The 144,179-nt window shown below is 40.0% G+C and overlaps 3 protein-coding genes and 1 long non-coding RNA gene across 7 annotated transcripts; 2 read left to right on the top strand and 2 right to left on the bottom strand.

The window, feature by feature from the left end:
- Positions 1–12,128: 12,128 nt before the first annotated feature.
- OXCT1 (3-oxoacid CoA-transferase 1) lies at positions 12,129–90,511 on the bottom strand. The gene is made up of 17 exons (XM_015848678.3): positions 90,259–90,511; positions 86,947–87,055; positions 85,489–85,579; positions 76,980–77,115; positions 73,306–73,455; positions 72,846–72,952; positions 67,494–67,554; positions 50,876–50,983; positions 48,300–48,411; positions 47,710–47,804; positions 46,984–47,032; positions 42,886–42,958; positions 42,072–42,147; positions 32,437–32,526; positions 27,351–27,431; positions 24,248–24,349; positions 12,129–17,237 (listed from the first exon to the last, which is right to left on the bottom strand). Exons 1-17 carry the CDS (start codon positions 90,334–90,336, stop codon positions 17,202–17,204), a joined length of 1,554 nt encoding a protein of 517 aa, XP_015704164.1. The 5' UTR covers positions 90,337–90,511; the 3' UTR covers positions 12,129–17,201.
- Positions 90,512–93,378: 2,867 nt separating this feature from the next.
- LOC146754070 (uncharacterized) lies at positions 93,379–99,549 on the bottom strand. The gene is made up of 2 exons (XR_014939633.1): positions 99,367–99,549; positions 93,379–93,928 (listed from the first exon to the last, which is right to left on the bottom strand). It is a non-coding gene; the product is annotated as an uncharacterized LOC146754070 (long non-coding RNA).
- A 65-nt stretch (positions 99,550–99,614) lies between these two features.
- RIMOC1 (RAB7A interacting MON1-CCZ1 complex subunit 1) lies at positions 99,615–102,731 on the top strand. Its single transcript, XM_015848679.3, has 6 exons — positions 99,615–99,793; positions 100,207–100,313; positions 100,680–100,826; positions 101,246–101,377; positions 101,606–101,720; positions 102,298–102,731. Exons 1-6 carry the CDS (start codon positions 99,700–99,702, stop codon positions 102,585–102,587), a joined length of 885 nt encoding a protein of 294 aa, XP_015704165.1. The 5' UTR covers positions 99,615–99,699; the 3' UTR covers positions 102,588–102,731.
- Positions 102,732–102,780: 49 nt separating this feature from the next.
- Positions 102,781–113,523, top strand: FBXO4 (F-box protein 4). 4 transcript variants are annotated; one of them, XM_085529561.1, is made up of 7 exons: positions 102,781–103,135; positions 103,375–103,610; positions 106,546–106,766; positions 107,775–107,853; positions 108,344–108,522; positions 109,529–109,704; positions 111,591–113,523. In XM_085529561.1, the coding sequence occupies exons 1-7, from the start codon at positions 102,932–102,934 to the stop codon at positions 111,678–111,680; spliced, it is 1,185 nt and encodes a 394-aa protein (XP_085385687.1). In that variant the 5' UTR covers positions 102,781–102,931; the 3' UTR covers positions 111,681–113,523. The 4 variants fall into 4 exon arrangements, with proteins under 4 accessions (XP_085385687.1, XP_015704166.2, XP_085385688.1 ...); XM_015848680.3 differs by having other exon boundaries at positions 107,778–107,853; XM_085529562.1 differs by lacking the exon at positions 102,781–103,135 and adding an exon at positions 103,138–103,285.
- Positions 113,524–144,179: the final 30,656 nt, after the last annotated feature.

A 144,179-nucleotide genomic window follows, 5' to 3' on the forward strand; every position in this document is an offset into this window, starting at 1 on the left:
CAGCAGGGGGCTGGGGGTGCACAAGGAGCTGGAAGGGAACAGAACTAGAATGACTGGCCCAAACTGCCCAACACTGCATCCCATGCGACACAGCATTGTGCTGAACAGCAGGGCTAGGGTGAAGAAGAAGGAAGGAGGGATATTTGGGGTGATGACATTTGTCTTCCCGAGAAAATGCTATACATGCTGAGCCCTGCTGTCCTGGCAGTGTCTGACCACCTGCTTGTTGGTGGGAAGAAGCCAACAAATTCCCTGCAGTGTTTTGCTTGCTCTCAGGGCTTCTGCTTTATCTTTGTCTTTATCTCAGCATTGGGGTTCTTGCATGGTTGCATCCCCAATTCCGTCCTTCATCCCATCTGGGGACAGTAAGGAAGCAGCCATGTAGTGCTGAGCTGCTCACCAGGATTACAGCATGTTTTTCCAGCAGTGCCCCATGCTGCGAGTGATCCACAACACAACGAGCTTGTTTTTAAGATAAGTGATTTAACAAAAATATTAAAACAAGACAGAGCCAAACAGTTAAATTCCTTTCCTGTAAAGGAGCAGAGGTCAATCTTCCTTACTGTCATCATTTCAGTCTCTAATGCATTTATTTCCTTAAGATTTTTTTAATCAAATAATCCTTTAGATAGCATAGTCCTATTTTTGCAGCTATTACTGTTCCAAAAGAAAATCACTTTCTACCCTTTCCCCAGTCTCTGCAGATCTTGTGCAGGGGCCACAATGCTCTCCAGCTTTGTCTGGATGTGAACTTGCCTATCGGCTGCAAGTGCAAGGAAATAGAACAAGGTACTTGGTGAACAGTTTCAGTGCTGTTTGTGTGCAAATGCACACACGGCTGGAGAAGGAAGCAGGAACACAGCTCAGTTTTCCCCACTTCCAACAAGCGGAGCTTATCTGCAGGCAGCCCTGGCCCATCCCCAGCCAAATCAGGTTTGTTAGGCTGACCATGCTTCATCCAAGACAAAGGAGGGCCACATGTCAGCCACCTGGTCACTGCTTGCTCAGGAATGCAAGAAGCTGTGGGAAACAGCTAAAGGCTGAACAGCTCCCTGGAGAAAGGACCAGCCTGCAGGATGCAGGAGGGAAATAAGTACATGTATCTTTAAATTCTAATATCTGTTCTGACAGAGTGTTGCATTTTTCTTCAGTTTCAGAATTTGTTGCTCTAGATCTGGACTTCAAAGATTTTGGTGTCCTCATGAGGGCACCATGAGGAGGGAGAGGTGACTTGGCTGCCCTTGGAGCTGGATAGAGATATCTGCAAACATTTTCCCAGAGGCAATATGAAAGGTACATAGAAATAAAAAGAAACACCAGAAGTTTAAAAATTTGTCATTTGTGATATCCTGGAGTGATTTAGGTAGGAAGGTAACTCTACAGATCATCCTGCCCAAACTCTGCTCATGCAGGTCAGGTGCAGACTGGTTTTGGGCCTTCCTAGGTTGGAGGCTGTGTACACTCCTTTTTCCATGCACGTAACATACTAATAACACTATCTAAATGTATCTCTGTACACACTTCAGAGTGCAACCTTCAGTGCTTCAGTGCCCACCAGCGCACCCTTGCCACACTTGATGAATATTCAGGAGTCACAGGATTCAAGTTGCTGGGATTTATTTTGGGGACCTTTTCATTCAGTATTTCTACAAGGTCAGAAAAGCAAATAAAATGCAAAAAAGAATCATGCCTGTGCCTTCTGGTTTGGACAAGGCTGTACCCAACCCTGGAGTTACTCATGTGCCTGCCTCCTACTTCCCTGAGGTTCTCAGTGGCAACACTTAGAAGAAGTCTGTTTGGACCCATTAAAAAGCCATGAGCACCTGCCCAGTTCCTCCTGCTTTAACACATGCAGCCATTACAGGCTGACATGAAGAGCTGTGTTTGAGCTCCCCCAGGATCCAAAAAGTAAAATTTCAGTTTCCATGCTTACAAGCTCCATGGCACAATGTTCACACACAGTGCCGTATGTTACATTATGGACAAGGTAGCTCTGTGAAGAAAATGGGATTTTTCATTCTGCAGTGTGCTGAAGGCTTGATTTCCTTCCTCCCAAAACATCTCCAGGAACATGAAGCCCTCAGTCTTTGGAGCCAAAACCCAAACATCAGGAATAACCAGTTAACCCAATAGAGAAGAGCAAGGGCAAGATCTAACAATGAGGGGCTGTAGTTGCATCACCTAAGATCACAGAATCATAGAACACTTTGAGTCAGAAGATACCCACAGGGAAGGATGACTGAGTACAACTCCTGGCTCCACCCAGGCCCACCCAAAATGTAGACCCTATATCTAAAAGCATTGTCCAAACACTCTCTGAACTGAGGCACAGAGTCACAGCAGCTCCTGCTGTCCTGGAAGCTTCACTGTGCTCCCAGCTTGGGTGCTTCCTTGTGCACCTGTGCAGGCTCTATCACAGCCACCTCCTTTGCCCACCCAAAACATGAGCGCCATTTGAAAATGTATGGACTTAGGCCACATAAATCAGAGACTGAACAAATCCACCCCCGCTAAAAGCGTGCATCGCTTCTAATCTGAATTGCCATGTAATAAAAATAAATTTTCTGTCTTAAAACGGTTCCACGCACTCCTTACTGATTCATTCACATCTTTAGCCCAACCAATAAAATACATCTCTCAAAGCCACACTGATAACTGAATCTCATGGAGTTTTTAACCCATTTCCATGACATCACTCTTTTCTCATTCTGTAGCACCCACAGTAGCACAGACTAGAAGAAATCTATGCCCTGTAGATCCTGCTGTAAATTTATCTTACAGATATGCATTGTTTCTGGAAAGAATCTTGACCGAACTTAGAGACAGAACAAAACAAACCCACAAACAACAGCAGAAGAAAACATCCAGACAACTAAAAAGTTGGCACATCTTACTAACTGCGGGCAAAAAAATTTTGTGTTGCTCCTCTCAGGCATTTCCTATTTTCTCATAAGAAACCTAAATTTGGATCATTACACCATAAAAATTTCATGGTAATTGCTAATCTCACCAGCTTTAGGTACAGAGAAAATGCTCCTTAAAATCTAATGGTGAGTTGCTCTACCAGTTGTTCGGAACAATGTTGTTCAAAAGATCTGTTCAGTTAAACATGTGACCCTCAGAAACTGAGGAAGAGCCCATGTAGGGACTGCAGAAGAAGCCAGAGAAATTCATTGTAGAAAACTGGAAGAGAGTGAAAGCAGTATGGGAAGATTAGCCCAGTATATCAAGAAGTGGTAAGTTGTGGGAGGAAAGGTGAATCATGTTGTGGTAGGAAGGCAGCAATTAAAAAAGCTATGAATATTACATAGCAATTTAATTTGCTTCCATCAGTCACTGCTGCAGCGGATTCCATATGACACCCTACTGGGAGCTATTAGTTCAGCCTGCAGTGTTTGCTGTGGTGCACATCCCCGCAGGATGATTCCCACCACCACCAGGCCCTGATGAGCTCTGCTGGCCTTTGACCTTCTCACAGGGTGCCTGGCCACCAGCACAAACTGAACCTGTCAGACTTCTGGCCACCCAGATCTTCTTCCCCATCACTGTGGCGCCGAACATCAACCACTTCCCTCTTGCCAGACCACCACTCTTTGGAGAAGGTCAGGAGAATCTGGCTTTTTTGGTAGGAAAACAGATAAAAGCAGCCAAGGCTCTCAGAGCATGAGGGTTGCTCTGAAAGTAATGCCTCCTGTTTTATTATCTTGGCCCAGAATGTCAGAGGTAGGTACTGGTGGTATGGCAATAGAGGATGAACCTGTATCCTGTTACATGTTGTTGCTGTGTGACAGATGGCAGCAGAGGAGCAGTCTGACAAAATGGCATCTGAAATGGAAGTGTGATGAAGCAAAGGTGTGTTGAATTCCTCCGTGCAGAAAAAAATCCTGGACTCATTTGAGCTGGAAGAAACTTTTAAAGGCCCCCTACTCCATCTCCCCTGCAATGAACAGGGAAAACTACAGCAAGAACAGGCTGTGCAGAGCCTGGTACAGCCTGACCTTGGTTGCCATCAGGGACTGGGCATCTGCCACATCTCTGGGCATCCTCTTCCTGTGCTTCATTGCCCTCACTGAAGAAGACTTCTTCTTTGTATCCAATCTAATTATCTTCTCTTTTAGTTTGCTACCATTTCACCTTGTTCTGTAACCACAGACTTAGAAAAAAGTCTGTTTTCTTCATTCTTATACCCTCCTCCCCCCCCCCCCCCCCCCACATAGATAGTGGAGGGCCATTCTCAGGTCATCTCAGGGCCTTTTCTTCAGCAAGCTAAACAGCTCCAGCTCTCTCAACCTGTCCTTGCCATGAAAATGTTCAACACATTATTAGCATTTTTGTGTCCCTCCTCTGGATGCACTCTATCAGCTTCACATCCCTTCTGTGCTGAGGACTCCACATCTGGATGCAGTGCTCCAGGTGAGGTCTCACCAGCACAGAGTAGAGATGCAGGATCACTTCCCCTGACCTGCTGACCATGGTGCTTTTGATGCAGTCCAGAATACAGTTGGCTTTCTGAGCTGTGAGGGCACACTGCTGGCTCATGACCAGCTTTCCATCCACCAGTACTCCCAAGTCCTTTCGGCAGGGCTGTGTTCCACCCTTGTGTCTGATACACAGTTTGTACTGATAGCAGGGGTTGCCATGACCCTGGTGCAAAATGTTGCACATGGAAATACGTCACCCACTGACATTTGTCAACACTTGCTGAACATTTCTTCGAGACCAAACACAGTGAGCGCAGTGAAACTGTGGGAGTATGTTGAAGCAATGGTGACAGCAGTTTACCTCCACTGGTGCAGATTTTTACAATCACAGCATGCAGGCTTTTTCATGACTAGTGGAAATGCATAGATAATGGTGGTGACTGCTGAAAAATGGTATGCTGTATCTGAGAATTTGCTCTAACAATCAGTGTTCTTTTGTTCTTTGTGTCTGTTGCAGTCTCCATGGAAACAAATAGGAGGCATTATTTTTTGAGCAACCTACATACTTGGTGGCACACTAGATTTGATTAAATAAAACACAAACTCTGCACTAGGGCTTGCTGTAACCCCACATTTCAGGTATGCCCGATCTATCTACCCTGTCCTCTGACCATGGAACAGCCCCAGACACTGGGCTCAGTGTTGGCATCCATGTGGGCACACACTATCTTGTTGGTCATTTCCACTAGTGCAATGGTTTGTTGTAAAGAAGTGACATTCAGTGTAGTCTTGCAAGAAGCATTAACTGTACAGTGAGCATGTAATGAGAAGAAATCTCATTAAGCATTGATTGTCTGTGAGCTGTGCTGTGTTGGGGCAGAAACTGAGAGGGCTGAGGCAGTCTCTGGGCTGGTTGTTGCCTGGTTATAGCCCTGGGAACTTTGAGCATGTGGGATACTTCTGTGTTTCTGAAATCTGTGTATGATGTTTAAACCAAAGTTTGGAGTGCTGAGTCAAGATCCTGCACCTCTGCACACATCAGTTATGAAAATAGTGCAATGAACAGACTCCACATCAGCAAAGGCTGAGCAAAGCATTGGCATCTCAGGGCGAATGGTGAGGAATGTCCAAAATCTCTCCTGTGCCTTTGAGGGAGAACAGGCAGCTCATGAGCTCAGCTCTACTGGCAGGGCTTTTGCTGCCTTTCTTTGCCCACCAATTTCCCCATGGAGGAAGCCCCCAGGAAAGAACCAGGAGTTTGTCCGGTGGAGAAGAAAGCTCGAACAGCTGTGGAAGCAGAACTTTCCAGAGAATATCTGGAAGCTGCTTGATTTAGTTTACAAACACACTGAAAACAAATGATTCAGCTGCACTGAGGAGGAGCATTTTGGTATTTCATGTTCTCAAGTGGCTTTCACTTCTGAAGTGTTTTATTTTGCATTACACTTTATTAAAAATAGAAAATCTATTTCACTGAAACAAATTGTTTAAATTTAAATCGATTTGAAATTAATTGCTTTTTATCTCATTTTATAAAGGAAATTTTGATGCTTTGGGCTCTCTTTTCACTTTGCTGTGAAAACAGAGACTTTCTGGGGCTTTCCCGGGAAAAAGGATATTGAATTTCAACAAGCTCTTGTCAAGAAATCTCAGCTGTTGCATTCACAAGAATATGAATTGAGGAGTTTTTGTCCATTTCTGCAAACAGTGATTTTTTCCTTCCTTTTTCCCTGGAATTAACAAAGATTTGTGAAGAAGGGTAAGAGCCTGGGGGAGAGTCTAATTTGTTGCTTCTTAATGGTACAGATGTAAAACATTATCTACATCCCTATTTACAGCTAATAGCAAGATAACATACCCAGGAGACAAATCATAGCCTCTTCAAAGTGCTTGTTAGCTCAGAAGCACAACATCCCACAGCACTCAGCAAATAACAAAAGCTTGCAAAGGCGTTGTTAAGTTTATTGTTAGAGAGTAAAGATGATGCGAATGGATACAGGACTATAAATAATACAAATTCATGAAGCGCTGCTGAAAATTGAATATGGCCCTCTTATGGATGACAGCTGAAGTGAACCTTGGGAAGGACACTAGAAGCAGCTCTGACCCAGCTGCTCCAAAAGCAGTGGGAAGATGCTGAGCCACACTAGTGATACTCTCCAAAGGCACTCACAGCCTGAAATCTCAGCCAAGTCAGTGCTGCAGTGTGAGGAATTCCAAGAAATAGTCCTATAATATTCCCCACTTTCTAAAGATGGCTTCAGAACTTCAATATAAACAGTCTTGGAAATGGTCTGGATCTTAATTATAAAGAAAGAGTGCTCAGACCCTTGAATGGGCTGTGCAGAGAGGTGGTGGAGTCACTGTCCCTGAAGGTGTTCAAGAAATGTTTAGATGTTGTGCTCAGGGTTGTGATTTAGTGAGGAAACATTGGAGGTAGGTGAACGGTTGAATTGGATGATCTTAAAGGTCTTTCCCAGTCCTGGTGATTCCATGATGCTATGAAAGCAAAAAGGTCAGAGAAATGAGCCTTTTGCCCTGCCTCATTGCTTCTCTCCTGGAGCAGGTTTTTTTTCCCCCAGAGGAAGATTTGCACTGGAAGAAATGGATATTAGCCCAACTTGCCACCCCTTGGAGATTAACTGGATAATTTCTTATGTAAAGGACATATCACAAGGGAATACGTACATAGCCAAATCTACCTCACACTCAGTAAGAGCCAAAGCAAAGGTTAAGCGAAAGGATGAAGTGCTAATGATCATGTCAGATGGGAGGAAGCATAATAACTCTTCTGGCATCAGGAAAGCTAACAACAGTTTATCAATAACTTCCTTTCCTTATCTCTCTCTTCCAGTATCTGAAAGGTGCTTACAGTGTGAGCGGGGCAAGTCTCTTCTCACTGGTGATAAGTGACAGGACAAGGGGAAATGGCCTCGAGTTGCACCAAGGTAAGTTTAGGTTGGACATTAGGAAACACTTCTTTACAGAAAGGGTAGTTAAGCACTGGAATAGGCTGCCCAGGGAGGTGGTTGAGTCACCATCCCTGGATGTGTTTAAGAGCCGTTTGGATGTGGTGCTCAGGGATATGATTTAGCAGAGGGTTGTTAGAGTTAGGGTACAATGGTTAGGCTGCAGTTGGACATGATGATCTTTGAGATCTTTTTCAACCTGAGTAATTCTGTGATTCTATGATTAAAAACCAAGTTCCACATGGTTTCTTCCAGACCTGGGCAAACACCAGAGAGTTCTCTCGGTCTTCTCTGAAACTCTGAGTTGTAAAACAAAGTGGCTCACCCAAATACACTCACATTTTCATAGAATCACAGAATGGTTTGGGCTGTAGTGGACCTTTAAGATCATCCAGTTCCAGCCCCCTGCTGTAGGCAGGGACATCTCCCTCTACACCAGGCTACTCACAGCCCCATCCAGCCTGGTCCTGAGCACCTCCAGGGAGGGGGCATCCACAACCTTGCTGGGCAACCTGTTCTAGTGCCCACCACCCTCACAGTAAAGAATTTGTTCCTAATATCTAGTCTAAACCTACCCTAGTCCAGTTTAAAGCCATTTCCACTTGTCCCGTCATTACATGCCCTTATGCAAAGTTCCTCCTTTTCCTTTGTTTTGTATTGTACACCAGGACCCCTTAGGGACAGTTCTCTAATCTGATTAAGCCAAAGTCCTGACCAAAGCTCTGTGCCACTTACTGTCATTATAAGGTGTCTGCCATCTGCTCCTTCTCTGCCACTGATCTGTGCTCACACATTTGCCTGACACTCTGCTGGTAGAATTTATGAAAGAAAACACAAATACAAACTCTGTCTTCTTCCAAGTGAGAATTTGAAATCAGTGTACATATAGGTTTACATGCAGTGCAAATTGTGAAAGAGGAAGTTGGTGCGTCTGCACATGGCAGATAGGGAAGGGAAGCCCTGGGGCAGGGCGCAGGGAGACACCTCTCTGTCAGCGCTCTCTTAGAGATGGCTCTCAGGTGAAGGGATTTCTCATTTGTTGGGATCAGCAAATATCCCTGAAATCTTATTTTGAACTACGACACAACACAGGACTGTGCTTCAGAGCCCTCCAATTTAATTCACCTCAAGGACACAGCAGCTTTCCTTCTCTGTTGTCCTGGGCTTTTGCGGCAGGAATTTACCTTTCCTTCTGTCTTTTTCAGCCCATTCAGGCATTACATATCCACAGGTGCAGACTCAGGTGCTCTGCACTTTCTTTCCAGCTTTGGCTGCCTCCTCATCACTCATATGCAAGGTTGCATATGGAATGGATCTCACCAGGGTAACAAACAGCAATAACAAGTAGGCCCCTCAGCAGAGAAGAAGAACTGCTAAGCCAGTGCTTTTGTTGTATTCAGAAGACTATGTTATTTTTTTATTTTTTTTTTTTTTTTTTCCTTCATTTTCCAACTTAAAGGTTCAGTAACACAAACCAGGAATGAGCTACATTAATTCATTTACCATTGATTGATTCACCTGCAGAGGAGCATAGTGGAACTGGAGTTCCTTTCCTGGTATGTGTTACCAGGTATGATTTTTCCAAGTCCTACTGAGTGTGAAACACTATGGGAACTGATGAGTCCTGGAGTGCTGAGCAGCAAGGAATTCCCACATAAGCCCTTCTTCTGCCCTCATTCTTTACCAGCTTTTTAGAGAACACCTCAAATTACATTTAGTTGTCAGGGTCAAGGTTAGAGAAAGGGATCTGGAGTTCCTGTCAGCTTAACCTGTTGTCCCTGGGACTGAATGGGTCCCCTTCCCACCACCAACACACCAACGCTGCTGGTCAGGAATAGCTCAGCTGCCCCATAGAAACAGGCTTTGGGGTGGGTACGTTCTCAAAGTGATTGCTCTTCAAGGGTCAAACAGCTGGGCAGGCAGAGACTGGCAGGATGGTGATACAGGCAATTAGCTACTGACACCTCTCTACCTTTCGCAGCAAGGCTATCGGTGATTCTCACCATTCCCTGGTTCCCCTGTGACAACAGAGATTGCTGCTAGATTTTTGTCCTCTTTGACAGAGATTATTTTCAGATTGCAGCACTTTTGCAGCTCTACGCCCAAACCAGTCTGTGCAAATTATAAATGGGGCTTTGTGAGGCAGTGGTTTATTTTCTATTGATCTGCAGTCTCTTTTCCTCACTGCGGCAGTTAACACATCCTAAAAATGTTGGCTTGCTCTTAATGAGAACATGGATATGCTTTGCAGACTAATTTCACCATATTTCAGTTTTACAGCTAGCAGATTTATGCCGTTTTTTTATATATATGTATATATATATATATATATATATTTTTTTTTTTTTCCAAGCTGATTGTTGCCTTAGGGAGAAAAGAACTGAAAATGTCCATATGAATCGATACAGCAGCAGAGTCAATGGGTGGAAGCCTGCAAGTTGGAAGAGCAGGGAGGTAACAGCATAACCTCCTCATAGAACTGACAGCAGGATGTGCACCCTCAGGTCTCAGTGTTTTACTCTGAAGAAGTTCTGGGCCATGCACAGCCAAGGCAGGCAGATGTGATACAGCCCTGTCCTGTAACAACACAGTGAAAGTGTGTGGCACCTTTGCGGCTTATGGAGAGCTGGTACCTGTTGCCAAAGGATGTGGACTCTCCTCCTTGGAGATCTGCCTGGACACAGCCCTGGGCACCCTGCTCTGGGTGTCCCTGCTGGAGCAGGGCTGGAGCAGATGGAACAGAGTTTGCACCAGCCTCAGCCATTCTGCAACAAGACAGCAGACCAGCTCTGCTCTTCTGGTTGTGGACGTATGGACACACACTTCCATCTTTCTGCCTGCTCCACAGGATGAGTCCAGGCCATCAGGCAGCCTGCTGGAGTGGAACAGCCCCAGCAGCATCCCAGCAATGGGAGCTCTCCCTCCAGGAGGAAACTGCATGGAGCATGATTTATCCCAACAAATGTAAGATGGGTAGACAGAAATGACTGGCAAGACAGTGTTTCTGATTATAGCTTTAAATTTTGTGTATTTAGGGAAACACATTGGACAACTTTTCCTGCTCTGGCCCTGCACAGCTTGCTTTATTTGCAGGCTGATATGGGAAAGTGTTAATTGCTCATACCGCCAGATTTCCCCATTACCCACAGGGCTGGGGGGAGGACTGCATTGCCGGGTGTAGGCATCAGAAATAATTTCCAGTCCTCACTCACCACCTAAACAAATGAGATAGAATTTGTCCTAGAAATAATGTATACTTCATGTAGGTGGTACCAAAGTTCTCCTTCTGCAGCTTGCCTTTATGTTTTTTTCAGGTAACCTTTAAGTCTGCTTTTCACGTTGCTTTTGCTACATTTACGCAAATATTCCAGTTCTCCCGGATGCAGATTTGCACTGCTTTCTGTAATGTGTATCCCTGCATTTAGAAAAGTTTTCACTTCCATTTTCTCAGTAGAATTTGCTTAACATAAGCAACTTTGTTGGAAAAGAGAAAGCTTTGCACTGAACTGTGTTGGGCACAACACCAGACCACTAGGTCCGTTCGTATCTTCAAGTTCTCTTCTGCGCTTGCTACTTCGGGACAAGCTTCATGTGCTTTGAAAACAGAACAGCTATTCTTTATTGGTGCTGCCTTTTTGATTTTACTCTCAAAATCTGATGTTATGTGAGTACACTTGGAGGGAACTTCCTTCCACCCATAGCTGTCTCCTGAAGTTGTGCTCTTAAATACTGTGTCATACACTGTGGTGCAGGTATCTGCAAAGCTAAGACCCCCATCTACAGCAGCAGATTGGCACAGGCAGAGGACTGCAGTGCCATCAGGAACAAAACAGGGTACTGCAAAACAGGCAACAACAGAAGACATGCAAGGTGCCAAAAAACTGCTCAGATAACTCTGTTGGTTCTGTTTTCCTCCTGTTAGACCTACACTCTGGAGGGCACAGGAGGAAACTCACCTTCTGCATTCATGTGAGTGCATTTCAGGACCACAAGTCCTCTCTTGGTTGTGCTGTCTTTCATTTACCTTAGGCTGTGTTCCTGGAGCTGAGAGAGTGCTGAGTTTTGGCCGCACACGTAAATTACTGAAGAATCTCATTTCAGAGCAAGTCATCAAGGTTTTCTTCTGAGACTAAACATTTTTCTCCACTTATCACCTTGCTTTCCTACGATATGGGAGATAAAATACTATGACACACATACTCATATCTTCTCTTTGAAAGAGTGACCTCATTCGCCACAGACAAGCATTTTCATCACTTTGCAATCATCCAATTTATCATTCACTGGGTGGTTAATGGAATTTGCTTTCATTTGTCACCCAGTACTATTTTCAGAGCGCAGCCACACACTAACGTCAATAATAAACATCTCAAATGCCATCATTTCTGCGGCAGTTTCAATCAGAAGGTAAAAAGCACTTCTCTAAGGACTATACATGCAGTCCATTCTTCGACTTGATTGAAAAACAAGTCATTACACAAATGAATGTGATAATTATGTTTGAGATTGACCCAACATAGAAACTGATGAGAAGAGTGAAGGTGAAGCATGCAGCCATTGGCTGAGTCTCAAACTTCATTATTTCTATTTATCTGATCCCTCCACCTCCAGCCAACAAGCTGAGAGTTTTTATGTGTCCTCAGGTACGACGTGCTGGTGTGAACACAAGATAATCTTTTAATGCTCACGATAGTGGAACAGGACACCATAAGAAACAGTAATGACAGATGCAACCTGGGATTTTTAATCTTCATTTTATTGATTGTTTTGCAAATACATAGAAGGACTTTGATGTGTAGTTTGCAGAGCTTACAGTAAAACTACATTTTACATCATTCATTTTTTTTGCTTTTTTGGGGATAAAGTCAATAAAATATGAAACAAAGTAAGTCTAACATAGGTAACAATAGAATCACCATCTTCTTCAGAACAAAAAGCATCATCTGACCTTGTCCTGAGAATGCTGTGAAGCACAGATAACCTCAGTGATGCCTCAATAAATGTTCATGCATATCAGCTCTCTTACAGCAATGGAAGAGAAAAGAGAATCTGCCATCCATCTAAGACCCACCATCGTTACTACTGCTCAGGAGTATCCTTGTGAGCTACACCTGGGTCCACAGAGAATTAAATCACATAAGAGGGTTTTAATTTCTAATCCTGCTTTACAGATCTCAGATTTAAAAAAAAAAAAAACAAACCCACAAACTGGAGTCACAGCTTGTTGTAATTAGCTTGGGCAAATGCAAGACATCTTCATAATACCGGTATGCCACCACAATACAATATCCTCCAGATAAAAAGTTCAAGTGTGACATGCACATATTTGCACCACTGGTGTATACTGAGAGCACCTGATCTCGCTTCCCCAGCCTTCAGCACCATATCAATCTTTGCTCTTTTGTTTTACACCAATACAAATAAGAAACAGAAATCAAATATTCATCAAGTAAAAAAAGTCTTCAATCACTCTTCCACTCTGCTCATCAAGGATGACCTCTAAGCTGAAAACATAACGTGTTTCACAGATCTTAGCTAGCTATTCTTCCTGTAAGGGAGGAAGAAAAACATCCCCTTTTCCAGGAAACAAGGCAGAGATGAGCAGAGGTGACAGTTCTCAAGGCAATATGTGGAGAGCTGGAAAAGCTGAAGTGCAGTTGTTGGCTCCTTTTTCTTTGAGCCAGAAACCAACGTCCTGAAGTCCCAGACATTATCAATCATTAGTCTTTTTATAAGCCATATATTAAAGACAACAATGGCTTCTGTGCGTGTGCCAGCAAAGCATAGTTCTATGGAAGAAGCAGCATCAACCTGATGCCACCCTTGGACATTTCTCCCATACACTATATATTCCAATAATTATATGCTGTAATTACCTAATCAGTTCTATGACTAGCGTAACAGAGATAATTGGAACAGTTCAACATTTATTTTCTGGATTTCTTCATAACACCTCCCACTATTTACATACTTATTTTCTGGCTAAACTACTACTAACCCCCCTCTCCTCTACACAGTTTGTATATACCCTTCAAAAACAGCACCCATTCAGGGTGCTCCCCATGAAAGCTTTAAATGGCAATGAAAAAGAAACCTGCAGAGATCACATCCACCCAACCCTTGGGCCTGAAGGCAATGCTAGGCACCTTTTGCTGTGCACCACAAGGGTCAGAACTGTCACTAAGAAGTCCTTCTGGAGTGTGGCAGAGGTCTCTATGCTACTCTATCTGAAACCAAAATGGTTCCATAGAGCTGAAAACCACCCTTTGTTACACGGAGACTTGATCTGCAAAACCTCTGTGAACAGAAATTCAGTTTTCATCTTAAGACTGTTCCACAGAAGTAGAAATGGCCAAACTTCAAGAAAATTACTTGACTGAAACGAGGGAATAGCACACAGACTAAATAGAGAAGATATGAAAACTACAGCTAGGTAAAAATGTATGCTAATCCTAGATTAAGGTATTCTGGAACACTTTGATTAATACAGTGTCATGTCTTGCATACAGATCAGATATTAAAGAAATCATTCATAAACTGTGGAACACTAGAACACGTCTAGTCTATGTACAAGATATTTCTTTTCATGGGCTCAGCATTACAGCCTTGTCTACACATTCAACCTATTCACTGGCCTACCACCCACTAGTACACATTAGATCAAGCCATGCAACTTAGTTATTCTGGGGTTATTTTTGTATTAGCATAAAGGTGCTAACAGAGATATTTTGTTTATTCCTTTGGGTGAAGAACAAGAACATTCTGGTATTAACTAGAGATTATCAAAGAACTGCTTAGGGTAAATACAACTAAAAAAAGTAATCTCTCAAATCAAAACAGTTTAACTGCTACAAAACCCAGGTATGGGTCAAGTCTAATTTTACAACTACCCCATGGGAAGGCAGTATTTCTCAGTTTAGAATGGAGAAGTGCAGCACATTTTTCCAGTGCAAGGTTACTAGTACAGTCCAAGGGCTAGTACTAGAGCTAGATATTGCAGGAATTTCATATCCGGTTCCCTAGAAATTTATATTATATGCCTTCCACATTTGCACTGAAAGCCTTGTCCACACAGTATTATAATGCCCTTCTACATCATGATCAGATGATCAGAGGGCTGGAGCACCTCCCCAGCAATGACAGCCTGAGAGAGCTGGAGATTTTCAGCCCGGAGAAGAGAAGGCTCCAGGGGGATCTTATATCTCCTGAATATGTCCCTTCTCTACAAGACTTCTCACCACCCTTAATTTCCTACTCTGCATCACTTCCAGTACATGCTGGAACAGTGGCAGATTCTCCCTATGCTCCAAGTAGGTCAGGCATTCTTGATGCTGAGTCAATTACCAGTTACCCAAAGCAGAGCATCAATAACCCACCTGATATGTCAGGCTGGAACCCATTTGGAGATCCTTTCAGTACCTGAAGGGAACTTACACCCAGGAGGGGAGTAAACTCTTCGAAAGGGCTGACAATAGCAGGACATGGGGAAATGGTTTTAAGTTAAAAGAGGGAAGATTTAGGTTGGATGTTAGGGGGAAGTTCTTTACTAGGAGAGTGGTTAGGCCCTGGAACAGGCTGCCCAGGGAGGTTGTGGATGCCCCGTCCTTGGAGGTGTTCAAGACCGGGTTGGACGGGGCCCTGGGCAACCTGATCTAGTAAAGGTGTATGTTTGGTGGCCCTGCCAGGCAGGGGGGTTGGAACTACATGATCCTTGAGGTCCCTTCCAACCTGGGTCATTCTGTGATTCTGTGATTCTGTGGAGAGGACAATTTTTCCAAATTGACAGGAGCTGCTGGACAGAGAATTTGACCTGCTAAGATCAAGTAAGGGACACTTGAAGGCTTATTTTGCTTCACAGTAAATAAGGTCTCAGCAGTACCATCACCTATTTTACTGAAGGGCTGTACAGTCTGTGTACAGGCTGCTGCCTTCTAGAATCTTAAGGGGCCTGCAGGAAAGCTGGGGAGGGACTTTTTATAAGGGCAGGTAGGACAGGATGAAGGGAAATGGTTTTAAATTGGAAGAGGTCAGATTTAGACTAGATATTAGGAAGAAATTCTTTACTATGAGGGTGGTGACACACTGGAACAGGTTGCCCAGTGAGGCTGTGGATGCCCCCTCCCTGGAAGCATTCAAGTCCAGGCTGGATGGGGCTGTGAGCAGCACGGTCTAGAGGGAGGTGTCCCTGCCTACAGCAGGGGGTCAGAACTAGATCATATTAATGATCCCTTCCAACACAAACCTTCCTATGATTCTATGATCATATCCCAACACTGCTTAGCACATGTATGAAAAGCATATTTCCTTTGTATATACTGTTCACATATTTTTAGTCACTTAATCTGTTCTTATTCTGACATAAAACATATGTCAGGAATTATTTTCACAGAATGGCTTTAAGTGTTCCTATTTAGATGAATGACAGAAACCATTCTACCTGGAAATAACAATGTATTTTAGTAAGCATATACTTCCAGTCAATTCATAGAATCATAGAATCATAGAATTACCCAGGTTGGAAAAGACCTTGAAGATCATCAAGTGCAGCCTCAGCCTAACCATAGTACCCTAACTCTAACAACCCTCTGCTAAATCATATCCCTGAGCACTCATGCTCTGTAAAATGAAGATCCATTGTGCTAATAAGGGGTGAGATCTACTGCAGTTGTATTACATTACTGATTTGCAAAAACGATTGTCTCCTAATTAAGAATAGAGAAAACAAGATCTTAATCACATAGCAGAACCAGCATGAGAGAATGACTTACACTTTGATTGTCTCAAGGTACGCATTCTAGTTACCACAAGTTTGGGTTCCAAACTCTGTAGCTGATTCTCTGATCAGCAAGTGGTGAAAAGTTACTGCTTTTGCTTTTAATCAACTGCATTCCCTTCTGAAGAAATCTCCCAAATGCCCTCAACATTCTTGTCCCTGCTTCTCTGCGTAACACTGGAAGAACAAACCTCACTCCAGAAACAGTCTTCATTTGCCTTTGAATGGAGGTTGGAAGAAGGATCCTAACTGCAGAGTGAAGAGTGGGTTAACATGGAACAACTGTACAGCTAATCAATTGTCTGCAGGAGGACAGAGACATTTTATCTCCCTCATGCAAACTATCCCCATTCTAGCTTGTACAGTTTAAATAGAAGAGCCAGAGTTGGGAGGTGTAGGTGTCTTAATGACAACAGACAGACAGTGGAAACAGCAGATACATTCAGGGCTAAGGACCCAAATGTTTCCATTGATACAAAAAGTTCATTCAAAGACATATTCAAAGGTTCAGGAAAAGAGAAGTCCACATTACTGATGTCTCTCTTTAGCTGCATGCATTTGCTATACACCACTCCACAAGAAAACCCACACCTTTAAAAGGGAAAGAACATAGTAAGTGCTGTAGTTACAGAACAACAGGGTGATCTGTAAGTTTAATGACAGCAGCAAAAGCAGAGGCAATTTTAAGATTGCACTGTCATTTTGTGAATCTCTGTAAAAAATGTACTATTTGGCAGTGAGACTACAAGGCGTTTTTTTCTGACAGTGTTCACTATCATTTCAGTATAACATTATTTGAAATTTTGGGAATATATTCACAATTCCATTAAAATTGGTAATGCTATGGAAGAAAAATTCCATTTAGGCTGATAGTCACAGCCTGAGCTTAACTATCTGGAAACTACCTACAAAGCCCTTAAATAATAATAATAAAAAAGAAAAACAGTAAAACTGCAAAACAGCCATCGATTCCTCTTCACTGAGCTCCCATTTCGAAACAAGCCTTCTGGCAAGTCAAGCCCAGACTCTGCTGCAGGTTTAAATCTGCCTCATTGGTATCAGTTTTGGAGAAACCTAGCAAGGAGGAGAGAAAAAAAACAGAACAGTTGGCATACAGATATAGCAGTACAACCCATAGTTCACTTCCACCTCTAACTATATGCTACTGAAGAACAGAGACTTAAACCCATTTACTTGAGGTATTTCAGAAATCAACACTCTCACCACTAAACTTTCTGATGCATAAATATGGGACACACACAGTGCTAGTATCCAGCCTTTGAACATATTTTGAGTTGGCTGCCTGATTTAAGAGTGCAAGTAAATTAAATCTGGACATACTGACCCTGTTAACTGTGTGGCCTTCTTGTAGGGCTTCCAAGAAGATATTATCTCAGGTCAGGTGAAGCAGTTACTCAGTTACACAGTGTACAAGATGGTGTGTCAGCATCTCAAAAATTAGCTAATATATTGTCCCTGAAGAGTTTATAGTTTGTGCACGGTGCTTGCCATGAGCAGCAAACAGACAGGCAGCTTGAGAGGCACAGTTGTTTCAACTGTACTCTCCTAATCCACTTGCATTCAGGTACCAATACACTGAGTAACGCAGGGGCAACAAAACAGGTAATATCCAATACACAACTGAATCATCACAGAAGTGTTAAGCGCACCAAGGAATCCTATAATAATAATTTCCCTTTTTTACTCAGTAGCCAAGTTCATTGCGGTTTTCATCCTGATACACCTAGAGAGAGGATGCTGTCTATCAATGATAGGCCTGCTAAGAAGAAGTTAAACAAGTTGTGGAATGTGCATATTATCAGGCAATATATAACCAAATGTATATATTTACTAATTCTAAATTTTTTGCTTTAAGTTCCCTTCTTCCATTCATTGGTTCAGGAAGCAGGAACTGGGACAGTGATGCCTCCCCCCTTGTAAGTGAAGATCTGGTAAATGACCACCTGAGGAACCTGAATGTCCATAAGTCTATGGGTCCTGATGAGATACACCTGTGAGTCCTGAGAGAACTGGCTGATGTGGTCGCCAAGCCACTCTCAATGATACCTGAAAGGCCACAGTGGTCAGGTGAAGGCCCTGCTGACTGGAAAAAAGGCCACTCTGTGCTTTTTGAAAAAGAGCAGAAAGGATGACTCAGAGAACCACAGATCTTTCAGCCTCACCTCAGTGCATGGAAGATCACACAGCAGATCCTCCTGAAAGCTATGCTAAGGTACTTAAAAAAGAGGGAGGTGATATGGGATAACCACTATGGCTTCACCAAGGGCAGGTCCTGACTGATCAACCTTGTCACTTTTAATAAGGGCATAACTGAATCAGTGGACATGGAAAGAGCCACTGATGTTATTATCTATCTGGACTTTAGTGAGGCCTCTGACACAGTCCCCCACAGCATCCTTCTTTCCAAAAAATGCAGATTTGATGGGTGGACTGTACAGTGGATGGTTATGGAACTGGTTATGAGATTGTACTCAGAGAGTGGTAGTTGGTGTCTCAGTATCCCAATGGAGATCAGTAATGAGTGGCATCCCTCAGCAGTTACTATTGGCACCAGCACTCTTCAACACCTCAACTGTGGGCTCCCCAGTTAAAAAAAGACAGGGATCTCCTAGGAATATAGTGGGAGGACACAAGAATAATTAAGGGCCTGGAGCATCTCTTGTGTGAGGAAAAGCTGAGTAACTTGGGTCTGTTCAGCCTGGTGAAGAGAAAACTCAGGGGGATCTGATAAATGTTTATAAATATCTAAAGAGAGGTGGGATACAAATAGGTGAGGCCAGGTTCTTCTTGGATGTGTGCAGTGATAGAACAAGGAGTAATGGTGTGAAACTTAAACACAGGAAGTCTGTGCTAACATCTGGAAGAACTTTACGGTATGAGTGATGGAGCACTGGAACAGGTTGTCCAGAAAGGTTGTGGAGTCTCCTTCTATGGAAATATTCAAGACCCACCTGGACTCCTATCTGTGCAATTTACTGTAGGGTATCTACTTAAGCTGGGGGTTTGGACTTGATCTCCTGAGGTCTCTTCCTTTCCCCTTCCCTGCCATTCTGTGATTCTGTCTTGCACCTGAGTTGTGGCAACCCTGATGGCCCCAGGGAGACCTAATAGCAGCCTGTCAGTATCTAAAGGAGCAGTGTAAGAAGGAAGGAGACAGACTCTTTCACAGATTCTGTGGTGACAGGTCAAGGAAGGGAAAATGGTTTCTTAATGAAAGAGAGGAGATTTAGACTGGATACAAGGAAAGTATCTTCTACAGTGAGGGTGGTGAGGCAATGGAACATGCTGTCCAGTAATGTGGTTGATGCCCTGCCCCTGGAGATATACAAGGCCAGGCTGGCCCAGGCTCTAAGCAATCTGATCTGGCTGTAGGTCTTCCTTTTCACTGGAAGGGAATTGGACTAGATGTCTTTAAAGGGTCCCTTCCAACTCAGATGATTCTATGATTGTATGATTCTGTTGTAATTCTATGCAGTTGAAAAATCAACTAGCTGTATTATAAGATCTCCATCCAATCAAAAATAAATACAGCACATTAAGCTTAAATAGGGAAGTGGATGAAGAAAGAAAGTGTAAATGGAAGCAGTACAGAGCAGACTTTGGACTTCACTGTTTAACATGACTGCAGGTCTGCACTGCTCCCTGAGGAAAACCTCTCCATAGAGAGGTGGAGAAAACCTCTACACAGCCTCATTAAATACATCCTGTTTCCATTCTTATTTATATACGTGTTCCAGGATGAGATCAAAAGCAATTCCTGTGATCTTACTGCTTCAGGATGACTGACAGTTCCACAGGTAGTGGGCTTCTAGTTGATAGTTTGTCCCACTGAAATACAATATACAATATTCTTCTGCCTCCTTATCCTATCTTTTTCACTTAACAGTACTGAACAAGCCAGCTTACTAAAGAATGATATGTAGAGGCCTGTTCCAAGAATAGGAACTGTATTTCCAGCACCAATTCAATTTTTAAGTTATCCTTCCTCCAGCCACAAAATGTCATCACTTACAATCTTATGAGAATAGTCATCAAGAAAAGCTTAGTTCATGAAGAATGTGTTTACTACATCAAATGCTAATGAAATATTTTCAGTGGATGGAAACTGTTCATTGATTTTTCAAAGTTCTCTGTGAACCAGGATAATAAACAGATATAGCAGCTACAAGTGTAGAGGAGCTGGAAAATTCTGAGTGCATGAAAACTGCTGGACTAGTGACAAAAGGCAATTATTGGAGTAGGAGATTGTTTTTCTTCTGTCATAGGGTTTGGTAACATCAAAACCTCTAGTGTTTTACATTTCAATGAGCATACTACATTAAATGTACTGTCTGCACATTTGATGCTAACAGCTGTCATTAATGCACACCACTATTCACCTCTGAAAAGGTCTGATCCCCAGGAGAGCTGAAGTGCCACAGTGTGCTGAACATAACAGAGGTAATGAGAGACGATGCACCACTAGGAACTGGATGCAAATAGAATTGTTTGCTTTAAATAAATCCGGTTAACTGAGCAAAAAGAAAAATGCTAACATAAGAAAGGAATGGTTTGGGCTTGGAAAACAAGGAATAATCAAGTCTGAAATGCAAAAAGTCCCCTGAGCATGCTGCTTTAAATCCCAGCAGAGTCAGCCAATCTGGCAGCACTCTGTGCTATCAGCACACTATCTGATAAAAGCTGAATGTGCTTAACAATGGCTATTTTACAGCACAGAGATGCATGTTTATTACTTTCTTACAGTACACCCTAAGCAGCACATTCTCAGTATTATTCCACTTACAGGAATTACAGCTCATCTTGGATGTTCCAAAATGCTTTGCTGATGTTGAACAGGCAGGTATATAGGGAGCAGTTTGCCTTTGTGGTCTGACTGGTCAGAGGAAGGCTATAGCTGAGGACTCATGGCCTCAGGTACTCCCAGCAGTTCAAGCTTATTAACTTCCAGAATTCCAACAAATTCCAACACACAAACATGCCCATGCTTATTTCATTATGTTTATCTATATCAAATAAGTCTTTCAAGGCCTGGTTCTGAATGGTGCTGAGTCCTAATAACTTCCAGTGCTCTTATTAGGAGTAAAAAAGCAAGTTATTACCTTTTAAGAACCTCCTGCAAAACTGAGAACTCATTATTACGAAAAACAACAGCATCAGCTTTTTATTTTATTTTATTTTTTGTTGTTATTAAGACGAACCCTAGCATTTTTTATAATGAAATATATCTGCAAATTATGCTTTCTCAGTCTCTGCTCTCATGGTCTCACCAAACACATAAACAAGTACAAGCTAAAAACGTTTATCTGCTAAGGCAGTCTGTTTGCTAGGGAGAAACAAATCTCATTTAAATACACAAGATAAGCCAATGTGTTGCCTTCACAGCAGAGGAGGACTGAGGGGGATTTTTTTATTTTATAACAGTCTATAATGAAGACTCTTGACTCTAAATCCTTTCTTTCTTTGAACAGGAATGTATAGCAAAATGTATCACAAAAAGCCACAAGGTCTACAAAGCTCTCCAAAAAGAAGTAGCTTCCATACGGAGATGTAGTTATATACAAAGTTATGTTCATCTCTTAGTCAATCCCATAGTTACCTATGTAATGAACACATTTTAGTTTAGATGACTTTCTGTATCCACAGAGAAGAGCTACCTGGAAAGGTTCAGCTCCTGTTTTTTTTTCACCCATAAGTTCTGTTTCAAAATAGCAACAGATATAAAGCAAAAAAACTCTTCTTTTACTGCAGCAATACAGTATCAGTGAAGTTTCTGTCCCCAATCTAAACGAGAACAAGATGTCTCATTCAGAGAACATAAATAATCACAAGCACAACTGTTACTCTTGCTAGGGAGCCTGAGGCAAAGTCTTGAAATGTGGAAAAAAGGACTAAGGATACTGTTTTCTGAACAGCTGTCTACCACAGTGCTCAAATCTCTATTTTCTCAACTTCAAAATTAAGCAAAAGAGCTGCACCTGTTCACTGTGTGACACTCAAGCCCTGAAGTGTCTAACATCATGCAATGGTGACCTAGTCTTGCTGCCACCAATGCCAATACAATAGCAGTTTTGGTGATGATTTCAATGACAAGAGGACAAGGTCACTGTGACCTGGAAATATCCTTTAGGAGGGAAAGGAAAAAAAAAAGAAAAAAAAAAAAAGAAAGAAAGAAAAAAAAACAGGACAAAGAAAGAGCTAGTGCTCTTCCATGCCACTGCGTTAGTTAACAAATCATTCTGGTTCACTCTTTCTGTTTGCAGAGCTATAGAAATTTCAGGCATTTTTAAGGAACTATCACCCACTAGGTAATGCTGACCCATGCACATATTCTGGCAGAGGTCAGCACAGTTCATGCTTTGTAAGCATTTATGGAAACTGCTTGCTTTCAGATAAACATAGAAAAGTGTACAAACCAAGGAGCATCTACATTTTTCATGCCCACAGCTCTCCTTTAGTGCAGCTCATGATTTCATGCATGACTAAGGCAGCTGTACAAAGCAGAATGCACTGGAGTTTGTCTTCATGAAATAGGGAATGGGTGGCTGTGAAGTGACCCCTCCAGAGCCTGGTGAGACAGATTCCAGGAACAAAGACAGCCCTACACTCAACTGCTAACTTCAGGCTATCTTTAAAATTCAAAATTTATACTGTTTCTTTATAATATCTACAGGGAAGTGCTAATGGCACAGTGAGGTGGTGGTAATTCTTTTTTAATAGTCCTAGTGGTCTTGCCATACACACTGCGATGCTGCAAAATTTTGTCTGCTAGCCCACCATTTCAAGCTGTTCATGTCTTTCTCTAAATACTCTGGTTCCTTCTGCTTCAATTGCCTCCAGCGCAAGCTGAAAATTACTTTGGGTAACACCAACTTTCATATACATACATACAAATATATCTAGATCTTCTGAATCAAAAAGAAAGCAAATCTGTTCAAAAACCAGGTTCAGGACATATAAGAACTGATGTCTCCTTATAGGAAAGTCATTCTTCACATTTTCATTCTATGTATATGGTTACTAAATGCATCACTCTCCAAATTCAGCCTAAAGTTTGTCCTCAAATTAGATACGTCAGAATAACAACAATATAAAAAGACATAACAAAAAAAGTGTCTGATTACCACAGATACAAAACCATAAGGTCATTTTTATGTTTAGTTTTTGAGAATGGGCTGTTTAAGAGTCTCATCCAAACAGAAAAGGAAGCTCTCAGATTACCGAAGTTCTAAAGAATTTATTTTTGTCCCCTACATCCCAGGGAGGAGCTGAATAAATAACCTCTTTTGCATATAGAATTGTTTAGTTTAGAGGCTTTTTTTTAACTGAAAATTAAGAAATAGTAATAAAATTTTACATAAAAAATGAATAATAAAGAGATTTTGTAGCAATTTCCTGCACTCTACAGTTGCACGTCACTCCTATTAAACCTTTTTTTTGGTCCCAGACAAATGAATATTTTCCCAGAAGTGAAAAGCTCTTTCTTTCAATTATTTAAAACTCTACAAGAAAAACACACAGTATCATGTTTGGGTGTTAAAAATGATCTGTTATGGAAATATGGGAATGAATTAAATTCTACATGCTCCTTGCTCAGAACGTTCTTGCTACTAAGAGCATGTTCAAAGCCTTAATAACCAACTCTTTCACATAATAACTGTTCAGCAACCTTACAATCACATGCTCTAGACCTAGAAACTCTGCAAAGAGGAAGAGTACCACCCTTCATTACCACATATCTCTCAATTGCCTTCACAGTGCACACTGTATGGTGTCAAAGTCACTTTCCTTACAAAATTAAAAACCAAACAGCTGACCTCCCCCCCCCCAGCCTTACAATACTGAAGCAAAAGTTATTATATGAGTGCATGGGACCATCAAGAAACTACAGTTGTTAATGGCCACACATTCGGAATCAGTTATGTTCCAGCATACTTTCCACTATTTTTGTGTTAACATTAAATGATATTTAAGAAAGAATGTGAAGGTAAAAAATCAGCGGCTTTATGGATTAAGTACAAGGCAATGTAAAAGGAACAACTGTATTTGTTGGTAAAATGACTTACTGTGAAGTCACAGCCAGTACTTTTCTTGATATCATCCACTGACAGTCCTTCCCAGATTTCCACTAGGGTGAGCCCCTTTTTCTTGTCTACATCAAACACAGCCTGTCAGGTTCAAAAAGCATGAAAACAATTTTTATTATTAAAAAAAATAAAGATCCAAGTAGTGATACTGTACAAATCAGTTCAAAATGAGTTTCATCAGTAACAAATGATGCTGTTATCAATTGGTTTCACTTTTCAGAGTGACCAGTAGAGATTTATTTATACCTGAAAGAATCTGAAATGTAAGATGTGTTGATTTTGTGGGAAAAAAATGGGCAACTGTTCTTCATTGCACAAAATGAGTACAGCGTCTCCTGCTCTGATGTGATGAGAATTGCAAGGTGCAAGGGAAAGGTCTGAGACATTCTTTGGACAATGACCAGCAAGAGGCCATGAAAGAAAACAGGGAAAACCAACCTCTTTCTCACAATTTTGTTTCGCTTTTAGGCCCATAGAGAGGTAAAGACTGGCCAATCAACTTATCAGTTGATCAGCTTCTCCAACAGCTTTCAAACACTAGAAATTTTAGTATTTTTGTAGCTGGCTGAGAAAGTTTCTTGCTTTATTTTTAAAAGAGCCTCAGGAGATGCAGCTGAAGGAGCACCGTCCCTGACACCTTTGTAAGATAAGCTTTCCACTTTGAAGTCTCTCAAGCATATAAGAACATCTGTAGAACAACATGCGCTATAACGGTGCCCGCTAGATGGAGAATACACAGGTTACAAAATCTAGTTGCCACAAAAACCATCAAGTCTACATTCACTTTCCTAAAATAAAATAAAATTTTAAAAAGCCAGTAGCAGAAGTTCAGTGAAGAATGAACATGGAAGGAAAGTGGAATCTTAAGCTTATCTCTGAAGTGTACTCAATTTGTCCACTAGGCACATAAGACAGACTTACAGCTTCACAAAGGAAAATAGTGCCTGACAAATCTGTCAGTATCCTCCAACAGGGCTACAGCATTCACAGAGAAGGGAAGAGTAACCAGTGTCATCTACATGAACCTGTGTGAAGTATTTGACAATTTCTTGTCTCTAAAATGGAGATAATAAAAGGATGGGCCATCTGGTGGGTAAGGAATTGGATGAAGTGCTAATTTCAAGGAGATATGGCTGATGAGGCAGAGACCAGAGGTGTGTGTGGTGTTCCTCAGGGGTCATAACTGCGACTGGAGTTATTTAATACCATTGCTAATAAAATGGACAGCAGGATTGAAAGCACCCAAGTTTTCAGATGACACCAAGATAAGCAGTGCAACTGACACACTGTAGGAAAGGAATGCTGTCCAGAGGAACTTGACAGGCACGCAAGTTGGGCCCATGTGATCCTAAAGAAATTCAACAAGGCCAAGTGCAAGGTCCTGCACCTGGGTTGGGGCAATCTCAAACATGAATATCAGCATGGTGATGGATAGACAGCTGCCCTAAGGAGATAACTTCACAGTTTCTGGTAGATGAAAAACAGTGTGAGCTTATAGTATACGCTTGCTGCCCTGAAAACTGGGTGTATCTTGGGCTATATCAAAAGAGGTGTGGCCAGAAGGGCAAGGGAGATGATTATTATTCTCTGTTCTGGCTCATGAGGCTCCACCTGCAGTACTGCTTTTAGGTCTGGGCCCCCCAGCACAAGAAAGACGTGGGGTGATTGGAGCAAATCTATTGGAGGTTCATGAGGGTGATGAGCAGGAGAGAGCACCAGGCCTAAGAACCTTACAGCAGCCTTCCATTACATGAAAGGGCTACTGGGAAATGGAGTGATAGCATAAGGTATAGTGTCATTAAAATAATGAAAATGTAGATTCAGATTAGATATTAGGACAAAATTCTCAGCTATGAGTGCTGCTGAACAGCACTGGAACAGGCTGCCTATAGAAGCTGTAGATGCCTCTTCCCTGGAAATGTGCAATAAAAAGTTGGATGAGGCTTCATGCAGTTTGGTCTAATAGAAGGTATCCTGTCCATGGCAAGAGGGTTGGAACTAGACGGTCTTTCAGGTTCCTTCCAATTCAAAGGATTTCATGAATTGTTCTTCTGAGTCTTAAAAGAGAAGCTGAATTTAAGGAAAATAGACAGTAGGAAGCTAGTGTCTAAACAGTCTGTAATGCAATCTAAATAGTGCTATACATTTGTGTAATCTTTTATTAAAACAGCAAGACCTGATGAGGAGTGAGTCTCAGAAATTTCCTGCATGTTTATTTTCTGTCAGTCCTTGTTCAGTGCCAGCTTTTTGTACCTTACATTTGTATGTGACCAGTCAGTAGAAGACTAGAAAAACATCCAGAGTTTCATTTCTTTTCCTTTTGTTTGTAGGGGAAAACTTCAAATGACAGTAGCAGTGTACTCCTGAGAGAAAGCAAACTCTGCATCAGCACTTTTGAAGCATTCTACTTAGTATGACAGATGGCTCATGGAGGGACCGGTCAAAGCCCTTGAAAATGTACACATTGATAATACAAGGAGCATGGTTACAGGAAAAATCCTAAGTCACTTATCCTCTGCTGAAAAGATCTGCTAATGCACTTTGAACACTGGCAATATCACATGGACATGCACTGGACAGTAAACTGCTTCACAAGTGCAATCAAGTGAAAACAAATGATAGCAGCAGAACAGGTTATGCGTCTCTCTAAGTCTGTAATATACACCAAGAGAGACGCTAATTGCCTTAACGTGAACATGCTACAGAGCTGTTGCTTTGCATCTGTATTTGAGGAAAACATCCACTTCAGGATTTGCATCTCATGAAGCAAATTTTCAGGTATACTTTGGGAAAAATAACCAGATGTGTTCTTTGCATATTTCTCACGGGTAACATCTCTGTTCTGATGGTGACCGCAATAATCATCCAGCATGCATGATATCAACAGTGAAAGACTTAAAAGGAAAATATGAGCCAACAGGTCTCAGGAACTGAACTCAAAAGGAGTCTTTGTCCTTCCCAAGTAGCAGACACTGAATATATTCTTTATTATTATGACACTTTTAACTGCTTTCACTGAGTGTCACTGAGAGGAGAAAAGTATTTAAAAGGATTCTTAAAGGATTTAAGAAAAGAACTTTACCTTCTCTGTAATGATGCGGTTTACACATTGCTTCCCAGTAAGCGGTAAATTGCATTTTTCCAAGATTTTATGGACATTGCCCTGTGTTTAACAGCATACAAACAAATGTTAATTTTAAAAAAACAGTGCAACTTTCTCTGAATTCAATATGTATATTAAAAAGGAAAATTACAGCTGCAAGCACTCAGTGTTCTTGAAACGTTTACTGCACTCAGAACATTATTTGAATACACTTTCATGGCAGATTAAAACTTTGCTAACTTGGGACAGTTGTAGCGAAAGCCCCAGCTATAATGAGATGACTAATAAGAGTCTCCATGTACCACTGAGTGGGCTCCCAAGTTTAGAAGTTCAATAATTTCCTCTTCTACTGCAGTGTGAGGATATAACACACATGGGATCTTACTGATGACATGTAAAGGTTAGACAGTGAAATTGTGAGCATAACATTACTCTGACTTATTTATTATAAACAGAATGTGAGGGATCAGCTACATACACAGACATTTCAAACCCTCATGGTTCAAGTGAATACTCATGCTTTGAAAATAGTAAAGCCAGTTTCTTTATCCACATTCAATTTCCGTTTTCTCTGTCACTCCAGAAAAGCACAAAAGCAGACTAGGAGATGAGTGAGATACGCTGATTTTCATGTACTACAAGAAAAGCTACACTGCCCTTATTTTTGCCAGTAAAAGTCAACCTGCAAATATAGTACAAAGTAATGTATATAAAGAAATCAGGATTTGCTTTAAGATACTTCCCTTCCTAGGATATCAAATAGCAGCTGCTTTAGATACTGGGTAAAATATTGCCTACTGAAAAGGCAAAGCTTCTCACACAAAGCTGGAGCTGTAAGGCTTAGTTGTTTAGGTGTGAGGGGTTGTTTTTTTTTTTTTTGGTTTTGTTTGTTTTTTTTCCCTCTATCAACTTTCAGTTATGCCTTTCAAAATTCTCAGAGTATGGCATGTCTCATTTAACCATGTGAATGCAATACTTTTTAAATTTGCAACCATCAATTTGCCTTAAGGCTTAATACACAAACATATCTCAAAATGGACTTGCAGAGCTGACAGCTTGAGAGGCTTCTGTGACCCTTAAAAGTGATAAATTCCAGTTTCTTAACACTTGAGATGAACACTATTTTATTACCAGGTAGCATGAGAAGTGGCTTTTGGAACTCATCCATCAGCCTGCATGCCACACTTCTAAAAATCTGTTTGGCCACATAGAACATGGCTTGTCATTTGTGTCACTGCCAAAACACATCACCCACTGCCTTACTGTGCTCACATCCACTGTTTGGTCTCCAGAAACATTCAGCAAGTGTTGATGAGTGTCAGTGGGTGCCACTTTTTCTGCATGGAGGAGGTCAGTGGCACACCTTTGCTTCATATACACTTCCATGTCAGATGCTATTTTGTCAGACAGCCCCTCTGCTGCCATCTGTCACACAGCAACAAAATGGAACGGGACATTGGTGGGAAGGTTCAATCTCTGCTGCCATCATCCATCCCTGACGTTGTGAGCCAACATAATAAAATGGGAGGCATTAATTTTGGAGCAGCCCTAAAAACACTGTAGCATCTTTTTATGGACACTTTTACAAACAAAAAATGCCACAGTTTTGTACAACATATAAAAACAAAAACTATTCACGATGCAAATTTATTGCACCATGTTTTAGTCATGATCAAAGCACATGCTTAAAAATGGTTTCCATTAGATTGTTCTAGTTGTGTAGACAAGTCATTTCACCATTTGAAAGTGACCAGCCATCACTTTATGCAGTTTTGCAAAATACATTAATAGCAGTGTGGGTGTAAGGACTTCTATATCTCCTATGCAGTATTTACCCGACTGCGCATAGGTGCACAGTGACTGTTCAAAGGTTAAGTAACAACACTATATTCTGGTCTTTACAGTTATCCAAAGATGAGCTTCACAGAAAGTACACTTAGAGCTATCATAGCGAATTAAACTGAGTCCATCATCTATGTGTCTCATGGTGGACTAAACATACGGAGGAAAAAACTGAGCCACCCTTCATCAGGTATTCCCTCCTGGTTCATGTCATGCTGTGATGGTTAGGCTTCCGAGGCTAGAGACCGCTTCTGGGAAATGCTATTTAATTGTCACTGACAGACTCATAAAATAGTTTAATCCCTTTCATATGGGCATCATGCTTCAAGCTCCTTTAGCATCCTACTAAAGATGCATGATTTCATTAGCTGTGAAAAATACTTCCTGTTTCAAACCTGTGGGTTGCTAGTTTCTGCAGCTTGTGTTGGCTAACCTCTTTTTATAAAAAAAAAGAAAAAAAGGAAAAAAAGAAAAAAGAAGGTGGCAGTGACTGGCCATTCTGCATCTGTACCTTCATTATCCCACGTATTTCTATGCTACTCTGCCTCACTGATATTTCTTACTCTGAATTCTTCTACCAAAGTCATTTACAGTCCTGTCATTTTTCTTCTGTATCTTTTAGTTTTTGTATAATGTAAATATGTAAGTTATCAAATATTAAAATACTTGGGGCCAAAGTTTGATCAATATTATTTCTAATATATTGCATATCAGAGTAAATTCTTTGAGTGGTTCTTTGAGTGTGAAGACATACCAGATTCACCCTATGATTTAGTGTAAATTGTATTTTGTCTGCACTGGCAGGATTCAGCATATTGCTAAGTCTGAAAATTGCAGCATTCACACTCAGGATATACTCTGAGCAAATATATTAAAATATTTAACAAGCTGCCACTATTATATATTAAAATATATATAAATATATATAAATACAAAAAGAGAAAAAGCAACACTTGATTAAAAGATCCTTTACAAGATGACAATTTAAACAAAACTAACTACCATAACTATTTATTATTGCATATATCCTGCTGCTTTCCATCATACTTCAGGCCATCAGACCTTGATTCATGTTTATTTACTGGAGGCTTTGGTGTCTAATAATAAATTTGTTATTATTTATTCGGAGAGTAAGACAACAACAACATCCCTATTCTAAAAAGCGTGCAGATAGAACACATTCGAACAGCACAGGCATACATTTATTTTGCTCAGTAGTCCACTTGACTCTTGGGAAGAGGAAAGAGGGCTCCTCTAATACTTAAGCATGGTTGAAATTGCAATTTGTGAAAAAATCTTCATACTAAAGAAAAAAATAGGAATCAGCTCTGTAAGAAGTCACCTCAAATTAAGACTTCTGACGTTCAGAACTGGTGTTATAGGTTGTATAATTGGTTGGGCATCAGTCTTCCATATTATTTCACTAATACCTACTTTAAAAAAAAAAAAAAAAGCAAAAAAAAACACATAAAACATGTAACAGAAGTTACAGGTGGTTTTAGGCTTTTTTTCACATTAAACTTCTATACTTCATCTTCACTTCTGGGCAAACAAGAAGCAGCCCCAAAAGGGTGCAGTTAGGATGAAGGAGCCCTCCATTTTAGAATAAGAATAAATCAAAAAAACATGTACTTGGATTGACTTTGCAGTATATTCTTTAAAAAGTAAGCTATCGAAGCCTGTAAAGCCTGTAACAGGCTTTCTAGAAGTGCACAACAGGAATATTTTATATATATACATATATACATATATACATATATACATATATATATATATGTACATATACACATATATGAATCCAAGTTATACATGCAATAAATAAATAAATTATGACTGGGCTACTTATAAGGGCAAATCTGGTTTCCTATCTTTTTCAAGTTTCAGTATTTCTACTGACAAAAAAACAAATTCCAAACACTGTTCTTCACTTACACTGAATGCAGTAATAGTTTTGTAACAGTGTTATTAAGAGATAAATGGGCATGAATAATTATTGTGTGAATAATTATTTTTTGTATTATTGTGTGTATTGTGTGAAGAAATATTGTCTGTATTTCTTAGCTGAATTCCACAGTAACTTTACGTTTACAATATTTATTCAAATTACATTAATATCTGAAATATGTGCCTAACTGAATGGTTACACAGACACCTGGTTGTTTTGGGGTTGTGATAGGGATGCAAGTGAGATGAATTAGCTTTGCACTTTTGTTTACTTATTTACACATACACATACAATTACTGGGTCAGTCTCAGTTCTGTTACTTAGAATGCTTCTATAAAAACCAAACCAAAAAACAACAACAAAAGCCCAACCTGTTGAAAAATATAGAAAGTGAAGATTCATTCCTTAAATCACATTTAAAAGAACTCCACAACTGTTAATATATTTATCTTTCATATTTGCTGCCAGGCAAATTCCTTATACTTACCCCTATGTATTCTGGCAGAGGTATTAATCTTGAACATACAGAACTAATAACTTCTAGACTTACACTGGTTTACAGGAGACTTTGGTGTCTACACCAACAACTTAAGAATAACAAAAATTTAAATTAAAAAAAAAAAGAAAAAGAAAAGAAATAAAATTTGATTTTTAAGCACTTGGTATACTTCTCCGAGAATAAAAATGCTGTCCTTCATACAGCTTTTCTCACATCTAAGACTGTATAATTTTTTAAGTTCCAAATGACAAACTTTCTATGACCTTCTGTGGAAGACTCGTTATATCTACAAACCTATCTCCACAAAGAGGTCTCTAGATTAACCTCTATCATGTAACAGCATAACAAATAATGCAGCCTGCACAGTATCACGCCAAAACGATCTGTTTTATCAAGCTGTCAGTACCAATTTGACTGATAGCTTCAAAGGTAAATATTTTCCCATCACAACAAATATTTAGCCAAGGGGAACCTCATTTCTCAAATTATTCTGACATGAAGAGTAAAACCTTCAGGGCAGCATCTACTGTAGCTCTGGCAATTCTTACTCTCATTAAGTTTGCACAAAGCAGCAAAAAATGTATGCAGCTTTTAAATATCAAATTAATATTTGATTTTTTCCATGGTAAACAATTCACTTACATGAGGCTAGGAAGTACAGTTGTAATTAGTAACAAATCTGTAAAATCCTCACAAGGTGGCAGAATTAATGCAAAAAGTTTGTGTGTTTTGTTATTTTTTTCTAGCATGAGTGGATCACATAGAAGACAGAGCCTTACCTTGGCTGAGTGCTCCATGGTAACAACCACTTTTGTCTGAGCACTAGATACCAGGTCCATGGCACCTCCCATTCCCTTCACCATTTTACCCTGAAATGAAAATTTTAATAGAAATGTACCATTTGTACTAAAAAGGAAAAAAAATAAAATGGACACAGCAAATATATATAATTATATATAAATATAATAAATAATATAAATAATAATATAATAATATAAATATAATAAATATAATATTATTATATTGTATATATATTATATAATATATAATTATAATTATATATTATACATATACATATATATATATTTTATTTATTTATTTATTTATTTATTTGCTGTGTCCATTTTATTTATGCCGCAATAGCTGGACAAGATATATAACTTTCTTCTGTGCAGAAGAGCCACATTATCTCACCATACTGTATTAAAAAACTACTAGTTTTCTCATTCTAGGGTTTACATGTGATGCAAACAGAATAGCAATAAGCAGAACAAGGGCTCACTGTCACATGTAGTGTCCTGGTGTAACTTATACCTGAGTAGTGCCACTGACTTCAAGGGAGCCCTGACACTCAGAAATAACAAATCTTCTTCCAGTGGGTCTATCACTGTTAAAATGAAGCACTCATTCTCGCAGTTACAGAAATGTCATTATCGCCTCAACAGGAAATCTTTGCTTATAAATGTAGCTACCAGGACATCTCAGTACTCTTTACCTGAAAGTTTAGAAGGACATTGCTTGTAATACTGTATCATCACAAACCACTCCTTTTATTCCTTTCCAGGTGTATTTGGGTGTCAATTCAGACCATAGAAAAATAAGCGAGTTTGGATCATTATTCACTCCTGTTAGTCCCTCAGACCAAGCAGCTCATTTTGCCTCAGAGACTCATTCTTTTAAGGAGTGTCAAAGTTGCATCTGTTATATTATGGTGTACAGACACATCTATTTCTGCTTTTCATAATGCTATGGCATTCAGTCCCTTCCTGCTTCCACCACCTTAAACTGAACAGATGTAGTCTTGAAAGGTAAGCAGTTCAGGCTTGGAAAACTTCTGATGTGCAACATCTGTAAGTACCACATTCTGTTAGCATGAGGAGGGCAGATACTTTTAAGTTAACAAATGCCAGACACCCCAAGAAAACAGAAAGCAATGACCTCATATCACTCCTGAGACACTGGGGAGAGGACCTGCATGACAGTGAAAGTTAGAAGAAGGACGAGGAAAGAAATTTTGGAGATCAAAATAAACCATTTTTGTCCCAAATGCTTTGTATTTCCTCTGTTTTCACACTTATTACCTTTCATAAAGATAAATGAAGGACAGAAATACGGTGATGCTGTGAAACCTTTAAGTATATGATTAAACCATTTGGAAACTTCCTTCTGTAAAGTTTTTCTCTTGTGCTTCCACTTATTAGGCATGTGGTTCCATACCTTACTAGCTACGGCTCATAATACAGAGCATATGGAAGAGATTTGTCTCATTAAGATGTTAAGACAGCAATTTAATGAAAGTCTCCTTATCAAACCAAAGGCAATATGTATAAAAAATTTGTTTTCCACAGTGAAGAATAAATCATGTCTTCCAGTATCTATAAACAACCCCTTCAGAATTTCTTGTATCAGAGTAATATTAATCACATTAATTAACATTACTGCCAAATATTCCTTTGCAGATACCTAACAGCAATGAGAGGATTTCTCTGTACTTAACTTCCTGGCAGTACTCCTATCATTCTCCAACCTACTCTGAAACACAGAGCTCTCACAGAAACTGCAGTGACCTCTTGTCAGCCTGCCAGAGTCTCACTGACGAGGAACTGGAGATGACATATTATCTCCCTAGTAACTCAAGAATATGTTTGCACTCAGGATTATTCTATCAGTACACTCACCCTGGCAATGTCATTAGCTGGTTTTACCAGGCCTTTTTGTTCCAATACCTGAAGGGCTAGAGCAGTTAGGAAACATTTGAAGAAACAAAAGCAGACAAAGCTGTGTTTTTTTCTCATTTGACACATGCACATCTGAACACCATTTGGGTAGTCAAAATACAACATTAAAGGGTCTGAGTAAACCGTTTTGTTTAATAGTGATTCCTAAACAGCAGCCTTTTTGTTGGTCTGATCAGATGGAAGCACCAATGACAATGTACAACATTCCAACAGAATTTTGTAAGTACTCTGAGGTACTGACTACCTTAAAGGGTGAGATAGTCAAGTTACAACAAATTTTTAAGAGAATAAAGTGTTTCACACAGTGATATAGCAAGCCATAAAAACACTTTATAGCAATATGGTTATCATGTATATGGAACCTTCAAAGTAAAGAAAGGTATCTGAGAAAAAAAAAAAGTAAGTTTCAGCCTTAGTTCCACAGCTTAGCCATGCAGATAATTACCTGATTTTAAAGAATGTTGACCATGTATTTCCTGTCATACGTAACAGAAATCAAAATCTAAAATTCAGTACAATCTTGGAGAAGATGGAATACAAGTTCCCAAGTGACCAATAACTCTTGGCAAAATTTATTAGTTCATTTTTATTAAAATGTAGTATGCACAGAGAAGTGCACTAACTATGGCTTGGATTTGAAGAGACCTCAAGGATCAACAGGTTCCAACCCAATGTCACACGTAGGCTGCCAATCGCTAGGTGAAGCACCAGATCAGACTGATCAAGTGTCCACCCACCCTGGCCTTAAACACCTCCAGCAAATATCTTACCTCTACACATCTAATCTAAATAACCCTTACTTTCATTTAAAACCATTCCTTCTTGTCCTATCACTATCTACCCATGTAAAAAGCTGATTTTCCTCATGTTTTTATATTCCCCTTAAATACTGCAAGGCTGCAACAAGTTCTTCCCTCAGCCTTCTCTTTACCAGACTGAACAAACCCAGTTCCTTCAGCCTGTCTTCACAGGAGAGGTGCTCTAGCACTTGGTTCACCTTCAAGGCCCTCTTCTGGACCCACTCCAAAGGCTCCACTTCTTTGCTGTGTTGGGGGATCCAGACCTAGATGCAGTACTCCAAGTGGGGCCTCATGAGGCTAGAGTGGGACATTCATGTCCCTTATTCTGTTGGCCAACCCTCTTCCAATGAAACCCAGGATACCATTGGCCTTCCAGGCTGCAAGTGCACACTGCTGGCTCATGTCAAGTTTTTCATGAACCAGATCCGCTAAGTCCTTCTCACAGCTGCTCTCAAGGAATTCTTTTCCTAGTTTGTATACATATATATCTGGGATTACTTCAACCCAAGTGCAAAATCTAACTACGCTGAACCTCATTATGTTCACAAGGGCCCACTTTTGAGTTTGTCAAGGTCTCTCTGGATGGCATACCTTCCTTCAGCTGTAACAACTGCACCTCTCAGTTTAGTGTCATCAGCAAATTTGCTGAGAGTACACTCAACCCCATTAACTATGTCATTGATAAAGATGCTAAAGAGTGCTGGTCCCAAGATGGACCCCCAGGGGGGCACCACTCATTACTGGCCTAGATATTTATATTGTTACTTTATAAGAACAGAAAATGAAGACAGCATAATGTAAATGCAAAAAATATTAGTCAAATTTTATTTACTTATCTTCCTGTAAAACTAACCTGAAGTAAATGCTGGCAACAGTTTCAATTGACTGAGATAAAATATAATGAACGCACTGAGAAACTGTATCTCAAGAGTATCTCAAAGTAAGATTGTGACATGCTTCACTGAAACTGACGGACTCTAAAATGATGAATACTGTGGGGAAGTTAAGCCTTCCATTTTTCTTTGTTTAAAATTCCCAAATCACACAGCATTTGTGCAATATTTGAATATTACTGTCAACATAATACTAGCTGCATACAATAGTCGCAATTGTTACCAATAACTGACAGAACAGGACTCTTGGCATTTGCTAGTATTTTGGGGCCAAACAATTTCATCAGCTGCTCTCATTACAAGATGCCTAATGCATACCTGCCACTTTCCACAATGAAAATTTAAGAGAGAATATGAATAAAATACCAAGGGTGAGCTCCTACATTCCCTCCATTATGCAGTCTGCCAAAGAGGAATGAATACAAATTGCATAGAAAAAAACTTCAAAAGTCAGGAGAACTACAGCCAACACAAAACTCTTCCTTTATCCTTTAAGGCTCCATGAGTCCTCCAACAGCAGTAATTTCATGCTAGAAGGACTTTGCAGGGTTTCTAGGCAAAGGGCTTCCAGCACTTTGCAAGGCTTCTATCTACTGGGATAGAAACAGGTAGTTGATATATTACTGCAGCCTTTGATCCAAAGTAGCTGTCCCTGAAAAAGTAGTACCTAAAATACTAGGAAATTCTTTTACAAAAGAGCAGTCAGGCAGTGGAATGGGCTGCTCAGGGAGGTGGTGGAGTGACCAACCCTGGAGGTGTTCAAGGAACATTTAGATGTTGTGCTAAGGGACCTAGCTTAGTGAAAACCGTTGGTGATTGGTGGATGGTTGGACTGGATGATTTTGTAGGTTGATCTTTTCCAACCTTGGTGGTTCTACAAAAACAAATTTCATTTTAAAATAATATCCCACTGAAACTTAGATGACAGATACGTGGGTAACTGCAGGTTTCATTCATCCTCTTTGTTAGCTGCTATTGCTTATGCTCTGCTCACATCATGTCATAAATAATCATCAAAAGAAGTCAGATTAGTAGTAGGAGATGGAGATAGTCAGAGTTATTAAAAGTAATCAATCTGTATGCTTATATACAATTTATCCAATTTGTAGCGTTTCATTCAATTTACAAACAATAATTGTAAGAAACATTTCTAAAACAATTTCTTGCACCAACATTCTGTACAACTTGAAACAGAATGTTGATAGCTTGATGCACTCTGTGCAACAGTTACAAGACAGTGTGTCTGCATTAAAAGGAAAACAAGATTTGTTCAACAATTCTTCTACTCAGGCAAACAGGCACGCAGCCTCAGACTGGGCTTGTTAGAGAAGAACATGCAATATTTTCAGGTATCGAATAATTCATGTCCTTTCTCCCAACATTAACAATAAAACATTTCAAGTCAGAAACATGCTTCTTGTGGAGCCTTCTGCCTTTAAGTTAGGAACTACATATAATAACTAAAAAAAATAAATAAAATTCTCAGTCCTGCAATCACAGACTCAGACACTTCTATCACTTTCCTTTTCTCTAGCAATGAAATTGTAGTTGCCCTCAAGCACAAAATAAAAAACTTGCAAAATATGTACCTTGAGGTCCTGTAGAACAAATGCAAAAGGGCAACAAATAATGTATAAAACTACATTCTTACTGTCTGAGGTTATACTGACCTCTACAGATAGCAATTTAGAAGATTTATTGCTAAACTTTGTTTCCTCACCTTTTCAGATAGATAATCTTTTCTGATAAAGCTTAAAGTCTTTGCAAGTTTTGTCTTCCTCTCTGACTTATTTTGTTATCAACTCCTAAACTCCCTTTAAATTCGGCTACTGCAAGGCTGAGCACAAAAATTATAGCTGAGCATTAAAATTAAGGCTGCTTCTAAATTAAAGGATGATTTATTTATTTTTTTCCAAAAACAATCCATGTTTATGCAGTCCAACTCAGACACTCTGTATAAATTGTATCACTCTCTTGCTCAGCCACTAACTGCTTTACCTCAGCAATCAAAACATAAATTTTATAATCCTGCAGAAGACTGTGAAAAGTTAGAATTACTTTTCTTACTCAACATTTTATTTGGTTTATATTGCTTGTAAGGAATAGAGATGCTAATATTGCCAGTCCCAACATCATCCCCAAAGCTGCCACTGCTAACAGAATAGCATCACAATATTGTAGGGGTTAGTAGGAACCTCTGGAGATTATTGAGTTCAGCCTCCTACTAAAGCAGATTCCCTATAAGAGGTTGCATAGGAAAGCATTCAGGAAGGCCTTGAATATCTCCAGAGAAGGAAAATATACAACCTCTCTCGGCAGCCTGTTCCAGTGCTCTATCACTCTCACTGCGAATAAGTTCTTTTGCATATTGGTGCAGAACTTCCATCCAGTGCTCCAGTTTATGGTCGTTTCCCCTTGTCCTGTTCCCAGAGACCGCTGAGAAGAGGTTGGCCATGTCCCTTTGAATCCCACACTTAAGACATCTATAAACATTTAAAAGATAACCTCTGAGCCTTCTTTTCTCAAAGCTGAACAGACCTAAGTCGCTCAACCTCTTCCCACAGAGGAGATGCTCCAGGCCCTTTATTATCTTGAGGCCCTCTGCTGGACTCTCTCCATGAGATCCCTGTCTTTTTTGTAGCAGGCAGCCCAGAACTGGATACAGTACTCCAGGTGCGGCATGACCAGGGCAGAGTAGAGGGTGCGGATCACCTCCACTGATCTGCTAGCTACTGTATAGTATGTTAACCTCTCACTGTGACATGCTTTATAATAATACTCATTCCTTTTATCAGTAACAAGCTTCCACATCATGAAATGTGATGTCTCAGAAAATACATTCACCTTATTCTTTTCATATTCATCAGTCTCTGTGCAGGTCTTCTCCACTATGAGTCTGATGGTTTTCTGCTGATAAACCATGTTAGCAGTATCAGTAACTATATTATTAATGCTGTATAATGGCATTGGGATATTGAGAAATGCATACTAATATTCAAAATTAATTAAGTAAGAGTAGTAAGAGTCTCTTGTGTTATAGTGGGACATTTCAAAAGTTCTAGTGACCTATGCCTAGACTCTAATACATGTCACAGTGGCTGCTGGGGTCATATGCTGATGGTTTTCCATAAAACTCTTCTATTAGTAGTGTCCCATAAAGTCTCAGGGAGAACTCCAAGACTTTTAATCTCTAGTGAGACTAACTGGCACAAGAGCCAGGGCTGCTGCAAGTCCATACTGCTGCTCTGTAAGGATGCAGTAATTTCTACTGGCAGCAGGTTTTAACAATAGCTTGAAAGAAACATACATGTCATACACAGGTCTGTCCTTCACTCGTGAAGTGAAACATGGCTCCAATCAACTGATTCCAGTAGTCACAGCTCCCATTCACTCCCACCAGTCTGCACTACTGCACAATCACATCCTCAACATTCCTATCCACCTTTCTTGGCCACCCTCCCCTAGCTGCACTGTTACCGGGAGCTCCTCATAAATTTGCCACCTGCTGCTCTCCCTCCTCAGAAACCACATCTCATTAGCTTGACAAGTTCCAAAGAGAGAAAAACAAGAACCCATAAGTTGTGTTTAAAGCAATGAATGCCAGTGTTGAAGGAGTAACTTCAGCAGATGCAAGATAACAGCACAGTTTACTAAACATGCTTAAAATATTCTGGGTTTTTTAGCCACATACAAGTAGGCTGGTAAAACGGTGCACCTTATAGGTAACAAAAAGAATAAATGAAAATTTCTTAAAGGTTGGGATTTGTTTGTTTTTCATACTTTCCTACTTTGACAGCATAGATGTCACTCACAGATATGGGGGAAGCCTAACTGGAGATACATAAGCAGTAAAAGATATGGAAAATAATGCTCTCATCACAGATTCAAAGCTAAAATCAGCACAGTCTAGAGAATATAAAGCATAAGAGGAAGGAATATGCAAGTCTACAGTTTTTTGAGAAAAATCTGAAAGTACAATCTAAGATTAAAATGCTTAGAGAAACATGTCTGTAAAACAATCCCTTGTACTGCAGAATGTTGGCTTCATCTTTCAATAGCTCAGATATTGAAAAATAAGTTCCAAAATGCTGTCACTGAAGACATTTCAACACCACAACAAGAAAAATTACATTTATATGGCAAAGCAAAAAGCACACAGAGTTACTGAGACAATACCATTTAGTTGCTGAGCATTACATCTTACTCCTATTACTCCATGTGTTATCTGTGTATACTGTATCTGTGAACACTGTACATTTTGCTCAGTTTCAAAAGTTTAGGAAAAAAAAACCTAAATTTAGCTTTCATAAGTCAGTCTGTTCAACACTTTGCTGCAACACAGGTGTTAGCACCAAGCCAGAAATAACGCTGAAACAATTCTGATGGCTTCCATTTCTGACTAATCTTTTGAAACCGACGCCGATGCTCTGCACACTAAGCTGAATACAATGGTAAAATATTTGTGATGGGGGAAAAAAAAAAAAAAAAAAAGCGTTGAAGAGCACTTCATGCATTTAGCATGAAAAAAAAAAACAAAAACAACAACTGAACCACACAATGATTTGAGCTGCAAGTTATTTAACAAAAAATTCCTACAACTGCATAGAAACAGTGCAATCAGTAACAACCCAGAATATTGCTTACTAAGCAGTTTTGAAAGATGGCAGGAAAGGCCTACCAATAGTTAATGAGGGTGGACACAAAAATAAAATTAAAGAGATAGCACAGTTTGATCTTTTTTGAAAAACTAGAACAAAAAATATAAAATAAAATAAAATAAAATAGTAAAATGAAACCAATCAACAAAACAAATAATGAATTGCCCCCATTCATGACACTGCTTTTCAAGAACCAACACCAGTTAATAGCTTTTAGATTCTGCACAGATGAAACCACATGAAATTTTATATCCTGTTGAATTTTCATTTGTCATTAAAACCTATCTACTGATGAACCAGAAGGGCTTTCTTTCAAACATTTTGACTTGTGAACTATCATATGTATATTTTTCCTGGCTTAGGAATAGTGTAGAGTGAGGGTCTTTATTACATGTTCACCTATTATGAACAATGCTTCAATCAAGGAAAGAAAAAAAAAACCACAAAAAAAAATGCAAACAAAACGCCCCCAACCAATCCTACTACCAAGAATTTCACCCTCTCCTTTCCACTTTCTTATAAGCCTTTCAGAAACATCTTTTCTGACAAGTAGATACATAGATAGATTAAAACCTCATCGAACTCTGCCTACCAGAATACCTCAAAATACCTCAAGGTGGGATAATAATGCTTGTTTTCCAAGTAATTCTGATACAACAAATATTTAAAGTCATTGAAAACATCTAACTTGTAAATTATTTGAAAAATTATTCTCTAATTTTAAACAATTAAATATGTTCAATGAATGGCTTTAGGTCATCTGCTTCTCTAATAATACTGAGTTTGGCTTACATTTTTAAGCTTCAAACCTGCAGGACTAATCAGGTAAGTAAAATAAAGCAAAGGTACCTTCCTCCAGGTATATTCAAAGTACCAGTGCTGAGATGAACACTGAGAAAAATAACACAAGCAGTGTTTTTTGTTTTTTTGTTATCTATTTTACAATGAGCCCAATAATATTTCACATCTTGTTTTCAAAGGCTTTGTTCCAGTTACAACTATACAAGAGCTGTTGCTCCCTCAAGATAAAGAATCAGTCCTCATCTCAGAAGCTTGACATTTGAATCCAAGATAAAGAAGAAAGGTTTACATAAATCTTGTTTAGTTTTTCCACAATACTTAGCACAAGAGTTATTTCAGATGGCTTGATTCCAATATCTTGGTACCAACACTACCCAGGAAAACTATTACACATTCTCTATTTTAATTCTGTTTGCTTTTCAAGACCCCTTCTGCTTTGAGTCCTTTATTTTTTTTACATTATAATCAGCTATGAATATTATTCTAAATACAGTGCACTTTCAGTAATAAAAAGGCCAACTTACAGGAATCATCCAGTTGGCCAGGTCGCCATACTTAGACACCTGCATAGCTCCAAGCATTGTCAAATCAACGTGGCCTCTGGCAAGAGAAACACAGTGTGAAATTAGCAGATCGTGTTCAAGTAACAGCCCACAAATCTTTATGAATTTTTATTCGCATTCTCATTACAACAATTTAGAAACTGCATACCACAGAGGTAACAACCGTTTTGTCACTCGTAGATTTTTCTCCTCCTCTAAATGCACTGCTGATGATTTTTCTGTCTGCCTACTGAGCCTCAAAAATGCTATTATTTTTGTCTGGGTTTTGTTAATTGCATGCACAGATAATCAGCTCTGAACTCATACTTTTAAGTGCACTTCTTCACGTATTTACATACACTCATTATCTTTTCAGAGCCATTACGATTTAGTGTTTGTTTGCATCCAATCTCCTTCCCGAAAAACAAACAAAAAACAGGTGCAGATGGTGAATTTCCATTAGGGAGGTAGAATGAGGATCACAGTTCCAAGTTGAGGACAGATAATACACTGTGTGCAAGTACAGATTAGATACTTGGAAATGACCAAAAAGTAATTGTTAAAACCTAGTTATAAACATGTTCATATGTGGCCAGGTAGTGGGAGACACAAGCATCACTATGGTATCTGTTGCTTACAATGTTTTTCAATTTCCAATTGCTGGACCTAATATTCTGTAAACCAGCACTCATTAAGTCCATAATCATTTTGCAAGCTGTTAAATGTTAACCACATTCTGAAGAATTACTAATGACTTCAACCATTGAGTTTATTCTTCTCATGTCTTGTTACATACCCTCTTATCATTGCAAATGATTCATCGCTAGAAAAATAAGAAGAACCAGGAAGAACAGTGACTGTCTCCTTACCTGTAAAAGAAATAAATTACTGTTTCTATGCATTTTGTCTGTGGCAAAACAAGCCAAAACTATTGATGAAGAAGCAAAGCTTCTTTTTTAATTCTGTGTTACTCTGGACCCAATTACAATTATGAAATCACACATAAACCAAACCAACCATAATGAACTAGGAAGCAGTTTGTGACTGCCTCCTGTTTGACCACCAGAAGTGCCATGTAAGATAGCACTGATATCAGAGGTTAAGAAATTTCTATTCAGTTCAGCTTTCCAAAATAAGGTAACTCTCTTCTGACAGAGAGAAAGAACATCTTCAGGAGATAGAAAAACTGCAAGGACGAATGAGCAGATCAAATTCAACACAATCTACAGTGATAATGACTTAGAAAACATAAAAATAAATGGCAGATTCAAGACTAATTTTGCTTTATTAAAGTACAGATGGAAAAATCTCTTCTCTGTGATGTAAAATTCTCAGGTCAATCAATGAAGCTAACATGGAAATATTTTACTCTGATTCTCTCCAGAGCTCTTTCCTCTCCAGCCAGCTCTCTGAATCAGACTGAAAAATAAACTACATATATAGAGTGCCTGTGGAAAGTCATGAGAAACACAGCCGTGGGTAGAATTATCAACCAAGCATGAGAAAATTCAGAGAATAAAACAGACTTTAGCACAAGATGACACTGAGAAGATAAAGTAACAACAGCAGGGAACAGACATGAGACATCATTAAACATTTTCCAGAAAACGGGGAGAAAAAAAAAAAAAAAAAAAAAAAAGACAATAAGAAAGAGGCTGAGAAAAGTAAAGGGGGGGGGGAAAAATCTGTTGTAATTTACGAAATTTACGAATTTACTTTATGTTCATTATACCACCAAGGTATTGTGAGGAAATTAAACTTGATAGACAAAATAGTACAGAATTAAGATCTTGCACTTAAATCACAATGAATTCAGCAAGCACAGAATTCACCCAGATCAGTTCTGGGAATGCCTGAATTGTCCACCTCTATCAGTCTCCAAGCGAGTGGGAGAGATGGTGATGTCTATAAGCTGTAACATGGAACAAGCACCCCACAAGAAAGAGGCAACCCACAGTAGTGCTGAGAAGAATCAGACACCGACTAAGGGTCAAATTATAGTTTAACAAGAATGTTATATTGCCAGTTCTTTTAAATGCTCTCATAAGGTTTGTACATGTAAGTAATTCCACTGTAAGGCAAAAGCCTACCTTAAAATTACAGTGAACATAACCTGCCTTTAATTGAGACATTCAAGACATGGAACAACAAAACAAATATTTCAGAAAAATGCAATTTTATTTGCAGATAAAAATTTGCAAGAGCCTAAACTTGAGTTTATTTTGAAAATATGTACTTTGAAAGCTGATACTGTACCACTACAGGCTAGGCTATGAATGTTAGCAGAAGTCCTATTCCTTTGCCATTTAGCTTCTATTTTTTTTTCAAATGCTTTTATAAATTTGGCTGAAAAGCATCCAGAGCATTCTTATTACAACAAAGTGTCAGTGAGACTTAGCAGCTTCTGCAGTGATACTTTTCTGCACTGATACTTTGGCACCTGAGCAGACTCATCTAATCTTGTGTCCTGTCTATTGCAGCTTCAGAGAAAGATGTTAAGGTGCTTAACATTGAATTACCAGTACTACAATAATCTGACTTCCCCATCGTCTTCTAATATCTTACATTAGCTACAACATTCTTGCCTCAAAAATATTTATCAAACAATAAGTCAAGATCATCTTCATAACCAAACAATAAGCCAAGACCATCCTGACATCAATATAAAAACAGAACATTTTTTTTCAGTCTTTATCAAGTTCTAGTCTATTTTTTTCCTTTGTCACTCTGTTAATATGTTCATTACAAATATACCAATATTAGAACTTATCACTAAGCTCTAATGAGGGTGCATATTCTTTTGCCTTCTATGATAAATACTTTTTGCTCTTAACATTTTTTTCCTTCCAATGACACTTTCATTTAAACTCTCAAACTCAGTTCATTCATTAACTCAGCTCCCATGTGTCTGATCTTTTCCTTCATACAGTATATCTCAGCAATTACCCACCTACTGTTGAAACAATGGACTCAATTCCTTAATAATTTCTAATTTCAAATCAGAAGAATGCCTTAAATAACTTCTTATTTAAAACCTAATACTGTATGGGGAAATAACATAGCAATATGATAATGGCATCAATTAGTGAAGTCAGGCAGCAAACGTTTGAAGTCAGTGAACAATTGCTGGACTGCACTATGATACTAAATTGAAAGCTTGTTTGATGTCAGTGATTTATCACACTTGGCTATTAACAGTTCAATTGTACTAGCTAATAAAGATAGAAAGGTACTTTCTACATATGCACACATATATATACACAGTGGTGGAAGGGTAGGGAGGTACTAATGAAATAAACCTAAACTTGTCAGGCACAGGTTTACATTTTATACTTTTAGCAATGATGAGAACTTCTAAAGCATTACATGTGAGAATACTTAAGACCTACAGCATAGAATCACCAAGGCTGGAAAAGACCTCCAAGATAACTTACAACTGTCCACTTTCTAATTTTCCCCACAAACCACTTTCTCCGTACAGCATCTAAATGTTTCTTGAACACTTCCAGGGTCGGCCATTCCAGTGCTTGACTACTCTTCTGCAGAAGCAGTACTTCCTAATGTCCAACCTGAATCTCCTCCAGCACAGCTCAAGGCCATTCCCTCCAGTCCTACTGCTAGTTATAAGGGCTAAGACGCTGATCCCCACCTCACCACAACCTCCTTTCAGGTAGTTCTACAAAGCAATAAAATCTCCCCTGAGCTTCCTCTTTTCCAGAGTAAACAATCCCAGCTCCCTCAGCTTCATGAGACTTATGTTCCAGACTGCTCACCAGCTTTGATTCTCTTCTCTGAATACACTCCAGGGCCTCGATGTCTTTTCTGTAGTAAGGGCCCAAATTTTAGTGCAGTATTTGAGGTGCAGCTTCATCAGTGCTGAGTAAAGAGGGACAATCACCTCCCTGCTCCTGCTGGCAACACTATTCCTGATATTAGCCAGGATGCCACTGGGCTTCTTGGCTACCTGGACACACTGCTGGTTCATGTTTAGATGAGTGCTGACCAACACCACCAGGACCATTTCTTCCACACAGACTTCCTTGACTGCTACTTCAGGTTATCCCAATGCAATATCGAGGACAAATTTTATGTGGAAACAGAACAGACACAAGCACAACTTTCCATTAAGAAAACAGAAATCAGACCACATTCAGATGCAATAAGCCATAACAAGATCAATGGCCGCCTCTGTAATGTAACAGAACAGGAATTAGACGGAAATTGAGCTGGAGAAATGCAGTGGAGCCACAGCAGGTGGTGTGGCAGGAAGAGAAAGTTCCTCCAGACGGAGTTGCTCCTTTGTGGACCTCCCCATCCCTGCATTCACTATAGCACCTGGGACCTGTATCCTCTCCTCAGAATGAGGAAAGCAGCCATCCACCCAGCCTCATCATATGAATGGCACCTGGGAAGCAGGCTATAGCTGCCTCTCCAAACACACAGCTGGGTATCATCTACACAAGTCACTAGGCAGGAGGAAGCCAGGCTACTGTGTAAAGAATCTTTAATACCATGTCCCACAAATAAATCCTTGAGAACTGTTTTTTTGCAGACATGACCTGAAAAGTAGTAGGAAAACAAAAATGTGTATTCATGTAACAGCTCCACTAAAAAATCCCAGTTCTGAAAAGGAAAATTATACTCTTTATCACCTGGCCTGGAAAAGAGCTCCCTTCAGTCGCTACTACAGTGAACAAAAGAATAAGCTCTCCAGCTAGAATATTTAATCCCTCTATTGATCAAAGCTAATCTTCACTTAAAAGACCACAAGAAGTGAAATACATTAATTTATATGTAAATAAACCAGAAGCTAAAGTACCAAATCAAAATGAAGTTTTTATACCAACAAAGAAAAGCCACCTTATAAAAATTAATTTCATTTAAAAGATTTTACCTGCATTAATCAGGTCTGGATCAACTTCACTTTCAAGTGGATACGGACCCTGACAATAACACAGACATATTATTTTTTACTTATATTATGATACACTTATGTATCATTTGTTACTGCTTTATTACTTCTCACACTTATTACTGAGAACAGATCAGCAAAAACATGCATTCACACATTTTTTTTCCTCTTTAGCACTGCACATTTCTTGACACAAGACAAAATTTACATCAATTAACATATCAGGACTGATAGATATTGCCCAGAGGCTGCTAGAATTACTAAGCCAGAGAGCAGTGATATTTGTTTTTGCGTTTTTTTTCTGACTAAAGTGTCATACATTTCTTAGGGGGGGAAAAAAAAAAAAAAGGTGTGCAAGTGTAATATATAACAAAAATATTATTCTTTTTCCCCAAAATAATGCTTCATAAGCTATCCTAAGAGGTACAGTCTTGTAAGCAACGTACGAGACCTGGCCTGCAGGTTCTCACTCCTTCCCATAAAACAAGTATTGAGGAACATACTTTAAGTAGCACTATAATGCTGAAATGAGCATTTCCACAAAGACTTCCCTGCACACAGAGGATTTTATGATCATGCAATAGAGTATAAACTTGAATATGATTTCTATCATAATTATAATCAGCTTAGGGGCAAGAGGGAGGAATAAAACCTAGCAGTACAATATAGTAAGTAAATTGCTGTTAAGTGACCATGATATATTCTTACCAAACCTAGGACTCCATTTTCACTCTGTAGGTGAACAGTTATGTCTGGACTGATGAAGTTACTGGCCAACAGCGGGATTCCAATACCCAGATTAGCTGAAGAAAATTGGTCAAGGCACAAATAGGAACACACAGTGCAACCAAATTTAAAGAGTCATCACTGTACTATGATAAGAACTCAACTTCACAAACATTCCCATTTTTAGTTGGATGTCTCACACTTAAGTTACTTTCCCATTTGGTCTGTGTAATTGCATTCTGTCAAATGTTTAGCATACTAAAAAAATAAAAAATAAAAAAAATCAAAGCAGTTCAAGTAAGCTACATTTCTATTGCACTTAACTTTTTAAAGAAATTCTCATGAAACATTCAACCACTAATAAACTCTATATATGACTAAACAGGGACTCCAGGCATGCAATGCTTTAATATCCCATCTGTTTCAATCAGGTGTTATTGAGAAGAGAGTCCCAGGCTCTGTGAAAGACAAACAATGAATGTGATAATTAACTTCCACCAAACATAAACAGCTGCAGCTACTAGTCTAGCAAGTCATCACTTTAGCCTATAGCACGCACATCTGGAGGATACCATACATGCCATCCTCAAACTCTAAAGCAGCCCGTCTGATGATCCTCTCCCTCACATTGTCTCCTGACTTCTGTTTGGCTTTTGAGTCTTCAGGCTTTCGGATTGATAAGCGCTGCAAAAGAGGAGATGATGAGAAGAGGAGAAGATCAGAAATTAGCATCCAGATTCTTGCCTCTCAAGATGCAGGACCCTGATTTGTGATTGCACGGTGATAATTCATCTAAGAATGATGCTATTTATCTATCTCTTAGAAAGGATGACCTTTTATTCTAGCAGTTCAATCTCACCTCAGCCAGTGGAATAATCAAGATTGTCTGAGAAAGTATCTGATAGATATATAGACATAACTAGTTAAGAAGAAAAAGAGGGAAAGAAGGCAACAAGCATTAGTTCAAATACTAGCAACTTCGCGTATAATTACTCCAGAGATATCCAAATAGATTTTTTAAATGTCACCCTAAAATTCAAATACTGCTCTCCCTCTGCAATCATTCAGTTCACTGATGACATTCTAGACTTACATGCAAGAGATCAACAAATGCCAGTTATGTAAAAATAAGAGGAGCTAGACAACTGCATTTTCAAAATAAGTCTACATAATCTCGCATAAATCTGTCTGGTATGTTTTCCGCAGACTTATTGGCCTTAAACTAATGCTCTCTAAATCACACACATACAAAAATACTGCAGGATTCAAGTAGCTTGTAAGATCTTTTCTGTGAATTTTCTTTTACATAAATGGTTTTCTCCTTGCATTTCTCCCAAGTGTGTAGTGCTGCTCTAAACAACAACCTCTGTTGTACTCACAATATCCTCACATTTTCTACTCACATATCTCTAAGACATAAAAAACAGATCTGGCAAAATTATCCTCTATTCTTTTTAAGCAACACAAAAGAAATTCTGCACTTTCTTCTTCCCCTATGTTAAAAGTCTGTCTCCCTTTCAGCAGTCAGGATCAGTCATTATCAGCTCTCCTACACTTCCTAGTAACTTCCTTTTTATATCCAACATATTTTTCATAATATTGCTTCACTTGTGCACTTTGGAAAAATTAAGAACAACCAGGGAAAAATTCTCTGTAGCAAACAGAAAGCTGGATAGAAAGTATGACATAGATACGATGAGAGGGACCATGTCTGAGCCCAATTAGGTATGAACTGCTATTTAAAGTCAGTATGACTTATGACAGACTTGGTTCTCTTCATTCCTCTTCTTCCCATTACCATTCATCACAATGCATTCATATGGACAGACATTTCCAACATATGTAGGTTGCTCCAAAAGTAATGCTTCCTACTTATTTCCATGGAAACTGTAACAACGAGCAAGAGCTCAGTAACACTACAGAACAGAGCAAATTCTCAGCTACAGAACAGTGTTTTTCAAGATAGTCACCACCATAAGCTATGCATTTTCATCAGCCATTAACAAGAGCCTGCATGGTGCACTCATACAAGCCACACTAGTGGAGGTGATCCACCACTTCACTGTGCCCACATCCGCTGTTTGGACTCCAGAAACATTCTGCAAGAATTAACGAATGTCAATGGGTTACTTTTTATCTCCATGGAGGAATTCAGTGACACACCTTAGATTCACACTCACTTCCATTTCAGACAGCATTCTGTCAGACTGCCCCTCTGCATTAACCTAAATCCACTTACTTAGGAGCAGGTCTTTGAAGGACTACTTAATACAAATTTAGGAATCAAATAATTTAAAAATAAAATAATTGCATTCCCTTTCTTCAACTTCTCCTTTCTGTCAAGGTGTTTTGTCTATGTGTTATGTGTCTCCTCCTCCACCACCTTGTATAACACCATTTTGAATAATTCCCACCCCAAAATTATGGACACACCAGAGAAATATGGAATTTTCACTTACACTTTAAGCGCTTTGTCACACCAACAAAATAAAAAAGGACAAAGCTTGAGTGAGATAGAGCCATGGAAACAAAAAAGAACAGTACATGATGATTTCCTTGGCAGTTTTCAGTGTTTTAATATTATTACCTCAACTTTTATTAAGTACTGGCATATTTTATTCAGACCACAAATGTCACTGTGTAAAAAATTTCCCATTTAATGAAAGAAAAGAAAGTTTCCAGAATCTCCACAATGTAATGTAATCCATTACAAGGCACAGAAGGGGCTGCAACTGGTTCTACCTGTCCATGTAAAAAGCTTCCCAGTAGAAAAAATTGAACATTATTGTCAAAGTCAGCTCTCAGTACAGGTATTTCCCCTATGTCTACAAGAGGTGATCTGGAGGAGAAAAGAAGAATGAAGAAGGATTTTTCATCATCAGATTTTCAACTGCAATAAAGTGACTGAGGACCACAGAAAGTTGTTCTAGCTCATTTAGGGATTGAATAAGAGAGTCTGAGGTACAAAACACAAAGATCAATTCTCAGTACTCTACCTACCAAGTACCTAAGTAAATACCTAAGCCCCAGCACTTAGCAAAACCCAGCAAGTTTTCATTGCTAACACTTTATGGCTAGAGTAAGATTCCTGTAAAAATTCTGAAATACAACTGACACTGAGATGTGACCAATAAAACGGGCTACTTACTTCAATCCTCTTTTCAAACTTCTCTCCTTGTATCAGGCGATCAACATATATTTTGGGAACATGAATATCTTCTGGCGCAAATGCTCCGATATCAACAATTTCTTCCACCTACAAAAGTAAAAAGGAAAACAAATATTTACAAACAGTATGAAAAGAGTGAGTAGTATTTGCAGTTGATTTTCTATTAAAAATAGAGTGGACATTGATGAAAACAGATAACCGCCTTAAAATAGGCCATTTTTGATGCTTATCTTTCCTGTTCTTTCATATACAGCAAACAGCACGTTTCCTTCAAATGATATTTTACATGCATACTGAAAGAGTAGTTGATGTTTTAACAGCTCAACTTGTACAACCACCATACAGAAATACACAATGTAACATCACAGTTGATTGCACTCACACACAGCTTACACCCAGGTAGGAGGAAATGACAAGCTAGTAATAAGAAATCACAGGACAAAGCAGAAGTACGAATTTAAAGGTTACAATCTCAAAAGCTGGCTTGAAGTTTCTTTGCAAGGCAGTCAAAATAAAATTAAGACATCAGAACTGTAGCAACTAGTTGCAACGATCTAAAAGTTTCTACAGTTATTTAAACAAATTCAGCAAAAATGTCACCAACCTATACATGGTACATTTAAAATGTGGCCTAACTGTAGCACCACAGACATTGTGTTTTCCATCTGGCTAAGTCTGAATTCAGAATGCTCTAGGTGGAGATACTGAAATGGCCTCATGCCTGCTGCAGAGCACCTCAGCCTTACTTGGTTCTCAAAACCTCAAGAACAGAGAACACAACTCACCCTATTAAAAAAAACAAAACTCATAAAACTCACACAGACTCTGCCTGTGCTGAATCACAAAGAAAATGTGTTATTACTATAATGCTAAAGGCACAGATTGAAGAATGTCCGAAACAATCTACTCGTAAGGAAAACGAACAGCATCCAAACTGCTTTGTCATCAGAAACTTATTAAACTTTCAGAAATCTCTGACAGAGGTCTGAAAATCCCCAGAAAAGACCCTGACCATGACATATCAGTAGTCACCTGGCAGCCATCACCAATGTAAGAACATTAAAGAATTTAGATTTGACATTCCATTGTTACTGCACAACGTGATCAACACTAAAATCTATATAGTACTTCTGAAAGATAATTACCTCCCTACTGTGTTTTGTTCTGTGACAATAAACAAAGAAAGAAATCCACCATAAAAGCAGCAGAGGGAGAAGAAAGAACTTAAAAAGTAGAGTACAATAAAAAGAGTGCAACCAGCAAGTCAAAGGAGGTCATCCTCCCCCTGCACTCTGCCCTGGAGAGGCCACAGCTGAAGTACCCTGTCCAGTTCTCGTCTCCCCGGTTCAAGAAAGGCAGGGAACTGCTGTAGAAAGTCCAGTGGTGGGTCATAAAGATGGTGAGTGCCTGGAGCATGGGAACCAGCTTCTTCACTTTCTAACAAGCCCTACAGTGACCACTGCAAGGCAAAACCCAAACTTCTTTTTAGTAAGAACGATAAGATAAAAATAAATAGCAAATATACTCAGTTCTCCTTAACATTGTGTACTCCCTTGTAAGTCTTTTTTGTATCACATCTAGAGTTCAATCCTCAATCACCCACAGATACGAAGGAGAATATCTGTATTAATAATTAGAAGGTTGTGTGTGAATTTTTTAAAAACATTTTTATTTTTATGTTTTATCCTCTATTTTATTTATCCTTTCACTATTTCTACCACAAACTAAAGTTACCTAACCTTTACTTTGACTCATACTGAGTCACAGTTCGTGACAGACGAACTGCTGTACACATCTAAAATCACCAAAGTACACCCTACCAAGGAGATACAAAATGCAGCAAAGCATTTAAAGGTAATTAATCAGGGCAGGTTACCTCCTGTACCTTTTAATTGTCAAATCAAATTATTTGGTACTATTTTGACCATCTTGATCACTTGCTTATTTTCAATATTAACCTCGAAATGATAAAAGGTAGAAAGTTTGTACAGCTTTCCTATATCAGCAAAATTTAAGAGTAACTTCGAGACCATATGAGATGAGTTCTCTCTTCTAGTAGGCTCTGATTCATAACTCAAACATTCTTTCATTGTTTCAAGAGTTTCACAGTATCAGCTTCCTTCCTGTGTATTTGTCCTTGCAAATCTTGCCTGATTGTTGACAATGGAAGTAGAACAAATTAATTCAGACATTTCTGAATAGTAGTCTATCTGCAAGTAGAAACAGAACATAAAAGCTGTTCTCTGCTATGATTCACAAAAGCCTTCTGTCACTCATGTTGGTATCAGCACTCACAGAATCAATGGTCACTTGTTTAAAAATATCACTTCCTTCTGCAATTTACATCCACTTTTCCCTTTTTAAAATAGTATGGTTTACTTTTACTGAGGAAATTCAGCTATTATTCTGAAGGTTTAACTCAGTTTCTAATGTTTTCTAGAGAAAGAACAGGAAACTTGAAGGTTGTAAACTTCCAGTAATTATGATAACAAACAGCGTCCTTGATCAAAAATTGGAAAAGAAGTTGAAATGACAACTATTCATGCCAAAATGCTTGAACCTAGAAAGACCTTTGAGTATTCACTTTTCAACTGGGTTCTGCTGCCTAATTACATGCCTTATGACTTGTGAAAAATTTTCAGCTGTTTTAGTTTTAAATCTGTTTTAATAAGACTGAGCTATAGCCAGGCAAGAATACATGATTCTTTATTATAGTAAGAAAAAAAAATTAGTAAAAAACAGAACAGGTGGTCAGAAGGAGAATGGCTGAGCATGAAGAATGAGATGGAAAAACTAAATGGCTTATTTTTAAAATAGCATTATTAAATCCCTAAAAAAATATCTCCATTATCACAGTACTCATAAGTTCATCAAACTGAAATAATAAAAATTCTCAATAGAATGGAACAAGAATATAGCACGTCAACAAACAATACAAGAAATAAATTTACCCCCTTAGACACTAGACAGATGTGTATTTTAATACTTCTTAAGTTTACTGCTGGAACAGTCAGTACGTCACTGTAAAATTCACTGCAACATTTATAAAATCATTAGAAGTCAGGTAAAAAACAACAGCTCAGAGGATGTCGTGTCTGTTTGGTCTACTCAAGAGAAGTCTGAATGAAGGTAGTCAGAAACTGCAGTCAAACACTCCCCATGACTAATGACAAACAGGAAAAAAGTCAGTCTTAAGTATTTTAATTATTTAGACTGAACTTTCATAAAAAGCTTTAGTACTGTAAAACAATGGAATATACTCTGAAAACTGCCAGAGGGATAGAGAAGGGAACAAAGAAGGTTAATATTCATTCAGTTCTGTCTGAATGCAGGGAGATTGAAGAGATGTTCTGAATTCTGTTCTGTGCTTTCCTAGATCTAAGATCAGCCACACCATGAAAGTGTGTGAACTCCTGCCAAGCTCTCATTGTAATGAAGCAGCCATCAGTCAATAAAAACTCCTGAAGCACACTTTCAAGTACTGAAAAGCAAGTGAATGCTAAGTCATCCGATAAAAGCAGGTCTTCCTCAGAATGAATGAAGTTGTGCTCATGTCAGACTTAGAAAAAACTTCTTCATAAGTATATGGAGGTGCAGGGGAGAAGCAGAAATCTGTAACGTTCACCTTCACATTGAGATTAATGGGACTGATGTGATTCACATTGAAAGACCTTTTAGTCCAATAACCCTCTTTCTTGGCAAAGAACGGAAACTTAAAGAACTATGTGACTCTTTTGGTTATTCTATCCTGGTTTCTTGTCAGCATGCAGTTAACAAATCTCCATGATCAAAGGCTTGGCATAGATAGATAGATTGCACACATAGGTAGACTGTATCATAGCTTCTGATGAACTCCGAACTCATGCAAGTTTTCCTAATACCCAAAACATTTTGTAACACTGCATTTCTTGTGCAAAAAATATTTTTCACCGTGTCTCATAATTTTACTGGGTGCTTCGTTTCCTTGCAATACAGGAATAGCAGGTAGCTGTTCTTTGTCTATTCTATATCAACAAAGAATCTGTGTACCTTACTGCCTTTCTGCTTTCTAGCAGACTTTTACTGTCTCTGAACGTTGCAGAGAAAAACAGTGAGACATGTTGCCAGTATTTCAATTCTTATCATTACAGAACCAGAACTGGCATAAACCTCCTAAGGTTTGTCATCTCATAGCTATATTCTCATAATTTAGAATCCCCATATAGATTATACTACTTTCACCTTTCTTTTCTCAAAGTCATTAGAATTAATTCCATTTTTAGTTGTCTCTGACTTAGTCTGTTCTTTCACATTTCCTGCACCTGCTACTACTGTTTCCTGAAATGGCCTCTTCTCATTTCATGCATGCAATGCCTTCCTCCACACTGTATTTGCAACAGCAAAGAATACAGGCTGCACTACATTACCTGCACTTGGTACTCATGCTTAGCAGTTTTGAGGTAATAATGAAAAAAATATATAAAGTATACTTAGTTATCTACAAAACGTATCTATCTGTAAATCTACATGCATGTATGCATGAGTGAAATAATCTGAAGAAAATAGTCAAATTTTAGCACAACCAATACACCAATATTTCTCAAAGGAGGACTTTGTTTTGTTCTTATAAATGGACAGTTTTATCCAGTAGGCACATTTGTGAAAGAGTAGCAGTTTTCACAGTAGAAGTCTGGTATTAAACCCACCATCAAACTGGAAAAGGCAACTCTGGAAAGTCATTTTTTAGATTACACTATGCAGTTTCCAAATTAGTAAAATAATGGGAAATAATAAGCTTGTAAAAAAATCCAATCATCAGTGAACAAACTCTTACTTTGTTAAGGGTACCTCGTGACCTGCTTAATCTGTAATGGCTATGACTGCTGAATAATATTATTGATCATTTTCCAAATCTTTCTGTCCTGAGCAGCACACTGTTAACAATATAAACTCTAAACAAATTATTCCTGTATTTCACTGCTTATTTTCAAAATACACTAGACTGATAATCACTAAGTTGATTACAAGGTAAAAACAAGTAACTGACTTTCTCTTTCAATTAAAGTTATTCATATGTCAGAGAAGACTTGAAACCTAAAAAATGTCAGCTTTAATCCCTACAAAAGTTTGTATTTTCTTTCATAACAGAGAAATGACAAATGAGACTGAAAGAGATCTCAAATCTCCTACGCAGTCAAAGAAATTTAACTTAAAGGTCAGGAGATAAATTAAGCTTGACTATTAAAAATGAATTAAGAGTAATTACAGTACAGAAGGAGGAAGTGAAAAATTTAAAACAAAAACATAAGATTCATCTGCAGCATCCAAAAAGGAATTCTTTGAATTTCACAGTTTATGTGAGTTGTACTAACCCACTCCACAGGCCAATGAAAAGATCTTAAATAAGAATCAGAGCAGAACATGCTAAGCTTGAGATATACAGGAAGGTAGTCAGGGTAAAATCACACAGTAGCAGCTATTTTCTAACAGATCTTGTTGGTGGCTCTCTCTGGAAAGAAAATAAAAACAAAAGCAACAGCAATTTCAAAGAAGATGACAAAAAACACTTCAACTTGAAGTGGTACCTTATATCCACACACATACTAGTTATCCTTATTTCAGAAACTCCTTATAAACAGCTGTAATTTACAAGACTTCTCAGAATTCCAGTACATACTACTACTTTATTTTTCTCAAAGGTGGATCACAGAGATGTATTTCATCTTCAAAATCACAGCAGCTATCCAAAAACAACCAAACAACCACCAAAATCCAAAATATTCCAGACCAGTAAAACTTTTCTGCAGTGTTAAGGAGGGAGGAAGTATGAGTACTTTTCAAGGAAAAGGCAGGAAGAAAGCAAACAACTGGGTTCAGAGAATTTCCACAATTTCATCAGAAACCAAAGAAATTTGGACATTTAAGAAAAATATAACTTCTCTTATACTTAATCTCCATCCTTTCTGTATGCTACCCAGGAAGGACATGATGGGAGTAAAGAATAATAAGAAGAATAAGAAAGTGCTTCACGGAATCAAAAATATTATCTGAAGCTGACATAAACATGTGAGTTCAATCCTTCATTATTATAAAGAATACACAAAGTAGTTTTGTTTCCTATATCCAACAAGAAAATTATTTTACTCCTGCTAGCAACAGTGCAGAATTGTTAGTAGCATATCTGAGAATAAGTCATAATAAGTACAACCTCTAATCTCCTGGTCATACTACTAAGTTTCTGTTATGTCTCTGTATTTATTAATCACAGGGAATAACTACTGAAGCAGATCAAGGCAATACTGATTGGCTTTAGATTCCGAAGTCTTACATAACTTAAGCTACTTTTTCCTCTTGTTTTTAGTAACCCTTCCCACTTCAGTGACCTCAAAACAGAAATACATTAATTGTAGGTATCTTTTCTCTATCTATATCTGAAAATTTCAGCACTCTCAGAAACCTAAGCATTCATTTAGCCATTTTCTTGTTACTGAAAGTTCAGTTGTTGCTTTGAAGTGCATGGTGGAGCGGCTAACTCCCCCAGTTCCCTCTTTCCCATAAAATTCCCAGAAAACATCTAACTTGGATGCAATTGGTTAACAAATCTTCAACCACAAACAGCACATCTCTACATGTGTGATGGCAGAATTTACATCCTTAAATCTAGTGCTTCTTTAGATCCCAGGTTAGATATAATTTTGAATAAATTCAACACCTTACATCTACCATCATATATCTGTACAATACAAAGTAAAACACATGTAAAAAATGCTTTTCTCATTGTATGAATGAGAGGAGAAACTGCATGTCTACGTAGTCAGCTCAGGAAATCAAGGCATGGTCCATTTCTGGTCCTTCTCTAGTAGCTGGTGACAAAGACACAAAGCACGAAACATCACCAAAATGCCTTACAGAAGTTGACCAAGTATCACAGCATCAGGAATGTGCTGCTGTGTAAGCTAGGAAGCCTGCTTTGTACCCAGCTTTTCTGTTGGGCCCCTTTCACGTACTGGAAAGCCATCCATCACCTTCACTGAGTAGTTTGTTTTTAAAACACTTGCAGGGGTAAGTGCTGCACTAAAAGATTAAAATCTGATCTACTGACTACTGATCTACTGATTCAAATGACTGCTCAAAATTCTCACTGTATTAATAGTTACTAGGCTGCAGCTCTTAAAAACTCAATATTTTGTCTACCTCATAAAATGCATGTTTCATGCTAGTAGGCATTACTCACACTGTGAACCAACTTTTTCTCATGTTTTCAATTTGAATGTCAATTTTTTCTCATTTTTTGCTAGACAAAAAGTTATGACAAAAATGACAAAAAGTTATTAAAAGCACAGTAAAAAAAAATTAAAAATTCAAGCTTTAAGATATAAATAGAAACATACATGCAAATAAATTCCTTGAATCATGCATGAAACCCTCACTGCAGTATTTTTTTAGCAAAATAATCATGTGAAATGTGATTCCAAAGAAAGACAGACATTGTTGACTGATTAACACATTCTAAACATGATCGGACATAAGAATTACTATGAATTCACTGTACATATTACAATGAGAAGTTCAATCTACAGTATATTTTAAACCTTTTCATTTTCAAACCCTTATAACACAGAATGTGAGCACTGTTAATGAAATGTACTTCAAATGTGTAATTGTAATCACAGCATACTTGGTTTTCCACAGATTATTATGGGAAAAAAAGAAAAAGAAACCAACCCACGAAGCCACTCTTCTTACATGCTCCCAATTTTAAGAGAATAAACTTCTAATTATGTGGATTCAGATTTCAGATCTGGCACTTCACTGCTGGAGTACTGAATGCTAAGTGGTTAAAATTCACTGCAGATCAGGCCATTACTGACTGCTACTCAAATAATTTTACCTACCTTTATAACACTGTGCTGAAAGCTTTGCATTCATTTTTCTTTATCTACTTCTTTCCTTTTTTTTTTTTTTTCCTTTTTAAATTGATACCTTCTTGAATTAATATCATGATCTTACTTAGCAGTCAGCTTCAGAAAATCATTGCTGATGTGATGAATATAATATTCAATGAAAAACATCCTTTTATACTTGTCACTTACGTTAAGAACAAATGCAACATTCAAAAAGAACATGCTAAAGTAAGTCTGTAGTTGATCACCAGATGATGACATTTGCCCAGAAGTCACTGTGCTGATGAAACTGACAGAAAGCCTATGCCACATCCTTAAGCTACACGAGGGGTCGCTTTGTTGGTTGGTTTCTGTTTTCTTTTCCCATAACAATTTGTAGATAACCAAATATGCTATGCATTATAACTACACATCTGAAGTACATCTTATCTTGTCCAGTTTATTCCAGTGCTTCTCAAAACTTCTCAAGATGATCCGCACAATAGCTGTAAAAATGTTTTGCTGTCTTGTTCTCCCTTGCACAGGCTACTACTTCCTATGTGAATCTAATGAGGTTTAACAGGGCCAAGTGCAGGGTATTGCACCTGGATCAGGGCAATAACAATCGCATGTACAGAGTGAGAGAAGAACTCATTGAGAGCAGCCGTAAGAGAAGGACTTGTGAATTTTGGTAGATGAAAAACTGAACACAAGCCGTCAGTATGTGCATGCAACCCAGAAGGCCAGCAGTATACTGGGCTGCACCAACAGACAGGTGGCAGCTGGGTGAGGGAGGGGGTTGCCTCCCTCTGCTCTCTGCCCTCATGAGGCTCATCTGGAGTACTGTGTGCAAACCTGTGGCTCCCAACCCAGCAATGATGCAGAGCTGTTGGAGTGGGTCCAGAAGAGGACCACAAGGATGCACTGCTCCTACAAAGACGAGCTGAGGGACCTGGGCATGTTCAGCCTGGAGAAGAGAAGGCTCTGGGAAGACCTCATTGTAGTCTTCCAGTACTTAAAGCAAGTTTATAAGCAGGAGGGAAGACAGTGATAGGGCAAGGGGGAAAGGTTTTAAACTAAAAGAGGGGAGATTTAGAGTAGATTCTGTGGAATTTTTTTTTGCTGGGAAGGTGGTGAGGCACTGGCACAGGCTGCCTAGAGAGGCTGCTCCGTTCTTTGAGGTGTTCAAGGGCAGGTTGGATGGACAGGACCCTGGGCAACTGAATCTAATGCCTAATGTAGTGGTTGGAAACCCTTCCCGTGGCTGGGGTTGGACCTAGATGATCTTTGAGGTCCATTCCAACTATAGCTGTTCTATGATTCTATGATTAGTATATACACAGATAAAAAGAAGGAATGAAATACCATGAAAGTCAATAAAAGCAACAAAAGAGTATGGGCATCATCTTAGAAAACTAAAATTGCTTTAGCAATGGTACGCAAATATTCCCATGAGTTGCTTCTCCAAAACACAATCCCTGCAATTCAATTCCAATCCTACTCAGACTTGTTCTTTAGCCCTTTATACCCGGCATCACAACAGCCAAACTGCTTTTTAATATTAGCAAAAACTGAGATAGAAACAGCTTTAAACTTATCTGCCTTCCTGTTATGCTGTATGTTAATTTTACTTTCTTGATTGAACAGTTCAGATAACAGTGTCTCTGGTGAGCCCACTATGTATATATTCCTAATGATTTCTTGCTTCACATTTCCTTTAGTTTGCACTGGGTTGGATTTCTTTTTAGTTTGCTTCAATGCATGTATGCTTTTTTGTTTGGTTGCATCATTTTTTTCCTCATAACATTTTGCCTCAGATATATGACCTTGTTCTTACTTCCTGTCTTTTATTTTCCCCCCCGTATTTGAGATAGAGATGATTGTAATCAAAGGGAAACCCTACTACTCTCCCAAATCCTCCTCCATCGTGGAGAAACCGTGTTCATGTGTACTTAAATCTGGACCCATAAGAATCTCTGATTTGGAAAGTAGCCAAAACCTAGTTATATAAATCCACTCTTGCTGTCCAAGTATATATGTATATGTGTGTATACACACACATACTTTTTTTTTTTTTTTTTTTTTTAAATTATTATCATGGAAACTACGATTCTCCATTGCCATTTGTACTAAGAGTTTATTTGATTGTTGTAGGGAATAAGCAGGTCAAGTGTCCATACTGTGCCAAATAAAACATTCATCCTCTGTAGTCCCCTGGGCATGCTTTCAACAACCAACCCCCAAGCACCATCAGTCATTCCTGAGTCCTTAGACAACTATCAAAAAAAGGCTATGTCAACAAAGATCAGTAAGTGCCCAAGAGGACGGTGTATACCTTGGTTCCACATCCTTCTGGATCTCAAATCCCAATCTAAGGTCTCCCATAAAATCTAATGCAAAGCCAGTGCCTATCCCAAACTGAGAGTTGCTTCCTGTTATAGGGTTTAGTTTGAGTGCCACAGCTGGAGTGCCCAGGCAAGGAAAGAGATTACTATTCTACCTTGCAACAGTACATAAAGGCACTTTTCTATAAATTATCACTGTGTAAAAGCCTTGCAGAATTCAGAACAAGGCTATACAGAACAAGGAAAGTTTTGCTGGTGTTAAAACATTTGGAGGAGCAGACAACAAAAAAAGTTCATTTTTCAGTTTTCTCAATAAAATGCAAAGCTGTTATTTAGTAGAGATAACAGGATACAAATGGCTTATTTCAGCCTGCTTCTGTCCCTCAGTGCAGCACAGTCCATTGTACCTGAGATAATGATGCTCACTGACGTGGCAGTGTTGTTACCAGGCAACCAGAGATAAAATACAAGGTTTAATGATTTTTATTTAATGTATTTTTATGAGAAAGTACATTCCCTTTTTTCCTCTTGTGATGTTATTTGAGGTGGAAATGCTGTTTACACAGGCAGATATATTTAGCCATCCTCTTGCAATTTGATCAAGAAAATAATTCAAACTGGATATACGAACAGTCAATAAGTATTTCTAAATACATTGAATATTGCCACTCAGACACATCATGGCCATGGCTGAGACCTCAAACTGCTATGCCAGACTCAAGCACTTAGGTCTCACAACTGAGTACAATGGCAGGGAACAGACGTAGCTTAAGGATGTCTGGGGCTGTTACAGTTGTCTGTACACTTGTCCAGTACACAGAGTAAAAACATTTCCCTTTTTCCAGTCACTAGGACTTCATCAGACAGCCAGGATTTTTCAAATATGATGGAGAATGGCTCAGCAACCACATCAGCTATCTCTTTCAGAACCCTAGGATATCACCTGGCCCCATGGACTTAAACAGATTCAGTTCCATGAAGAGATCTTGAACTTGTTCCACTGCTACAGTGGGATGGAATCCACTCCCCACACCCTCACCTAGAGCTTCAGGGTCCTGGCAGACATGGGAAGGTGCCTGACCACCAGTGAAGACTGAGGCAAAGCACTTATTGAGCACCTCAGCTTTTTCCACACCTAAAGAAGCCAGCTCTTCATCCTCATTCCCATCAGGGGAAACACTCTCCTCCTGCCTATGTGCCTGTAGAAACCCTTCTTGTTATTTTTCACATCCCTTGCCAAGTTCAGCTCTATCTGTGCCTTGGCTTTCCAGTTCTTATTTCTAAACATGTGGACAACATCCCTATATTCTTCCCAGGTTTCACAGCCCTGCTTCCACTCCCTGAACATTTCCCTCTTTTCCCTCAGTTTAAGCTGCAGGTCCTTGCTCAGCCATGCCAGTCACCCACCCCCTCTGTTCAATTCTTCTGCTGGGGATTGACAGCTCCTGGGTTCTCAGAAGCGTGTCCCAAAAGAGCTACCAGCTCTGTTCTCTGTTTCTGTGCTCTCAACGGCACTTTCCAAGGGATCCCACCCAGCAGTTCCTTGAGCAGACAGAAGTTTGCTCTCCTGACATTTAGGGTCCTGACTCTGCTTTGCTGGTTGCCACTCCGTTTTTATCCACTCCTGGCAAATTCAAACCATTTCTTCTTGTGGCTTTGGGTTGCTTTTGTTCAAACACACATACACAACAACAACGGCAGAAAAAATAAAAGCACAACCACCAAATCTGAGGCTGTGCTTATGGAAGCTTCTGCAGGAAGACACTCATAATACCACAACCCTCGCTATACCAGTTTAGGTCACATATCTAGGAGGCCATGCTATAATGCCAAGATGCTAAAAATTTCAACTTCCATTATACAATTCAGTGGACTGTTGATAAGCCCAACAGCACTTTCAGCTGGTGAATTAGCTTGACAGTTCTTCATGCAACAGAAGAGTTTAAGACCACAGAAGCCCTCACATTTCTCCTTGTGACAAGTCCTTCTTCTGCACCTTACAAGACTTTGTGACCTGTCCCTGAATCACTAAGTTGATTTTAGATTGGCTGATTTCCCAGTTCTCCCATTCCTGCAGAAGCATCTAGTCCCTGGGTGCAGGAAACTGCTCATAGATCTGAAAATCAAGTGAAAGGCTCAGGCTGAGTGCGTGCAGGCTTCAAGTCCCAACAAAGCTACAGCTATAACTGCATGCTCAATTTCTATGAGTCATGCAAGATATAGTGAAAAGGAGATGTAATAAACAGAGAACCATTTTGTAATTCAACAGTGTAGAATAACTAAAAAAAACCCAAGAACTCCTGTATTGTTCTGCTTCCAGTTACAGATAAAGCCTGTCAAATAACAGGAATCATCCAATTCTACTTGAACTCCTTTTTAAACCTTAATACTGGTCATTTTTAAAATAGAAATTTCACCAGAGCAATTACATTCGGATCTGTTACAGATGGCTCCCAGATGCAGTAATCATCCTTGCTATCAGGCATCTGATCAGGTTCTACTTCCTCTTACCTTGAAAAACAAAAGAAATGAACATAACAGTCCAAAATACTTAGCTAAGTAAACACATTCTGCTTTTCATTAGACGTTTATGATCAATATATTCATGACTCTAGGAAGGCTACTACGTTTGGTTCAGAACAGCTTCTGAGTATTTGACTGGTCAGAATAAATGAAGCTGAAGCTCAGATATCTCAACCAGAAATTTGTTCAAGGCAAATTTTAAAATCCATAACCCTCATCTGTGAGCAACAGACATTAACCAGTAAGAGCATGGCCTTACTACTTCTTCCTCTTTCACTGCCCTCTCTAAACAGAGACAGCTTCATTTAAGGCAAACAGCTACTAGTCTGTAAGCCACAAACATGCAGCTCTGCTCTTATCCTCCACATCAGGAAGCGCTGCCAAGTTATCTCCCAAATTCTCACAAAAATTCATGTTACCCATTCTTGATCAGAGTAAAATGCCATATTGACCAGAACTCAAGCATATTTAACACATTAAAGAAAAACATATTTTCTGCTGTGCATGCATGTCAAAGGATTTCAGAGCTTCACAAGATATCTTACAACAGGTTAACCAATGCAATTGATTCCTCCTGCACTTTGAGAATGGATTTCCAGTACTTGCATCCCCTTGGAAATACAGATCTCACTAGGCCTAGTGTTGTACCACTGAAACAACTCTGGGGAAAGACTAGTGGAATAATAAATTCTATGACAGAAACCGCAGTACCACAGAACATATCGTAATTCTAAAGCAAAGTACAACATCTGTTAACAAGAAATACCTGTCGTACTTAAAGAATCCATGCTGGAAATAATTAGTTATACCTTTCTTGAAATATGTCAGAAAATTATTAACAAGGTACAAGCAGCTAACTGTCTAGGCAACCCACATGAAATGATCAGCAAAGAGTCTGGGGTACATGAGCAGGAATGCAGCAGAAGTTGGCAGAAAAATAACTCTACCTGTACTGTAGCTGACAGTACTATTATCAGTATTACAACGCTGAGGACAATCCTGTTGGTCACACTCGAAGTTTCAGAAAACAACTGAGAGAGAATGATATCAAAGGGATAGGGCTGAAAATATTTTAGTTAGAATCATTAAGACCTCAATCTGCTTAATATATCAGCAGAACTGAAAAGTCATCCTGTGGCAAGGAAATGTCAGCTTCAGAAATCTAGCAGAAGACAGCAAAAGCACTGGATGGAATCTAAACTAATTACAGTAAAAAGACATTTATACCAGTCAGGGTGATTAACCACTGGAACAATCCCAAATAGAATGACAGGTTTTCCATCTTTTGCTTTGTTCGTATCAAGGCAGGATACATTTTTTGATGAAAATTACCTTTCAAAATTCAAGCTATACTGTTTCACTGTACTTAAGAGAACAGAACAGTGGCACAGACTCACTGAATTGCTCAAGTTAGAAAGGACCTTAAAGATCATCAAGTCCAACTGCAGCTAAACCATACTGCTCTAACTCTAACAACCCTCCACTAAATCATGTCCCTGAGCTCCACATCCAAGAGGTTTTTAACTCAACCAGGGATGGTGAATAGCCTAGTATCCATTCTTCCAACTTAATGTTCAACAAAGCTCTCCTTCTGAAAAAAAGAGACAGCTTCCAAAAGACTGAGTAAAACAGGAAATATACAAATAATCAGAGAACGGAAACAAGTAACCCAGCAAAGTAGCTACCAGAACTAACAAGTCCTGTTTTAGTGTATTCATAGCATTCACTTTAAAGGGAAAACTTTAGCTCAAAACTAGAAACACAGAAGGATGTGCTTTTTATTTCCGCTAGCTAGTTACTTGCTTCAGCTTGGTACTTTGTGTTAGACAATCAGATGTTGCCATCATGAGTCTGGTTGTACAAGTACAAAGCTCCAAGTTCAAACTCAGAAAGGGAAAGTCAGATTGAGAAACCACAGTCCTGCAAATCCCACATAATTACTGCACTCTCTGAAGACAGGTCTGACCTGTAACTAACAGTGCCGGGAAGGAGCAGGAATGGCTTCAAATCTCCACTCCTGCCTGTTTGCATCAAGTTAAATGGTCTGTGGGTGAAAAACAACAACAATAAACACACACAAACAACAAAGCTGGGAACAGATATCAGAAATCCCTGCTATAAAGGAAGAATCTGAACCTCTAGCCTATCAAAACTTTCTTTTTTTCCTATCTCTCTGTGGGATTGAGAATTTCACCCTCCAAGTCTCAAAGAATGCAACTAAAAAGCCCAGTGAACTTCTATGTAGTCACCTCAGCTGAGATCAGCCCTAGTCAGCCACAGACTGACAACCCTCAGTACTTAAAATAACCTACATGCAATTCTGAGACATCTCTATTCAACACCCTAAATTTGAACTCTTAAATCCAATACACAGCATTCTAAATTCTACCTTAGAAGAAAGATACTTCAAAGTCAACTCAAGGTATTGTATTTGGCCAGCAGTTTCTCTTAAATCTCTGCTTATGCCTCTTTGCCCAATAGTTAATGCAATTAGAACAACAGCATTGTAAAGTAATATTAACTTGAAAGCAGATCTTCCAAAGATTACATAGAACTACATCAAGAAAAAATGTCATATAATTGTTGCTTCCTGTAAAAAAAATCTACCCCATTACATGTGGACAGAAGAATAGAGAGGGAGAATGAAATGGCATGCAAGTGGAAGGTTTTGATCTACTTAGATTCTCTAAGCACCAGACTGTGAATTAAGTATGAAAAGTAAGGGAATGAAATTTTGTATTTTGTATTTCACTTCCAGAAGGAAAAATAAGCCTTTCTGAAAAGCCAACTGTGAGAATTCATGAAGTTTTTGCTTTTCAGTAGAAGTCATTTAGCAGATTCTATGGTATATTCTGCTATATCTCTAAACAACACAAAGAAATAACTCCCTAAATGTGTAAATCCAGAAATGTTTATGTACCAAATATCTTTTTCCAGAAGTTTACAATAACAAACAAACAAGCACACGAACTAAGAAGGGACACTTCCAATTTAAGACTCCTCTAACTTAGAATTTACTGAAAGTGCACTAGAGGTGTTTCTATACATTTACTGTCAATCATATTTGGCTTTTATTAAATATATAAAAACATTTCCAGGGAGTAATACCAGTGGTATACCCAGGAGGAGGCAAAGCACCATGCAGTTGTTTGCTCACCCTCCCCCTTCCCAGTGAGATGAGAAAAAGCTAACAAAGCAGTCTACCAATATAACTAAGTTCCAGCAACTCTCCTGTTACCTCCAGTGTAGGATGTTCCATATAATTTTAGACAACAAGGAAAAAAGAGAAAAAGACCGGCAGAAAATTAAAGGTAACCTAGCCCAACTTCTTTCCTACGGTATAACCAAATGCCTGCATCTACTTGACTGACATCAATATAACTTATTTTTAGAGACCTTGTTTATGATAAAGCCATAATATGCTCAATCTATGTTGTTATGTGTTTATTATCAGGTCTTATATAAATAATCTTCATTATTTATTTCCTCAAGACCTTTTGTGAATTCTCTCAAACACAGCCTAAGTCTATTGTTTTTTTCTTTGATGCACATATTCTTTTATTTAACAAATATAAACTTTTTCAAGGGCTCAAAACAGCAAACAAAGTCCAAGCCCTAATCAGATGAAAAGTGATAGACTGATCACTAAAACTGCACACAAAGTCAGCAGGATGTAGTCAAACAAGACAGATTAGACTACTGTTCCGTAAACAAAATACAGCAATTGACTTAAAAAAAAAAAAAAAAAAAAACACAAAAAAAACACAAAACAACAACAAAAAAAACACCTGTCCCCAGAACAGCATGCAGGCCAGAGGAGTTTGTTGACTACAGGGATGTAGAGTTTACTGTGTTTTATCTCCTTACCTCCACCACAGTTGTCTTGGCAGCTTTGCACATTGGTTGATTGAAGTTTCTAGCAGTTTTCCTGAAAAAAATAAAGAATAAAAATAAAAATAGAAATTACGATTTGTAAAGCTATAAAAGTAAAAAAAAATAAAATACAATTAAGAGCCAAGTTGATACAAGAATCTCTGTAATATGAACATTACAAATGTTACTGCTGTATATCTAGAAGACTAATAAAAATAAGGAGGAGAAAAAAATGTTGTCGAATTGTCTAAGATACGTAAGAAATAAAATCATAGTTTTCTACATTAGAGAATATTTACAGCTCTTCTGACATTTAATCAACACATTGTCTAATTGAAATTGGGAATGCCACTGATATCATTTATCAGATTCAAGAGCAGCAGCAAGCTGTGCTGTGTACAATATTGTCTCACTACTTTTCAGCACAAAGAATAAAATTCATCTCCTTGGGAAGCAAGCACAGGGTCTAACACCATCCCAAATCCTACATATGACTTCATAATTTAGACTAAGAAGCTACATGGACTTAAACTAGCATTTTGGACAGTAGAAAACTTAATTAAATTCTCTTGATTGAAACAGCTGTTCTAGTTTTGGCACCCAGTGCAAGACTCTGGCATTCATCCTAAGTATTCTCACTTAGGACTTCAGTGACAAGGAAAAAGAACCTGTAGGGAATAAAAGTAAGACACAATATGCCACTAACATCTTACTGGACAGAGGAATAAAGAAGTGACCCATTTCGGCCCTTCTGTACCTTCCAGAAAGTAAATAAAATTCCGGGGCAAAACATTTAAGAAAAAATTTTATGTATTTTGATGGGGTTTTACTCTTTTAAAAGGTGGAATTCTGTTTTTGGTTTTTTGGTTTTTTTCTTCAAAATGCACAAAAACGGGGCTCCAATAAGTCAGTATCTCCTTTTTCTCCCCCTTTCCACAGGGACAGTCTTTTTTTCCAGACCAATCTTATTTCCCAATCCCTTTTCCTCATTTTTGCACCCATAGTCTGATGACCGTGCCTAGTAGAACATCCATGCTGAACTTTGAGATGCTGCTGCCACCTCGTGGCTTCAGGAAAGTCAGGGAACAGAAACGACCAAATCATAATGTGCCATGTATTTTTTCACTAATTCCTAATGCAGACACCCACAAAACAGAAGCTATGCCCCAAAATACATATCTGGAGAAATTCTCTTTTATTGGCAATACATGTAATCTGGTGAAGTCTTTAACAGACGCTTCAGAAAGGATAGCCTGTGGCTGTATAAATACAAATGAATCTAAGTATACAAAAGTATGAAAGAAAAGACTGATTTTTTTATCCTTTGCTTAGTTCTTGAATACAGACTTAGCAGTTGTGATAAAGGGAAATAAAACCTTCAACGAAACCCAACAGAAAATGAAGAGGAAATAAAGTTTCAAAACTGAATTAAAATAGCAAGGGAATTAATTTAGATGGGAGAAGGTATATAGAAATAAAGAATTCTGTGCGTCATTCCAAGTGACTACTTCTCCAAGCAAAAGATGCTGTCAAGATTGTACTGGACAATCTGCCAGTAAAATAAACTAACAAGAAATTATTGCTAAATAAAGGCAAAAAGTTACTAAAAGAAACATTTCAGCATGGCATTGCCAAGAGGTAGATTGCAACTATGTTCAAAATGTTTTTTTATGGCCACCAATCCCCACAGGAAAGGCTGAGGGAGCCTAGGCTGGTTCAGGCCGCATAAGAGCAGACAGAGAAAAATTCAACGCAGCCTTGAATACTTAAAAGGAGCTTATGCTAAGGAGGAAGACTGACTTTTTACACAATCCAAATGAGAACTTGTTTTGGACTCACAAAAATTGTTTCAGAAGTAGTTGACTTCTGAGAAAGGAAAGGTTTTACTACTAAAGACCCCTCTCCATCATATTTGAAAAGTCATGGCTGTGGCTGGAAAAAGGGAAACATCATTTCCATTTTTAAGGACAGCAGAAAGGAAAATCTCTATATCTAAGCTGGAGAAATATGGATTTGAAAGCAGGACTATTAATTGAATAAGGAATGTGTAGAATGTAGAGTCGCAAGTGTAGAAGCCTTCACCTGATGAGGAATAACTGCAAGCACCAGTACAGGCTGGGACATGACCTGCTGGAGCAGAGGAAAACCAAGAAAAGCAACTTTAGAGCGGAGGAAAACCAAGAAAAGTGGGGTTATAGCTGAGGATAACCAAGAAAAGCAAAGTTAGAGCGCACTGCAGAGAAGGACCTGGGTGTCCTGGTGGACGACAGGCTGGCAATAACCCAGCAGTGTGCCCTAGTGTCCAAGAAGGCCAATGGGATCCTGGGGTGCATTAAAAAAGAGGGTGGCCAGCAGGTCAAGGGAGGTGATTCTCCCCTCTACTCTGCCCTGGTCAGGCCTCATCTGGAGTACTGCGACCAGTTCTGAGCTCCCAAGTATGGAAAAAAGACAGAGAACCCCTGGAAGGAGTCCAGCAGAGGCCCTCAAAGATGATAAAGGGCCTGGAGCATCTCCCTGTGAGGAAAGGCTGAGTGACGTGGGTCTGTTCAGCCTCGAGAAAATCACAGAATGGCCTGTGTTGAAATGGGCCACAAAGATCACCTAGTTTCAATCCCCCTGCTATGTACAGGGTCATCAACCACCAGACCAGGCTGCCCAGAGTGCCTTCAAGGATGGGGCATCCACAACCTCCTTGGGCAACATGTTCCAGTGCTTTACCACCCTCTGAGTAAAAGGCTTCTCCTAATATCTAACCTAAACCTCCCCTGTCTCAGTTTAAAACCATTCTCCCTAGTCCTATCACCATCAAACCTCATAAACAGTTGTTACCCCTCCTGATTATACACTTGCTTCAAGTATTGGAAGGCCACAATGAGGTCTCCCCACAGCCTTCTCTTCTCCAAGCTAAACAAGCCCAGTTCCCTCGACCTTTCCTAACAGGAGAGGTGCTCCAGCCCTCTGATCATCTTAGTGGCCCTCCTCTGCCTCTGAACCTGCTCCAAGAGCTCTGTGTCCTTACTGTACTGGGGGCCCCAGACCTGGATGCAGTACTGTAGACCACTCACAAGAGCTGAGTAGAAGGGGACAATCACTTCCCTCTCCCTGCTGGCCACCCCTCGGTTAATGCAGCCCAGAACACAGTTGGCCTTCCATGCTGCAAGTGCACATTGCTGGTTCATCCAGCTTCTCATCCATCAGAACTCCCATGTCCTTCTCCACAGGCCTGTTCTCAAGGAGATCTTCCTCCAGTTTGTATCAATACCTGGGACTGCCCCAGCCCAAATGCAGCTTTGGCCTTACTAAACCTTGGTTTTCAGGGGCCCACTTCTCCAGCTTGTCCAGATACTGCTAGATGGCTTCCCTCCAGTGTGTGGCCTGCACCTCTCAGCTTAGTGTCAACTGAAAATTTGCCAAGGGTGCACTCGATGGCATCATCTATGCCAGTCATAAAGATGTTGAAGTGCACTAGTCCTAAGACAAACACTTGGGGGTCACCACTTGTGACCAGCCTCTACCCTGACACAGAACCACTAAATACAACCCTTCAGAAGAATACTGAGAGGGGATCTGACCAATGCCTATAAGTATCTAAGGTGTGACAGGCAAAAGGACAAGGCCAGATTCTTTTCAGAGGTGTGTGGCAATATGACAAGGAGAAATGGCCACAAACTGAAGCATCAGAAGATCCACACAGATGCACGTAAGAATTGCTTCACAGTGAGGGCAATGGATCACAGAACTTGAGATCAATTCTGTAAAGAAGAAATAGAAGATCTCAATGGACAAAAAAGTGGTCACGAGCCAGCAATGTGCACTTGTAGCCTGAACTGTATTCGTGGGCTGGATCAAAAGAGGGACAGCCAGCAGAGAGAGGGAAGTGATTGTCCACCTCTACTCTGCCTTCATGAGGTACCATCTGCAGTACAGTGCCCAGGTCTGGGGCCCACAACTTAAGAAAGATGGAGAGCTTTTGCAGAAGGTCCAGCAGAGGGCCATAGTGATTACCAGAGAGCTGGAGCACCTCCCCTGTGAGGAATGAATGAGGGAGCTGGGCTTGTTTGGTCTGGAGAGGAGAAAGTTCCAGGGAGACCCTATTGCAGCCTTCCAATATTCAAACAGGAGGAAAACTAACTTTTTACATGGGAAGAGGGTGATAGGGCAAGGGGGAATGGTTTGAAATTAGATGTCAAGGTGAAATTTTTCACAGAGAGAATGGTGAGATGCTGGAATAGGCTGCCTGGAGAGGCTGCAGATGCCCCACCCCTGGAGCTGTTCAATGCCAGGCTGGATGGAGCCCTGAGCAACCTGATCTAGTTCTTGATCTAGTGGTCAGCAAACGTGTCCACTGCAGTGGGGCTAAACTAGATAATCTTTGTGGTCCTCTCCAACCAAAGCCATCCTATGATCGTGTGTTAAGAGTTAGGTCAATTAAGCTCTCTCTTCATTTTCCAAGTATTTTAATATTATATTAACTATATAATGTAACTACATAATGTATAGATAAAATGCAGTTATGTAAACAAATGCATATGAATACACTTGAATACATCTGTGAAACAGTACCTTAACCTCATCTTTTATACAGACTTTTTTTCCCACTTACTCCTTGTTTCTCTCAATATATACAATGACAGACTGCGTTATTCAGCATCTTCATGTAGTAAACTGCAACTGATTGCTGTAACACTTACCTAAACATCTGAGAGCCATAAAACAAATGAATAAAACCAGGCATTAAACATATGCAAATCTCTCCTGCTACAGTTCAGGAAAAAACAGAGGACAAACATACCATAATTTATTTGGGTTGTTATCTCTAGTACAGTGTTTTTGCTCTTCACTAAAAATATGTTAAAATTCACAAGATGACTCTCCCTGTACCACTGAGAACAAACAAACTTTAAATGCACTTCCCTGGGGACAGAATCGAGTATTTACAACACCGCCTGGTCAGAAGACTGACTCAACTTCTATCTGTTCTGGCATGCATGACCCTACACCTCTTGTATCAGCCTTCAGCTGCACAATAAAAAGGACCCAAATTAGCACAAAAATGGAAAGACAACATCGGTACCTTGCTCCACAACCAACGTTATGAACACGGTATAGCAGACCGAAGTCATAACTGCTAATGTTTTATTTAATGGCTGCAGTTGAATTGCCAAACATCTGTAGAAAAATTATAATTTGTATATATGCTGTCAGTATAATTTGACAGCAAGGAAAGGCAACACGAATGAAATTGAGATCAGTAAGACATTATTTTGCCATCACACAGGGGACAGGTTTCTCCTTCCATTACCTAAGCAATTAAAGAAAGTATTCCAACTGATAAACAAGTCATACCTGAAAATGATGTTTCCTGCACGATCAGCCTTCCACGCCTTCACAAGAGCAAAATCTCCTGTAATGGACTTTTCTAGAATAAAGTGACGACCATCAAACTCTCGCACCTACAGAGAAAAGAAGTGCAGTACTGAGATGTAGGTCTCCTCAAACAGACCTCTCATGCAGTATTTATTTTGCGGGGTTAATTTTATAAACTATTTTATTTAGACTTTTTGCATTAAGTGTAATTCTATCTGAATAAATGTAGATTAAGTTCTAGTTCTAGATTAAGTGTATAGCCACAGAAAAGCACAAAAAGGTTGTAAGGTTGTAAACAATTAATGAAACTAGTACCGAGCCACATCAACATACTAAAGGTAAACTTGGCCACAAAAATCTTAAACAGCCATTTATCATAGAAATCTGTAAGAAATTCATTTTCAAAAGCAGACTTCCTAGAAACAAACTGACATCTTACCTCTCTTGGTTGGCTAGCAATAGCAATGGTGCCATCTGAATTGTACTTGATAGGTGCCCCCCCTTCCTGAACCAGCGTCCCATAACCAGTACTGGTGTAAAATGCTGGGATTCCTGCTCCTCCTGCTCTAATACGTTCAGCAAGTGTACCCTGTGGGAAGAACACATTCAAGACCTACTATTTAGAAATAACAGATCAAACTCAGATGAATGACTTGATCAGACTTACTTTTATATTATGTTATCTGTAACTTTGACCTTCGAACTCAGCAGACCATCACACATACGATGTCTTCCCACTTCAGATCTCCTTTGTGGAACTGGTACCGCATATGGCAAGAGATGCTTCACTTCTGACCACCAGTCATTTAAGAGTGCACAGTAACTGTGTCAACCCCCAGGCTTATGCTGTGCTTTTTGCAACTCCTCTCCTTCAACTTGTTTCCCACTCCATTACTCTTCTTTAGAAGAGTGTAGAGCTCTTTTTCCTACATGGTTACGTATGATAAGAATATTTAACTTATCATCAATTCTATATGTTACGCTTTTTTTAAGATGATGGATAATTAAATTCCTTTTTCCAAGCAGAGAGTCACACTCAGCAGACTAAAAAAGAAAGAGAGGTCTGGGTTTCCTCTGCAAAGCATGCCCCAAACTTGACTGAACTATTTCATTTGAATGTCCCATCTGGACTGTGTTCTATGTTCAGCCACAACACAGACATTAACAATTCAAATTCTTTGTTGGCATTCATTGTGGACTGATCACAGAATCACAGAATGACCCAGGTTGGAAGGGACCTCAAGGATCATGTAGTTCCAACCCCCCTGCCTGGCAGGGCCACTAAACTTCCATGTTTACTAGATCAGTTTGCCCAGGGCTCCATCCAACCTGCCCTTGAACACCTCCAGGGATGGGGTATCCACAACCTCCCTGGGCAGCCTGTTCCAGGACCTCACTACTCTCCTAGTAAAGAACTTCCCCCAAACATCCAACCTAAATCTTCCCTCTTTCAACTTAAAAACATTTCCCCCTGTCCTATTATCGGCCCTTTCAAAGAGTTTACTCCCCTGCTGATTACAGGTTTCCTTCAGGTACTGAAAGGCTGCAATGAGGTCACCCCACAACCTTCTCTTCTCCACACTGAACAAGCCCAGCTCCCTCACCTGTCCTCTTAGGGGAGGTGCTCCAGCCCCCTGACCATCTTCATGGCCCTCCTCTGGGCCATTTCCAACAGCTCTATGTATTTCACAGAATCACAGAATTGTAGGGGTTGGAAGGGACCTCTAGAGATCATCTAGTCCAACCCCCCTGCCAAAGCAGGCTCCTTACACCATGTCACACAGGTAGGTGTCCAGGCAGGTCTTGAATATCTCCAGAGGAGGAGACTCCACCTCCTCCCTGGGCAGCCTGTTCCAGTGCTCCGTCACCCTCACTGTAAAGAAGTTCTTCCGCACACTTGTGCAGAACCTCCTATGCTGTATTTTCATCCCATTACCCCTAGTCCTATCCCCACACACTACTGAAAAGAGACCAGCCTCACCACTATGGCTCCCATACCTCAGGTATTTATAAACCTGGATCAAGTCCCCTCTCAGCCTTCTTTTCTCAGGGCTAAACAGACCCAGTTCCCTAAGTCTCTCCTCATAGGGGAGATGCTCCAGGCCCTTCATCATCTTTGTGGACCTCCGCCGGACTCTTTCCAAGAGATCCCTGTCTTTTTTGTACTGGGGAGCCCAGAACCAGACACAACATTCCAGATGAGGCCTCACCAGGGCAGAGTAGAGGGGAAGGATCACCTCCTTCGACCTGCTGGACACGCTCTTTTTAATACACCCCAGTATGCCATTGGCTTTTTTTGCTACAAGGGCACACTGCTGGCTCATGGCCAACCTGTCATCCACCAGGACGCCCAGGTCCCTCTCAGCAGAGCTCCTCTCCAGCAGGTCTTCCCCCAGCCTGTACTGGTGCATGCAATTATTTCTACCCAGGTGCAAGACTCTACACTTGCTTTTGTTAAACCTCATCCGGCTTCTTACTGCCCAGCTCTCCAGCCTGTCCAGGTCTCACTGAACGGCAGCACAGCCTTCAGGAATGTCAGCCAATCCTCCCAACTTCGTGTCATCAGCAAACTTGCTGAGGGTGGTCACATTTCTTGTACTGAGGGCTCCATACCTGGACACAGTATTCCAGATGGGGCCTCACAAGAGCAGAGTAGAGAGGGACGATCACCTCCCTATCCATGTTGGCTACCCCTCTCCTGATGGAGCCCAGGATCCCATTTGCTTTCCGGGCTGCCAGAGCGCACTGCTGGCTCTTGTTAAGTTTCTCATCTATCAGTACCCCCATGTCCTTCTCCGCCGAGCTGCTCTAAAGGACCACTCCTCCCAGCCCGTACAGGTGCCTGGGGTTCTTCTGGCCCAAGTACAAAACGTTGCACTTTGCTGTGTTGAACCTCATCAGGTTCACCTGGGCCCATCTTTCAAGCCTGTCAAGGTCCCTCTGAATGGCATCCCTTCCTTCCTCTTTGTCAACTGCACAGCTTGGTGTCATCAGCAAATTGCTGAGAGTGCACTCAATTCCACTGTCAATGTCATAAAGATGTTAAAGAGCACTGGCCAAACATCAGTGCGTAGTGAGCACTGCCTGAGCTGCAGGGTAATGCAGCTCAACTCACAGCAAAGAGCTGTGTGTGTTTTGATTCACTGGCAGAATGCAGTCCTGTGAATAGCAGAAAATCTGCAGCCATACTTTCCGTTTTGATAAAGGAACTTGAGAACAGGTTTCAAGATTGAAAAGATTTTTTATTTTTTTTTAATTTGCAACTCCTTTTTTCAGTTGACATAAACACATTACCTAGGAATTTGAAATGGGGCGCACAGAGTTGCAATCAGACACTCTACTCAAAAACCTGACTGTGTCTTTACTTTTATAAGCCCTATCTTACTAAAGAAAAACTTTTTTCAAGAATGAAGCAGAGGAGGAGTAAAATTCCATCAGAAATCTCTGACAATACATTGAGAGCTCAGTAGCTTTTAGAGCAACCCTTGTGTACGTGGTCCAAAACAATCCTGATCATGCAGTGCGGCCCAGGAAAGCTTGGACATCTATAACTTAAATCTATGGTGCTAAAGAGTGAAACTGTAAATACTGGATCATAATGAGATTTAGTATGAGATTTAACAAACAAGCACAAAAAGAAACTTAAGGTACGCTGAATCTGAAGTCTGTTCTTCCACATCTTACCCACTAGATGGCAGACACTGCTCAAACACCTTCCCCAAAAGCACATAAAACTACCATCACTTTGGTACTACAGGGTTTTTTTATCTTTATTCCCCCTGCATGGGCAACAGCAGGCATATATCACCTGTTTATCTACCATCCAGAAAGGACTATGAAAAACAAACATGGTGTTAAAACATAGATAAGTAAATATATATACTTCAGATGAACGTAAGGTATACCGTGCCATAAAAAGAATTCACAGAATTCAACCAATCAGGTTTTAACCTCACAGCTGCACTCTATAGCTCAAGATCCTAAAACAGCACCTGCCATCTGTTCTTACAGTGAAAACATTACATCTGCATACTAGTTTTAAAAAGCAGTTAAGGAACATTCCAATTGGTATTTCAGATGAAAACATACCACGGATCTAGACAGACTCCTTACCTGAGGTGTAAGCTCAACTTCAAGCTCACCAGACAAATACTGGCGTTCAAACTCAGCATTCTCTCCAACATATGACGACACCATGCGCTTTATCTGCTTAGTCTGAAGCAGAAGACCAAGTCCAAAATTATCAACACTGTGTAGAAAAACACAAGGCAACACTGGGTGATTATAACAGTTTTGTCACACATTGTTGTACAAGCATCTGAAAAATTTTAATGACTTAACCAGAAGGGGTAGAGCTGTCTTCACTAATTTCTGACATCAGCAATTGGAGATGCATATTTGCCATCAATTGTCTCAATTCAGTAAGACAGTTATTCACAACTGGCTTCATTTTTGGGGGATAAGAAGTAGTGAAAAATATTAAGAGTCCTAAAAGAAATCAAATCCAGGATTTGCATTACTAACACCCTATGGAAAACACTGATCTTGAAGAAATTAATTATATAAATTGCTACAATAACATATATCCCTTCTCAATATTAATTTTGTCCCCTTGGTACTCTTACCCTCCAAGACATCATTCTACTCTAGACTGTCAGAAATGAATTCTTAACACTAGTGGCCACAGAAGAAAGTAATGCATCAGACTCCTATTCTTCATGCATTGCTCCAACTACTGTTACACATATCCCCTAACAGTAGTGTTACGTACTATGGCAGCTTTAATACCAGTTGATTAACTGCAGTAGTACTTCTGCTGCAGTACATAATACACAGAATTTCACACTTCAGAAAGCTCTGCAGACACAAATGGATCAACAGAGAGCATAAGATTACTTCACACAGACTTTCAGCACTTCGGTACATGAAAAGCTTTCAGCTTAAGATTCAAGGAGAACGTGACCAGGAGGATGCTTTTGAAAGTCATTAACCCAAAGTCACTAACAAGAGCACACTGTCCCCCTTTTCAAGGATGCACCCAGCCATCACACATTCTGATACAACAGCACAACTATCTTCCTGCTCACCAGCGCTGCAGTACAGGTTCCAGTGTTGCATGAGAAGGAAAAGGGCTGAGCAGAGAGAACAGTACCAGCACCAGCCATACCTTTCCCATCACAATTCTCAAAACCACTACAAAGAGTGAGATATGAAGTTAGACTTCCCAGCTCCATCAATAACAAGGACTGTTTTAAGATTTGGCAACCTCCTTCTATATACACTAGAGCAATTTGGAAACTACACGAGGAAGTAAAGCACCGTTTTCTGGTGTAATCTTCTAAATTTATCTTATGTACTCTTAATGGAAAAAAGCATTTTAAAAGCTTTCTCCACTCCCTAACTCTGCCCTATAAAAGAAATTCAGCTGTGATGCAATACCATGCAGGGGCAAGCATCCCACTGCCAAAGCCTTAAGAAATGCACATTGCCTGGAGACAACCTATATTTCTAACTCCCTACAGGAAAAAATTTCAGCATATTATCTCTAGCACAATTTTGTACATCTTCATGCCTGATCCTATGGAGATACGCTTGATTCCTTCATATGCTGCAGGAAAGTATCACCTCAATGAAAACTCTGCAGTTATAAAGTTGTTTGTAAGAAATTAAAGATAATTGGATAAAAGTTCTCACACTCATTCGAAGCTGTTTCTCACTTCTTAAATTAATCTTCCTCTATGCACCACAGGAGATCCATTTATTCAAAAATAAAATTGCACTGAGGATCAGACACTAAGCATACAGGCCAGGCAGCCTTCTTTTGCAAGCACAATGAGAAGAGTTTCAACTTTAGGTAGTCATACACCAAGAGTCTCTGCCTGCCTGACAACACAAAATTAATTCAATTCAAAGAGGTATTTCATCTTCAAAGCAGCACTGTAGAACTCAGTTTCTGAAAATAAGCATTATGATATCTATCTTTTCTAAGGACTCAGTTTGCATCCAGGTGCCCACCTGAAGTAACTCTTAAATCTTTCATTCACATCAGTTTTTCTTCCATTTCCCTCCAAAACCTCATTTTGAACATTTCATTCTAATGTTTCCTGTGTTTTTTCCTTCCAATCTGAATATCTGAATATAATAACATTTCACACAACTGTCAGAAAGCTGTTGTCATTTCCATTCACCCCCCACTTTGCCCTTTACCAGACATCTCTATCCTGGAATAAAATTTGAAAGCAACAATTGATTTTGGGAAGTTTCTTTCAATGTAAGGCTGTTTTCCTTTTTATTTTAACAGTGATTGCTAGGTCTCCTTTTCTATATTGTGTTGCTTTCTTAGTCTTTTTGTTTGGAGCACAAAAGTTTCTTTGAACTTTTCAGCTTTGTGCTGAAAATGTTACAACTAAATATGTGTATTGCAGGTAATGACTTTCTTATCAAATAATAGGAAAATATACTTCACTGAGAAACTGGAAAGACTACATCCTGTATATTTGAATTGGATTTCAGTCCCCTAAAAAAAAAAAAAAATTAAACAGAGGTGAGCATAATAAAAATGTGTTGCCCTGAAGAGGAAGGAAGTTGACCAAGTTTTTATATATGCCATCAGAAGGAAAGTGCACGTTAGTGCAAGACAGAATGGTTCCTTCTATCTTCAAAACCACCAAGATTTCTAGAAGATTCCTATTCTTCATTAGGATGAAATCTGAATCTACAGAATACATGAAACAAAACCAGAATAAGAGATCTAAAATGGTACTCATTAAGAATGTAAGTAACCCAAGTGCATGGTCTGTATTCTACCAATACTGATCAGAAAATGGAATCACAATCAAGAGCCTCTCATTTAGCAACTCATTACTTTCTATTTTATCCCTCTCAGATCAATGAAATCTTCCTGTCAAAAACTACTGTTAGCCACTTAAGTTAAAAAATTAACCAAAGAAGACTCCCAGCTGGATCCAGCCCACAGATTTCAAATATACACAGAAGCAGTCTAAGCTATCTGCCAGCGCTGCACTCCAGATAACTTTCAGGTATTCTGCAGTTCTCAAACATTTACATCTTTGAACTCTCAAGCAAAATACATTTATACAGCATGACAAGGAAGATGATCACATCAAGTTTCCAAGCTTCACACACCAAGAAGCCCCACACAGACTAATGATGTAGAAATAGAAAATTGAATATGAAAAAAAATAAAACACAAAACTGAGACTTCAGATGTCAAACTACTTTGGCAAATGGCAAATTCTCTTTGAGTAAATGGAGGTAACTGTGCTCTCCTCCCTGCTTTTGTATATACCTCTGTTGCACCCAAGAAAAGTAGATGACTATGCATAAAGGGTCAGTTTCCTTACTGGGAACATTCCAAAATACTAGTGAGTAGCATCAATTAGCACTTTGACTTTTTTCCATGTCTCCTAAAAACAAGTCTTTCTATATACTTGCTGTCCAAGGATTCTCCAGGTGGATGTTTCCAGGAGATAACACCAAGGCTAGAAGTCACTGGCAACAGAACATTGACATACATTTTTGGGTTTTGTAGTATCAAAACACACTGGTCTAAGAAGAGCTAATGTGTTGACATACCTGACTTTCCTCCTTCAACAGCCTGGGAATCAGAAGGACGAGAGGGTAATTGCATCACCCCAGAGTCCATGGATTGAGAAAGAAAAGCATACAATAAAAATAGTTGGGCGAGGCCCAACTCAGGCAAAAGCAAAATACGGGGAAAACACATTGCTAAGAACAGAAAAATACCATTCATGTTCTACAATATGTGGTACCAGGTGATACAGTAAATTTACTATCTAAATAATGCATCAAAAAAACTGACACAGAGTAGCTCCTTTTCTGGGGACTCCACAGTTGTCTGTTACCAAAATCAGGCCCTACATTCAATGGATCTGCATGACTTAGTGAACTTTGGCACAGGAATAAACATTTAACACAAAGCTATTTTCTCCTTACTAGGGTATAATGCGGTAATAATAATAAAAATTAAAAAAAATAATTAAAAAAAAGAACTTTTACAAAAAGGGCACAAGACACAAAAGTCTCAAAAAGTTGGAAATGCCTTCAAAGCAGATGGCTTGAAATTGTGATAATCTGACAGCATACTGTCAGTCCTCTTTAAAAATGATCACCCAGATGATTACAAACTAAGATCAATAGCTGTGACTTCTCTACTTTTTACTGTAATTAAAACCCCAATGTTCAAAAATAATGCATATATAAGTCCAAAAACCAGACAAAATCCAGAGGGAAGTATGCACATCAGACCACATGTGCAGCTAGTACAAGTAATGGACTTCATTTTTCCATAGCACAAACCCAGTTCAATGAAATGGGACAGAAAGAATCAAAGCGCTGATACCAGAATCAGATCATACCCAGAATTAGTTGACTGTTTCAGTAAGTACCATTAATTACAAACAATAATTTGAAACTAATTTCTTAAACTGTCATTTAAAATATTTGGCTCTGTTGACTGTTACCAATAAGAACATATTATCTGTTGTGGTTGTAATGCAGATCCTAAAAGACTGCACTGTGATAGCCATGGCAAAAACTGACCTGAAATGTTCAAGCCTACAGAAGTCAGTATGGAAGAGACACTATGAATCCATAAGGCAGACACAAAACAGACACATGCAAGAAGGCATTGTGTGTTAACCGTGACTGCGCTGGGAATTTACTGAATCAGGTTTTAAAACAAGGATGTGCTGAGTGTAATTAATCAAATTTAAATAGCAACAAAGCAAAGATTATATGAAATGGATTCTAGAAATTTACTGAGACAAATCCTCTAAATTAAAGGACATAATCAAATATCAAAAAGGAAATACTTAAAATAAGAATAACACTGTCGAAACAAGTTATAAGAAAGGTGTGAGAGTTTGTATTTTAAAAGAACACCTACCCACCATAATATCTTTCACTATCTCTCCAGTTCACAAGTTCAGCTTCACTTGCAGCAAGCTGTGTAAATAGCAGAGATACTGGATATTTGTATTGCTTCCCTTTCAAACACTTTGCCTTGTTTGGCTTGGCAAAAGAGTAACTACTCTTAAATGTGGCATTTCACTGGCTAGTGCAGAGTTTACGCACTACTGCAATGCACAGCAACAGGCAGCATGTTAAGCAGTATGGAGTTTCTAACCAAGGTGCACAAAAGTGCTTCACAGATCACTATACATCCCATCCTTGGCAAGTCTTTCACGGATCAGAAAAAAAAAAAAAAAAAGACTTTACCTGCCAGCAACAAAGATGAATTTAGGTCTTGGAGACAACATATTCACCCTATTTCACTTCAGTGTTGCACAGTAACATAAGATCTTGTGTACATACCACTCCCTCTTTAGCTGTTTCCATACACTGCCAAGTATTTCTAAACTTGGCTGAACCTTCTTCCTCCTCTCCGCTGCAAGAGGATTCTAAGATGCATAAATGATATTAACTGTGGTGAAGACTCCAATTTTATGAATGACAATGTCTGTGATTTAATCTGGACAGCAAACCCTACCAATTTATAGCAGACTGAATTCCACATAATAGTAAGACAATAAATAAAAACAACAGAACAGGCAGTTCTATTAAGTTAAATTCAAAAGAGTGGTAGTGTTCAATACCAGATTAAAAACTAGACTTCACGAAACCCCCAAATGTTCTCAAGCATTTTCAAATCACAATACATGCTGTCTCCTACAAGTAAAGTCCAGCATAACTGCTGCTCCAGCAGCCCCTTGAAGGTAATAGGCTCTAGCAGATGTAGAAAATAGAATAAGGATGCACATGCAAAGCTCTTTTTAAATCTAATGGTGTGGAATCTTGCACTGGAGATGGGCTTGAACACCAGCTACACCTAAACACAAGTATATGCCTAAGCACAGATCTTCACACTCTTCTCTAAGGAGCTGATCAGACTTCCATGATCATTCATGGAAAACTAGTTCCAAGTGAAAAGAATTAAGCAATATTTTCACAGCAACAACCAAACCTTTTGTGGTCAGGTCTCCAGCCACAGAGACACAAGATTTCTCAGGGCAACTCTTTCAAGCAAAATTAATTTCAGCCTACACTAACTAAATATATATTGAAAGAGAGAATACAACACAAAACATCAGCTGCTCCGTAGTATCCCACTTCTCTTCACTATTAAACCTCTGTCTGCCTCCCAAAAGCATTCACTCACTCATCCAACTTACATAAATGCATATCATTCTGAAATCAGAGTATTAGCAAGAGTGACCCATCTCATCTATGCTAGTGGTCCTTACTCTCATAATACAAACAATTTCCAGCTCTCCCATTTTTAACATCCGAGAGACCAAGGGGCTTGAGTTAGTCTGTGTGCTGATACAAATTATATTTATTATCCACAAAAAAAGCAATGCCAAGCGGGAGGCAATGAAAAAAAAAAAAATTACAGTTAATGCAAAATGAACTTCACCCTCAAATGTCTGCTTTTCATTATTTATAGAAACAACATACATATATACAGCAGCAAAGTCTAAAGTAACACTAAAAAGAAAAAAGCCACAGTTATCTTTCTGTAAGAATGAATATAAAATTGGTAGCTTATCTCTAAGGAGACCTAATTGTTCAAAGTGGAGAAAATAATAGTAAGAACCCTAACAGAACTAAGCGTAAGGATCTCGTGTACTTTTATCTGGGAGTCAATCTGTAGCTATGCAGCCCCCCATTGTGGTCTGACATTTCATAATGCAGCTTCAAGGTGACATACTTAGGTGACCTGATCTGATGTACAAACTCAAATACTCCAGAACTGTCAAGGCTGCTCTAAGGAATGTCCCAGAATTCATAAGGGAATATCTCTGAGGAAAACAAAAAAAAAAAAAAAAAAAGCCTTTGATCAAATAAATTCTGTATGATATCAAAACTTACAGAATAACATTTTTCAACACTTTCCTCTATACTGCTACTAATTTTAACCTACATGTTGGTATTAGGTTATTATCCGGGCAATAGTATCAATAACATTAGTTAACAGAAGTCAGAAGTTGACCTTGCTAGTTATTAAAGGTTCACTTGGAAGAGCAGTACAGAAAATGACAGCCAGATTTTTGGAGTTTTCTTGCTATGATATCTTACATGAGAAAGGATAATGATTTTACAACAGCTTTTTTTGTTGTTTTTCATCATTAACTGCTTTAGATGCTTTTTTTTTTTTTTTTTTTTTTTTAAAGATATTCCAGTTTTAAGTCATGTTAACATCATTCTGGTTAAAAACAAAACAGACTTGGATACACTCTTGTGGATAAAGTATAATTGAGATGTAGTGACATACAAGTAACAGCAAAAAGAATTACTAGATAAACCCAATCTAATTTGCTTCTTTGTCAAGACAGGTGGAATTGAGGAAGCAGCATTTGACATCTTTTTTTGTTTCACACAAGGAATCAAGTTCTTCATACCACTTTCTGCCTCAGACACTCATACATCTTATTTGATGAAAGCACAGAAAGAAAAAAAAAAAACAGTTCCCTCATCCTTTAAAATCCTCATTATGATTTCATCTCAAATGCATCAATCAAAATGAAACAGAAAATGTAACAATACAGGAATTGCCATTCACTGAAAATATGCATCATTTAAAATAAAAAAAAAAAAAGCAAGAATTCTCCCACACTGGCTTCCTTATCATCCATGCTGTGTAACTCCAGTATACCTTACATTGAAAATGTTCATATTTCACAAGGCAAGGGTTTAAAATGAGCCCCCTAATGAAAACTATTGCTAAAGAATGTGCAGTGCTAATAGGAGACAGCAGTCCATACTCTTCAAATCCACAGTGAACCAAATAACACTGGAATTATTCCATTGCTGTAGGTGATATTTAGTAGGGTAAGTCAATGAACCAAATTTAGGGCCTCCTGCAGACACTTGTCAACAACATGATGCAAGGAGACGAACATCAATCTTACTGAGCAGATCAGTTTCAAATATGTTACTATATTCTATATGTCAGTATTTCTATTTAATTTCAGTTCCGTAGTAATGCACTTCAGCATAGGTGGCTGTAGTTATTCTTCTATGTGAAGACACAGGGATTCAAAACAAACAGCTTGATTAAAAGCTTGCTATAATGAGAAGCTGAGAAACTATTTTAACTCACAATTTCACGTGAATTTCTTCATGGGCAAACATTTATAAAAAAATAAATAAATAAATTCAAGGTACTCTTCCATCATAAATATTCTCTTCTGCTGCTGTGAAGTTTTTTTCTTTTTTTCTTTTTAAAGTAGCATACCTACAATAAAATGTTGTCAGAAAGCACTGAAGTCAAAGAAAAAATTCCTATCTTTACAGACATACAAATTTCTGATATTTTCAGCTACAATCAGTAAAATACACATAAATTTACATAATGTCTGTGTTCTACAGCATCTACAATTCTTCCCTACAAATTTCTATGTACATAAAGAACTGTATTCTTGGCTCGTTCCAAACATAATACTCCCAAAACCAACTTCATCAGTTAACATGAAAATGCTTACAATGAGAAGCAATACTTCTTCACGAATATTGGCATTCTCACAGGAACAGAATATATAGGTTGTACTTATGAAGCCACAGACACAAGTATACCTACCCTGCATTGTTACTGACTGCTGTAATACCCTTTACTCCAGTCTTCAATAAACCCCCAATGAGATTTTCAGGAATCCCACACAGTCCAAAACCTATGCAAAATGAAAGAATATTGAAAATGTAATGAGTGTTTGAAAGAACAGCTTAAACTGAAGTGAGAATGTGCACTGGTTAATTGAAAAGTATTTTCTGAACAGAAAAAAAAAAGAAAAAATCACCTTAGCTGATTATACAAAAAAAAGAAGTAATGCTTCTCAAAAGAGTTGCACTCTAGTACTGAAATCTCCCAGTCAACTAGATGCCTCCAGTCTGGATGAAAGCAGTCTACCATCACGTGTCTGCCCATTTACAAGTGGCCTTTGAAGCAGGGCTCCAAGATCTTGTCTCTCCTGATGCAAGTCTTAACTGCTCACTGTGCCTTTATGCTCCATTAGTCCTCCTCTTTTAGCTCAACTAAGCTTCAGTTCTTTACTGCACAGAACAATTTCAAACAGAAGGAGCAAAGATTTCTCCCATGCAGCATAACCTATAATTAGGTGATAAAAATCTGGGAACCTTAACTGTCTAAGCTCTGTAATCTGGAAGCAAGATAACCCAGATCTCCACCCAGGCTGAGGCACTTTATACCCCAGATCATTATGCAAAAACCTCAAAAGCCTGAAGTGAAACAAAATGGTACATTTGAGGTGTTAGGTCCTAGGCCAGGCTCTGATACTATGATTACTAGCATTTTGTTTACAAGATCTCAGATTTTCATTTGTCCCTATCAAACAGCAACAACAACAAATAAAAACCCTCTTCCTATTTGTCATTCTGCATTACTACAATGATGTTTCCCACGTTTTAAGCACTACATTCATTGCCCTCCTCCAGTATCAAGCTAAATAAAGAGATAGTCTTTGAGTAGCCTGAACAAGAAATTGTGCAAATCATCAGAATATTCAAAAGCTCTAGTCACATTGAAAGCTAATGTGACGCAATTTCTAAACTCTTCTGGAAATGTGACACATTCAGAATAATGTAGATAAGTAGTGCTTTCACTCCCAACTGCTATAAATGGCTATAAACAGCTTAGGTGATTTGTTCAAGGTCAAAGAGAGACAGTGAAAATGCAGGTACAGATAGAGAACACTACTATCCACCTAGTCTAATCTAAATACATTTCTTCACTGTCTGAAACAATGATGTTAATCCAAAAGACTAAGTTTACTTTCAGTGTCCAAACTGGCACAGATCAAGTCTAATGCTTTATTACCATGCAAAACATTTAAAGTTTTTCTGAAGCTTCTTCCCTCACCTAAGAAATGGGGATTTGCTTACCCCAATTAGCAGAGTTGAAAATTACATGTTTACAAACAAGTATACGCATCATCCAATTAGTTAATATTAGAAGAACCAAAATAGAAGTATCTCATCTATAGAATAAGAGTTTGTGGTCATAAAGAATGTGAGTATTTACCACCAACAAGTATAGTTGCCCCATTCGGTATATCTTTCACAGCTTCAACAGGATCAGTATAAAATTTGGTGTTGCGATGACAGCTGGTAGAAAAATAGCATCCAAAAGCCTGGAACAATAGTAAAAGAAGTGAATGAATAAAAAGCAATATATGGCAGCTCTGTAATTATGACCATGCCCAAGGTGGTGGCGTACCTGACAAGATACTGCTACCACAAACACTAAATGACTGTGGAAGGATGGAGAGGGGAGTGGAAGGAGACTATGATAAATGGATTCAGCTACTTAAAACACCATTCTCTAGCCCCAGAAACCACATCATCCTTTTGTGATGTCTGTGTATTATAAAGGCTTTAAGCCTGCATCAAGTGGTCAACATTCAAAGAGATTTAGAATTCTGGAATTTCATCCACAACTGTTGAAAAATTTTTACTTACTGTAAACATATTCACAAAAGCAATTACAGAATCAGAGGGGCTGAAAGTGACCTCAAGAGGTCATTGCATCCAACCCCCAGCTAAACCAGGCTCCCTACAGTAGGTCACACAGGTAGGCATCCAAATGGGCCTTGAATATTTCCATAAAAGGAGACTGACTGGGCAGCCTGTTGCAGTGCTCTGTTGCCCTTACCATGAAGGTATGTTAGTATGGAACTTCCTTTATAAAAGTTCTAGGCCATTACTCCTTGTCCTACTGCTGTGCTCTTCAACATGAGCTACAGCAACTAAGACACTGCTCTCATTCATATATTATTACCTACAGATTCAAAGGTACACACTCACTGAGCATACAAGATGCTCAAGTAAAGAGCCAACATCAATATAAACTCAAAACAGAGAGGCCAAAGAACAAGCAGAATAGTACTGTAGTAACCAGATGTCCTTTGATGGCATGAACCCTCCCACAGGCTCCTAATGCAGCCTCAAGTCATCTTAGTGATAGAGAACAACCTAGAATCAGGGAGACTGATATAAATGCATGAAAAAAGGAGGGTAAATGTGAAATCTACTCTTTGTGGCACAGCTGTTACACCAAAATCATCACAGTTCCTTTGCTGTATTCTTAGATTGCAGCAATCCTAAGTCTTTTTTTTTTTTTTTCCTTTTATTATTTTCCGCTGTTCTCATCATGGACAAGTACAGCCCAGGTCAATGCTCCAGCAGCAACTGATGAAGCCATCACAATCTCAAAAAACTGAGAGTATTTGGAGGTTAATATATTAGCTATTGGTGTTTCCACTCCTTTTACAGTGTAAATGGGAGATCCTAGAGAAAGAAGAACGAGCAAGTAAATAACAAACAAGCTATACACAATTTAAAGAGAATGGCACAATTGTTCTCTACAGAGTTGCCTTAAGACTCATTTACAACCGGGGTAGTAATTTTTGGCATAGTTTCAAGATTACACAAACTGCCTCCCACATAAAATTAAGATTAGAAGGGTTTACACTGCATATTAAGAAAAGCTTTCTGAGTGAAGGCTTATTTCCTTCCCACTGGGAACATTCATCCACTTTGATGCGCTCAGAAAAAATGTTTCTAAGTGGGAACTGTAGTACTGAGAAAGAGACCCTTCTCTGCTGAACCACGGCTCTTTCTTTCAGAAACATTTATTCAGAACTGCAGTCAGACTGCAAAGCACGCACCTTCTGGCCCCATTTGGCAAGGGCATGACAAAAGGAGCAGTGCCAGCAGCACCAGGCACTTCAGTACAGCCAGGCTGCAGGCGGGCACAGCAGGGCAGCCAAGCAGGGCAACTGGACTTGAGGGAAGCTGGCTACCGCTGCATCCCCATACTCACATGGATAAGAACATTCTTAAGCGACCACGTGGTAAATCTTCCTAATCGCCCATAACAGTAGGGAACAAAGGAACAGCACATGTATCCAGCATGCTAGCAGGCTGGGTGTCTCTAATAAGAGCTCACATCCTACTATACTAAGTATGTTTTTCTCAGCCCCTTCCTCATTCATTCACTAAATCGTTTCAGAGCAAGAGGCTGTGACAGCACTGAATTGGAGGAGGGCGCTGAAGCCCCTGGACAGGGCTGCAACTCTGGCAGCCCAGGTTCACAAGGTAGGTAGTAGAGTTTTGGTTTAACTCAGCAGGCAGCTCACTGCCCTCTGTAGTGGGATGGTGGGAAGAACTGGGGGAAACAATGTAAAACCAGGGGGTTGACACAGTTTAATAGATCAGGAAGTGGGGGGATAATAGAAAAGAATACCTAAGGTGAGAAATGCATAACACAGCTGTTCACCTCCTGGTGACCAATGCTTAGCCAGTCTCTGTGCATCAGAAGCCCCCAGCCAACTCCCCCAGCTCTACTGTTCAGCATGACACCATGTAATGTGGGACATCACTTGGGCCAGTTTGGGTCAGTTATCCCGGTTCCGTCCCCTTCCCAGCCCCTGGCTGGCAGGGCAGTGTAAGAAGCTGAAACATCCTTAGCTCTGTATAAGTGCAGCTCAGCAAGTGCTAACACACAGGGTGAAAATACAGTTGATCACACCCCAAAGTCCAACACACAGCCAGACACTATGGAAACCTATATGCAAGCCAAAACTAGGACAAGTGGGAACAATCAAAGAGGATTTGACCAGAATGGTCAAGTGAATGGAAAGAAGCTTTGCAAAAGATAGCAAAACATGGAGAAAAAGACAGGCAAAATTCACAGAAAAGCAGAAAGTTTATAATAAGAATAAAGGTTAAAAAAGATGATTGTTCATAAAGACATGATATAGGGCAGCTATAGGCACTGGAAAGCAAACAAATAAACAAATTTGTTTTTTCGACTAAAGCACAGTAACACCAGGAAAAGCCGTGGGTACAGCTACCTGGGGAAGGAAATTAATTAGCTCTGGCTCCACGCCGGCTGGAAAGCAGCAGAGCGGCGAGGTTTAGCGCAGCCCCCCCTCCCCCTTCCCTCTCCCTGGAAAGTAAGGGCGAGCCGCCAGGCAGCGCAGGGCCGCGCTGTGACACCTGCGCCTGGCACCGCAGCCCCGCACCTGCATTGCATGCGGAGCGCTGCCCGTGCACACAGAGCCGGGACGCAACGCCTGGTCCTGCGGCCGGGCAGCAAGAGAACCGAACCCGCGGCCCAGCCCAAGGTCACCGCCCCGCATCTCGCCACCAGCCCCGCTGCCCGCCTGCCTCCCTAGGGCCGGAAGCGTCTCATTAATGGCAAACAATATAATTAAGAAACATTAAAAAGCATCCCTTCCCTGACCGCCCTGGGCGCTCCGCTCGCCTCGCGGGTCCCGCCAAGGTCACGGTACCCGCGGGGATCAGCCCGCCTCTCCTCGCCGCGCTGTACCTCAGCGCCCCGCGCCCGCGCGGCAGGAAGGAGGATGCGGCGGCCCAGAGGAGGCAGCAGGAATTTGTACGCCGCCATCTTCGCGATGCACGACTGTCGGAGAAGGAGCGGAGGGGCTGCGGGCACAGGCGAGTGGGAGGAGAGCAAGAGGAGGCGGCTGTCCGGCGGCGGGCGGATGATCCAGGCACGCTGAGCACGGCAGCTCCGCGTCACGAGTGCCGAAGGAGGGTGAGGGGCTCGGCACCGACGCCCACTGACGTCGGCTGCGCCCGAGGCGGGGCTGGACGAGGGGCGGTGTCGCGGCGAGGGGCCGCGGCCGGAGGGAGCCGGAGCGGGGAGACCGGATGGGGGGACAGCTCCGCTCCGCTCACGCCGCCGTCGCCCAGCGTCTGGCGCCCGCTGCGGGTGGCTGGGGGCAGCCCCCGGAACCTGGGCGTCCCCCGGGGCTCGACCCCCGGCGGCAGCGAGCAGCGTCACGGCTCTGCACGGTGTCCCCGAGCCGCTGGCAGCCCAGCTCCGCAGCTTCCCGAGCGTGCGCCACGCACGCTATAAAAAGAAGCAGCTCGGTTCTTAACAACGCTCTGACGGACGGCAAACTTAGGGATGTGAGCTCTGAATCGTTAAGTTCCAGATGCAGAGCCCTCAAGGTTAGCCGGTCCCAGGCAGCACGTGGTCTCTGCCAGGCAGTTAGATGGTGTCTTTGGGTGGAAAGTGTTACTAGAATAGCTGTATACTTGTTTAAGCAGTCACATGATGTGAACGTTTCAGTGCCAGCACTCCTGTATCTGCTAGGAGGAAAATTCAAAGCATGCCTTCACCATTATTTATACCTTCTAAAAATACCCCCAAGCGAACAGTTCATACCACGAGATGCTAAATGGAACAAAGGCTCACAGGAAAATACAAGAAGCAGTGTAGATGCAGGAAAAGAGAACGCACCCCTCCCCCCAAAAACAGTCTTTACATTAAGTCACATTCCCTGCCCGTCACACTGCTGTTCTTATCGGCAGCACAGCTAACCAGCCTTGTTGAACTCAGCTCTTGCCACAGAAACAAAATTATGGAGGGTAATTTACAGCTTCTGAGAGAGTGCTTCTGGTCTCCTTCAGAAGGATTTGTGCACATCCATCTCATTTGGTCGGTGCTGGTCCATCCTTGCAGGTGCTGGCCTCTGAATTCCATGAGCAACATGTAGGACTGGCCCCTGACACACCACGCTACTGCACATGCTTCCTATGCACGCTCAGCGACGCTGGTACAGCTACAGTTCACCTAACACACAAGCCTTGCAGACAGCAGTGAGGTGTCCCTGCTGGGCTCTGTGTCAGTAATGCTGGCAAATAGGTCAATTGTTCTGTTTCATTTGTCTGTACAGGAGGAAAAAACAGAACTGAGATGAACATCTTCATTTCTACACAATTTTTGTAACATTTACTTATAGCTGCCCTACGCTGTAAGTAAATAATTACAAGACCCTGTACAATACTACTCCATTTACAAGTCATTGTAAATGACTTCCATATACAAGTCATTCACTTGCATGAATGACTGAATGCATCAGTAAACTTTGTGCACATAAATGTTCAGCTTATTCAAAAAGTTCAAATGAAAGGAGGATATTACAAAGAAAAACATTATTTACAAAGAAAAATGGGTATTTTCAGATTTAGTGAAAACTAACATTAAAAGTCAGCAGGGAGTTGGCAAATGAAAGTTCATATATAACATAAATAACAAGCAAAATTCAACTGGAAGACAAAAAAGCCACATTCTAGTGCTTTACAGAAATTAAAGCAAGTGACAGAATCACAGCATCAAGATTTCTGGAGAAAAATTTATGGAGCTTTGAGGAGTTCTGCTCTGGAAACAATTTCTCTTGAGGGGTGAAAGCCTGGGATATAAAAGGGGATATTAGAGTGCGAAGGGATCCTGAAGCTACATAATAAAAGAGAATCAACAACTGCTTGGCAAGAGCAGTCCTTTACCCCTGGATTACCTCTAGAGCAGCCCATGGAAAGCCAATACATATTTTTATTACAATGAGAAACTTAGTAGAACTTCACCTAAAGGGGTAAGATCTGTAGGCTTCATTTGTTTGTTTCATACTACTCCACTTTCCATTATAACACTCATAGTTTAGGCAAGACTTTCTGATACAGAACAGTAGAGTGTACACCATGCATCACATCACAGGATCACAGAGTTGGAAGGGACTCATAATGATTGAGTCCAACTCCTGTCTTCACACAGAACCACCCAAAATCCAAACCCGATGACTAAGAGCATTATCCAAATGCTCCTACAACAGCTTGTGGTCACGATCACTGCCCTGGGGAGTCTGTTCCAGTGCCCAAACACACTCTGGTGAATAATATTTTCTTAACCCCCAACCTGACCCTCCCCTGACACAGCTCCATGCTCTATTGTTAGGTAGTAAGACAATCTGAAAACTTTACTTTCTGACTACTGTCGATGCTAGACTCCATTCAAAACCAGGGTATTTGTAACATGTAATTACACGGTAATTAGGTTAGGTAATTTTTATTTTTAAAAAGATCACAGAAGTATTTTATTCTACGTGATTCTTGATACTTCTATTTATGTTTTAATAACACATATTTAGTAACTGTTATCAATACTGTTTGGATTAGTTTCAGCTGTGACAGACAGCATGCCTGCTAGCTCTGGAAAAGAGTTTAGTGATTTAACCTTCCTTTACTGGAGGAATGGGAGAGGGAAAATAAAAAGCCCATTCAGCAGATACTTGCAGACATAATCTGTGGGGGTGATGTATATTGGAGGCCAGTTTAAATTCTAATTCGGTAAATGTTACTAATCTCTCACTTTTTCTTTTTGTCAGGATTTCTTCTGCAAGAATGAGGTTATTTTACAATCTATCCTTGTTGAAGATTAAACATAAACATAACACAAGGGGCTGCAGAAACGGACTGGAAACAGGAATCCTGATCATCTGTCACATTGCATGTCAGTTCATGTTGGCTAGCACTACTGTAACAGGCTTTTCCAGATTCTGCAATGTAACATTACACAGGGTGCATTCAAATGAACCTCATCAACAAACACAACTCACTTTAAACCAGGCACCCTTTAAAAAACTCCTAGTGAAGAAATCTTTGTCCTTTTATTTGAAATGTAACTGACAGAACTAAATAAAAAACATTAACACAATAACACTGAGCCACTTCTGCAGAAATTGCATGCAGTAAACAAATCGTACATCCCATAATTCACTGCAGCGAGTGCAGCACAGTGAGACTACAGGACAGGTACTGGAGCTGGAAATGAAGACAAGCATGAGACTAGTCTACCATTCTCAAAGAGGAAATGAGTTACAGGTGAAACTTGGACTTTGCCATCCATTTCAGGGGTGTGGTGCTTAAGCTGGACAGCACCAGTTCTTGGTGACAGTCTGGCATGCATATCCACACATGCAATACAAATCCATGTAATTATTTGATCATCCAGTCTCTAGGGAGCCAGTTCCCTGCATGCTCTAACAAAACTGGGTGCCAATCAATTCTTATCTGAATTTCTTCACTCAGTTCAGCTGCTGGAGAAACAACTTTCTTGAGTTCTGAACTTCCTTCTGCAGTGGGCTGGTCCATCAATAGCTAGGTCAGTATTCTCAACTGGAGGCAAGATCTGAACCCTGCACATACATTAGGAAAATGCAACAGTCATTTTGTTTGGCATTTCTCAGTTTCAATCAAATGAACAGAAGAATTGCTTATGCAGATAACTAAGCTTTCACCTAAGATACAGGACAAAATCTGTGTTGTTGATTTTTTAATTATATTCTTTACAAGGTGATTTAAAAAGAAACATCTAATTCATTCATCCAACTTTTAGAAGGCCTGGTTAGTCTTAGAATATGGGGATTTCCTTTAGCTCTCCCTTGATTTTGGTAAAATACAACAGTCTCATTTTAGATCTGGCTCTACAAATGCACACATAGAAGGAGCTAGGTGGCTGTTCAGTCTACATCACATCCGAGTTCCCTGCTTTAATGAACATGCATCTTTTTGTTGTGAAGCTCTTGAGTCTCTTGTTCACAATTTTACCAGCTCTTCAAAGATCCAGACTATTTTATTTTATTTTATTTTATTTTATTTTATTTTATTTTATTTATATTTTTTCAGGGGCCAGTTTGAAAACATATTCTAACAGTTCACAGACTTCCCCAGCCTGTTTTGGGAGCTCTGTACAGCTTTAGCATATGCAGTCATTTAAGATCATCAGTACCATGAAACATGCCCAGTTAAATCCCAGAATAGATTGAGCACTGTAGAGATGCCCTGTTACATCCTGCTGAATTCTCAAACAGGGCACACAGTTGGACATTTATATTCCTTCAGCTACCATAGACATCCTCTCTTAAAACTAGCAGGCCTCAGTTAGGAACTACATCTGCAGCAAATTTACTACAGAGATATTTAGGTAACCACAGTAATCTCATAGACTGCATAGAAATGAATTACTACAGGAACGGCAAGAAGTGTCTCAGATTCCCATTAAAATGCCAACTAATTCACTTGACTCTCAGTTATTATACTGCCACACAGATTAATACAAAATCCTACTTAGTAGAATTAATTTGCTTTGATCCAGTAATCAGATCTGAGTAATCTGTAACATTTGGAGACTGAGGTGGTGTTTACTATAAGCAAGTTCTCCCAGACAAAAACTTGCAGGAACCCATAAATTAAATGTGCCAAGCAGAAGAACACAAAGCTGTTCACAGTACACACATGTTTGACCATTAACCATAAAACAGAAAGATCCAGGCTTCCTTGCCTGTTGCCAGTAAACTGTTTCACTGCACTACAGATTATTGTAAATGTTACATTTGCTATTTAAAAAGCTACTTAAACTCCCTCTTCAGCAGCAAGAAACCCTCGCTATGTCAGGCTCTAATATACCCTGTTTCCAGGAAGATGATTTTAGAAAAGCAGTTCCAACTTCAAAGTTCAGCACATGCCACTTCCTAATAACCAGTAATCACTGCTAAATCATCTTACATTCTCTGAACCTATGTAAATGCCCGTCAAGTATCACATTGTCTCCCATGCGGGCAACCATGTTACAATAATGAAGATGGCTCTAATTTCATCAAACCACTATCTGAAATACGAACATGCTAGAAGCAAATGAAACAGAGAACAGTCATACAAGTTTAGAGAAACAAAAGCATAGCCACCTGGAGTGGTTATAAGTAGTTAGTGTTCACATGCGTCCCCAGAACTAATATATTTCATATCTGTTGAACAAAGTACCCAGTTGCACCTTTGGCATCATAAATATCAAATATGCTGACTTAAGTGTATTTTAGAATGAATACATAGCCTTACTAAGCTGTCTGATTTAATTTAATGCTTCCTTAGTCAATGACATGACACTGTGACACTGACACCGAACTCAAGAAATCATTTTCACAGAACTTAATTCCACAAGTACGAAGGAAAGCTTTGAAGACTATTTTCTTAGCACTGTTTGGTTTGAATTCAGTTTTGCACACCTTCTGCAGTAATTCTAGTGAGGAAGAGTGTGTCTCTGTTATTCAGAGAGGCGTCTGAAAAGTGATACCATGATACTGACCATCTTTCTTACAGATATTATTAGATACAGCAAAGTCATGAAGCTCACATACTATAAATATGCACAGCAGTTTCTGTGCATAATGCAAAATATTTCTGCTTATTTTAAAGAGTATAACTATTTTCTTCAAACACAGGGATGAAAGGCATGCAAAGGGTCAGATATTCTATGCATATAATACATTTCCATAAAATCAGTTTCTCTCAACTGAGCATAAAAGCAAAATTTATACACCTTCAGATAACAGAGCTGGAATTCTGACATCTAAGGCTGACTGCAACAATACAACCTTTACCAAGGTAGATTTATCTAGGTGAGCTAAAAAACAGATTGAGAAACTGACACATCCATTCACCTCTTTACTCACTAAAGATCTTCAGATGGTGCAAAACGATCCAAGACTGAACTCAGGTAATTTTGAGCAAACCTTTATCATTTAAATGCATTATCAGTTATTAGATGTATGACTTACCAGAATATTGTCCTTTGTAAGGCAGATAAACCAGCACACACAAATTCAGATTAAATCCTGAACTCACACTAACAAACAGTGAAATTGTATATGCCTTGAATTTAGGTTATTATGGTTTTGCACATTTTAGAAGTGTGTAATCTTTTTAATTGAAATTAAACTAATTAATTAATTAAAGCCCAAAGGTGGGTCATTTCTTGTTTATTTCCACATGAAACTTTGCCATTCTTACCCAGCACTTTACAAACATATACCAGACTTTAGTGATTCATCAGAAATCAAATACAGTTTATAAGTCTATTAGGATCTCATAACCTATCCAGTCTTTACTAAATCAACTCATATTTTTCTCAGTTATTATTATTATTATATTTAAATCAGAGACAGCTAATAAATTACCTACAAAAATCTGACATATTATTCGTAATAAAACTGGGCACTCATTTCTATGGATCTGAAACACATTAATTCTGGACAAGCACATGAATGCTAACTAGCTGTGGAAATCACAGTAGTTTACTGTCATTCTAAGATACTTGCCAACTGCTGCACTATAAACTTTTCCAGATACTACAGAACTTAAAGCATGCTGCTCTGAACAGAAATCAGTATATTTATTTTAATATCCACAATGTACTTGCTGTTCATTTTAAAGACAAATTTTGACCGTGTACTTTTAAACTGTTAGGGACTGCTGGATAAGGGATAATATCTAGTATCTTTTGATGAAGAGTCAGTTTTTTTTTACCAAAACAGACCATTAGTAATTCAGTTGTACCTACATCACAAGCTACTACTGAAGCATACAATAAAATATGCACAGCATGAAAAACTTTGTTTTTGAGAGCGCTGGTAATTATAAAAGTGTAAAATTTATTGCTGTGCAAAGTTATTTTACCTGGACATTTCAGGAAAACAGAGCCTACTAAGTGTTCTGGAACTACAGATTTCTGAGACAAAAGTGATACATAGCCCTCACTTATGTATGAGGGCTGCTCTGAAAGTAATGCCTCTAATTTCATTATGCAGGTGAGTGCCGGTATACTATTTGAACCTCTCTACAAACATTCCACTACATTTTGTTGCTGTGCAATGGATGTCAGGAGAAGGGCCATCTGACAGAACATCATCTGACATACAGAAATGCAGATGAAGCAAAGGTGTGTCACTGAATTCCTCCGTGTGGAAAAATGACATACACCAATGGCTGCTGAATGTTTAAGGAGACCAAACAGTAAATGTAGAATGGTGAGGCACTGGATGGTGGTTTTCAGTACTGGCAACAGCAACAGAGGGTCACATGCAGGCACCCGTTCATTGCTGGTGAAAATGCATAACTAGTGGTGGTGAATGTTTTGAAAAATACTGTTTTGCAGTGAAATATTTGCCCTACAAAATACTGTCATTGTGCTCTACTGTGCAACTATCTGTTGTAGTTTCTGTGGAAATAAATAGGAGCCATTATTTTTGGAGTGACCTACTATGGACACTGTGCAAAAACACAGGCTATTAGAATATTTAAATACATACTCCACCCATGCACATCCACACTGTGTATGCATACATGCGCATATAAACACATATACTCATTTTTATATAAGCCACATGTGACAAGAGAACAGCTGTGGCAATGCCATACTCTTGGCTCCCAAGGATGGAACAGTAACAGCCACAACTGTTTACATACTGTGCAGCTTCTCCTGTTGTGCTTCCATCAATGTAAGAGCACAGTCTATTTTTAAATAGCCAACTTCTTATTAGAAACAGTAGCTTCAAAATTAGGAAGAATAAGGCAACAAATTATCACAAATACTACATGAGGAATACTGTAGCTCTAGCAGGTTCAACACACAGCTTGGGGGTCTCCAGCCAAAGGGAATGAATCTTGGAGAAGGCATTTTTTTCTTCTCTCAAATTGTTGCAGTTTCTATTTTGCCAGATTGCGGTTAACAGAAACACATCCCTTTCAGTGAAACCACAGGTAAGAAATGTTAAAAAACACATTCCTCAGCATATTTAAAGAAACAGTGGATAACAGTTTCTGGACAAAAGCATATACCTTTAGTTTTGGAACAGATATACCTAAAATAAGCTCCAGTGCATGAATACAGGCAGAGTAACAATGCCACTTCCTTCATCAATTAAGTCAACACTCAACCATCTTAGAATTGTTTGTTTGTTTGCTGCTTTGAAAGAAATGCCTCGAAAGATTAATGACATCTCCTTCTCTATTAAAGGCTTACTTGCCAATTTGTAAAGAAAGTCAATAAGAGAGCAACATAAATCATAGCTGGATGTTGAAATGAGAATTATATCAGGACTAAGAACCTGAAGGTAACTTACCAGCACACAGCCATTTCTCAGTCCCAAAACTGACAGTGTGGAAACCACTGCATTTCATCTAAAACATGAAGCCCAAATCCTCTAACACAGTTATTTACCTTAGTACTTTTGGTGTTAATGCAGATGTTCTTTAGATGAAAATATGTGTTTTGGTGTAGACTGTGCAGTGGTAAATAACAGTATAGACAAAGACAGTATGATATTTCTCCTTGAAGTTATTATTATTATTATTATTTGCCTTTTGGTTTTACTTTTGCATTGTGTTTGATCTGTTGGACTGCACTTCAGTGTGTCACATAACACAAGCAATAGCAAAAGCATCCATGTCTGTGCAGACAGCTGCCCTCTGCTTGGTCACAGACACCACAGCGGTGATGTGCAGCCGTTTTGGGGGCACATCAGCGAGAGATAAGAACTATCAGCACGAGCAGCGTGTAGCTTGGGAAGAGACTGCCAGGCAGAGGAGGAGAACGTCCTCATTCATTCTTGAAATGCACGGACTAACCTAATCCAGAGCAGCGTGCCCAGTCACAACGCGTGACACAAGCAGACACTGACATGAAGTTATTTTCCAGACAAGTGAGGAGAGCTGGAGAAACAACATACGGAAAAACTCCATTGCTGCTCTTACTCAAAATAACCAGTTACCAAGCGTTAGTGATGAGAAATAGCATTACTTTTTCTTCCTAGCACGCCATCTGCCCACCTCCAGAGGCTGTGAGGTGAACTTTGTTAACCTGGACAGCAAAACGGAGCCGGAGTATCGCCGCAGACACAGGGCGGCTCCGCTCCCCCTCACATGACCAACCCCACAGGCCGCCATCCCGCACGTCACGGCCGCTAATGGCGCTCGGTAGCAGGAAGGTTCGTAGCGCCGCCCTGCGGCTCCGCTCCCCGCAGCCCCGAGAGGAGGCGCGGCCCGACCGAGCTACTGCGCGTGCCTGCGGCGCTGATGGCGGCGTCCCGTGGGCTCGGCGTCTGGCTGTGCCGGGAGCCGTGACGTGCGGGGGATGGCGGAGCCGGGGAGCGCCGTGTCCGCGCTGGGGCCGCGGCTGGAGGCGCTGGGCCGGCGGTTGGCGGCGCCGAGGGGAGCGGGCGGCGATGGTGAGGGGCGGCTGCAGGGAGTGCGAAGGGAGGCCCTTTCCCTCGGCGCCGGAGAGACGCTGAGGGCACCGCTCGTTCCCCCGTAATAAAAGAGTCAGGGCCTGCGGCGAGACAGCGGAGCTTTGAGGCTGCTCTGTGGAGCGGGTGGTGAGGCTGAAGGCCGCCCCTGCCTGGTACCGAGGCGGCCGCTGTGCCCGTGCGGTGTGTGGTGCTGCCTGCGGGGTACAGGGCCGTACCCAGCAGGGCCTCCAGGCGGTGATGCAGGGCTGGCAGCGCCGTGCCTGTGTACGGGCTGTGCTGTTATCTGCTGCTGCAGGCAGCGCGAGGGCTCACCCACACGAGTGGAAAGGGGCAGAGTGCCCCAGGGGCTGTCGTGCTTCCCGGCACTAAGGGAGCACTGTGTTCTTCTGCAGGTGCCTTCTTAGCAAGGGGTTCTGCTGCTCTGGAGAAACTAAAGGACCTCTGTAAAGAAGGGAAAGAGAAAGCACATCATTCCACGCTTCTACAGCTTTACACACAGGTACTATGGACAAAGCATGTAGAGCCCCGCTTTAAAAAGGCCGACTTTTAGTGTATGGGAGAGGGCGGGGTGCAGTGGAAACTGATCTGTGTCACAGAGCACGTGTGGTAGCACAGAATGCACATAAAATACAGCTCTGCTTTTAGTTGCATTAGGAGATAAGAGTTGATATACTGTTACTATAGGACGTGAAGGGTTATGTCAACTGTAAACAATCATACTTTCAACTTGTTACTTTTTAAAATTAAGAATTACTTTAAAATTGTAATCCTTTATAAACTGTAATGAGAGCGCATGTTACTGGCACCGCCATCTGATTATTTTGCTGGTGGTACTTTTACATTGTATATCTTCTTGTTTCCATAGGCTGTTTTAGACATTACCTACTTCGAGGAAAGCCAGCTTGTGGATGAAGATTTTGCAGGGGAATCTTCCTTGCAAAAAGTCAAAGAACTTATTTGTATGCTTTCAGACCCAGAAGACTTAGTGAGGGAATGCAGCATAAATGAAGAAGTGAGTACTAACATTATTCATTTGGAGAATTAAATACTTATTACTTAAAAATAAAAACATCTGATTTGAGGTAGCAGCACTTGTATTTGTGTTGGGCAAAATCTAAGATCATTGGGGGGGGGGGGGGGGGAGGGGGGGGAGAGGTAATAAACATTTTACCTGTATTTAAATAATGATTCCTGTAAATAACTTTTCAGTAACTTCTTGTGTGCCCAGAATTTTCCTTACTAACATTTCCTGATTCCAGGGGCTTCTGACAACATAAATGCAAAGCACTGGACATATGTCTCTGAGCACTGTTGTTAAGCACAGCCTTTAAAGTTGGAAGTTTAATATGTATGCGTGTGTGAGTGTGTATATGATAGCTCAGACGGTTTGGGTTTTTTTTGCTTATCACAGTTTGCTGGATTTTATTTCAGCCCATCAACATCCTCAGTACAGATTCAGTAGAATGTCTTTACTGGAGAAAAGGAGCCCTGCTTTACATGTATTGTCATACAGCAAAAGAAAGGAGCGAATGGCTGAGAGGAAACATTGCTGCATTTAGAAAGGTAAATGAGATTTTGTGTAGTGCTCTGAGGGTATGAGTGCCTGTAAGTACAGTTGAAAGTGTGACAAAATATCTTTTTTTTTTCTTTTTTTTTTTTTTCCTTTTTTTCTTTTTTTTTCCCCCTTATAAATAAGAGTGGGGAAAATCATACCTGGAAGTATTTCTGGCTATCATTAAATTAACGAGAATTTATCTATTTTTTTTTCCTATTATTTTAAACTGTCTTCAGTGTCTCAATGATGGAGTTCATTACCTGATGAAGATGCTTAGCTTTAGATGCCCTCTTCATTTAGATGGAGATGTCTCACTTCAAGATAAAGACACAGCTGGACTACTCAGTGAAGGTAACCAAAAGAAAAAGTACCACATACACCAGTCACTTATGAAATCTTTACCGTGGTTTTTTTTAACTTCATTTGCATTAAAAAACTAATTTTTTAGGATAAAAGTAGCAAAAACTAAAAACCAAACAGATGTGAGAGAGAAGTAGGCAGCAGTGCTGCTGCTGCTTAAAGCGTGTTCTAGTAATGCTCAAATAGCTGTCCAGTTGTTGGACTTGTTGAAAGGCACATAGGTACTCTCATATGAATATGCATCACCATACCTGCATTTAAAGAAATACTGAAATTCTCCAGGATAAATAGGCAAACACAATTAGCAGAATACTTATATGCCCATTTTAAATACTTAAGTATTATGGAAGGGCAAAGTGGGTGAAGTAAGGAGCAAGACCTTGATCCGCATTCTCTTTCTGGGGAGCTTCAGTCATCTGGCTAGAAATGTGTGCTTTGGTCTACCTCTCGAGTAGGCTCACGTTGCCTCTGTCAACACTGTTTGCTGTGTTCCTAAGAGAGAACTAACAAACCGTGTTTTTGTTCACAAGCGATGAATAAAATACCCGATCTCAATTGTGTTTTGCAGGCATATTTAGTGACACCCACTTACTGGCCATGATGTACAGTGGAGAAATGTGCTACTGGGGACTGAAATACTGTGGAGAGGAAAAGCAGGAGAGCCTCAAGGTGATGGACTCAACGTCTGTCAGTGACCTGAGCTGCAGATCACAGGGTGCACTGGTGGATTTCCGAGAGCTTGGCAAAACCATGTTAACGAAGTATGTTACTGTGTGTGAGGGCCCTCTAAGAGACCATGGATGGAACACAACAAGTGCAAAACAAATGTTATGTTACCTCAAGGAAACCCACAGCTAGGTTTGTTACTGTTGCTGTCGGAAGCTGCTCGCTGTGTGATGAGCGCTCTTAGGATGACTGTCAGCACCAGGCTGAGCCCTGCTCGGAGCCTGCCTGCTCTTCAAACGTGTATGCTCAGTAGCATTAAAGCATGAGTTCAAAGAACGCGCGGAGCGGCGGTCCGAAGTGCTGTGCGGCAGCGCTCCCGGAACGCGTGACGGTTCAAGAAACGCACCGTCCCGCGGGTGACGCTCCACGCGGGCGCCGCTGACGGCGCAAACTCCACGCTGGCCGCGGCGGCGTGTCCTCCTCCCCGCCCCAGGCAGGGCGGGCGGGGCCGGGAGCCGCCTCCGGCCGCGGTGCGGATGGCAGCGGAGCGCGGCGGGATGGCGGCCGGCGGGGCGGCGGGGCGCGGCGGGCTGGAGGCGGCGGTGCGCGGCCGCCTGCGCGGGCTGCGGGAGCGCTGGGCGTTTGGCAGCCGGGAGCGAGGAGCGGCGGCCGCCGAACCGGGCCCCGCAGGCGGCGGGGAGGAGGAGGCGGAGGAAGTGAGCGCCCTGCAGGCGCTGCCGGTGAGTGACGCGCTCCTTCCCCTCCGGCACTGCGCGGGACCGCGTAACGGCGCGGTGTGCGGTCACTAACCCGAACTGCTCGCTGCAGTCACGAAGGACTCCGCGGTCCCTGGGCCATCCGCACGGGGGCTGCGGGGATAACCCACCGCGGTACGCCGCACCCGTGTCCTACCCTCCCTCTGCGCCCCTCGGGTCTGTTGGGTCCCGGAGCGCTAACCCCCTGCTGTGGTTGTTTTCAGATCGATGTGCAGCTGTACATCATGTCCTTCCTCACGCCCCAAGACCTGTGCCGCCTGGGATGCACGAGTTGCTACTGGAGGGTGGCTGTGCAGGACCCCCTGCTGTGGAGGAGTTTCTTCCTGCGGGATCTCCCGGTTTGGACGTCTGTTGACTGGAAATCTCTCCCAGCTGCAGAAATTCTTAATAAAGCCTTTTCACAAGTCGGCGATGAAGTCCTGCATGATTATATGGCAGAGTAAGTATTTCTCTGTACTCTGATACAATTTACAGGCCCTGTACAGCAGCCTACAGTCAGGTTTTGTATTTACAGTAGAAAGATTGCATGGTATGATGATGCTGAATAAATGTTGATGTTTTTTAAACCCATTGCCTGTTTTGGAAATCTGATTTCCTGTTGTGTGACAGTTTGGTCACTTTGGAATTCAGCAGGAATGTAAGATGCTTTGGGAATGCAGGTTTTTGTAAACTCTGTACCTGCTATGCCACAGGAAAACATACCAGAGCAGCTGCACATCCTGGTGGTGTTGATGTTCTTCAATACAATGAAAATTAATTTCTTGTTTTAATAGAAGTACTAAAAAATATTTCAAATACAGCAAATGAAATGATCAGTCCATATCTCTGAGTTAAAGAGAGATGGATTTCTCCAAGCCCACGATTAGGTTGGATGTTAGGGGGAAGTTCTTCACTAGGAGAGTGGTTAGGCCCTGGAACAGGCTGCCCAGGGAGGTTGTGGATGCCCCGTCCTTGGAGGTGTTCAAGACCAGGTTGGACGGGGCCCTGGGCAACCTGACCTAGTAAATGTGTATGTTTGGTGGCCCTGCTAGGCAGGGGGGTTGGAACTACATGATCCTTGAGGTCCCTTCCAACCTGGGTCATTCTGTGATTCTGTGATTGGACTATTCTGTGGATAAGTAATTGTTTGGAAGGTCACAGCCAGGATGTTCTGGTCATTGACTGTGAAGGCTGGTGACAAGTGCTATTCTGCATGAGTACATCTTGAGACCAATGTTCTTCAACATCTTTATCAGTGACATAGACAGCAGGACTGGGTGCACCCTCAGCAAGTCTGCTGATGACACCAAGCTAAGCAGTGCAGTTGATACAACAGAAGGATGCCATCCAAAGGGGCCTGAAAAAGCTTGAAAAGTGGGAACACAAGAACCTAATGAGGTTCTGCAAGGCCAAGTGCAAGGTGCAGCACTTAGGCCAGAATAATCCCAGATATATGCAGTACTGCATCCAGGCCTGGGACCCCAGCAGAAGAAAGATGTGGAGCTGTCAGAGCAGATCCAGAGTGCTGGGATGGGAGACCTGGAGCATCTCTCCTGTGGGGGAGGGGGAAAAAAAAGCTGAGGGAGCTGGGCTTGTTCAGCCTGGAGAAGAGAAGGCTCTGAGGAGACCTTGTTGAAGGGAGCTTACAAGAGCGGAGGATTCCATTAGAGGGTGGTGAGGCACAGGTTGCACAGAGAAGCTGCAGATGCCCCATCCCTAGAGCCCCGGTTAGGTGGGGCTCTGTGTAACTTGATCCAGTGGATGGTGATCCTTCCTATGGCAATAGGGTTGGAAGTGGTCGGTCCTTGAGGTCTCATCCAATTCAAGACATTCTAGATTCTTACACTTTTTGTATTTTATTCTCAAGATTTGGGGGGGCGGGGGAAGCAAATATTGAGAGTGCACAGAATAACAAGTGGTACTGTTTGGGTTCAGATGTTTACTGGCCTAAACTTTAGCTTAGATGATTACTGGTCAGAAGATAAAGTTAGTGATTATAAGTAGTTTAGTTTAAAATCACAGGAACCTCTATAGTAAGTTTGGATGACTGAACAAAAAATCCACGACAAACAGATTATCCAGTTGTGTTTTTTTTAAACTTCGGTGCATTTTTTATGTCACAGTAAAAGTTTTTCATTTACAGTTTTCTTTTCCCAAGATAACTTCATGAAACTCTTGCCTCATGAAGAAGTGCACTAAGATTCTGCAGTCTTTGTGCCGTATGTCCTCACTTTTCAGCTGGGAATGAACGTGAACCTATCTCTGATTTTGGACATTGGATTTAAATGTCCTTAGGTCTGAATACTTAAGAACGTCATATGTTTGAAATCACCTGTCACTGCTTGCTGTTGTGTCATAGAATGGCTTGGGCTGGAAGGGACCTTTAAGACCATCTAGCTCCAACTCCCTACAGTGGGCAGGGTTGCCACCCACTAGATCAGGCTGCCCAGACCCCCATGCAACCTCTTATCTTAACAGTGCTGTGTGTGCAGTGTTGGAGCTCCTAATTTTACTTGGCAGTTTGGTTTGTTTTGGTTTGTTGAAGTAAACAATAAGACTTATATTAAGGGTTCATAAAGTCAGTGTTTGGCATTTGGATGAATTGATGCTTTTTTTCTGGGGGGGGGGGGGGAAGGGGAGTCATCCTGCCCCTTGTACTTGGCATTGGTGAGGCCTCACCTTGAGTACTGTGTTCAGTTTTGGGCACCTCAGTACAAAAAAAGACATGGAGGTACTGGAGCAGGTCCAGAGAAGGGCAGTGAGGCTTGTGAATGGCTTGGAGAATCAGCCCTGGGAGGATAGGCTGAGGAAGCTGGGGCTGTTTAGTCTGGGGAAAAGGAGGCTGAGGAGAGACCTTATTGCTGTCTTCCAGAATCTGAAAGGTGCTTACAGTGAGAGCGGGGCAAGTCTCTTCTCACTGGTGACAAGTGACAGGATGAGGGGAAATGGCCTCGAGTTGCACCAGGGTAAATTTAGGCTGGACATTAGGAAACACTTCTTTACAGAAAGGATAGTGAAGCACTGGAATAGGCTGCCCAGGGAGGTGGTTGAGTCACCATCCCTGGATGTGTTTAAGAGCCGTTTGCATGTGGTGCTCAGGGATATGATTTAGCAGAGGGTTGTTAGAGTTAGGGTACTATGGTTAAGCTGCGGTTGGACAAGATGATCTTTGAGGACTTTTTCAACCTGAGTAATTCTATGATACTATGATTTTGCCTGCTTTATGGAGATATCTGAAATCATCAGTTTGAAACATTCGCCTATGTATTTTCACCCCTTGCTTGAATTACAGCAGTAATAAAGCACAAGAGGCATAGGACATAAATAAATGTTTACTGATTGATACCACTCTTGTATTCTGTGTTTAATTTCTAGTTCCATCTATTTTAACACAGGTATAAAAAAAGCTGTCCCCAGGCCAGAAGAAGTTTGAAATCAAGCCGCTCTCGGTATGGTGCTGTGACTTCCTTTTTGCAGTCGCTGGTCACTCAGTCAGAACCTCGCTTTGCTATGTTTGGGCCGGGTTTGGAAGAGCTGGATGTCTCTTTAGTGCGAAAGATGATGACATGCCCGGAAATCCTGCTAGTAGCTGGCTTACCTCAAAGACGAATTCACGGTAATGATGGGATGGTGCTGGATATTGATTGTGTATTGTTTTAATTTTAATTTTATACCTGATATAACAGAAGGCATTAGTGGAGAAATGGAGAAAGAAAGATTTTTATTTTTTAATGCTCCCATTGAGAATCAAAAGCCTACTGGTAAGAAAAAAACAAACAAAAAAAACCAACTCTGCATTTATTTATTCAAAAAGATAAATACAGAAAACATTGGGATAAAATTGTTGCTGAAGTGAATTTAATGATTTAATTAAAAAAAATCAAAGGGATCAAGTTTTATTATTTTTATTTCTACTTTGATCCTAAATTCTATGTCAAAATTGCTGTGGCAATAGAAATTTTCCTTTAGATTGTAGTTAAGCGGTTAAAAATCACACTTGTGTTTTTTATTCAGGAATTCAAGACAGATCATTTATCTGATTCAGTCCTCTGATGTCAAACTGTGAACTTCAGAGTTGTAGGACCATGCTAAGAAATTTTGTCAGAGTTTAAGAACTTTGTTTTTAACATCTGTAATGTCACTTATATCCAAACCTCACAAAAACTGTCCTTTATTTAAACACAATGCAGTTGGAATTACTACATTATCATTACAAGAGGTGTGAAAATATGGGGGGAAAATAAAAACAACTTTTTTTCTCTTCTTTTTCTACTCAATTTATTGTAAATTGTCCAGAAACTTTTCTGTGCTCGTTTAGGGTGACTGACACAATCTAATGCCTCTCTGACTTAGCTTTCTAGGTTCTACCCTAAATATGAAATGTATGGAAATACCTCTTTGTTTTCTTTCAATGCTGGTTACTTTAGTTAAATTAATTGTCTGTGTGGCCAGTTTAGGGCAGGTGTAAAATTTCAGCATTAAATGATGTACACTCTGCCCCTAACAGTAGCATGTTAGGATCTATCCATTGTACTGCACCACTAGATTTTTCAGCCTGTAACTTAATCATATTCAATGATGAAGTGTTTGTAATATGCTTTTCCTCCCCTTCCCTCCCTCCCAGTAGGAATTGGATCAGGAGTCACTTTTCAGATTAATAGTAATCAAAAATTCAACATTGTGACGTTGTACTCAACAACCAGGTAAGACTTCTCCACAAAAAACAAAACAAAAGTTCCACAGTTTTTTGTACTTCCCTTGTTTGTTTGTTTGGTTTTTTTAATGTGTTTTTTATGTCTTCATTCACATGAATGGATACTCCTTATAAAGTAGAACTTCAATACATATCTTCACACTTTCTCTTCCCTTCTTCAACCTCTAAATTTTCGAATGGAAGTAATAAACTTTATTTTCCTAATTTATATATTTCTCCTCCATATTTGTCATGTATAGCAGGTCCTCCTGTCCCTCTTGATACTTTAAAAGATGATGAACATATACTTGTTTGTGTTTTCAGGTATATTTTCATATGTATCATCTGTAAACACACAGTAGAAAAAATGGGTGGGCAATGAAATTTCTTGGTGGCTTAGACTATTTTCCTGCCCCTTTACTGTGCTGCCTCAGTTTTGTTTTTGCATTTTCTACTTAATTAACCTTATTATTATTATGAAATATTTTAATATCTTGCAGCGTGGAAAGGAAGAGAGCAAGAGAAGAGCAAGCTGCTGTTGTGAATAAGATGTTCTACCAAGAGAACAGCATTGTAGGGAATCAGCAAGCTGTGCAGTACAATGTAATATCTCAAGTTAAGAAGGTGTGCGAAGTAGTTGATGGATTCATTTATGTTGCTAATGCAGAAGCTCATAAAAGTAAGGAAATTCTCTCTCTCTTTTTTTTTTTTTATTAAATTCATATTTTGTGAATGGTATTTTGTGGATGGCTGGAATGTCATCAATATTTGTGACAAGAACAAAATACACAAAAATCCATGTTTGGATTGCTTCAAAATCTACTTCTTTAGTGCTGTTTATTCAGGACTTAACAGCAATCACCTATCCTAAATACTGTCCATGTGAGGGGCTATGTCCTCTTGATTTGGTTATGATTAACACTGGTAAGGCAATTATTTAAGTTAGATCTTGTATATGATTTGAATTTAAATATATAAATAAACCAAAATATGTATAAACCAAACAATACAGAAAACAAAAACAAAACAAACTAACTAACAAAAAAACCAAACCAAAACAAAAAAAAAACAAACCAACAAAACAAACAAGGAAGGTGGAAAACCTGGAATTATCATAGTGGTGGAACTGCATTATAAGAAGCAATTAGCCCAGGTCAGGACAGTCATCCAGTAAGAGCAGTCCAAACAAGTATCATGTTAACTGTCTTTACATACATCAGCTTTAAATGTTTGAAAAGGGTTAAATCAGAAAATAAGAGGTATACTGAGGCTGCAGGCTGTATGGCGTGTCAGTATTTCTCAATGGCTTGTTGTCTTGGAGTCTGTGGGGTACTTGGAAAACACTGTGATATTAAGGACTCAAACTGCATGTGGGATTTATAGAGCTCTTTAAATAACAGCTATGTATGACATAAAGACAGATGATGTAGCCTTGAGAGTAGCAGAGCTAGATAGCTTTTCTGTCTTTCTTCCAGTTCTGTGTTTCCTCAGCTCTGAGACTTTATATATCTGAAAATTAATATGTATTTGAAAATTTTATTTTATATACCTGAAAATTATATTTTATATACTTGAAAAAATATTTAAACAAAATTAAAAACAATTTAAATTTAATATGTATGAATGTTCTCCGTGAGTTTTACATATGTTTAATACTTATGTACTTATTAAAAATTGTTTCCTAGAGCACAATCGCGAGGAAGAACTGGCTCATATTTTGGCTATGATTGATCCAGCCTTTGGACCTCCTAACAGACCTCTTCTAGTTCTGTCTTGTGTCTCTCACTTTGGTGTGGAAAGGATTCCTTGTGTTTATATGGCACACCAGCTGCAACTAAATCTGCTACCTCGACCCTGGATGGTACTTGCTCTTAAATCTTCACCCTTTGTTTCTAGATGGCTTAAATGTAATGTAAGATTGTTATAGTTCCTGAACTGTACCTATGTAAGAAAGTGCACAGCTCTCTAATGGAAGAATTTAGTGTATCTGGTCCTGTAAGATACACATTAACCAAAATGGCCATAAAGGTGTTATGTGGTTTGGCCAGGTGTCCACACAAGAAGCTTCAGCTTGCCGAAAGGCAAAGATGTATGAAGGGCTGGTCTTGAAGGGTGTAAGGAAGATTCAGTTAATTTAAATCTACATTTCCTGAGTTACAACCCAAAGCCTTAACTGGTGTTTTTTTCTGTCATTTTTTCATGAGACTCTTGGTTATCACTTGTTTGGCATGGTGTATTGAGAGAATAGAATAGTTTAGTCTACTTAGTTTGGTTAGTTTAGTTGAAAGGAATCTTTAGAGACCATCTAGTCCAACTGTCTGATTTCTTCAGGGCTAACCACAAGTTAAAGCACACGAGTCAGGGCATTATCCAAATGCCTTTTAAACACTGACAGGTTCAGGTTATCAGGCACATCTACCAGAGGCCTTTTTCTGAGCTTGACCACCCTCATGGTGAATAAACATTTCCTAATGCCCAGTCAGCCTCACCTGGCACAGATTTGTGCCCTTCCCATCCTGTCATTCCAGAAGCAGAGCCCTGCACCTCCCTCTACACTTCCCCTCCTCTGGAAATTATAGACTGCAATGAGGTTGCCTCTTGGCCTTCTTTTCTCCAGTCTGGACAACCCAGGTGTCTTCAGTAATTTCTCACAGGACATACCCTCCAGCCCTGTCATACTGAAGTAACCATAACATCCTTTCTTTATTGTGGAGTTCAGAACTCCACACAATATTCAAGGAGAGGCCACACCAACACTGAAGCAGGAGACCCACTTCTGGCTGGCTATGCTGTGTTCATTTTCCCTTACAGTGTGATTGCCCATTTGGCTGTCCAGGCACACTGCTGGCTTATGCTGAGCTGTTGTCACCAGCACACCCTGATCCCTTCCTGCTGACCTGCTCTCCAGCCGTTCCCATCTGTGATTGTGTCTGGCATTGCTTTCCCCCGAGTGCAGTGCCCCGCATTTCTTTTGTTGAACTTCACACTGTTGATTAATTTCTGGAGGCTGGAGGTACCCGTATCTCTTTCCAAGGCCTCCAGAGAGTCAAAGCACATCCCAATATTGCAGCAAACTTACTAAGAATGCATTCCACTTCTGCATCTAAATCACTGATATAAATGTTGAACAGAACCTGTCCTTGTGTCCTTAACAAATCAGTTTACTTTTTTTTTTACCCATTCTTTCATGCTTGCCAGGTGCGTTATTTATCATTATGGCTCAGATATGTATAATTTGTTTTTTATAATGTTGTGTAGCCAAAGGATCAGGGAAAGAAATCCCAGTTTATTTCCCTTGTTTTCTTTGTAAAAAATCTTCAGAAGCTTTTTCTTTTCAGTGTAACATTTATAGTAGGCACTTTATAATACATTACAAAATGTGAGAAACAATAACATGCCTTGAATTATAAAGGCACTACTATTTTTTAGAGGAACTTTCAAGTAGCTTCTCATCTGTAAATAAAATGCTGTCTAGTAGTGACTGGAGTAACTGAAATGAAATTCACCAGAATATCAAGAATGCGGGGCTTTTCTAATGGATCTCATAATTAATTCTGTAAAAAAATGTTTTTATTTTGCTCCTTGCTTTCAGGAAACTTTTTCTATGGGGTCTGGAAGTGAGCAGTAAAAATGTGAATTTGATAGATTTCTAACTCTAAAGACAATCATGGAATGCAGCTAAAATATTGTTACATTGCCTGTTATCTGTAATATATAAGGTTTTTATAATTATTATTATTTTTACAGGTGCAAGACATCGTAGCTGCAACTTTAAGTGGATTACTAAGTGGAATTGAATGGCTCTTGGAGGAAGCAGATTGTAAAAATGCACAATAATTGAACTTGTTTGGCTTTACTGTATAGAGACTTCTGTCTTCTAGCATTCACGTGAAATGGGAATCTCATCCTGACTCAGAAATATCAGAAAGGAGATTTAAATATAAAACTAGCATATATTTCAGTGCACATAAATAATTAACATTATTAATTAGAAGAACAAGTAAGGTTTTCTGGGTTCCCTCAGCTGATGCAGAATTTACTTTATAAACGGATCCAGGTGGTGGTTTGTTTTTTTTTTTTCTGTATTAATTTCTTCTTTTAATTTGGGGCTTTCAGAGTGCAGTCTTTCCTAAGTATCACAGAATCACAGAATCACAAGGTTGGAAAGGACCTACAAGATCAACAAGTCCAACCATCCTCCCATCACCATTGCTACCACAAGCTACTAAACCGCATCTTGTAGCTCCTCATCCAGAAGCCTCTTGAACACTGCCAGGGACAGCGACTCCACCACCTCCCTGTGCAGACATTCTAGTGCCTGACCACTCTGAAAGAAAATATTTTCCTTATGTCTAAAAGTATATCTGATAATCTAATCTTTTCTGTAAATATACCAAAAACTACCTTAATTTATCAGCGTGGCTGTATTGCACACATCACACATTTTGAGTTATAAATTCAGTGAGAGCTCAGCAGTGACAGTTGTCTGACCAAAGATAATACACTACATTGTATCTTGCTGTTGGCTCATTTTTTGTAGGTTAACAGATAAACAGCCTATTTTTCAGAAGAATATATTTCACTCCTACTTTTTTCCTTCCCCTAGAAACAATGCTGGGATAAGAGACAGTGCTTAGGGGAGAATTATCACCCCAGAATTTGTGGAAATGGACAGGCAAAATCCCCAGTGTCAATCACTTGTTTCTTGTTTGTCATCTTATTTGTCAGTCTACCACCAAACAATTTATCTGCAGCAGAAAGCTGAAGATGCTTAATTTAAACTGACATACATGTTGCCATGAATGAATATTAAATAATTAATATTTCAGGACATTTATTAAGTGCATTGTGCTCAAATAATTGTTGCCATTTGCAGGTGTGAAATATCTGACTTGAAATTTTCTACACGCTTGCAAGTATTTTTCTAAAAAGGGAAACAGCACTTCAGATATGGAACGGTGTTTTTTGTACTGTTGTCTTTTGAGACAGTTCTGCTCCTGCTCTTCTACCTTTTAAACAATTCTTAATTGTTGGGTGAATGTTGCAGAAACTTCCCTTGTGGTTTTGTGTGTATGTTTGGGGGTGGAAGGGCTATTTTGTTTGTAGTTTATTTTCTTTACCTTTCTCCATAAAAATGTGGTTGTCTTGAAAAACTTTTTCATAGTGCCTAGATAGATAAAAGGCTACACAGTGTACATACAGCTGTAAGTCCCTGTATCTGGCATGTGTTCGTGCTTAACACAGCTATTTCAGGAACATTCCAATTGAGAATTCTCTCTCTCTTAATGAAGAGATAGAGAGGATAGAGATGGGAACTGTTGTCTTATTTTCTTTCATATTTATTATGTATTAGCTCAGTTTTCTAGACTTTTTCCCTAACTTCATATCAGGACATGTTAGGAGGGAAAATCCATGTGAAGCCATACTGTGCTAATTCTGCAACTAACTCTGCTTTAATAGAGTATGTGCACTTTGTCCTCTGAAATAGGATGCAAAACATGGATAACTGGAGAAAAATTTCCACACATTGGGTTCATGTGAACTTCCTGCTAGTCACAGTAATTCTGTAGTGATCTGTCTACTGGAATGCAACAGCCTGATTCTGTGTTAGATACTATGAATGTTTGTTTCTGCCAGATCTTCCTTCTACTTTCTAAAGAATAAATTATTATTTTTGTAATAGTATTTCCATTATTTATTTTTATATCACGCTCCCCCCCATACCTGCAGACACACACATGTCTGTGGCCATGCTGCTGTAATGGATAACAAGCTGTCATTGTAATGTTAATCATTAATGAAAACAACATTATTGAATGTTTAATTAGAAGATACTTAATCATTATCATTTTAAAAGGTCAAGATAGTGTAGGAAAAACGATTTTTCTTAACCTAAAGACTTGGGTTAAATTAAATTAGTGTAACTTAAAGAATTAAGCATTTTTAGAGGTGCTGCCTGGGAGACAGTGGAGACTGGAAGTTTGAGCAGCTGCATCAGTGGAATTTCAGAGCTGGTGGGACAGCCTGAATGGCTGTAGTGGAACAAAACTACCCTGCAACTGTGCCAACAGGGCAGTGTCCTGCTCTGCTCTACCCTGTGGGGCCTAACCTCCAGCAGTGGGGGTGGGTTTGGGTGCCACAGATCAGAAGGGGCACAACACCCTTTGTGCGTGTCCAAAGAAGGGCTACAAAGATGGGGGAAGGTCTGGAAGGCCAGAGGTGTGAGGAGCAGATGAAGATCCTGAGTGTGTTGGGCACAGAGCAGAGGAGCTGAGGGGAGCCCTCATGGTGGCTGCAACTCCTCACAGGAAGTGGAGGGCAGCGCGGAGCTCTGCTCTGTGTGACAGCGACAGGGCCCGACGGAACGGCACGGAGCTGTGCCAGGGGAGGGCTCCAGCTCCCTCAGATGCTTTTCATAAGACTTATGCTCTGAACCCCTCACCAGCTTTGTTGTCCCACGCTCCAGAGCTTCAGTGCCTTTCTTGTACTGAGAGGCCCAAACTGAACACAGCACTTGAACTGCAGCCTCATCAGAGCTGAGTACAGAGGGATGATCACTTTCCTGCTCCTGCTGGCAGCGCCGTTTCTGATACAAGCCAGAACACCATTGGTCTTCTTGGCCACCTGGGCGCATTGCTGAGCACTAACCAGCCCCCCCAGCTCCTTTTCCTCCACACAGCCATTCTGCCCCAAGCCTGCAGTGTTGCCTGGGGTTGTTGTGGCCAAAGCACCGGACCCGGCACTTGGTCTTGCTGAACTTGATCCCACTGGTCTCTGCCCAGCTATCCAGCCTGTCCAGATCTCTCTGTAGGGCCCTCCTACCCCAGGCAGATTGACACTTCCTCCCATCTCGGTGTCATACTTGTGACCGGTCACTGGCTGGATTTAACTCCATTCACCACCACCTGCTGGACCTTCTTGGCCATGCAGCCAGTTCCTTACCCAGCCAGGGGTGTACCTGTCCAAGGCATGGGCTGCCAGCCTCTGCAGGAGAATACTGTGGGAGACTGTGTCAAAGGCTTTGCAGAAGTCTAGGACTTAACAACTAGAATTTCAAACATAGTTAGAATTTGAATATTAGAATGTATAAAAAATATGTTTTATATTTCAAATAAAATAAATGTCTACGTTTATATTGATAATACAGTGATGGATTTGTGAACTTTTTTTTTCTCCCAGAAATCTTGCTCTCTTTTAGGACTCTAACAATGTTAGAAATTCATTTTCCTGCTCACTGTTTGTTTAGAAAAAGTTCACAAAATAAAAACAAAAGTTCAAAACGACAGCATATCTATAATAAAGCTCAATTCCAGGGCAGCTTCTACCCAGCAAAAATTTAAGTGGCTGTGGGGATGCTAATTTTCATAGTGTTTGAAACTCAGAGTAAGAAGAATGCCTGCTGTGCACTCCGAAGGAGCTGGTGAGGAAAGCTGGAATGGCCACAGGACAGAGGTGGGAGGCCGAGGGCACAGTCAGTAAGCGGCTGGTGTCTGCGGCTCCGGCTGGAGCGGCCCTTCGGCTCCCTGCAACATCGTCGCATCCCACTAGAAGGCACTACTAACCTACAGCAGCTAGTGGTGAGCTTCAGGCGCAACTTACCAAGCAGGTTCAAGCTTTTTTTTCGCTTTTCTCTGATGCAGCAGCAGGCGGGAAAAAAAAAATGTAAAGAATTTCCTCAAAACAACTGATTGAAACCTCCCCTCTTTCAGATTAATACCATTCCTTCTTGTCCTATAGCCATCAAAGCACTTGAAAAGTTTGTCTCTTCTTGTAAGCTCCCTTCAAGTACTGAAATGCCGCAGTGATGTCTCTTCAGAGCCTTCTCCAGCCTGAACAAGCCCAGCTCCCTTAGCCTTTTTTGACAGGAGAGGTGCTCCAGCTCTCCACTCATATTCCCAGCCCTCCTCTGGATCTGCTCCAACAGTTCCACATCTTTCTTCTGCTGGGGACCCCATGCCTGGATGCAGCACTGCAAGTGGGGCCTCACGGGGAGAGAATAGAGGGGAAAAATTATCTCCATCTCCCTGATGGCCACAACTCTTTTGATGCAGCCCAGGGTTCTGTTGGCTTATCAGGCTGCAAGTGCAAAGTGCTCAACCACGTTCTGCTTTTTGTCCACTATTATCCCCAAGTCCTTCTACACATGGCTTCTCTCTATACGTTCTTCTCCCAGTCTATATGCATATCTGGGATTTTCCTGACCTAAGTGCAGCACCTTGCACGTGGCCTTGCTCACAGTTACCAGTCTTGGGCATTACTGCCTGAGGTCCCTGGGTGTCCTCAGCTTTTACAACAGTGTTTTAACCCCTTTTGTACACTGTGGACTCTCACTAGTGTATAATCTCTGTGGTACCGCAGACTCCAAACTCGACACTGTTTCAGATTCAGACCCACAACTTCCCAAGTGGGTCAGTCCCTGACCTTCAATGGCCTCTTCCAGATGCAGTATTTTGCATTCATCTTTGCTCCACACCTGGAGGTTCATGAAGAACCTATTGGCCCATTGCATGCACAACTGCAATAGATTCTGTCCTGGCACCAGGAGCCTAGTATCTCTTGCATATGCATGCTCTGCATAGGACAGCATGCAGAATCAGTCATCTGATGGGTGAGAAAAGATTAAAGGCATTCAGCCTTCTCCTGAAGGCTATAATCAATCAAGCCATCCATTCTGCCAAAGAAGTTGAACTCTATGAGTCTCAGAGCCTCAAAATAAATTCCTCCATTGTGTGGCAAACTGATCACTAGCGGCAGACACCAGTTCTGAGTATTACAATGTCCCAGGAGTACGTATCTCCAAGCACTTGTGAAATGAGGCTGACAACAATGCACATACACTGACTATATTCATTAAACCATTTACTCGAGAAGAAAACAAACTTTTATACTTAGTCTCAGGAATGATAGTCAAGGAACTGAATGAGACTGAAGGGGATTAGGGGCTCTATTTCTCAATCAGTAGAGATTTGCTGATAAATGGATAATTTATTTTTTTTTTAGAATTTTTTGTATTTTGAATTATGAAGACAATTCCAAATCTTGGTGTCAAGAGAGACATGTTCCACAAATGTGAACATGTAAGAACTACTTTCAAGAACAAAACCAATCTAAATGAAGAACAAATGTAGCCAAAGTCCACCAAAATCACGTTTCCCCTTGCTGAGGTTAAGGTGGGGTTGGGGTCATGTAACTCACTGCTCTAAATGAAGAGCCTCTAATTAATTATCACCAAGATTTCTAAATATAGGCTTTCATCATGCTCCTATTTTACCAGCAATCAACATCCTATCTCAGCAGTTATGGAGAGTTTCCAAAGTTAATATCCAAACTCCTGAGTGGGGGAGCACTGTCTCCAAGAGCATTTCAGAGCTTCTGCCTTACGTTAGCACACTGAAACATAACAGCACCTAAATAATTTGGTTTATGGCATTTAATTTCTTTTGTTCCAACTCACAGAGACAGGCTGCAGCCTTGGATGAAAAAGTGCTGAAGTCACCCTCATCTCATGCTCTGCTTTAATCTGGACGGTGACAATATTGTGTCTTGCTCCTTGATATCAATCTCACAAAGGTCACAGTGCTGTTCCATCCAGGAAATTGCTCGACTGTTTGGAGAATAGTAAGAACTTCCTGTACGGACTGTATTTATTTAAATGTCTAGGACATCAGAGTACATTTCTGACATAAATTTAGTGGGGTCAGTGCTATTACTCCTTTCATATGCTTAATATGCTTGAGAATCTGACTACAGACTTGGATTCTTCAAGTACCACAAAGATTACAGTGGTCATCAAAGAAAATAGTATTCACATTCATGAAATTCAGTGTGGCGGTCTTGACAAAAGGAGTGTCTTGCTTTTCATTTGGAAAAGATAAAGAGTCTGTATATGTAGACACAGTACTTCTTTCATTCTGCTGATTGTTTTCAAGTGCTCTAATCGAACAGATTTTAAAGCTCTCAGTTTGTTTGGTTGTAAGGGTATTCTGTCTCATTTTATTGTCAGAATCCAAGTATTTCAATTTATCTAGTGCAATGCTTGCTAATTCCCCTGTGAACAAGGCAAGATTCACCCTTTGCCTGCTTTGTGGTTGCTGCAGTGCTTTTCCCTCCTTCAGCAGCATGCTGCAGGCCTGTGCCTTGTAAGTTACTCGCATATTTCAGTCTTGAGCACAGTGAAGAATGCCTCTAACCAGGGAAGAAAAAAGAATTCATTTCCATAATTAAGCCTGTTACTTGGCAATGTAATTTTCTGTCAATAAAACAGATACCAACTGACACCAGTGGGCAAAAGTCTGCAGAAGTCAGTACAGTCTGTGTAGTTTGACTCAAAAGCCAAATGTTTTTTTGTGGTTTTTTTTTTTACAGATATCAGATTGTTCTGATTCTATTGCATATATTTCTACAGACATGCTAGACCTTCAGTGTCAACTGCAGTCAAAGGCAGGTGGGTGGTATGCAGGAACTGATAGCACCAATGCATTTTTCTCAATACCTTCAGCAGCAGAGTGCAGGCCAGTTTGCTTTCACTTGGAGAGGCATCCAGAATTAACTGCCCCAGGCATGGAAACACAGCCCTGTCACGGGTTAGGTGGCTGAGTACTTGCAATTCATCAGCATCACAGCATGGGAAAACACAGCAGAAGTCTCTGAGAAAGGGAAGAAAATTCAAATCCACCTGAAAATTGGTTTCAGCATAAAGTGAAGTATGGTCACAGGACCCACACAGAAGGTTCTTGAGAATAAAATGGTAAGGTGGATGTTGTCAGATCCCCAAGGATATGATCAATAAAATAACTGCTATGTCTCTACCAACTAATGAAAAAGGAAACACAAGCTTTCTTAGGTGTTTTGTGTTTCTAGAAAAGGCATATTTCAGATTACAGTCCAATTGTAGCCCCTCTCTATCAAGCAACTCAGAAGAGCAGTTTCACATAAGGCCCTGAGCAATGACAAGCCTTTGAGCAAATTAAACAGGATGTTCATGCAGTTGCCCTTATGCAAATTCAAACAGGACAAGATGTTAAAAAAAAGCCTGAGCTGCTTTGGAAGTACTAAGTCCTAGGTAGGGGAAAGGAGCTGAAAAAACTGCCACCCAGAAAAGGTCTATAAGTATGAGCTAACGGCTGGGAGAAAAACAGGATCAACTAGTTGTGCATTTTGGGGGGTTCTGCTCTTGGACCCACTGAATTCTTAGAATTTAAAAGGCCAAGACAGACATTTTGATGTCAGATATTTCAATGGATATCTTAGCAGACCTCTCTTTTATTATCAGCTTTCACAAGATGTTCAGGCTGACAGTACTTTATGTTTGATCCTTATGTAAAAAGCCAAGTTATCAATTCTCATTTCTAGAAGAGTCTGTGAGCTGTTTTTAACATGCTGCTTTCATATAAGCTACATAAGAAAATATGGATTTACTCTTGAATGCAATAAAAAATGCCTGGTACTGCTAAAAGTATCTGTAGAACTACTCTCAAAAGCTAATTGGTAAAAAAAAAAAGTACAAATGCCTTTTTTAAAGCAAGGAACATGTGAATGTGACCTTTTGAATTTTTTTTTTTTTTTTCATTTATTTTGCTGAATCCTGGAAAGGACCAATTAAGTGTATTTGATTGAGCTCATTTTCCCTGAAGATAACCAAGCAGAAAAAGGATTCAGAAAATCCCAGAAAATGTGTGATATTTATGTGACAGCAAACTCCATTGTCTGCAGACACTGTGGGGAAAAGAATATGTGTTTTCAGTACTGAAAGGTACATGGAAATACAAGGACAATCTGTGATAGTGAACAGCATATCTCAAAGTGAGAGTCAAAAGCCAGAAATCTGAAAACTCAAGGCTTTATTTTTCTAACAGTATGATACACCAAAAGAACTTGTCAATATTCCTCTGTGACAATGAGGGGGAATATCACATCACTGCTGCCTAATTAGTTCTCTGCTTCAGAAATGACAGTGGGTGTGCTTGTCACTGAGAAAATAACAGAAGGCTCCGAACCACAAAGCTGCCTCCGTCGTGACACAGAGTCATATTGGGAAGGGAATAGTAATGTGCCCGCTCATTGCACTCCAGAGAAAGGAAGATTTCACAGGGTACTGCAAAAACCAGCAGAACTTGAGAGGGATCATCAATGGTATGATAAGAGGTAATTCAGTATTGCTTCTGCACTGCTCATACCAGTTACAGAGATTTCCTTTCATTAACACAGAACTGAAAAAGAAACCTAAATGGTTTGAAATAGGTGTGCTTACTACTAAGCATACAACAGCAGAGAGAGAAGCAATGTTGGGACCAATATGCATTTTTTTAACCATAGTACAGCTGCTAGTGGCAGCATTTACCATAAAAATAGACTTAACTGCTCTATGGATGTTTACTGCTTCATCTGGACTCCTGGTGCCCTTGTTCCATCACACCACATAATTCTTAGACACCAGCATTAGATTTGAATAAAACTTACTACATAGTTCCAAACAAACAGACTTTTTTCCGTTGTTTTTTTTTCCCTTGCTTCTACACAGTCAGTTATGTCAGGTGGCGCATTGCTTCTTATTTGCACCAGTGCTGTTTAGGCAATTGGGAAGGATACAAATACTGGAAGACAAAAGAAAAAACAATGACAAAACATAAAACTTTATTTTTTCTTTTGTTCTCACAGCAAAGGAAGAACTGAAAGACTATCGTAGCTCTTACAGACTGATTGGTTGGCTGGGATGCTGTCATTCTGTTATTTCATTCCTGGCTCTTAGGTGTGGAGATGCCAGAAGATGCACACACCACGAGGCAAGCAGAATGGTGACAGGAGTTCTTATGGTTCTGTCTCAGGGTTCATGTAGAAATTTGTTAACTGAATGGTAATACTCTGTACCAAAACACTGTTACTGATCTCTTATACACCATTAGAAAGTTCTCTATAGATTTCATACCCAATGTTTTGGTCCAGATTTTCAGTCTTGGGGTGCATTAAATAGAGTGTGGCCGAGGTAAGTCCTCCACAAGGGAGGTGATCCTCACCACTCTACTCTGCTTAGGTGAGGCCACATGACTAGTACTGTACCCCAGTTCAAGAAAGACAGGCAGCTTTTGGAAGAACTTTTAGGGAACTCTCAGTCCAGTGGAGGGCTACAAAGATGGTGGGGACCTGGAGAATCTCCCACATGAGGAAAGGCTGAGAGACCTGGGGCAGTTCTAGGGAAAGGAATACTGAGAGGGGATCCTATCAATACCTATAAACATCCAACAGATGGGAGTCAAGAGGATGGGACCAGGCTCTTTTCACTAGTACCCAGTAACAGGACGAGGACCCATGGACACTATGTGGAGTATAGTAAGCTCCAAACATGAGAAGGAACTTCTTTGCTTTGAGGGTGACAGAGCATTGGAACAGGCTGTTCAGGGTGGTTGTGGAGTCACCTTCTCTAGAAATATTCAAAACATGCCCAAACACATTCCTGTGCAAGGTACTGTAGAGAACTTGCTTTATCAGGGGGCTGAACTCAGTGATCTCCAGAGGTCCCTTTCAGTCCTTATGGTTCTGTCTGATTCTGTGTGAAATAAATCACATCTGCTCTAAGTTCAGCCTGCATGTTCATGGCATGCCAGTAGAGCAAATTAAATAGGAACACTGCAACAATAACTGGCTTTAATTTAGTACCAACATTATAAACAGGCCACTTGACTGCACACAGTGCCTCAAGGCGACTTGGACAAAGTGAATCTGAACAATATAAACTCAACAAATAATCTTTATTTCTGGAGATCTTTGTTATTGGTAGAATAAGAAAGGAAGAGATTATTTGAAAAGTGTGTTTGGCTTTAAGAGGGGTGAGGTCACAAATATGCTGTGCCTTCTAGGTTTATTTTCCAATTCATTAGAAAAATTAAGTATTGCCAGTAAAAAAATCTTCAGAAAATAAGACAGCTATTGGATATCAGAACAGAACAGAAATCCATTGTACCAATTACATAGTTAAATTCTGCTCTCAGAATTAATTCCTCTGTTTGTTTTTTTTTTAAAAACCTTGCACAAAGATATGTTTCAAGCTGTCGGGTGGTGGAATGTGATTGCTGGGTCATGAGGATATGGCTCAAGAGCACAGTGTGGACCTAACAGTAAGATAGACTGAGGACTGCAAGACATGCTATATGATAAGAACTTACAAGCCCTGATTAGAGGGCTGAACCAAACATAAGACTTTTTTAATGAGAACTTCAAGCTGTTCTCAGTTCAACCCAGGAATTCAGTCAGGCAGAGAAGGAGCTAAAATTCATGTTTCTTTTCAACAATAGATAAATTTCTTGGCTTAAGTACAATAATGGTAAGTGCAGCTGTGTCTCTGATGCATTTACCTCTTCCTCACCTACTCTTTTTAGTTATAGCATAAACATTTGAAATATTCTATTATGAAAATCTGAAATAAGTCATTTTGCCATCCTTGAAATTTCTCCTTCATTTTTTTGCTGTGGCAAATACTGTTCACTGAATTCAGTCCCTGAGACTGACAAAGAGGTTACCAAATAAATTATTGTTAAGAAATACTAAAATGAATGCCCAGTTTGCCTTACTGTGCTTGTCCAGCAGCATGAGATACATTTCTCCAAACAAACTGTAATATTCACAGTGGGTCTAGTAAAACAACTGAAAAAACTGCACTTGCATGAAATAAGGTATTTCCAGTACCTCACCAGCATATGCAGCGATACACAGCAATTCTGAAAAGGCAGTGAAATAGTTTCCAGCAGAAAAGGCTAAGAGGGACTGAAAGACCATGGAGAATACAAAAATTAATGATGACTGAGAAGGCAGAGGCACTCCTATAATAAAATGACACTTGCCACTTACCTCCTATGGCCATGCAGTTCAGTGAGAGTACAAAGTTGATAGGATGTGCAAGAAGAAAGACAGAAAGGCAAAAACCTAGTTTGAACTTGACTTGGCCACTGGGGTAAAAGAGAACAAAAAAAAAAAGGAACGTATTACAATCAAAAGGAGGAGTAAGGAGAATCTCCATCCATTACTAGGCATGACCACTGAAGATAAGGAAAAGGCTGAGGATCTCAATGCCTTCTTAACACCAATCTTTAAAAGTCAGAACATTCACCCTCAGGGTACTCTGCCCTATGACATGGAAGTCCTGGTTGAGAAGCAGAATGAATCCCCACGATTCAGGTGGAAACAGTTAGAGACCTGCTACCCTACATGGCCTTCCACAAGTCCATGGGTCCAGATGGGATCCATCTAAGAGTGCTGATGGAGCTGGCAGAGGTGATGCTAAGCCATTTTCTGCCATCTATCAGCATTCCTAATCAGACAGAGGGGTTCCAAATGACTGTAGGGCTGCCAAAATGACTTCAAACTACAAGAAGGATCAAAAGGAGGATCCAGGAAACTACAGGCTTGTAAGCTTACCTGACCTCAGGGCCAGGTAAGGTTATGGAGCAGATCACCTTAAGGGAGATCACACAGCATGTGTGGAACATCTCGGGGATCACGTCTAGCCAGTATGGATTCATGAAAAGAAGGCCCTGCTTGACCAACCTGACCTCCTTCTATGATGGACTGACCCACCTGGTGGATGAGGGAAAGGCTGTTGATGTAGTATATGTAGAATTCAGCAAAGCCTTTGACACAGTCTCCCACAGTATTCTGCAGAAGCTGGCAGCCTGTGCCTTGGACAGGTACACACTTGGCTGGGTGAGGAACTGCCTGCATCGCCAAGAAGGTCCAGCAGGTGGTGGTGAATGAAGTTAAATCCAGCCAGTGACCGGTCACAAGTGGTGTTCCCCAGGGCTCTGAACTGGGGCCTGTCCTGTTTCAGATCTTTATTGGTGACCTGGATGAGGTGACTGAGTGCATTCTCACTGAGTTTGCCTATGACACCGAGATGGGAGGAAGTGTCAGTCTGCCTGGGGTAGGAGGGCCCTACAGAGAGATCTGGACAGGCTGGATAGCTGGGCTGAGACCAGTGGGATCAAGTTCAGCAAGACCAAGTGCCGGGTCCGGTGCTTTGGCCACAACAACCCCAGGCAACACTGCAGGCTTGGGGCAGAATGGCTGTGTGGAGGAAAAGGAGCTGGGGGGGCTAGTCAGTGCTCAGCAATGTGCCCAGGTGGCCAAGAAGACCAATGGTGTTCTGGCTTGTATCAGAAACGGCGCTGCCAGCAGGAGCAGGAAAGTGATCATCCCTCTGTACTCAGCTCTGGTGAGGCTGCAGTTCAAGTGCTGTGTTCAGTTTGGGCCTCTCGGTACAAGAAAGGCACTGAGGCTCTGGAGCGTGGGACAACAAAGCTGGTGAGGGGTTCAGAGCATAAGTCTTATGAAAAGCATCTGAGGGAGCTGGAATTTAGTCTGGACAAGAGGAAGCTTATGGGTGACCTTGTCACTGTCTACCCAAAGAGAGATTAGACGCAAATAGACACTGCTTGCTCTTTGTCTCACACCCCAGTCTCCCAAAGTTTCACAATGATAAGGTCTATCAAAGAGTCTGATAAGCTCTTTGGTGACTTGCTCATGATTATATCTTCCTCCACGGGTCAGTACTGCTACCAGCAGTATTTAACATCTTTGATGATGTGGACACTGTGATGGAGTGCCTTTTCAGAAAGTTTGCAGATGACACCAACCTGAGCAGTGCAGCTGATGGTCTGGAGGGAAGAGATGCCATGCAGAGGGTTTGAGAGCTGTGCTGGTGCAAAACTCATCAAGTTCAACAAGATTAAGTGGAAGGTCCTTCACCTGGGTCTGGGCATTTCCAAGCACAAGTACAGGATTGTCAGTGAGTAGAAGGAAAGTTGTCTTGCATCTTAGGCATATGGTTGATTGAGAAACTCAGCACAAGCTGCAAATGTATCCTTCCAGCCCAGAAGGTCAACTATATCCTGGATTACATCAAAAGATGAGTGACCAGCAGGGAGAGGAAGGTGATTGTCCCTGTCTGTTCCACTCTCATCAAGCCCCACATGCAGTACTGCTTCCAGGTCTGGGAACCCAGCACAAGAAAGACATGAGTGAGTTCATAAAAGAGCACAATGATGATCAGACATCTCCTATGAAGACAGGCTAGGAGAGCTGAGCTTGTTTGACCTGGAAAAGAGAAGGCTCCAGGGAGATCTTACCACAGCCTACTAGTATCTAAAGGAGCCTACAGGAAAGATAGGGAGAGATTCTTCATCAGAGAGTGCAGTGGTAGGACAGGGGTTGTGGCTTTAAAGTAAGAGGGTGGATTTAGATTAGAAATTTGGAAGAAATTCTCTGCTATGCAGATGGCAACAAGTTGCCCAGAGAATCTGTGGATGATGCTTTCTTGGAGGCTGGATGGGGCTTTGACCAACTTGGTCTAGTGGGAGATATTCCTGTGCATGGGATTAAATGATCTTTAATGTCCCTTCCAACCCAAACCATTCTATGATCCTATGACATACAATATGAAGGACATTTTGGACTCCTTCCCTGTTGATAAAGTTGCTATCAACTCATAATGAAACTTCCCATAGCTGCAATGAAGATATGAACAGACACAATAAGAATTATATTACAAGTTTTCATATTATTCCGAAAGCTGAAGCCAGCTGGTGTTCAAATTACTGAAAAACCATCTTCGTCAGTTAGGGAGATTAGTTATATGTGAATAGTACATTATGAATCCAATTCTCTGCTGTCATCAACTTTTTTTTTCCCCCTTCACAGACACATTCTAAATTGCTTTTCTATCCAATTTTCTAACCACACTAATTAAACTCCAGACTTTTTTCATGTCCTCGCCTGTGTCACTACCTTAGCCAAAAAGTGAAATGCAGTACTATGAAGATGATGGAACAGAAAGCATCTCATTAACAAAGTACCTTAACCCTTCTTTTGTAATTCCCATGAGGAGGAGGGGAGAAACTGCACCAGAAGTTCCATGAAATGAAGCAGAGTAGGAGCTGGTGCCAGCCATAAAAAGGGACAGACACATGTGTGAACAGTTGGAGCAGTTCCTTTTGAACAATTTCTAAGGCAACAGCATTGTATTGAGGCTGTCACTGCCTGAAATAAAAGATAAACAAAACCCCAAAGCAATAACAACAACAAGAGCAAAACCTGTACTGCTCTGCTTGCAAGAGCTAAATCCCACCACATTCTTTTTGTGCTTTGCCATTCTCATGGCTTACCTGTCAGAATGACTACTTACTAATCATAGAATGGTTCGTGTCACAGGAGAACTTAGGGATCATGTAGTTCCAACCTCTCTGCCATGGGCAGGGTTGCCACCCACTACATCAGGTTGCTGTATGGTTGTGTGATCTTCATTTGACTTACATATTAGTCTACAAAGTCTAAAGAGTGAGAAAGATCTAAATACAGGGGGAAAAAAAAGTATGGTAACAAATTCCTTTTGGCCTACTAATAGCCAAACATGACCAGATATGTACTCTGAAGATTGATAGCATCTTTAAAACCTTTATATCACAGATCATGGACATTCAGCACTGTAGTGTTGTCACACTTACTGTATGAGTTTATGCCTGTGTAATGCAATTGAAAGCACAACAAAGAGAGGAAGCAAGGATTCACTCAAGTGCAACAGCTGTGGACAGAGAAATATGGGAGAGAATCTCCTTGCCTTCAAAAGACCTCAGGTACATAGGGACCTCCAGAGAGATACCATTGCCTCCACCACCAATGTGGAGCTTCTCATTGTGCAGATAACTTATGTTGGATGATAGAATTTGGAAGAATGCGCAGGCCCTTCTTTTGTCAACTCAGGCTACCTGTGTACTGGGCAGTATCAGCAAGACAGAGCCTGCGAGGTGAGAGAAGTGGTCAGACCCCTTTTGTGATGTATTTGAAATGCCCCATTTGGAACACTGTGTCTGGTTCGAGGGCCCTGAGCTGGCCCAGGGGTGAGGACAAAATGAAGAGAATGTATCAGAGAGATGTTCAGTGACTTAAAGGACAGCGTGGGCCTACACTTATGAAGCCCTTATAATAATATGCTGTAAAAAGCATGAGCCCTGTTGCTGGAGACTGTTTAAAATGAGCACATCGTAGATATTTTACTAACTTAAAGCCATGATTTATGATGCAAGACTGCTCTGTATCTCTGCATTTAGGTGTTACAAAACATGAGGAGAGGATACATAAATTGCTTTCACTGTTGTGAGACACATCTTAGCACCCTCTGTGGTGCAAGTGGTAGAAGTGCCGCTCTGCTACACAGGAGGCTCGAATCCCGGGGGTTGGACTCGATGATCTCTAAGGTGCCTTCCAACTCAAACAAGACTGTGATACTGTGTGTGATACTGTGAACAAATACTGGATTGAGTTCTTTGCTATTTGAGCTAGTGAAGATATCGTGAAGAAGCATGTAATCTTAAAAATCTATGAACCTATACAGTTGGTTAGATTAACAATGTCATGGGAAAGCATTTTCTCAGGTAAAGAGAGCTGTAGTGTCTTAGGGCGCAATTTACTATATTCACTATTATCATAACTGAAAAAAGTCAGTGGTAGGGTTTCTGTTGTAGTAGCTGGATGCAGCATTTCATTTGGTGTTTATGTCACTGCAGATTGTGTTATTCTTCTACACAAAGCGATGCATTTTTCATTTTCTGAAATGAAACAGGACGTGATAAAAGCCATTCATTTCAGTGCATTTTGTGCCTATACTAATACATTCTAAAGCACTTGCTGTTTTGTGTTTAACGTTCCTTTTTGAACAAATTTGGTAGATATGTCACCATAGCTGTTCATTACTTTTAACTACCCATGTAACTATATATATATATATTTTATTTTTTTCCAGTTATCTAATACTTTTCAGGGAAGACAAAATCTTCTTTAACTCAGCTATGCCTGTATTTCAATAATATAACAAGGAGTATATAATTGATGAGTTTCCTTAGAAACCAGTATTTCTAGTGAATGTTATTAGGAATCTTTGACTCCCAAAATTCAATATTAATTTCTATTAGAGGGGAGAAAGAAAAAGCTTATGGAGCTATGAGGGTATCAAACTGATACACCGCAGCTTCAACAAACTAACAGCATTCCATTATCATGAAAGGTTTCTTTCCTGTGGATATATCTATGCATTTTTATATTCTAGCTCCAGTTGTCTGCATTATAATCCCACACACTAGAGCATAAAAATCTGGATGTATCCACCCTACTCTTCACCTCTTATTATCTCCTAGAGCTAATACTGGCTAATACTTGTGGAAAATTTCTAATTCATTTCAGTAACTTCATAGAAAATGGACTATCTCTATGAAGATGGACTATCTCTTCCACCCCTTCCATCCCCTCCTCCCCCATCTTTTAAGACTGGCGATAAGGCAAATAAATTCTGTCTGAACAGGTTTGTCTTTCATAAACAGTAACAGAGACAGCTTGTGGTCACAGATTTGCTATTGGACCTAACTTCTAGACAAATGGAGACCTTACAAATGAAATGGCTTAAGTATGCTTCCCAACTGTGTTTAAATCCTTTGAATGTGTATGTGACTGAAGGCATTTTGGGGATAGATAAAGAGCTGAGACTAAAGAGCTAATTGAAGTATTCGTTATGCATAGCACACCTTCAGGAGAAATCACTACAGATTACAATTCAGGAAAGTAAAAACACTTGGAAGAGAGTATTGGAACACAGAATCATAGAATCACAAGGTTGGAAAGGGCCTATAACATCATCTAGTCCAACCGTCCTCCCTTTACCATACCTACAGAAAACCATTAAACCATATCTCCTAGCTCCCTATCCAGGCGCTTCTTAAACACTGCCAGGGATGGCGACTCCACCACCTCCCTGGGCAGGAATTCAGTGCAAAAAAGAAAAAGCACCACAAGAATTAATCTGATAACGTGCTTAGAAGCCACACGTGAAACAGACCTTTTATTTTTTTATTTATTGTCCTAGTTATGTATTTACAGGTTATAAGAACAAACTAATTGAAAACCTCTTGCAGTAAGATCAGAAGTTTAATTGCTGCTAGCAGAGAAGAAAAAATATAGTTTTCTGTACCTATGTAAAATAACTGATAGAGAATATATATAAAAATATACTTTCAGTTTATGTGAGAGGGAAGAATTTGCCTGCAGCTCCTTTTAATAGGAGAAACAGAAGCAAAATTGGAAACAAAATAGATATTTGATTCAACAACACATCTTGTCCTTGATCTCCGGTTTGGGAATGGGCGTATATCTAACCAACAAAGGTTGAATCGCTTCACAGTTTCAGATCCCATTCCTCATCCTTATCGCTTTCAGATACAATTTAAAAAACCTGTAACTGGTTTTGTACACAGGCACATCTACTTCTGGTCACATTTAGGCCAGTACATTTATTCTTTCCTTTGAAATCCTGCTCACAGAATACAGCCTCTGTGGGATATACCACACTGTACATAATGCAATCCCTAATGAAAAATTGGTCCTTTGTATTCTCTAATTTTGCCTAAGTATTCTCAGTCAGATATTTAAATCTTTGCTAAATTTTCAGGAGGCCCTGGTGAACCATTAGCTTTTCTCTGTGCAATGAATTTGCAATGTTAACTGCTTGCTTAATGTCTGAATTTTTATCATTCTTATGAATCACGTTGCTCGCTGTGACAAGAAGTCATTCAGATTGTGAGTACTGCATTATCCAATATGATCTTGCTTAAAATAATTGAATATTTACTGAAGGAAAGATTTCTCTAGGATTACTGGGACTAGGGATGTGTGTCAGGAGGTCTGTTAAGTTCCACATTCCAGAGTTTAAGCTAGCCTGAAAGATGAGAAGAAAATAGGTTATATTTCTTTATTGGCTTAATTATTATTATTATTTTAATTTTTATTTTTCGAGTGCTTTGGATGCTGATTTCTGCTGCTGTTGGCAAAAATCAAATGAGATGTTTAGATCTGTTCCCGAGTGACAAGTTCAAAATGCAAAAATATCTTTCTTGCTTATAGATGACTGAAATGGTATTCAAATTCTGGACATACATGTGACATGCCAGTTGGACTACATCAGTCCTTTTGTATAAAGTCTTTCCGCTAAGACCAGTATCAGAAACAGCTAATTTAGAGTCAGATTAGGAATTTCTCTATTGTTCCATGGTCAGAGCTTAGCTGTAGTATAGATGCAGCCAGTTGCCTGGACCCAGATTCGTAACCAGGGTGATAAAAATAAGTATACAGTTCTAAGGGAATTTTCGTACAGAACAGTTGGAGCAGCAAATTCTTTACTTTTAAAAGGCTGACTTTCTTACCAGTGAAAGAGGAGATTCTTGAAGTTGAGAAGGAACTTTGAAAACTCATGCTTTGAGTTAATGTTATTAAAGGAAAGGTTAATACTGTGACTATTGTAACTTTTCCTTGCCCTTTCCGCTTCTCTATTTGTCTCTTGGTTGGAATCTGAAATTGCCACACTTTTCCTCTTGAATGTGAAAGATGCTCTGGTTATTCTTTGAAATTAAACATTTCCAAACAATGCAGAAAATCCTTTAAGCGTCTAGTTCAATCTTGTTTCGGTTTACAAGAGCCTCTTTATTTTTACTGTTTAGAGGTGGATCAGAATGTAAGGTAATTCTCTAGGAAAAAAAGAAAAAAAGAATAGAAGCAAAGAAGGAAGCTTTTACTACACAGAATTTGCCTTTGAACTTTGCTTTTCTCAGTAAGTGCTGAAAAAGAATTTCTCTGTGGATCAGACAGCGTGCCTCTTGTTCTTTTCTGATTCATTCTCAGACTCCTCTGAATGCTTTGAAAAAACAAAGTATAAACTGATGTAGAAGCCTGTATCACCATGGACTGCAATTAGATGTGCTTAATGGAACAGAGAGCGCCCTGCTGCCATGTTAAAAGGAAAGGCACTTATGTTTTGTTTTAAATCTTTGATTAATTCAGAGGATTCTGTTTCCAGATCAGATGCTATGATTCAAGAGATGACACATCACCTATTTTTCATCTCAGTGGCTTTGGATTTCACTGTATGTTATGTTTGTATGTTGTGAACGCAAAAGGAATGGGGATGCTTTTCAGTAACTGCTATGCTTTTGCTTTCTTGCCTAGCTCTATTTAATTGAGCCTGGATGGCTAATGTGTTTGCAGTAAAAGATTTCTTAACCTTACACACAGGAACACTTGAAGAGGCAGCAAAAATATCTTGTGGCTAAAATAGGAGCTTTATTTTTTTTAAAAAAAAGCAGGTGCTTCTTTGTCTTGTAAATAATCATAGCAGAACTTTTCCAAACATTTCTCCATAATGATGAATGTTGCTGTCCCTCTTTTCAGTGTCTGTGGAATGCTGACATTACCGGTGGTAGAGATTTCACCATTGTGTTTCACAGAGCCATAATTTTTGTATTTTACTTTCAGTTGCAGCTCAGAGTCTCAGTTCTGCACACAGACAGTCACCGACTCTAATATAAGGTCTAATAACTTAGTGTTTCAGGACTGGACGGGGCTGTTTTCTTGGCTGTTGTTTTTCATTTATTTGATTGTTGACTGATGCAGAAAGTCCAGAACATTCTGTGATCTTAGTAAGTTGAATTTCCAGGAGAAAATTAAATGTTATGTGCTGTATAAAACAACTGTTATTCTGGTGTACTAATTTAACACAGGTCATCTTATATTGGAAGACTACTTCTGTAAGTACAATGAAAATTTTATCCACCACTGAAATTAACTGCAGTAGTATTTATTTAGATATGCCAATCTGTTTCCATATATTAAGAATTATAATCACACAGATAAGAATATGAACAAAAATAGCAGGTAAATCTCAAACAAGCAGCAGAACATACTCCTGAGTATTTTCTCTGGATGTTTGGGGCAAAGGACTCTAATGCTGACAGATACTGATTGAAGTGGATTTTATGTCCCAAAAAATGGCTTTCTTGAATGAGGAAAATTACAGTACAAACTTCAATCATCTCCATTAAAAAGACAAACAACAATGCAAAACAAACAAATAAACAAAAAACACACCTGCCTTGTTGGATTCTCTGTATTTTGCTACTTTGTTAAGTTATTGTACATAAAACTAAAACTATTAAAAACTTTAATGAGATGTTAATATTGAGCTTAGACAAGTCATTTTACCTTTATTAGGTATACATATACTGTATATTTTTGTGAGTATCTGTTTAAATTTTATAAATTCACACTTTCTTGATACTTGCAATATTGAATGTTTCACCTATTTGAGCTCTTTTGTCTTCAGAAACTGGGGGCTGTAACTTAGAGCTTGATGTTACTTTTTCCTCAGGACAATGGGAGACCTGAAAAATGTGAGGTTACAGCAATAAATACATAAAAATACAAGTACATAGAATTCTGTCCTGTACTGTTAGCATATCTTCTCTAAGAGGAGTCATCACAGCATCTGTCTCAAACTGAAGCGCTAGAGAAGAGGCAATGAACTCAGGGACAAAATAGGCAGTAACCAGAAGCCCTCAAATAATTTCATTTTTTAAAATTTAGGATTTAGAATAGCTGAATTGCTAACAATACTATATAGCACTGACCATCCTGAGACCCAGAGCTGCAGTCTGAAGTGTGTCAAAGAGCCCAGGTATGACTAAGACAGTAACACAGTGCTGTCATGACTTTTTAAATGCATATATTGTATCCTCACTACAATCTGTTGATCAGAAGTGTGTTGCTTTCTGTTGATCAGAAGTGTGTTGCTTGAAGGAGAACAAAGAAAGCATATGTAAGATATTAAAAATCTGGTGGTGATGCCGGCAGAATCAACTTGCATAATGAAATTAATTGGAGAAATAATGTACTGATTGATATTGTTACTTTTGTTTGGAGTGTTGTGGCAATCCTGCCAGGAAGAACAAAATGTTCCTGAGATTGCTTGTTTGGCATAAACTTACATTTAGCCCTGTGCAAGCAAGTATTTAATTTAACCAGAAAAATAGAGTATATGAAGAGGTTTGTTTATTCAGGGAAAATAAATGATGTGATTTTTTATGAGAAGAACCTGAATATCTAATCAGAAAACAGGGCACTTGAAGGCTTTAACTCTTTGCTGGTAAATACCTAGAGAAATGTTCACTTTTAGGCAAACATGCTTACTGCCAGTGCTGTTGGAGTCCTAGAACACTTCAATTCTGCTGAGCACAAGGCTTGAGGGAAGCATTGAAGCACCTTCCTATCCCCAGCTCCAGGATCTACAAGAGCCTTGAAGAATCCTCCAGGGATTCTCCAGAGAAAAGTGCAGGATTCTCCAGGGGAGGGGAAAAGTTCAGTGCTCTGGGTACTCCAAGTCCAAAGTACGCTGAGGTCAGACTCCCTGAAGCAGAGGGAGTTACTTGGAGAATGTGCAAAAGTGGCCTGTAAGGTCTAAGTGAGACAATCTGATGGAAAGGAAGTTTTTCGTATCTTAGAAGGAAAGGGATAACTAGATGAGGAGCAGATAACAGGCTCTTCCCTACAGCTGGTGAGGTCTGGCTATTTTAACTAGAATTCTAAGCATGATTTTGAAAGAGTAATTTATGCCACTTTTATTGCAGACACTATCAATAATTGCAGCCTTCTGGGCTTGTTTAGGGGAAGATTAATTGCATGGGATATGTGCAGGTAAATTTCCTCAAAATGTAATGTCCATAACAGCACAAGTATTCCAAACTGAATTTCTGTTTCATTACAGTTTTCCTGTAGCCATAGTCCCCACTCTCAGATAATTGTCACAGACTGGTAGAAGTCACAAACATGGATGAAGAAGAAATCTGTTCACTGTAGGGATAAAAAGCTAAAGGCATTAGAATTAAAGTGGTCGGCTATAAGAGCACTGTGGATGATTTTGATGAAGACATGTCAGTCACATCTCTGGCAGCTGGTTACATGTGCACTTACCTGTATCTATTGCAAAGTGTGGCCCTAGTAAGCCACCGTCTGCTTATTTGATTTATTGTTGATCTGTTTTTAGTTAAAGACTTTGACTTACCTCTAGGTGGCATACTAAAAAAATGAATTTTTTAAACTTTGAAAAGTACTAAGGTAGAAGGGAAGAACAGTTCTTCTAAAACTTGAAGCAATTTACAGAGTATCTATTTCAGCTTCAAATCTTCATCCTCTGCGCATCTGTCTGTTTCTCCCTGTCCTAACTCTTCAGCATTTTGTTGTCAGTGGGGTTTTGGAATGTTTTTGGGATACCTTGGATTGTCTCCATGGCTTTAATTTGCCCAATTAGATATGAAACATTTTTGTTTTGTTTCCTTTGGAAGAGAGAGAACTATTGCATCCTTTCAGATACCGTAATCATCAACAAAATAGATTAAAATTGCCTCTGGGGTACAGCACAAACCTCAACATATTACACAATATAACTTTCCTGTTCTCCATGTTTAAACAGAGGCCATTAGAAAATCAACATCATTTGTTCTCTGGAAAATCTGACACTTCCTTGCTGTCCAGTAATGTCAATAAATGTAGTAAGGAATCGGGAAAGATGCAAAGAATATCTGTTTTCTCACAAAATCATGGAATGGTTGTGGCTAAAGGAAACTGTGGAGGTGATTTTAGCCATGTACATGCTAAACTATCCATACAGAAGATGTTGCATCCTTCATGGTCATAAAAGTGTTGCAGAACTCAAGAGTTCGTCTTGACTTGCTTTGCCTGAGTTTCTCTACTTGTCCGTGCCTCACAGTGGTGAGATGGGAGAGTGTATGTTTAGCATACACAGTATCTTACTCTCTTCCCTCCCATTTGAAAATACAATTAAGAAGACTGTGTTCAAATGTTATTAAATGACACTGACTGGCATTTGACTTCTGTAGGATGTTTTTCTTGTTTTCTTCTGCAGAACTTTCAGTTCTTTCCTTGCAGAAGGATATTCAGTGAGGATTGGTGAAGATATCAATATTGACTGCTGCTTCCTTCCTTAACACCTTTATCAAAAGTGACAGCTGAATGTCTCATTTTGTTTTCCAGCCTGATCCTGAGCTGACTTGCCTGTGTCAGTGTTACTGTTCCGGATGTAAGAGACATTCTCCCTTGTTTCTTTTGTTGCCAGCATCAGGGCAATCCTAGACAGGGCTATAGACTGGAAGAAGAGCTTGTTGAGAACAACACCATGGAGAAAGATTTGGGGGTTCTGGTGGACAAAAAACTAGGCACAAGCTTGCAGTATGCTCTTGCAGCCTGGAAGGTCAGCATCAACAGAGGGATGGACAGCAGGGAGAGGGAGGCGATTGCCCCATCTGATCTGCCCTTGTGAGTTCCACCTCACTGCCTCTTTTCAGAACTTGAAAGGAGCTTCTAAAAAAAGACGGAGACCAAATTTTTACACAGTCTAGGACAAGAATAGATGATTTTTAGGAAAAAGACGGGGAAATATTTTACTCAGAGTATGATGAAGCACTGGCACAGGCTGCCCAGTAGAGCTGTGGGTCCCTCATCCCTGGAGGCCAGGTTGTGTGTGATACTGGGCAGTTTGATCAGGGGGTTGCAGCCCTGACCATGGGCAAACTGGGATGGAACTGAATGGTTCCATTGATGCACTGCAAATGGTTCCATATGATTGCATTCTATGCTTACACCACAAACCTGAAACAAGATTGCAGTTCTGTTACTGCCTACAGAACTAGAACCTAAATAGTTTGTTTTCAGTTCTGAAGTCCAAACACATTAGCCTTTCATGGGGCCACAACATTTGAGGACTCTAAAGAGAACATGCTGTTTTGAAAGGAGGACCTTGAAAACAGGCCATCAGCAGTCTCTCATATTTTTTCCTGTTCATGCATTTATTATAGGAATTAACTTAGAAAAAAACCTTGTTAAGCCTCTTCTCCTTACTTAAGGAGAAAGCCTGTAGGGACAGGAAGCACAGTTTTCAATAGAAAGCACTTAGTTTCAATAATGAATGTTAGCAACATCAGGAACACAGACTGATCTGAGTGAGATTTGAAAAGAGAAAACAAAACCAGCTTGGGACAGAGGTCAAGTAGGGGATATCCTCAGATCAGATTCTGCACTTTAAAAGTTGGACTTCTTTTAAATTTTAGTTGTGTTTCTTTTGAATTTTAGTTGTGTTTCTTTTGAATTGTCGGGTTTTTATTGTTGTTTGTTTTCATGGAAAGCTTTGTTTTTCCTTTTGATTTTTCCATTAACATTACTATACAGCTAAACTGCAGAAGGTCTAACTATCTGTCTCCTTCGTTGTGCTGGGGTGTTGTTTTTTTTTGTTTGTTTGTTTGTTTTCATTTTTTTTTTTTTCAGATTTCATGGGAATGTGTTTCTTTCAGAAGAATTTAAATGTTGTCATCATAAAGACCAGAATTTATGTTTTCCAATGGTAAAGGAAATAACCATAGATGTAGATGTTGTAGATGTAAAAAAGGAATAGAAATAAAAAATTCAATTCACAGTTTCAAACTGGATGAAACATTTGAGAAAAGACCATAAGCATCTGTTTGAATATCATGGTTTCAGCTTGGAGATCACGTATCAACATATACAGGAACTAAAGTTGTTATCAATGCAGACTTTAAGTAATCATATAAGGCCTAAGCTCTGTTGAACAAAGATTTCAGATGGATTTTTCTATAAAGAAACATCAGAAACATTGCACAACTTCTTGGCTCGTAAGTTCAGCTCTTACTTTCTTTTTAGTTTCATTGTGTTTTATCTTTTGGCCACAAGGAAACCAAGGAAACTTTAAAAAAAAAGCAACAGAACAAAGCAACAACAACAACAAAAAGCCACCATGAAATACTGTGGTATTTTTTGTAGCATCTTTCTTGTTATGATGTGCATATTATGTTGTCTGTTTACCTTTTGTGTTCTGCTTTTAGAGCCAACTTTACTTTCTCTACCTTTTTGTTACTGTTTGAATGTAGCATTTTGATGAAAATATGAAAAAGAAAGGCAATAAGAGAGAAAAAGGAGATCTTTGGAATTGAGGAATTTCTGTTTTTACCTGAATTTCTTAGGCGCTACATGAAAAATACAGCAGACAACTATGAAAAAAGGCTTTCTTAGATGAGGCATAGCTCAGTGTTCCTTCCATTCTGATGCTTTATCACGATGCTGGAAAGCCAGCAATTGAAGCCAATAACTTACTCAAACTGATATGTGAAATCTGGGCTCTTCAGATCCCAGACTACTTGCGTAGGAACAGCAAAGAACTGAAGAATATTCGCGTTGGAAGGAACCCGCCAGGATCACTGAGTCCTGGCACCTTCCTGGCCTTCCCCCGGCGCAGCTCCATGCTGTGTCGCACAGAGCAGAGCTCAGCGCTGCCCTCTGCTCAGTCAGGACCTGCAGCCGCCATGAGGCCTCCCCTCATCTCTGCTCTGGGCCCAGCACACCCTGGTCTTCTCCTCATACATCTTCCCCTCTGGACCTTTTAACATTTTTGCAGTTCTCCTTTGGATGCTCTCTAATGGTTTTATCGTCTTCGTATTTTTTAATGCCTGGTCCAAAACATCTTGATCACTGTTTGGCCATCAGATGTAAAATTCTGGGGCAAACCACTGAGCCTTGGTGCTCAGATGTCTCTGAGTTAGTTGGATAGTATGATCTCTAGCTTTTAAAATTTAGCCTTAAAGTAACCTAGAGGTAGCTTCAGTTTTAGCTGCAAGTTAATAGGCGTTTTGCCATGAATTTTGATAGGAGTCACATTTCATATTAGCTAAGTAGAAAATCTTAGGGAGTATAACACTGGCCCAATCAAATATTATTAATCCCTCAAGAGTCTCTGTGAGGTGAACGATTTAAAAGATAAAATACCATAAAGGGAAAATATATTGTATTGTAGTACTAGAAGCTGTTGTATTGTCTCAATTGTTTCAACAATTTTGTTTGGAAATCAAGAATCATAGAATCATTAAGGTTGGAAAAGATCTCTAAGATCATCAAGTACAACCATTCACCTTCCACCAAATGTGATGTTATATTCTAGATGAGAAGAAACTCATTAATTGGTGTCATATAAATTCATGCTCAAGTCAACTTTAAATTTTGGAAAGTCTTGATTTATTCTGGAATGTCAATGTTGGGTTTCAGATTTCCTCAGAATTTTTTTATTTTGCCGTTTCTTGCATAGAATATGCCTTGCTGCTCAGTCACAATCTTCAGTTTAAATTTGTTGTTACCTTGGGGAAAACAACATGCTTTCATTTGGCATAAGTGGTATTTTTTTATATATAATTTATTTAGAAAATAATTTATATAATTGTATTTTATGTTCCTCAGGCAACAAGAGAAAATTATATTTGACATACTGGAAAACACCATCCATATAGAATTCTAACATCTGAGAGTAAATCTGAAACTGAAAACTTACCTGATTTAAATGCAAATGGCTGTATTTCTGCTTCTCAATACTGCATTCTTGCCTAGCTCTTAACTCTAATTTGGTTTTGAGATTAATTGAACATGCTGTTATGTATGTTTGGATGTTGTGTTGAGGAATATAATTTAGCCAGGAAGTATTGGTAATGGTTGGACTAGATGATCTTCTAGGTCTTTTCCAACCTTGATAATTCTGTGATTCTGTATGACGTATATTCTAGACTACTACTGGGGCATTTGTGAATGCACAGGTATTGCACACATCTACACAGAATATAGCATGAGCTGGGGAGTAAAGTGTGTGCCTTGTGGCAGATCTTCAGTACAAGTCGTGTGTTACCTTTCTACCTGTTAGAGAACACCTCAGTTTACAAGACACAATGCCAGTTCAGTGCAGCATGCAGAACATGGAGGATTTGAGATAGATTTCATTGGGACCCGTAGTCTTGTGGTTGTTCAGGATCATCAGTGGGTCATGAACCTGACCTTTACTTACAATGGGAGGGACATTGCTCCCCCAGCCACCTCCTGCCAAACCAGCCGTTTAAGGGCTGTGTGACAAGCAGTTGTTGGAGACCACCAAGGCAAAAAAGAAAAACCATCAGTACTTTAGCCTTCACTTCTGTTGTTATCAGCTTATCTGTGTCACTCGCTAGGGGGAGTGTGCCCTTTTGTGCTTTCCTTTTCTGGCTGAGGTACCTGTGAAAGCCTTTCTTGTTCTTGGCATTCCTCGCCAAGTTTAGTTCAAGCTGTGCCTTGCCTTTCCTGACCCCATCCCTACATAGTCCGGCAGCTTCCTTTAACTCTTCCTGTGGTTCCTGCCCCATTTCCACTGCCAATACATTTTCTTATTCTTCTTGATTCTGGGAGAATGAACAGAGTGACAGAACACAGAATTAATTTTGTAGCCCTTGGGTGGCCAACTGTACAGTTTTTCAAGTTTCTGTCTGACTGATATTAGAAAGTAAATGCATATCACTTTCCCAATAAAGAAATAAAGCTCTTGAGAAAAAGCAAAAGAGTGCTGGTGTGGCTGAACATCGGCATAAGGGGAGAGGTGTTTATTAAAAGCAAACATACATATTTTGGAAAGCTCAAGCAACATTTGAAATATTTGCTAGTTAAACATAAAATTCCAAAACAGTCAAGAATGCAGGAGGAGTAAGTAGCAAAAGCTAGAAACCAAAGCCCAAATCCAAATGTCAAAATCATTTTTCAAAGACAACAGAAGAAGTAAGCCTTCTAAGGCAGTTAAGTTCAGTCCATAGATTCAACCAAGGGAAAGGAGTTCTTGGGGAAGGTTAAACCTCTATCAGAAAAACTGAATGAGGTCATCACACCCCACGCATATGAACTTCAAGAGGGTTGTGTACTGGGATCTTTTGAAGGTGATTCATCAGAATATTTATTTCAGTGGAAATTGTGGAATAAACAGATACAATGAACTGCAGCAGATGGCCATGAACAAACCTATATTTACTTAGGACCTACAATTGTTCATCTCAAGGATGAAATCTCTGAAGAAGTAACTAGGGTACATAGACACAAGTTATAAAATCTCTTGCATTTCAGGTCTTAAAGATACTGATTGAGACACTTTTATAAAGAGCTGCTTGAAAGACCTAGGGAAAGTAAAACTTATTAATCCTACTACATGTAGGAAATCAGTGGGGGACTGTAGTAAAGAATGATTTCTGGACACTTGTTAAACATGTAGAGCAGTGATTTTGTGGAAGGCATTAAGAATTTTGATCCACAGGGGCAGAGATATATGTGCTCTGTCTAGTCTACCCAGGCCTTGAAGAGGTGTCCTACAAATTCTATTACAGCAGTCTCCCAAAGAAACTGCCATTTAATTTTAAAAAAAGTTTATTCAAGGGTAAAGAGAGAAGAAAGAAGATAGATGAGAATTATCAGTAGCACTTGTATAAATAGCAGTCTCCCCCTCCTCATCTTATACAAAAAGAAAACAATCTAGTATAATTCTCAAAAACAGGGTAGAGTAGCATAAGGCTGATAAGATGTATGACATGGCTATAATTCCAAGAATTACTGATTGAATTGAAGGCAGCCTGGAACAGAGAGTGTTTACAGGGGATATGACAGGTGTGTTAGCTGAGAGTAGCTTTTAGAAGATGGAAAACAACTGGTTGCTAAGGTTGCTTCATATACAAGAGCTTAAATTCTTGAACTGTTGGGAGCTTTGTTCAAAAGATAATCGGGCTCCTCATGGTGTCGTGATGGCGATGTGAGAAGCTCCTTAGTTCAGGAAGCTAAGTGCCAGAAAACTTGGGGCAGGGACGTGATAATCATAGATAAATCCTTTGAGAATTCTGGAATATGTTAGTCTCAATGATTCCTGGTCTACAAACATTCTGTGGAACTATCACTATCTGCTTTTATACTAACTTCTAATCATTTGGTTTTGGCTTCTGCTAGAGGCTGAGTGTAGGACTCGACAGACTGGCCCAATATTAGCAGCTTTCACTCTTTCTTCCCATAGCTTGCGGTTGGCTGCGAATTGCACCTCTTCCAGAAACCACTTACTTTGTCCAGGCATAATATTTGCCTTTAGATTCATCATTCAGGCTGTTTTATGATTGAATGCAGGAAGGATCAAGCAGACATCTAGCAGTTCACCCCCTGTAGTCCTCTCTGTAGCAGCTCTAGTCCAGTCACTGTGGAGAACAAACTGTAGCTTATTTTTTTTCCTAATCTCTAAGGTTTGTTTACCAGCCTTTACTCCTGCATCTGTGCAATACATCACCTAATTAGTTAAGAAGTCTATTCACATGCAAAGCATGCATGGCCATCATTACTGTCACTTATTCTGTCTGTGGTAAATGTTACACTGAAATCTTTTCTGGTCTCTGTCCTTGCTGAGCATTTCCATCACTGCTGTGAGCCTGATCAAAGATGTCCTGCGGTGATTAACCAAGGCTTTACAGCCTGATTCACTTCTTATTACCTGAAAAACACTATCCATCAGCTTTCAGCAGCTGTCCGAGTATGCACTTATCCCCTTTCAGAGAATATTTATGCTTTCTACTTACCTATCAATTATCAATTATATCATGTCTGAGTTAGTTAGGTTGACTAGTTTCTCATACATGTGTAAGTGTAGGGTGATTTGAATGACAGCTTTCACATTTTTGATGCTACTTGGCCTTGATCTTTATAGAATTGCTTTCTGTCTGAATGGTGATAAATGGAAAGGTAAATGGACAAACCTGAAGTCTTTGATATTGTGCCACTGAGTAGAAAGAATGGGATAAACTGTCAGGTGTCAGAGGTGCAACTAAAAGGAGGAAGGGAAAAGGCTGAACTATACAATTCTGTTCTGAGTGTATAAGATGTATTTTGGGTCTCTGATACTTCATCATTCATTATTTGTGTCTGTGGTTCAGATACCTCTTTAGTCATGCATTTTTAAAGACATAAATTGCACACAAGTGTTACAGTTATTTCACTGGTGTGAAAATAAAATCCTGTAAGTTTTTTTGTTGTTGTTGTTTTTCAATTTTCATTCTGTCCTACTGTATTTTAAATCATTCAGAAGATCCTTTGCCTGGGAATCAAATACTTCTTTTGCATTTGTACTATCAGAGCACTATGCAGGCTGGCAACTCTACAGATGACCCCTGGGTTAGGCAGGGCTGGCCCTCACACCCAGCCAGGGAGCTGGGTAGCCACAGGGCTGGTGGAGGCAGCCCCAGCCTCAGGCACATTCCTTGGCATCGAGTCGGGCTGACATTGGGCTGGGACAACGGTGCACATTTGAGGGTCATAATCAGCAAGGTCCACAACCATGTGGGAGTGTGGACTGTAGCCATAAGAAGGAATGGATGAAAGGGACTCCTGGGCCACAGACAGGAGTGGGGAGGCCCTGGTAAAGGCAAGGCACGCTGAGGTCACTGAGACATTGATAAGAATATAATATCAATCAGAAGAAAAAAAATCTCACAATAATTGAATGTAACTGATTTTTGAAATTAGTTGACTTTGGAAGAATACTTATCCTGACATGTTCTTCCCTTTCATGGCTCAAAGCTTTTGTAGAATTGGATGAAATATTTGGCCAGTATTGTTTACCAAATGTAATTTGTACTGTTTTGAGCTTTTTGGCCAAACGATTTCATTTGGAATCAATTATTTTTTTTCCCCTGGCATTAATGCTAATGTGAGTGGTATTATAACCCTTCAGAAATCGCATCAGTAATGAAGTCATCCATGTAACAAAAGAACACAGTCACAAATTATTTTCTTCTGGTTAGGTGTTTCAACTACCAGGTTATTAAATACACGTCTTTGTGTGCCTTGGTGAAGATGATATAATTTTAGTAAAATTCTTAAAGATTTGTTGTTCCAAAATAACAAATAGAATCGTGCTTCTGGTTAGACGTGAAGGACACAGTACGTCTATATTATGTATCATGTGCCAGTAAGAGTTTAATTACTTACACAATAATATAAACAGGAGAGAAATCTAATGAATCTATGTCCTGGCAAATCAAACAAGATTAAATGTTGAATGTCAACAGCATTTGACATTTAACATCAAACAGAACTAGAATAAGTGCTCTGCAGTATGAACTGTCACTTAACTGTCCTTATTACATGTACTCCATCTGGAGAGACTGCCTGTGATCACAATGCAGCCAATTCAATGACCTTGATGAACAGGTTGTAGTGGTGCAACATTAAAAAAAAAGCCCCCCAAAATAGTTGATAACAGGTATGGTTGATAAGATTAACAATGGGAATTCATTCCTTTTTCTTGAAAAATTGGCTGCAGCTTTCTGACATGCTGGATTAGGAAGACTGTATCAATGATAGTTAAGTGTATGTGATTAAAGGTGCCTATGTAGAATGTCTCTAACATTTTGAGGCTTTTGAGATGGATGAAGGTCACAGTAGTTATGTTAGCTAACTTTGTAAGATGAAGTGTTCCTGAATGCTGCCAGAGTTGTATGTGTGTCCACAACCATTGAAGGGAATATAGTATTTTACAGGATATTGGAAGAATAGGACCTTACCAAGTTGTCATTGATTTCTGGTAGTTTTCTGTGGACTCTATTGTGAATTTTTCTTATTCTCATTTCAGTTTTATTTTTTGTGAACATGTGAAGAAACACCGAGTCTAGTATTACAGACAAGCAACACTTGTATTAGGCAAAGCTTGTCAATAGCACACGTAGATCATGGGTAGCAGAACCATCACGGAAGTAGTCTATGACACCAGTTTAGCTGTCTTCATCTAGTGATGCTATCTGCAGCAGCATTCATACCACATGGCTGTGCCGACATTTAGGATAACATGTAGTTCAGAAAAGGAACAAAGTCAAAAACTGAGGAGTGTTTCATCTGTAACCTTTTAAAGAAGACCAGCTCATCAACAACTGTTTATTTTCTAGATAGGTTTCTAAAATTTTTGCCAGTTTGTCTGGATAGGTTGTAGATGGTTCTTTGATCTAAGAATTCACTGTCTGCAGTAGGTTCTTGTGTTGCTGCTCATGACAGCTGTTCCAATAGAAACAGTATGAAAATTTGGTAATGGATAATGCATACTCCTTGTATCTTACTGTGGGCCTCTGTTCTTCTGCAGTAATGATCAGGAAAATGGGACATTACTGTGCAGCACATGCTGTGGTGATATTTGTGCCTAATTGCTGCATTTTACTGTTCTTTCCTATCTTTGGGCAGGCACTTCCCAGATTTTTGGAAGTTTTTCTTGTATGATAATCCAAATGAAGATTAGGACTGGGAAAATGCAAGAGTATAAGGCTGAGGTATATCAAGACCTTCTCTAGAGCTAACAGCATATACAGCATAGGACTGGATTTTAGATCATTTAATGTGTTTTGCATACAAAAAAAGTTCTAAGCAGTTCAGAAGTGCTCATTTCCTTGAGCATCTTGTCGGCTGCTTGGTAGGATACTGTCCTGTAAGATAAAATTTCATTTTCCCTGAGAGAAGAGGAACTACATCTTTATTGAACAGGTCCCACCCTAGAATTAGTTAAATATGAGCTTCAAATTTGGGAGGAGGAAGTAAGAGAGGAGAGCTCAA

The sequence above is a fragment of the Coturnix japonica genome, chromosome Z (genome assembly GCF_054131305.1).
Source record: "Coturnix japonica strain WE chromosome Z, WE-NBRP24, whole genome shotgun sequence".
NCBI lineage: Eukaryota > Metazoa > Chordata > Aves > Galliformes > Phasianidae > Coturnix > Coturnix japonica.

Excerpts from the sequence above, each read along its gene's own strand:
- RIMOC1 (XM_015848679.3), top strand. The coding sequence starts at position 99,700 with ATGGCGGAGCCGGGGAGCGCCGTGTCCGCGCTGGGGCCGCGGCTGGAG. Across the intron at positions 100,314-100,679 it reads TTCTACAGCTTTACACACAG|GCTGTTTTAGACATTACCTA; the intron begins GTACTATGGACA and ends TTGTTTCCATAG. Across the intron at positions 101,378-101,605 it reads ACATTGCTGCATTTAGAAAG|TGTCTCAATGATGGAGTTCA; the intron begins GTAAATGAGATT and ends AACTGTCTTCAG.
- FBXO4 (XM_085529561.1), top strand. The coding sequence starts at position 102,932 with ATGGCAGCGGAGCGCGGCGGGATGGCGGCCGGCGGGGCGGCGGGGCGC. Across the intron at positions 106,767-107,774 it reads ACCTCAAAGACGAATTCACG|TAGGAATTGGATCAGGAGTC; the intron begins GTAATGATGGGA and ends CCTCCCTCCCAG. Across the intron at positions 107,854-108,343 it reads ACGTTGTACTCAACAACCAG|CGTGGAAAGGAAGAGAGCAA; the intron begins GTAAGACTTCTC and ends AATATCTTGCAG.
- OXCT1 (XM_015848678.3), bottom strand. The coding sequence starts at position 90,336 with ATGGCGGCGTACAAATTCCTGCTGCCTCCTCTGGGCCGCCGCATCCTC. Across the intron at positions 77,116-85,488 it reads GCAGTCAGTAACAATGCAGG|TGTTGATAATTTTGGACTTG; the intron begins GTAGGTATACTT and ends TTTTCTACACAG. Across the intron at positions 47,033-47,709 it reads AAAATGGAGTCCTAGGTTTG|GGTCCGTATCCACTTGAAAG; the intron begins GTAAGAATATAT and ends TGTTATTGTCAG.